Here is a 144,179-nt window from a genome sequence, read left to right as displayed (position 1 = left end):
TTGTAGCTCTTTCACCTCTTTATTTTTTCCTTCTTTTCTGTTTTTTATTCTCCATTCACAGGAAGGATGAGCCCCTTTCAGGCTGGAGAGATTGTGTTGTGTCTGTCTCGCATACAGACTTCACCAAGCTTGATATTTAGATTTTCCAGAATCAGACAGCTAGAGACAGAGATGATAGCTCGGGAAAGGTGCTTGTCCTGCAGGATTCATCTCCTCCTAACACACCACACTGTATCTAGGTCTCCTTGCGGCAATTTAGGACCTTTCTAATCTCATATAGTATTTCAAGATTATAACATGAAGTAAACCTGATCTGAGTCTCTAAGACACTTTCAAATTACTCTGAGGTGTATATGACAGTGCTAGAGAGTCTGAAAGGGACGTTATACTGGAAAGTGAGACTTGTCAGAGACTCCAAAACGTATTCGACCCAACGGCAGCACTCATGGCCCTTGGAGTACACACCCGCAGCACTTTGTCTACGTGTCGGTACAGAGAGGAAGGGTTGTAAATAGCACTTCATCTAATTCTCCGTCGTTGAAAGGCCACGGAAATGGCTGCTTTATAGCAGGCAGGGTGAGAAATCTCCTCCTCGTCGATACTAATGCCGACCCAGGCGGTTGAGGAAGAGGCCAGGGGCCAATCAATAGGAGACATATAAAGTATTTCAGATGGTTTCATGGGGTCTGTGTGAAGCATCACTATTTATTTGAGTCTCTGTTGGAGACAGACGGCAGAGTGGAGGAAGGGAGGAGTTGTCTTTGTCCGAGTTGTTGAGGAAGACAAACTGGGGTGAACTTTACTGGGCGGAGAGGAGGTCAAGGAGACTGATTTAGTGGGCAGTGAAAATGTTTGGTATGAATCACAGAGTAAAGGACAATCAAGTAAATAATGCTTCAGGGAAGGGATTTGCCCATGAGCGCCACCATAACGCATGAGAGGTCATGAGGTCCAGAAAATGGTGTCTCTGTAATCAAACACCCAACAAACAGCAACCACTACAACCAAAATTGGATCACTAAGTCTCTATCCTTCCCATCTCCCCTCTCAAGCCCCCTCCCCTTCTCTCCCCTGTTCCCTGTCCCACTCCCTCCTCGCCCATCTCTCAGGCCCTCTCCCCCTCTCAAGCCCCCTCCTCCTCTCTCCCCTCCCCTGTCCCCACTCCCCCCTCTCCCATCTCTCAGGCCCTCTCCCCCTCTCAGGCCCCTTCCCCTCTCTCCCCTATCCCCTCTCCCCTTTCTCAAGCCCTCTCCCCCCTCTCAGGCCCAGAGCGCCTGTGGCTGTGTGTGTGTGGCCGTGGGTTAATCATTCTCTCTGGTCTGCCTCTCTCTTTCTCTTTCCCTGCTGTAATTGGGTCAAGTGGAACCTTATAACACTCAAGTAGCAGGCTGACCTAATGTGGACCCATCTCCTCACCCGCTTTTCCCCATCATCATCCACAACCCTGCCTCCCTGCTCCTCATCATCCCCCTACCCGTGACCCTCGACCACAACCCTCACCTCCATATCCCATCTCTCCTCATCCCACGGCCCTTCTCCTTAGCCCTCCTGCCACTCTCCCTCTTCTCATCCCATTTTCTGCCCTCATTCCTCACTCTAATGGAGATGTGATGGAGGGAGAAGAGAGGAGCGAGAGAAGGAGAAGGAATGAAACATTGACATGGGTAGCTCCTACAGTTTATTTCATATCAAAGTCAGGATTCATTTGGCCCTGCTTGCCCAGGTCTGCACAAGTTTAGACAGGGGCCAGACCATCAATTAGAAAGTAATTGTGGAGCTAAAGTGTGTGTATTTTTGTGTGTTATATGAGTGTGTGTCTGTTTGGTTGATGCCAGACAGAGAGAGAGAAAGCATTCCCCAGAACACACTTGCGGTTGGCCTTGGGTCAAGGGTTTTAACTCTGATTCTACATGGATTCGACCTACCGTATCTCATTCATTGCCATGAGGATAGACCACAACATACTGTCAGCCATTTTGTGGTAAGAGAGGAGCAGTCAGAAACACCTGGTTCAGACATCTCTGCCTGTAGATGGTCTCTGTCTCTTCCTGTCTGTGGTTGTACTGGCCATGCAACTAGACACATACACTGAGTGTAAAAAACATTAAGAGCACCTGGTTTTTCCATGACATAGACTTAGCAGGTGAATCCAGGTGAAAGCTATGATGCTTTAATGATGCCACTTGTTAAATCAATTTCAATCTGTGTAGATAAAGGGTAGGAGACAGGTTAAAGAAGGATTTTTAAGCCTTCAGTCAATTGAGACATGGATTGTGTCTGTGTGCCATTCAGAGGGTGAATGGGCAAGACAATAGATTTAAGTGCTTTTGAAAGGGGTATGGTAGTAGGTGCCAGGCGCACCGGTTTGTGTCAAGAACAGCAATGCTGATGGGTTATTTACGCTCAACAGTTTCCAGTGTGTATCAAGAATGGTCCACCACCCAAAGGACATCCAGCCAACTTGACAAAATTGTGGTATCATTGGAGTCAACATGGGCCAGCATCCCTGTGGAATGCTTTTGACACCTTGTAGAATCCATGTCCCAACTAATTGAGGCTGTTCAGAGGGCAAAAGGGGGAGGGGTGCAACTCAATATTAGGAAGGTGCTCTTGACATGTTGTATAATCAGTGTGGCTCAGATGGTAGAGTATGGTGCTTGCAAAGATGTATGAAATTACTACTGTAAGTTGCTCTGGATAAACACGTCTGCTGAATGACTACAATGTGCATGGTGTATTCTATGAAGGAGATACCATATGTTATGAACAATTAAAAATGGTATATTTCTGCATAGCCCAAATTCCCATAGTAGGGAAATGTCACAACAAACAGATAGTCATTTGATTTCTAATGACTAGTGATTCACTGGCGACAGTGTTCTTCTGGACTGTGACTCAGACTAGGCTGTGTGTCCAGCCAGCCGCTGACCTCAATCCTGGGCCAGCCTCTCTGCTACAGTCATAGTGTCAGCCCTGACCTAAATCTCTCTTCTATTCAATCTTTCTGACTTCCATTCTCTCTTTTATATTCTCTCTCGGCGTCGGTCTCCCTCTCCTATTCTCTCTTTTTTTCCTCTCTGTCTCTGCCACCCCTCGCTTTATCTCCTGCTTTCTAAGTGAAGTAGTGTAGGAAAGCTGAATGTTCCCATCCGAGCGGGAATATTGGACTAATGGCGTCCGTGGCGTGGACACAGTGGTTCCTCTTCATGTCTCTAGTGTATTACCCTGACAGCTGGAAGACTAAGTTTGTCAGTCTCTCCTCTCTCTCTCTCTCTCCCTCTCTCTCTCTCTCTCTCAATCCGTCTTTCTCCCACTCCCCTCTCTCTCTCTTAAATTCAAATGGCTTTATTGGCATGGAAAGTGTTACCAAATACATTGCCAAAGCAAACATATAGACATATAAAATCAATGATGACGCAGATAGATAATAATAGGACCAATAATAATACTCAATGAGTAGTAACAATTAACAGGACACTACAGTAATAAATAGTGAGAAAGACACAGACAGCAATGTTATTGCTCTGGATGGCCGTTCCACTGGCTGTCCCTATGGGTGTGGCAGGAAGCTACATATTTTGCAGCTAATATGGCACAAAGGTCGTTTTTTTTGTCGCCAATAGTTATTAGATTTCTCTTTCCCTCTCTCTCTCTCTATCTTCCCCTCTTCCTCTTCTCTTCCCTCTCCCACCCTCTCTCCTGTAACACAGAATCTGTCTTTTCAGCATCACTCATAGCTGTCATATAGACTTTCATGCAATTTCACCTGTCAAAAGACTTTAATACAATTTCAGACCCAATTTGCATCCCATTTTCACCAATTTATAACATCAAGCTAAGGTTGTTTCCCCTGCAGAGCTGGCTGATGGAGCCGAGCCAGAGGGCCTGCTGGATGGTAAGCAGTAACCAAACTGCAGTGATAGTGTTCCGTGTGTGTTAGCTGTCTTTTTAAGGCCGTGCCGTGTCCTCATCCCCCTCCTCCACCCCCCTCTGCACCAGAGGACCAATTTCCTCTGTTATTGTCTGCAGCTGTTCTGTCCTTGATCCGCCATCTTCCTCCGGCGCTGTAAAACACTGACGAACCCCCTTCAGGACACTTTCAACAACCAAAGAGCATAAAAGATCCTTAACTGAGTCTCCCTCAATTACATTGACACAGCTGATGGGGAGAAAGGAAAAACAGACCATTAAAAAAAAGAAAAAAGAAGGGGAGGCAATTGTAGGCAACTAGGCAGAAGCCTGGCGGTAATGAGAGAAACGTTTATAGGGCAAGCGGGGCCCGCTAAAGAAAACGACAACGAGAACCGCTAAAAGGGGCCTAACAGTATGACTTTGTCTGTTTTACTGTAAGAGAGCAGACAGGCTTGAAGTGATTAATTTAGCTCTGAGCTCTGTCCTGAGTACTGCCTCATCTCTTCTGTACCTAAGCGTCTCTAGCCTCTAACAAGAGCAACTAGCTCTCACCTCAGAATTAGACGTTCATCCATGTTTCTCAAACTTCAAATTTCAAAGTTGTTGCAAATCTCAAAAGTGTTTACGGTTAAGTTTAGGCATTAAGTCCAAAACCTTAAGGTTAGGTATTAACTCTGAATGGTTAAGGTAAGGGTTAAGGTTAGGGATAGGCTTAAAACAAACATAGCTGGATTTGAACAGGATTACAACCATCCGCCATCCCTGTCCACAACACACTAGAAAAACCCAAACTTACTTGAAGGTAGCAGCTCTCGCTGTTGCCCCTAGTGGCCGCTTTCCACATCCTCTCCCGACGTACTCAGATATGGATTGACGTCGAATACTGACTTGTATCACAGGTGACCTGGCTGAAAAAGATAGATGAAGGGAGCAGAGGAGAGTGTTACTAACCTGCTACTAATAGTCTCCTCATGAGAAAGGGGACAGTCTTATTGGAGAAGTATAGCCTGCAGTCATATCTTTATGTAATCCGGTAATTGAACATTGACTACTTGGTGAGAACTGAAGCGTTCATTAATTAACCAATTCACAATTAACAAAAATGGCCAATTAACATAGACACACTAAATATGAATACATATGCAGTGTTTTCACACACACAATTCACGAACTCACACACACATGCGTGAACACACAAACACACACACACACACACACACACACACACACACACACACACACACACACACACTACAAGCTATTGTACCTGAGCTGAGCTTCCAGACTCCAAAATAAAGATAAAGCACTCGGAGGCGTGATGTCCAGTGAGAGGTGGGAGATTAGTCACACCTGATCCCCAGGTGCCCCTGGCAACCTAACTCAGGTGTGTTCTTTACAAGATGGCCTCCAGCCCTGCATGCTCCAGAAAGCCAAACAGCCAACGACAAGGAGAGAAAAGAACCTATCATTGCTTCGGTTGGCTTTCACCTCCGGATGTTTTCTGCAACAACAAGGTGGATATACGTATTTTTAGCAAGATTCCACCCTCAGTGCTTCTGTTTCAATTTAGAGATTTCAGACATTCAGAGATGTTGATGGGTTTTCGAGGACAGGACCCACCTCCGTGTCTTCCTGTATATGTTTCCAGTAACACCTCAGTCACTCAGTATGTACTAGAAATACCACTTTCTGGCAGTAAATAACATAGCCTGTCATTCATATCCAAAACCATAGGGGCAAATATCTACCCACTTTCATCCCAAACATAAAACAACATTTAAAAAGAACCTGTGTCTGAAATTAGCTATTTCTTCTACTGCCTAGTCAAGAGCCCCTGCATGCACTTCATTAGTGTGATGAAATCGAGTGTGTGGCTTTCACAGGGCTAATATTTCAAAGAGACTATCAATCATGTATCAGGCTGTCTGGGGCAGAAGCAGGCTGTCGTCGACTGGCTGTCAGAGCGATGCTTCCAGAATATACACCCCTAGATACACCGCAGGTAGAGAGGATTATAGGCAATGTTACAGTGAGCCTCTCCTTAGATCTCTCTCAGGATGAGTCCCTAATAATGTCACATTTATACACATGTATACATGCACATCTTCACACACGCTGTTTAATTGATTGATCGATTGATGTCGGATATAGCTGTACTCTGAAGCCTTAATGTTAACTTCCATTTCATATTAGTCTATTCTACTCCATTACAGAAGCCCTAGACTACAGTATACGAATGGCAGGACATTCTATTGAATGTACCACTAGATGCTGAGTGTGGCCATATTTCAACCTACCACAGTCAGTGTATCTAACGTCCTGCTGGAAGTAATCAGGCGAGACGCAGCAGGTGGGGAGGTCCACAGCAGTGCTATCCCCTCACCATGGCGACAGGCATCTGGTCAGCCAAAGGTAGTCCTCATGGTCTCAGCCAACATCCACAATGACTGGTCAGCCATGGCAAGACCTCCGACTGTATAGCTGGCTCCGGTCCTACACCCACACCGAGGCCTAATACTCCTGAGTAGACTCCTTTCCTCGCTTTTTCTCTCCTCTCTCCTCTCTTTTGGTCTTATAGCTTCTCAATTTATATCCTGTAATCCCCATTATTCATATTCACTGGCCAATCATATTCCTCTAAGACACAGAATGCAGATAGTTCAGGTCAGGAATGGAGGAACCTAGTTAAGGCTGCTGGGGTAATGTGAGGTAGGACCGATAATATGTGTAACCTTTCAGACATCACAGACAGCTCTCTCCTTCTCCAGGCTGTTGTTTTAGTCACTATAATGCTAATGCCTTGGCATTTCGCTTCTGGGGGTTAACACAGGACAATGAGTTACTGAGTTTATTGTCCTTATCTTAAAACCCAACTCTTCTCACTATGTCTAGGTCACAACCATACACAGGGACCAACATCTTGCTTCAGGATATGATCACTGTATGGCTTTGTGTTTCATGTGCAGACTCTAAGTATGGTGGTGCACAGTTTGTTTTTCATGTGATTAATGTGTTATCACAAGCCATGCAGTTTTATAATCAAGTAATTTGACTATAGACTCATTAGAAAACCCATGCAGGAAACGTAATTCAATAGAAAACCATGCTGTCAAAAGCAACATTATCATGTTGAAGTTAATTTATTTATTCAAGTCTGACAGGAATATGATGTGAAATACAATATTATCATATTACAGTAGTTAGTTTTCTCATGTCCCATTTTGTGTCAATACTATTAACATTCTCGTTTAATTCCCTGTAAGCAGTTAGGTAGCTGCGGTCTATGTTAAATGGATATGAAGCTGGGTGTCTCTCTCTCTCTGTCTCTCTCTGTCTCTCTGTCTCTCTCTCTCTCTCTGTCTCTCTCTCTGTCTCTCTCTCTCTGTCTCTCTCTCTGTCTCTCTGTCTCTCTCTCTGTCTCTCTCTCTGTCTCTCTGTCTCTCTCTCTCTGTCTCTCTCTGTCTCTCTCTCTCTCTCTCTCAATTCAAAGGGCTTTATTGGCATGGGAAACATGTTTACATTGCCAAAGCAAATAGAATAGACAATAAACAAGAGGGAAGTAAATAAGGGAAATAAACATTATTATTCACTATGCACAGTGTTGTAACCATGTGCAAATAGTTTAAGTATGAAATATAGGTTGTATTTACAATGTTGTTTGTGTACCACTGGTTGCTCTTTTCTCATGGCAAAGGGCCACAGATCTTGCTGCTGTGATTGCACACTGGTCTTTTGCCCAACAGATATGGAGTTAATGAATGTTTTATTTGTTTTCAAATTCTCTCTCTCTCTCTCTCTCTCTCTCTCTCGTTGAAGTGTATGCTGGGAGTGAGTCGGGCAGCAGGAGCGATTGTTGGAGCGACTGAATTTCTATCACTCTATTGGGTTTTGGTGTTTTCAGTGTGTGTATATTGTAACGATTCTCCTCTTGTGAAGTAGAGGCGGACCAAAGCGCAGCGTGGTGGTTGTTCATTGTATTTTATTACGACACTATACATGAACAAACTAACGAAAAAACAAGAAACGTGAGAACTCAAAACCTAATACAGCCTATCTGGTGAACACTACACAAAGACAGGAACAATCACCCACCAACACACAGTGAAACCCAGGCTACCTAAGTATGATTCTCAATCAGAGACAACTAATGACACCTGCCTCTGATTGAGAACCATACTAGGCCGAAAACATAGAACTGCCCCAAAACATAGAAAAACAAACATAGACTGCCCACCCAACTCACGCCCTGACCATACTAAATAAATACAAAAACAAAGGAAATAGAGGTCAGAACGTGACAGTACCCCCCCCCCCCCAAAGGTGCGGACTCCGGCCGCAAAACCTTGACCTATAGGGGAGGGTCTGGGTGGGGGCGTCTGTCCGCGGTGGCGGCTCTGGCGCGGGACGCGGACCCCACTTCGCCATTGTCTCAGTCCGCCTTATTGTCCGCCTCCGTGGCTTACTCACCATGCCCACCCCTCTCAATGACCCCACTGGACAGAGGGGCTGCTTGGGACAGAGGGGCAGCTTCTCGGGACAGAGGGACAGCTGCTCGGGACAGAGGGACAGCTGCTCGGGACAGAGGGGCAGCTGCTCCGGGCGGAGGGGCTCTAGTGGCCCCTGGCTGACTGGCGGCACTGGCGGCCCCTGGCTGACTGGCGGCCCATGGCTGACTGGCGGCACTGGCGGCCCCTGGTTGACTGGCGGCGCTGGCGCTGGGCTGACTGGCGGCACTGGCGGCCCCTGGTTGACTGGCGGCACTGGCGGCCCCTGGCTGACTGGCGGCACTGGCGGCCCCTGGCTGACTGGCGGCACTGGCGGCCCCTGGCTGACGGGCGGCACTGGCGGCTCCTGGCTGACGGGCGGCATTGGCGGCTCCTGGCAGACGGGCGGCACTGGCAGCTCCTGGCAGACGGGCGGCACTGGCGGCGCTGGGCAGACGGGCGGCACTGGCGGCGCTGGGCAGACGAGCGGCACTGGCGGCGCTGGGCAGACGGGCGGCACTGGCGGCGCTGGGCAGACGGGCGGCGCTGGCGGCGTTGGGCAGACGGGAAGCTCCGATGGCGCTGGGCAGACGGGAAGCTCCGGCAGAGGCGCCGGACAGGCGGGAGGCTCCGGCAGAGGCGCCGGACAGGCGGGAGGCTCCGGCAGAGGCGCCGGACAGGCGGGAGGCTCCGGCAGAGGCGCCGGACAGGCGGGAGGCTCCGGCAGAGGCGCCGGACAGGCGGGAGGCTCCGGCAGCGGCGCCGGACAGGCGGGAGGCTCCGGCAGAGGCGCCGGACAGGCGGGAGGCTCCGGCAGCGGCGCCGGACAGGCGGGAGGCTCCGGCAGAGGCGCCGGACAGGCGGGAGGCTCCGGCAGCGGCGCCGGACAGGCGGGAGGCTCCGGCAGCGGCGCCGGACAGGCGGGAGGCTCCGGCAGAGGCGCCGGACAGACGGGAGACTCCGGCAGCGCTGGAGAGGAGGAAGGCTCTGGACGGATGGGCCGGAGAGACAGCCTGGTACGGGGAGCTGCCACCGGAGGGCTGGGGTGTGGAGGTGGTGACGGATAGACCGGGCCGTGCAGGCGCACTGGAGCTCTTGAGCACCGAGCCTGCCCAACCTTACCCGGTTGAATGGTCCCGGTCGCCCTGCCAGTGCGGCGAGGTGGAATAGCCCGCACTGGGCTATGCAGGCGAACCGGGGACACCGTGCGCAAGGCTGGTGCCATGTAAGCCGGCCCAAGGAGACGCACTGGAGACCAGATGCGTAGAGCCGGCTTCATGGCACTTGGCTCGATGCCCACTCTAGCCCGGCCGATACGCGGAGCTGGAATGTACCGCACCGGGCTGTGCACCCGCACTGGGGACACCGTGCGCTCCACAGCATAACACGGTGCCTGCCCGGTCTCTCTAGCCCCCCGGTAACCACAGGAAGTTGGCTCAGGTCTCCTACCTGGCGTAGCCATACTGCCTGTTAGCCCCCCCCCAAGAAATTTTTGGGGCTGACTCCCGGGCTTCCATCCACTACGCCGCGCTGCCTCCTCATACCAGCGCCTCTCCGCTTTCGCCGCCTCCCGTTCTTCCTTGGGGCGGCGATATTCTCCTGGCTGAGCCCAAGGTCCTTTACCGTCTAATTCGTCCTCCCATGTCCATACCTCCTCGCGCTGCTCCTGCTGCTGCTTTCTCCTTTGCCCATTACCACACCGCTTGGTCCTGTTGTGGTGGGTGATTCTGTAACGATTCTCCTCTTGTGAAGTAGAGGCGGACCAAAGCGCAGCGTGGTGGTTGTTCATTGTATTTTATTACGACACTATACATGAACAAACTAACGAAAAAACAAGAAACGTGAGAACTCAAAACCTAATACAGCCTATCTGGTGAACACTACACAAAGACAGGAACAATCACCCACCAACACACAGTGAAACCCAGGCTACCTAAGTATGATTCTCAATCAGAGACAACTAATGACACCTGCCTCTGATTGAGAACCATACTAGGCCGAAAACATAGAACTGCCCCAAAACATAGAAAAAACAAACATAGACTGCCCACCCAACTCACGCCCTGACCATACTAAATAAATACAAAAACAAAGGAAATAGAGGTCAGAACGTGACATATATACAGTTGAAGTCGGAAGTTTACATACACCTTAGCCAAATACATTTAAACTCAGTATTTCACAATTTCTGACATTTAATCCTTGTAAAAATTCCCTGTTTTAGGTCAGTTAGGATCACAGCTTTATTTTAAGAATGTGAAATGTCAGAATAATAGGAGCTTTTATTTCTTTCATCACATTCCCAGTGGCTCAGAAGTTTACATGCACTCAATTAGTATTTGGTAGCAATGACTTTAAATTGTTTAAATTGTTGTAGCCTTCCACAAGCTTCCCACAATAAGTTGGGTGAATATTGGCCCATTCCTCCTGACAGAGCTGGTGTAACTGAGTCAGGTTTGTAGGCCTACTTGCTCGCACACTCTTTTTCAGTTCAGCCCACAAATGTTCTATAGGATTGAGGTCAGAGTTTTGTGATGGCCACTCCAATACCTTGAAATTGTTGTCCTTTTGCCACAACTTTGGAAGTATGCTTGAGGTCATTGTACATTTGGAAGACCCATTTGCGACCAAGCTTTAACTTCCTGACTGATGTCTTGAGATGTTGCTTCAATATATCCACATAATTTTCCTGTCTCATGATGCCATCCATTTTGTCAAGTGCACCTGTCCCTCCTGCAGTAAAACACACCCACAACATGTTGCTGCCACCCCCGTGCTTCACGGTTGGGATGGTGTTCTTCAGTTTGCATCCTCCCACTTTTTCCACCAAACATAACGATGGTCATTATGGCCAAACAGTTCTATTTTTGTTTCAACCGACCAGAGGACATTTCTCCAAAAACTATGATTTTTGTCCCCATGTGCAGTTGCAAACGGTAGTCTGGCTTTTTTTATGGCAGTTTTGGAGCAGTGGCTTCTTCCCTGGCTTTCAGGTTATGTCGGTATATGACTCGTTTTACTGTGGATATAGATATCTTTGTACCTGTTTCCTCCAGCATCTTCACAAGGTCCTTTGCTGTTGTTCTGGGATTGATATGCACTTTTCGCACCAAAGTACGTTCATCTCTTGGAGACAGAACACGCCTCCTTCCTGAGCGGTATGATTGCTGCGTGGTCCCATGGTGTTTATACTTTGTACAGATAAACATGGTACCTTCAGGCGTTTGGAAATTGATCCCTAGGATGAACCAGACTTGTGAAGGTCTACAATAATTTTTTAGGTCTTGGCTGATTTCTTTTGATTTTCCCATGATGTCAAGCAAAGAGGCACTGAGTTTGAAGGTAGGCCTTGAAATACATCCACAGGTACACCTCAAATTGACTCAAATGATGTCAATTAGCCTATCAGAAGCTTCTAAAGCCATGACATCGTTGTCTGGAATTTTCCAAGCTATTTAAAGGCACGTCCAACTTAGTGTATGTATACTTCTGACCCACTGGAATTGTGATACAGTGAATTATAAGTGAATAATGTGTCTGTAAACAATTGTTGGAAAAATGACTTGTGTCATGAACAATGTAGATGTCCTAGCCAACTTGCCAACTATAGTTTGTTAACAAAAAATGTGTGGAGTGGTTGAAAAACAAGTTTCAATGACTCCAACCTAAGTGTATGTAAACTTCTGACTTCAACTATATACATTGGTTAGTTTAGTTGTTTTATGGTTATATTTGTCTCATTGTCACTAAGCACGTAATTGGGTGGTGTGATAATACAGACTGTTTTTGTCAAGGGTGCAACCAGCGTGTGGGGCTTGCAATGGCCTGTCGCGGAGGGTTGGGGTTTGAAAAACTTAGTCAGCGGAATGGTTTGAAGATTCCGGCTGCCAAAGGGTGTTCTGTGGAAGAATCTAGCTAAAACTGTTGGCCTTAGAGTTGGGTATGATGGCATTAAATCTGCCTCAAGGCTGAATAGCGCTGTAGTGATATTCTTAGATTCCATTGAAAAGGTGAATACGATAGTTGAGAGTGGTGTTGTATTACAGGATACTCCGACGTCGGTATTTCCTCTTATGAATCTGTTCGAGAAAGTTATACTTTCTAATGTGCCACCATTCGTTAGAGATGAAGTGTCGGAGGGAGAGTTATCTCCTCATGGTCAACTTGTATCTACAATAAAGAATATGCTTTTTGGATGCACATCTCCTTTGCTGAAACATGTCATGTCTCAGAGGAGACAAGTGCACATGATTTTAAAGAAGAATACTGACAAACTGAATTTAGCCTTCAGTTTTAAGATTTGATTATGTGCTCTACACATCTACTGAATCAATGTAATGCTTTGGCTGTGGAAGAAGGGGGAGGCATTTTGGTAGGTTATTGTGCCGAAAACCAGTGCGCAGATCCAGGTAGCAGCTATAGTGACGGTACAGCTAATGCACCACCATGAAGGGATGAACATACTAAGGTTGCAGGGGAAGGGAGAAGGTGGGTAGATGTGGTTGGAAAAGTAGGAAAGGAGAGTGGGGTGGCTACGGGGGCAATTGTGTTGGGTCAGACCAAAAAGGGAGGGGAAATAGCAGGTGAGTCTGCGTCTGGGATCGCTGAGTCGGTGCTGGAAAATGAAAGTGGAGTTCAAGAGGAGAATGAAACAATGGAAAATGAAGCAGCTGTGTTTAAAGTACCGAGGATTAAGAGGAAGAATTTAAGGGGTGATGAAGGTTCTAATTCTAAGACGAAGGTAGAGATTGATAAATCAGTTGGGGATGAAACGATTGTAAAGATGATGGCGTTTTCTTCTGGGGAGGATAGTGAGAGTGAGTCATTTGACACATCACAACAAAATAGTGAGGGAAATGGGGTGGAAGGGAGGTATGGGATTGAGAAAGTACATCAATTTCTGAATTTGACAAAAGGGAAGTAATATATGCAGGATTATAATGTAACAGATTTTTTTCCTGAAAGTGATTTGTTTATTGAATCAGCAAAGGTTTTGATGTAAAAAATAACAGGGGGAGGTTTGACAAGCCCTGAAGTCGCTAGTTCAGTCGCAGTCTTAACTCTGTAAAGAGACAGAAATAGTTTTCTGTCTCTTCCTCTATATTGTTTTCCCAGCCATAAGCAGTTTTAAGAGATCTTCTTTAAATGTAAATGGGGCGAGAGAGCAAAAAAAGAGCTGTGTTGTGTTAGTTAATGAAGGGAAAGGGAAATGACAAGTTTTCTACTGGAAACGCGTAGTAACATTGAAAATGAAGTTGTGGCAACAGGAGTGTGGAGGGGGGGACAGTGGTGTGTAGTCATAAAAGCTCAAAAGTGGGGGTGTGGCTATCCTGTTCTCAAAAGGGTTTTTGCCTTTGTCATATGAGGTTGAAGAGGCAGTTGAGCAGAGGTTATTCAAAGTTAGAGCGAGGTATGAAAACATCACTATGTGTTTAATAAATGCATATGCCCCAGTGGTGGCAGATGGCAGGGTATGTTTTGTTGAGACATTATCAAATACCACTGAGAAATGTAACACTGATAATTATTTATTTCTTGCTGGGGATTTTAACTGCACAGTCAGTGATTTAGATAGAAACCACAAAGAACCTCATATAGCCTTTTTAAAATTCCTTATTGTAACACATGAACTGTGTGATATTTGGCAGAGCCAACATGGAGGCACCAGACAGTACACACGGGCCCAAGTGAGAGAGAACACCATCTCTATGGCCAGGTTAGATAGGTTTAATTGTTTTGAGCATCAATCTCAGGTCTGTAAATCAAGTGTGATAACTTCAGTGGGAATTTCTGATCATTGTTTAATAACAGAGGTGGTGTACATTAACGCTGTAAAACCCCAAAGTGCATACTGGCATTTTAATATCACTTTATTGAGTGATGCTCTCTCCAGGAAATGTTGTAGTTTTTTTCTGGGAGAGGTGGAGGTCTCAAAAGGCCAGCTGTGTATCCCTTCAACAGTGGTGGGCTATAGGGAAAATCCAGATTCAACAATTCTGTAATCAATACACGATGAACGTCACCAGAGATATCACCAGATCAATGAACGCCTTAGAGTCTGAAATAGTGGAACTCCTGACGTTGGTTGAGACCACAGGAGATCAATGCTGTACTCAGGCCCTCAAGAGAAAAAAAGCCACATTAGCAGACCTGCTGGGCATCAGAGCACAGGGGGCATTGGTGAAAAGTATGTTTCAGAGAATCTCTGAAATGGGTGTCTCATCCAAATTTGTCTTTGGTTTCGAGAATACGAATGGACAAAGAAGAATTATTCATTGCCTCAAATCAACTGTTGGACAGGAGCTCACTAGCCAAGTGAAATTAGAAAGAGGGCAGTAGAGTTCTATGCTGAGCTCTACAAGTGTGAGTACGAAGAGGATTTAACAGTGACACAACAGTTTCTTGAAGGGCTCCCACAGATGTCTGCAGATGCCCCGGGTTGAGCTAGAGCATCCATTGTCTTTGTAGGAGCTACAGTATACACTGCATTGAAATACATGGAAATTGATTGGCTTCCTGTTTAATTTTGTAAGTATTTTTGGGCTATGTTGAGAGAGGATTGGCTAGCAGTAGTTAGCGATAGTTTGACCGGGGGGTTAACCTCCAGAAGGGCTGTCCTCACCCTACTACCAAAAAAGGGTGACTCTCGGGAGGTGAAGAACTGGAGGCTGGTGGCCTTATTGTGCACTGATGATAAGATCCTGTCCATGGCTTTGTCCAACAGGCTGAGGGAGGAGATGGGCAAAATCATACACTACTGTGTTCCTGGCAGGCAGATAGCGGATAATGTTTCCCTGATTCTAGGGCTGTTGGGTTGGATGCTGGTCTAGTTTCAATTGATCAGGAAAAGGCATTTCACCGAGTTGAACACCAATACTTGTGGTGCACTTTTGAGGCATTTGGTTTCAGCTCTGGTTTTATTGCCATGATCACAGTGATATTGAATGTGTGTTGAAAGTTAACAGTGGCTTGAGGGCTCCTTTTAAAGTGTGTCGCAATATTAGGCAGTTGTGTTTGTTATGTGCCACCATCATATTTATTTCACCTTTAAGTTTATTTTTAACTAAGCAAGCCAGTTAAGAACAATGATAGCCTAGGAACAAATGGGTTAACTGCCTTGTCCAGGGGAAGAACGACCTCTTACCTTGTCAGGCTCGGGGATTCGATCTTGCAACCTTTCAGTTACTAGTCCAACACTGAGCTCCCTGCTGCCCCATATAGAGGCACCACTAAATAGCATTAGAAGTCAGATTGAAGGGGTGTACCTTTCAGAGGATATTCCTCCTACTTGTCTCTCAGCCTATGCAGATGATGTAGTTATTTTAGTGAAAAATGAAGCGGAGCTGGATAGTTTGAGTCTAATGGTTGATAGGTTTAGGGGAATATCCTCTGCAAAGGTAAATTGGCGAAAAAGTTGTGCTTTACAGATTGGGAAATGGTCTGGAGGGATTATGGCTTTGCCAGAGGGGCTAGAATGGTGTAGGGGAGCTTTTAAGTATCTTGGAGTGTACCTAGGGGATGAGGGGACTATGGACAAAATGGTGGAAGCGAGGATTAAGAGATGGCGTTGGTTGTTATCTCATATGCCATATAGGGGCACACTATTATTGTTAACAATGTGGTTGCCTCTAAACTGTGGCATCGGTTGTCATGTTTAGAGGCACCATCTGGCCTTCTGGCTAAGATACAGGCAATTATTTTAGATTTTTGGGGGGATAAATATCATTGGGTTCGACAGTGTAACGTCTGCTTCCAACTCACACTCTCAAACACATAGATCCCCTGAACACATCTCACTTTCCAGCCCACTTTCCAGCTCACACTCTCAAACACATAGATCCCCCGAACGCAGCTCACGCTCCAGATCCCAATCACCTGAATTCTGATCACCTGTTCACACACCTGTATGTCATTATCACGCACAATTTAGTTCAGTTCTTTGCACCCCATCATTGTGAGGTATTTTTTTTGTTTTGTGACACACTTCAAGTCGGAGCTCTGTTTTTGCCATAATGCAATCCTCCCATGTATGATGGTTTTGGCCTGCCTCACTAATGACGCTTTTTATATATTCCCTGCCTGTACTTTAGCCTATCGGATTCCCTGTTATCAACCTATTGCCTGATCTCCTTGACGACGTTACAAGCCTTTTCCCTGCCTGTAATGTTGCCTTTTTGGACCCCCTGTGTATGACCTTCTGCCTGCCCCTGGACCAGCTACCTGCCTCCTCCTGTGGTCCTTTACCAATAAACACCTGCTGCGCCCTGCGCTTGAAACCAGCTCTGTCTCCCATCGTGTCCATTACAGACCGTTTTTTTTTTTGTATTTGTCGAAAGAGGAGGGGGGACAAGGTCTTGTACATCTTGCTAGTAGGGCTGCTGCTTTCCGGTTCCACTTTATTCAAAGGTTGCTTTATGGACCAAAAAATATGGTTTGGAGAGGGGTGGCAGGTCTTGTAATACAGCAGGTAGGGGATTAGGTTTAAAGAAGGCTTTATTTTTGGTTGATAGTAGCCAGATTTCGAGGGAGGGAATACCTCCGTTTTACAGAGGCCTTCTTAGGGTTTGGAGTATAATGAAGGTGTCCAGAAGCACTACAGTGGAGTCAGTGCATTGGCTACGGGAGGAACCTCCAGTTGGGGCAAGATTGGATTGTACAACTGCAGCTGTTCCATATTTCTCCATGATTCTGGTGAAGGGCAAAATCGTCACCCTAAAACAGTTAATGGACATGGCTGGGCCATGGCTGAACATTTGGGGGTGAGGTCGGAAACGGTTGTTGGACAACTGCATGGAAGCTGCAGGATAGCTCTGTCAGCAGAAGAGTGGATTATGCTTAACAGTCACAAGGAAAAGGTACAAGATGAAAACGTCCCATTTCCAAGACTAGGGATTACACCCAATATCTCAGAGTCAGAAAGAAAGGTGTTATTACTGGATTTGAGAGGGTTGCAAGAGGTGGGTTTGGATGAAGTGGATGGGAAGGATTTAAATAGGGGGTGTGTCAAGGTGTTGAATAAAGATACATTGAAAAATAGAAAAATAAAAGTGGGCCTTGATGACAAGGTAAAGCCAGCATGGAGAGCACTGCACAAGCCACCGTTACAAAAGGGTACTGGTGATATGCAATGGAGGGTGTTGATGACAAGGTAAAGCCAGCATGGAGAGCACTGCACAAGCCACCAGTACTAAAGGGTACTGGTGATATGCAATGGAGGGTGTTGATGACAAGGTAAAGCCAGCATGGAGAGCACTGCACAAGCCACCAGTACTAAAGGGTACTGGTGATATGCAATGGAGGGTGTTGATGACAAGGTAAAGCCAGCATGGAGAGCACTGTACATGCCACCAGTACTAAAGGGTACTGGTGATATGCAATGGAGGGTGTTGATGACAAGGTAAAGCCAGCATGGAGAGCACTGTACATGCCACCAGTACTAAAGGGTACTGGTGATATGCAATGGAGGGTGTTGCATGGCATCATTGCAGTTAATGCTTTTGTTTCTGTAATTAATTCAGATGTTGGAGATGGATGTCCTTTTTCTAATATAAGATAAACCATTTTCATTGATTTATGGGGTGTGAGAGGATAAAGTATCTCTTTGAAATAATAGAGTCTTTGTTTACAGCTGTAGGGGAGATTTTCAATAACACTGTTTTTTGGGGGTGGGGTTTCAATATAGGAAGCAGCAGATAAGAAAATGTCAACTGTTACATTTTATTTTGGGACAAGCTAAGATGTCAAGTTCTCTGAGTAGGGAACATAAGATAGACACGGGATATAGACTGGATGTAAAATATATTTTGAAGGGATTCGTCAAAACGAGTATTTTGAGTTCTTCTCGGCTGTAAAAGATCTCCCATTGTTTGAGGAGAAGTGGGCTTACGAAGGAGCTGTTTGTTTTGTGGAGGAGGGGAAACAATCTTTTGTTGATGAAATTAGTTGAATGTAAATTGTTTTTTATCTGTATTTATTTGTTTTTTATGTTAATTTAAGTATGACACATTTGTTGTTTAATTTCTGAAAAGGCACAGTGTGCCATTATTTTGTTAATTTTTATTATCTTTATTTAACTAGGAAAGTCAGTTAAGAACAAATTGTTATTTTTAATAACTGCATAGGAACAGGGGAATGCCTTGTTCAGGGGAAGAACGACAGATTTTTACCTTGTCAGCTTGGGGATTCGGTCTTGCAACCTTTCGTTTACTAGTCCGACGCTCTAACCACTAGGCTACCTGCCAGCCCAATTTAATCGGTTAATTCATGAGTATAAAATAAAGGTTAAATAAAAACTCAATACTCCCTCTCTCTCTCGCTCACCATTTTTGTTTCTCTATCTTTCTATGTTTCTCCAAATTTCCTGAGTTATATTCCATGTCCATATAAAGCTTTCCAGATTAAGACATATCCACATATTAGATCCCCTAGACTCTATTTCTGCATCTTTTCAAACGTCCTTTGTATTCTTCCTACATTAGTCTTGTTAAACTTTGCATCCAGGGGAAAATAGCTTGGAGAGCATTGTCAATGGATTTCTTAATCTGAATATGAATATACTGTATAACCCCTCCCCCCCATTGAGTGGAGAAAAAGCACGGCTAAATACACTTGACCTTGGCAGAGCAGCGGGTGTCATGAAACTATGCCCAGCACTCGCATCTCCTCTTGGCACGGCACCATCGCTGACAGGGCTCTGAGGGTTGGCAGGGATTATACTCTTAGGGTGAAGATCATTGTAACATGTTCAAATAAGGCCGTCTGCCAAGAGGCAGTGCTGCATATTCTTCATCCAGAGATATACACACACACACACATTGTACGCTTGCACACACACACACACACATACACATAAATACTGCACACTCACATACTGCACACACACATACTGCACGCATGCACACACGCACACACACACACACACACACACACACACACACATTGTACACATGCACACACACATACATACACACACTGCCTGCGTTGCACACACATTAATACACACACACTGCATGCATGCACACACACATACAGTGGCTTGCGAAAGTATTCGGCCCCCTTGAACTTTGCGACCTTTTGCCACATTTCAGGCTTCAAACATAAAGATATAAAACTGTATTTTTTTGTGAAGAATCAACAACAAGTGGGACACAATCATGAAATGGAACGACATTTATTGGATATTTCAAACTTTTTTAACAATTCAAAAACTGAAAAATTGGGCGTGCAAAATTATTCAGCCCCTTTACTTTCAGTGCAGCAAACTCTCTCCAGAAGTTCAGTGAGGATCTCTGAATGATCCAATGTTGACCTAAATGACTAATGATGATAAATACAATCCACCTGTGTGTAATCAAGTCTCCGTATAAATGCACCTGCACTGTGATAGTCTCAGAGGTCCGTTAAAAGCGCAGAGAGCATCATGAAGAACAAGGAACACACCAGGCAGGTCCGAGATACTGTTGTGAAGAAGTTTAAAGCCGGATTTGGATACAAAAAGATTTCCCAAGCTTTAAACATCCCAAGGAGCACTGTGCAAGCGATAATATTGAAATGGAAGGAGTATCAGACCACTGCAAATCTACCAAGACCTGGCCGTCCCTCTAAACTTTCAGCTCATACAAGGAGAAGACTGATCAGAGATGCAGCCAAGAGGCCCATGATCACTCTGGATGAACTGCAGAGATCTACAGCTGAGGTGGGAGACTCTGTCCATAGGACAACAATCAGTCGTATATGGCACAAATCTGGGCTTTATGGAAGAGTGGCAAGAAGAAAACCATTTCTTAAAGATATCCATAAAAAGTGTTGTTTAAAGTTTGCCACAAGCCACCTGGGAGACACACCAAACATGTGGAAGAAGGTGCTCTGGTCAGATGAAACCAAAATTGAACTTTTTGGCAACAATGCAAAACGTTATGTTTGGCGTAAAAGCAACACAGCTGAACACACCATCCCCACTGTCAAACATGGTGGTGGCAGCATCATGGTTTGGGCCTGCTTTTCTTCAGCAGGGACAGGGAAGATGGTTAAAATTGATGGGAAGATGGATGGAGCCAAATACAGGACCATTCTGGAAGAAAACCTGATGGAGTCTGCAAAAGACCTGAGACTGGGACGGAGATTTGTCTTCCAACAAGACAATGATCCAAAACATAGAGCAAAATCTACAATGGAATGGTTCAAAAATAAACATATCCAGGTGTTAGAATGGCCAAGTCAAAGTCCAGACCTGAATCCAATCGAGAATCTGTGGAAAGAACTGAAAACTGCTGTTCACAAATGCTCTCCATCCAACCTCACTGAGCTCGAGCTGTTTTGCAAGGAGGAATGGGAAAAAATGTCAGTCTCTCGATGTGCAAAACTGATAGAGACATACCCCAAGCGACTTACAGCTGTAATCGCAGCAAAAGGTGGCGCTACAAAGTATTAACTTAAGGGGGCTGAATAATTTTGCACGCCCAATTTTTCAGTTTTTGATTTGTTAAAAAAGTTTGAAATATCCAATAAATGTCGTTCCACTTCATGATTGTGTCCCACTTGTTGTTGATTCTTCACAAAAAAATACAGTTTTATATCTTTATGTTTGAAGCCTGAAATGTGGCAAAAGGTCGCAAAGTTTAAGGGGGCCGAATTCTTTCGCAAGGTCCTGTATATATACACACACACATACTGCACGCATGCACACACATACACACACACACACACAAATACACCCAACTAGAACAGCGTGACATTCCTGAAGTCTGGGGTTCACTACAATGAACTATGGAGCAACACGGATCGAAGTTGATTGCTCATTACAAAGTCATGTGCATTATATTGTTCAACTTCAACCAATGCCAACACAATTCTAACTGTACAGCTGGTGTATGTGTGTTACTGTATGTGTGTTACAGCATCAAGGAATACAATGAAATATCAGAAAATATCTTCTCTTTACAATAGATATGCATTCTGCTCATGCTATCAGATTGACTACTGTCACAGCAAGTGCTGTCATAATGATATCAACGGTATATCTAACCGGAGTTTGAGATGAAGACCAAAGGGGAGGAATAGGGCACAGACAGTAATGCATCAGTAACTGTGCTAGACGAACCAGTCGGTCAGTCTCTAGGTGGAGCCTGGGCTCTGAGATATGGAGAGTGACAGAGAGAGTGAAGACAACCAGGTCTCCAGCCTCATCGCTAGGCTTTAATTTGGGCTGTGGGGGAAATACAGTGTCTTGTTCCCAAGGTAATAGAATTTGATCTGCTGCCTGGCTCATATTGCAGCTTTAGTTGAGATAAGCCATGGTTTCTCCTTGTGTCTGAAATGATTTGATCAGCAACTGGATGATTTCTCTCTCTCTCTCTCTCTCTCTCTGCATGCTGGGAGTGATTGGTGCATGCTGGGAATTGTTTGAGTGAAGGAGTGCGTGTGTTGTGGAGAGTTAGATATTCACAACTTTCTTTCGGTTTGCTATTTCTTGGTTTTCTTCTGTGCATGATTAAGGTTATTATTTTTACTTTTTTTGTTGTGGTAGAATTAAGTTTTTTGTTTTTCGTATCGAAATTACCCTGATTTTGGCGGGGATGGCAGCCCGAATGGGGATGCCGTCCCTGTCACTTCGGCACGGCTTTAGGTGTGTTACTGAAGCTACTGTCACGGTGGAGGAGTTTCTGGTCGCCGTAGGAGAGAAGGTAGGCTATGAGAATATTGCTTATGCATCCCGGATGAATAAAGCTGTGGTGGTATTTCTTAAAGAAGAATGTCTGGTTGATCGGATGGTTGAGCATGGTGTAATTCTTAAAGGAATGTTTATTCAAGTTACGCCGCTTTTTTCTCCGTCAACAAGGGTAACGATTTCAAATGTACCACCGTTTATTCCAAATGAGCTGTTGGAGCGCGAGTTATTGCGCTTTGGGAAGTTCGCCAGTTCAATTAAGGTTGTTCCGTTGGGTTGCAAACACCCGGCGTTGAAACAGGTAATGTCATTTCGGCGACAGGTGTTTATGTTTTTGGACTCACCGGAGCAGACTTTAGAGTTATCGTTTAAAGTCAAGTATGACAATAGATTGTATATGGCTTATGCTAGTACGGGTAGTCAACGGTGTTTTGAGTGTGGGGATGTTGGTCATAAGCGACATGCTTGCCCGAAAAGGGAGAAGGCCGAGGGAGGGGCGCAGGTGGTCCTCATAACGCCTGGGCCCACTGATGTAGGGAGAGGTGGGCCGACAGCGGCAGAGCAGCCACAAGCACCTGGTGCTGAGGAACAAGTTATCCCCGTTGAGGGCACGGGGTTGCAACTTGTATTAGAGGGAAATGTTATGCTACAGAAAAGTATTGTTGTAGAAGGTAAGGATGTATCTGAAGAGCCAGTTCCTCAGACTGGTGAGCAGGTGCCCAGTATGAGTGCTGGGGTAAAGGAGGGGGTTCATGTGGAGCTAGGCTCCCAGGTAGTGGAGGATATGCCCATTGTGAGTAACGGGGTACAGGAGGGGTTTCATGTGGAGCTAGGCTCCCAGGTAGTGGAGGAGATGCCCACTACGAGTAATGAGGTTCAGGAGGGGTTTCATGTGGAGCTAGGCTCCCAGGTAGTGGAGGAGATGCCCACTACAAGTGCTGGGGTTCATGTAGAGCTAGGCTCCCAGGTAGTGGAAGAGATGCCCACTACGAGTAATGAGGTACATGAGGGTTTTCATGTGGAGCTAAGCTCCAAGGCAGTAGAGGAGATGCCCACTACGAGTGCTGGGGTTCATGTGGAGCTAGGCTCCCAGTTAGTGGAGAAGATGACTACTATGAGTAGTGATGTTCAGGTGGGGCTAGTCTCCCAGGTAGTGGAGGAGATGCCTGGTACGAGTGATGAGGTGCAAGTGGGGAGTGTTGAAAGGGATGTGGTAGAGGGGAGTCAGTTGTCTGTGGTCTCAGCTGAAGATCAGGAGAATGATATGGATATCTCTTTAGATATGACAGCTGCTGGTGAGGACTCAGTTTATGATCTAGAGGAGGTAAATGAGTTTCTGGATCAGACTTTTGGGAAATCTGTCAAATTGGCAGATTATTTTGATGTTGATAAGTTTGTGAGGTCAGCTGTGATGTTACAGAAGACGGTGGGGTTAGACCAATTGAGTGAGAAGAAGCGGTTTCGCTTGAGGAAATTTATTACTGCTGTTGCAGCAGCAAAAGGTGGTGGGAAACGTGTTCAGGTTAAGAGAAGAAAGAAAAATAATGATGATGATCATGCTTCATAGGGTGTCTTTTTTCTCGTTGGTTTCTCTGTGGTTTCTTCTGCTTTTCTTTTCTCTTTTCTATATGGAGGTACTAAGGGTAGGTTCTCTCAATATTAATGGGGGAAGGGACAGGACTAAGAGGGCTTGGGTACTAGAAGTAATAAAACAGAAAAGGCTTAATGTAGTTTTCCTACAGGAGACACATAGTGATGAGGAAAATGAGGTTGACTGGGGTATGTGGTGGGAGGGGCAGCATGTACTCAGTCATGGTACTAATTTCAGTGCTGGGGTGGCCATCTTGTTTTCCTCAGGCTTAGGGGTGACTGTGGTATCTACAACAGAGATTGTCAAGGGTCGGGTTTTATTGGTCAAGGTGGATGTTATGGGGTTTCTGTTTGTTTTTTTGAATGTTTATGCTCCGAATGAGGGTACAGAGCGTATTGCTATATTTGATCAAATAAAGGAAACCTTAAGACAGTGTGACCAAGAGGGGTGTATGGTTTTAGGGGGTGACTGGAACTGTACAGTGGATTTTACTGTTGATCGCACCGCTGAAGAACCTCACCTGCGGTCAGCCACTTGCCTGTCTGGCCTATTAACTGAGTTTGAGCTTTCTGATGTGTGGAGAGTAAGGAATGCAAAAGTTAGGCAGTACACATGGCTAAAAATGAATGAAGGTCGTGTCAGTGCAGCAAGGTTAGACAGGTTGTATGTATCTGATCACTACTGTAGTAGGGTTGGAAAGTGTGCCATTACTCCTGTGGGTTTCTCTGATCATCATATTGTTACTGTTGATATTCACTTGTCCTGTCCACGACGGTCATCGCCTTACTGGTATTTTAATGTTAAATTGTTACATGATGTCATGTTTTGTGACAGGTTTTTGTTGTTTTGGGAAAAATGGAGGGGTATAAAAGGGAATTTTGAGTCCTTGAGACAATGGTGGGAGGTTGGGAAGGCCCAAATACGAGTTTTTTGTCAACAGTATACTGCTCTGTCTCAAATTGAGGTTAAAGAGACTATCAAGGCCCTTGAACAGGACATCAAATCTACTGAATTGAAGCTGCTCACTCAGAACGACCCTGGACTAGTCATGAACTTACAGGACAAGAGACATGAACTGAGGTCGTTTCTGCATGAAAGAGTGAAGGGTGCCTTGATTAGGTCTCGTTTCGCTTCCCTCAAGGATATGGATGCTCCTAGCGCTTTTTTTTTCAACCTAGGACAGTCGAAATTTCAACGCAAACAGATGGTCTGCCTTCGTCTCCCTGATGGGAAGGTGACCACGAATGATATTGAAATGCGTCAACATGCCGTGGATTTTTACTCATCCCCTTATAAGGCGGAGGATTGTGACTCTTTATGTACTGAACAGTTGTTACACGGTCTTCCTCAATTGGGACCTGAGCAGAGAGTCGCATTGGACGCTGATATTACACTGCAAGAGCTGTCCACAGCAGTTATGCAGCTCTCAACAGGCCGAGCCCCTGGCATCGATGGTTTACCATCTGAGTTTTACAAGCACTTTTGGGGGTCTATTGGGGAGGATTTTTATGAAGTGGTGTGTGAATCTTTTCATGAGGGTTCTCTTCCTGTATCCTGTCAACGTGCGGTGCTTTCACTGTTGCCAAAAAAGGGGGATTTGGCTCTCATAAAAAATTGGAGACCTGTTGCCTTGCTGTGCGCAGAATACAAAATTGTTTCTAAATGTCTCTCAAACAGGTTGAAAGACTATCTGGGATTGTTGATCCACAAGGACCAGTCCTACTGTGTACCTGATCGCTCTATTGTTGACAACTTGTTTCTGATAAGAGATGTTTTAGACATTTGTAAACTGTCTGCTGTAAATGTGGGTTTACTTTCGTTGGATCAGGAGAAGGCTTTTGATCGTGTGGACCACCAGTACTTGTTTAAAACAATGAAAGCCTTTGGGTTTGGGGATGTTTTTCTGTCTTGGGTGAATTTACTGTATGCTGGAGCCTCGTGTATGGTGAAGGTTGGTGGTGGTTTGAGTTGCCCCATCCCTGTCGAAAGGGGCATCAGGCAGGGATGCCCAATTTCAGGGCAGTTATATAGTCTGGCGATTGAACCAATGCTTTGTTTTTTAAGAGCGAAGCTTACTGGTTTCTCTGTGCCAGGTGTAATGAAGGGTCCCACGATAGCACTGTCTGCGTATGCAGATGACGTGATCGTTTTTATTACAGGGGGTGAGGATGTTAAGGTTCTCTCAAACACTTTAAAGGTGTATGAGGGGGCCTCCTCAGCTAGAGTCAATTGGGGAAAGAGTGAAGCGCTGTGGGCAGGTCAGCTTCAGATGGGGTCCGCTCCACGGTTACCAGGGGGGCTTCAGTGGGGCAGAGATGGAATGAAGACTTTGGGAGTTTTTCTAGGCTCCGATGTCTTTCAGAAAAAGAACTGGGAGGGTGTAGTGGAGAAAGTGTGTGCCAGACTGTCAAGGTGGAAATGGGTGTTGCCCCAGCTGTCCTATAGGGGACGGGTCCTGGTAGCTAATAATCTTGCTGCTTCTACCCTGTGGCACAGACTAATGATTTTACAGCCACCAAAGGGTCTGATACAAGAGCTTCAGAGGACCCTTGTCAATTTCTTCTGGTCTGGACAACACTGGATCAAAGCTGCAGCCCTGTATCTGCCACTGCACGAGGGTGGGCAAGGCCTGGTGGACATTTCCTCTAGGATCACGGCTTTCCGGCTCCAAGCAGTTCAGAGATTGTTGTACAGAGACTGTTCTAGCTGGGTCGAAACAGCCTACATATTGATGAGGAGAGCGGGCTGTTTGGGCTTAGACAAACATATTTTCCTCTTAAAGCTGGAGGGGGGTGATTTGACTGGCCTGACTCCATTTTATGAGTCTGTTATGCAGGCTTGGAGAGTCTTTGTCAAGTTCCGTAAAACCGGCACGCCACCAGGGATGTGGCTTTTTGAAGAGCCTCTTTTTCATAACACTGCCATCCAGTCCCGTGTTCTGGTTTCAGCTAGCCTACGTTCATGCCTATTAGGCGTGGGGTGTACCAAGCTGGGTCATCTGATGCGGAGCAGGAGCAGATTGGAGGAGCTGAGAGAAAGAGCGGGGATCCGATCATCTCGCCTACTGAGGAAGGTCGTCGATGAGGTCTGCGACTCCTTGCCAGTGCTTCATCTGCAGTATGTGACTGACATTTCCAATTCTGATCGGTGGAAGGAGGGTCTGGATTATGTGTTCCCTGCACTGATTGTTAGTGCTGCGATGGGGGCATTTGAGGAGGACGCGGGGATGCTGCTTTCCTTCGATACCCCGGAGCTGGGGGAGTTCAACGAGGTGGGAAAGAAGGCTATGTACAGAACATGTGTGAAGGTGTCCCATGCCTCTTCCCTGGAAGGGGTAAAATCGACGAGGTGGGCGGATGTGCTTGGTCCAGGTGCTTCTCCAAAAGGCTGTTGGCGATCATTGTATAAACTGCCTATTGATAAGAGGACAGCTGACCTCCAATGGAGGATAATACATGGAGCTATAGCCACCAACATGCATCTGGTACACCTGGACCCTACTGTTGGGGAGGGGTGTCCATTCTGTGCTGAAGATGAATCTCTGGCACATCTGTTTTTACTGTGTCCCAGGTTGGTTGGGATGATTGATCTGATCACTGATTGGTTCTCAACGTTGGGAGAGGTTTTCTCTTCCCAACTGTATATATTTGGGCCAAAGTACAGGTTCAGTCAAAAGGGTGTAGTTGTGTTGCTTAATTTTGTGTTAGGGGCAGCAAAATTAGCGATATGGAAGACCCGAAAGAACAGCATTCGGGGACAGGGGTCTGTGGATGTGGTGGGAATGCTGGAGGGAATGTTGGCAGCGAGACTAAGGGTTGAGTTTGCTTATTATAAACTTGTCAACAATATTGATCTGTTTTTGAGTATATGGGGTATTCAGAGGCTGTTGTGTTTTGTTACTGTGGAGGAGGAATTGGAGTTGTGTTTTTAATTGATGTGTAACTGTGGTTTTGTATGAGTATTTATTGTGTGGTGGGCCCCCAGACCCAATAAAGAGTATTTAAAACTCAAACTCTCTCTCTCTCTCTCTCTCTCTCTCTCTCTCTCTCTCTCTCTCTCGTTAGCTATCTCCTTCACTCTGGCATTCTCTCTCACCCTCTAGTTCTCTCTCTGTCTCCCCCTCTCTTCATCTCCCTCTCTTTGTCTCTCTCTCTCTCTCTCTCTCTCTCTGTAGTTCTCCCTATCTCTCGCTTGCTCTGTTTCTGTCACTATGCCTCTCCCCCTCAGAAAAGCTCACCCACACAGACATATTGAAACTCATAGTTAATGCAGTTTAAATTTGTAGTGTAATGCAGACTACAAACTCGCACATGGGGGATGTCACTTTTTCAGGCTGTTAATTTAAGAGACAAGTTCATTTCCAGTGCACTTAAGACACATTAATAAGATTAATGAATCACAAGCTACTTTTGTTTTTCAAACTAAATGTGTGTAGATGTGTGTGTGTGCGTGCGCGTGTGTGCGCAAGTGTGTTTGATTTATCAGCGAGCTAAGTGCTCTGCATAACTTCGTCCTCTCTATCACATGTTTCCTCCCGCTCCCAACCAACTCTAATCCAGCTAACCCCCCACCCAAAATAAAAAAAACATGCATATTTGGTGAAAACTTAAAGGGACAGAGTTAATGATTAAGAGTTTGGCAGGGGGGCATTGCGAGTCATTAGCCTCATTAGTTTCAACTTATATCTGTGTCACATCTTTCCTGCCATGCTGGACAGGTCTGTTAGTGCCATTAGCATTAGGCTATGATAAATATGACTGTCTGGGGGTGCTAAATCGCCAATTTAGCCCAGTCAGCATCCCTCCATCCCTCCCTCCAAGCTGGGGGAAGTAGTGAGAAGTGCTGGGGCGTCGATAGACTGGTAAAACTGCTACCGCTACACAGGGCTGGAGGATTGGAGGATTAGCATTGCTACACTAGAGCACTCTCAGCTCATTACAAGGCCTAAACACAGCGATGGACGGCTAACAACATTAGCGTCTCTTCTTCTATGCTGGAAAATGGTACCTATAACAATATCTCAAGAAAGAGAATGACCATTACAGTTGTTGGCTTTATTTTCTGATCCACTATGCTGGCAAGAAAAGTCTGAAGTATCACAGCTAGCCAGTTTGCGTTAGCTACACTACAGCCTTTACTATGGCAGTTAGCCAGTTAGCGTCATTACTCTAGGCAACAGCCTTTATCATGCCTAAGTCCCATCAGAACTTGGCCCTACTCCAGGTTTATGAAGCCTTAAGAGTGGACGGCATATGCTGCTGGATTTGGGCCGCATGCAGTTTTGCTGTGCTATTAGCAATTAAAACAATTGCTTTTCTCTATTGTTGTTTTGTTTATACCGTTAACATTTTAGGCAGATTGTGCCAATCATATTTCATTTGAGTATGTTATAAACTATGCTCTGAATCTTTTCCTGTCCACACCAACAAGAGAGAGAGAGAGAGAGAGAGAGAGAGAGAGAGAGAGAGAGAGAGAGAGAGAGAAAACTCTATTTGTAGGAACTGACTCCCCCAAGCTGAATGACTTGGCTAGGGTGAGTTTTGCTCTCATATCTTTTTTTTGTGCCCTTTTTCCTGCTCCGTTCTTGGGAGAATAATATTAGCTATGCTAGAACGGAGAGCAGGGTAACTATCTGCAGGGGAGATGGCAGCCACGTGAGAGAGTGAACTCCAAAGACGAATCCCATTTGATTATGTAACAATTACCTTTATCACTCAGCAGGACTGATGGAAGGATAGAGAAAAGCTGGGAGGGAGGGCAAGAGAAAAGACTGTTCCAGGAGACAGAGAACAGGAGCTAGCAGAAAACCCACATGTTATGCTTTATTTGTTTTCACACTGTTTCTCATGCTGGATGTCCCTGTCTTTTGTTCTGTCCCACCCTTTTCTATCTCTCTCTCTCGTTCTCTCGCTTGTTATCTTTCTCTCTCTCTCTCTCTCTCTCTCTCTCTCTCTCTCTCTCTCTCTCTCTCTCTCTCTCTCTCTCTCTCTCTCTCTCTCTCTCTCTCTCTCTCTCTCTCTCTCTCTCTCTCTCGCTCACTCTCTCTCTCTCTCGCTCCCTCTCTCCTTCTCTGAGGTCAGTCCAGTTCGAATGTGTTTGCCTGAGGTCCCAACGAATAAAATAACTAGAGATGGTGTAGTCGGAAAATGTGAACGATTATGAAGGCCAGTGATGAAGACGAGTCTAGCGACTTTCAGGTGCAGAGGCCCAGCAGGATGACTCAATCACGATTTATGACATTGTCCGGAGGGCTGACCACATGTTGGCTATCACAAGAGTCAAACACATCCATGGATTTCTCTGGGGCGTGACGTCCCCATAGAACCCTGGGAGCACAAGCACCGTTGGAGGCGTGAAGACAGGATGAAAACCTGAATGGACAAAATGAATGTTACGGTGTGAATTGTGTTAGGAGTTTATAAAGAGCTATGGATTTTGATAAGTTCTATTGTACTGTAAGGTCTCTGGATTTCCTTTTTACAGAGTTACGGTGTTTTTCTGTTCACTGAACGGCAGTCAGATCAGATGTGCGCTTCTATCATTTAGAGTTGTCGTGACAAGAATGTTTTAATGTCTTTTGTTTATTGTTTTGGCCTAGCAAAGTTGTGTTAATTAGATGATACTGAGATTTGGCACTCTGGGAAGAAAAAAAGTTGAAACTGTTCATGGAGTCATTGTTAAACCAATCTCCTGGTGTAGTGTTCCCTTAAACTATAGTGTGTTTGTTTACTTTCATACATTTAGATATTTTGTATATTTCCACATTTAATTATTCTGGTATGTACCATTTGATATTTGTATTGTTATTGCATAACTGTAATAAATCTGATTTCCTTTTAAATGGATACGAACTCTAGTCTTCATATATCGGAGTAATATTTCTTGATGTCTGGTCTAATGGTAAATGTTATTCACACTACACATATCATGTATGCTTCGCCTGTAACTGTGCATCTCTGAGTTAAGGTTAACTTAATCATTTAATGTTGGGACATTGATCGCGTAATATTAGCTCTTTGTCTATTAGCCTCTTAATAATTGCATGACGGTTATCTTGGACACATGTAACTTATAGTATTTTGAGTGTTGATGCAAGGCTTGCTACCTTGGTTAGACCCATCGATTATGATTATGGGCCTATAGCATTCACATGATAATGGAGTCAGATTGAATATTATATTATGGTCGTATTCATCTAACACTAATTTCTGTCATCCTCAGTCGAAGAGGATTTTCCCTCATGTTTAATAGGAATGACATTTGCTCTGGGAACCACAACTCACCACACACACTCTCACACAGACACACATAGATACACACACACTTATTTATTATTTTGAAGTGGCCAGTCGAGCCGATCTCAGCTTTACTGGAAGATGTGGTATATTTCCCTTACAAAAAAAACACGTAAAATGTTCATTTTCACATGTGAAATAGCTGTTTTCACACGTTGAGCTTAAATTTAACATATGAGCCATATTTTCACATGTATTGCATTAGAGTTCACATCTTAACACCACCTTTTCACGTGAGAAGAAAAACATGTTTTCATCTCACGTGAATGGCAGTTGCACATGTAAAATGTGCAGTTTCACATGTTAAAAACTTTATTATCATGTGAAAATCTGACTTTCACATGTGGAATTGTAAGTTCACCTGTGAAAACCATTCACGTGAAAATCGAATTAGTAGTTTCACATATAAGAAACTTCTACATGTAGAATTTTAGTAACAATGTTTCCACATGTGGAATTGCACATTCTGTAACGCCATTCTGTAAAAAGGTAACTTAGACGAACTTCATCTTATGTTGGTCAGTGACCATGGGAAGACACCCAGTGAAAAGAACAGAGAAACATGCATGTGTTAAAATGACATGCATGCATGTGTTAAAATGAGACCCTCTTCAAGAAGCTAGGCGTATGCCGTGTTTCATTACTTCACAGGAGAGGTATTTGAACGTTTTTTAATTTTTTATTTTCAAAATGAATTTTGGGGCAGAAATGCCTTCTGGAACATATGAACTTTCATGTGCCTTAATACCAAACTTGTGTGCCAGCTGCCAATTGAGGCAATTGAGGTGGTTTGGGATGAGTTGGACCGCAGAGTGAAGAAAAAGGGAACTCCTTCCAGACAGTTGGAAAATAATTCCAGGTGAAGCTGGTTGAGAGAATGCCAAGAGTGTGCAAAGCTGTTATTTATTTAAAAATATGTATTGAACTTTTATTTAACTAGGCAAGTCAGTTAAGAACAAATTCTTATTTACAATGACGGCCTACCTGGGAACAGTGGGTTAACTGTCTTGTTCAGGGGCAGAATGACAGATTTTTACCTTGATGGATTTTTACCTTGTCATCATCATATTTTTTTGCAAGTGTTTTTTGTTATTACATAACTCAGTATCATATTCATATTATATTTCACATGTGCAACTCATACTTGATTGTAAAATGATGTCATTATTCTACCTCAGTTTTCATAGTTTTCAGACCTACAGTACCAGCACATGAAAGTTCACTTGTTCCAGAAGGCAGTTTACGTTCAAATGTCTCTCCTGTGAAGTAGTGACGAGTGACATACGCCTAGTTTCCTGAAACGAGTCACATTTACTAAAGTTGCAACTAGTAAATCTTCTTCTGTAAATCAAAACTACATTTGCCTATGTCGAATCTGTGCACTCAGAGTTTTGGCACTAATTTTGCAAATAATTTATATAAAAAGTTTTGCAATTGTAAAAAAGCACAGAAAAATACGAGCTCTGGTGGACAGGGCTTTTTCTTCCGATCAATCAGGTGAGGTGTTGTCATTCTTGATAGTGCTTTCACATTTTACAGGGTTCCAGTTTGGAAGCACACTTTCTACTGTGCTAAATACGGATCAAATTTGTTAAAATGAATAGCAAGCTAGCTAAATGATATTCACATAATTTGAAAGCTACAACAAGGCGGTAGTAAGGAAGATGAAGGGAATAAGTGTGTCCACATACCATAACCGCTACAAAGATGATGCTTTTCTATTGGCATTACATGGCTGGTTATCTAGCTTGAGATTAACTTTAGAAAATAACTGTTTGCTCTGTGTATAGTTGGTGTGTTGTTGATTGGCTATGCTAGTTAGCAAGCTGAGATCTATACTCAAGTTCGCTAGCTTGTTAATAATGTTTTGAGGAGAACAGGCTAGCTCCCTGTATAATCAAGACAAGTGGAAATGGGGAAGTAGATTAGATCCAGTTGCTTCATCTGCAGTGGCTTCATCTGGCTGCTGCGGTGCCCAGTCGGGATGAGCTAGCTAGATGTCAATGTCGAACCAATTATTTTCTAGGAAACGCATGAATAGAACCAGCTATCTGTAGTAACATTATTTGAAACCACCGCATGCACATCATCTGTATCTTTGTTACATTCCATATTATGTTTTACTATATTGTACTGTATTGCAATCTGTCTCAAGTTGTACAAATCATCAGCATGAAGAGTACTGAATTATGCTTGAATTGTCAGGTGGACTGAATTCTCATTCAAATAATGTTGTGGTCTCTTTCAGATCTGCTAAGCACACATCTGCCTCTGCTAGCCATAAAACCACTGCCTCAGAGTGGTTGGTTAAGCTCCTTCCTGGCTGGCCCTGTCCCGGGGTGACAATAGCTTATTTGCTTATTTCCCAAGGGGCTAGGGAAAACTTGAACCGTATTCACAAAGCATCTCAGTGTTGACCTAGGATCAGTTTGTACTCCTTAAAATCATAATGAATCAAATTATATTGACTGGTGGGACCTGACACTAGATACCCGCCTTCTGTCTCCCCCTCCCGGGGGATCTGAACCCCTTGACGTGCTGCCATTCCAACTGTAGTTGTGGACGCCTGGCCTGATTTCACAGAGTGCAACATGAACATGATATTGTTATGGAGGGGCAGTGCTCATTTTCAGATGGGACTGTTAGCAGGCATGGTGTGCCTGTGATGGCCAATACAGCACAGCTTGGAACGCTGCTTGTGCAATCAGCATCCAGGATCCAAACAACCAGTTTTATCATGTCTGATATACGACAGTTTTCAGCCAGTCAGCATCCAGGACCCAAACTACCTACAAAAAAATGATATAAATAATTGTCAGAAAGATTTGAGTGAATTTTACTTTATTTTATTTTATTACCCCAACTGCTCTCTCCTTTCTCTCTTTGTCTCTCACTTGCTCTCTTTCTCGCTCTCCTCCTGTATCTCTCTGTCTTTCTTCTGCTACCTCTCTGTCTCTCTCGCAGGGGGATTTCAGGCCATCTCTGACACAGTAGCGACACTAGTCATCCATTGTGACAGTCTCACTGACTGAGGTCTGACAGACTCGCATTGTGACTGGCCGACTTGCCCAATACCGCACGCACGCGTAAGCGCACGCACGCACACACGCACACACACACACACACACATCAACACCTCCAATCCTAGCTAAAGTCTCTTCCACTCTGTCACACATGCTGTCCACTGTCAAATAAACATCACAACAACAACCTCGGAGCATGTTTAACACAGCATTGAGTTCTGGGGTTCTGTTTTTCTGTTTGTTTTTATTTTCTGCCTTGTGAGTTTGGGCCTTTAATGGTAGACAAACCCTGAATTCAGCTCTTGACAGAAAATAAGACCAGACTACAAGCATAACCAAAATGCTATGCACTCTAATATACACAGTGTGTCCAAAATATTAAGAACACCTGGTGAATCCAGTTGAAAGCTATGATCCCTGATTGATGTCACTTGTTAATCCACTTTCAGTCAGTGTAGATGAAGGAGAGGAGACATGTTAGGGAATGATTTTGATGTCTTGAGACAATTGAGACATGTATTGCGTATGTGTGCCATTCAGAGGGTGAATGGGCAAGACAAAATATTTAAGTACCTTTGAACGGGGTAACTTAGAAGGAGCCAGGTGCACCGGTTTGGGTCAAGAACTGCTTCTGGGTATTTCACACTCAACCGTTTCCTGTGTGTATCAACAATGGTCCACAACCCAAAGGACATCCAGCCAACTTGACCCAACTGTGGGAAGCATTGGAGTCAACATGGGCCAGCATCCCTGTGGAGCGCTTTCCACACTTCGTAGAGTACATCCCTCAGCAAACTGAGGGTTTTCTGAGACCAGTATAGTCTATGAGTGAAGGGCGAATTCTCACCCCAATATGACAAAATAATTTGATGTCAGTCAAGTGACTCTGAGTTCTTCATTTGTTTTGGTTTGGGAGCTGCAATCTGGCTCTTTTTTTGTTGTTGATCATTGTGACCCTCTGTCAAGAAAGAAGCAGAGTTGAAACAAGGTCATCTTATCCACAATGACTGACGCCTCTCAACATTGATTATTTTGAACCCAAAGCGTTTGTAACATTTTCTCTCTCTCTACCTACCTATCTCTCACTTTTTTTCTTGCTTCCCCTCTCTCTCTCGCTCTCCCTTTAGCTCTCTCTCTCTCTCTCTCTCTCTCTCTCTCTCTCTCTCTCTCGCTCTCCCTTTAGCTCTCTCTCTCTCTCTCTCTCTCTCTCTCTCTCTCTCGCTCTCCCTTTAGCTCTCTCTCTCTCTCTCTCTCTCTCTCTCTGTGTCTCTCTCTCTCTCACAAATACAGAACTTTCTCCTCTTTATTGCTCTCGATATTCACTTTAATTAAAGTCTCTAACATTGCAGGTGACAAAGTTGTCGTGACATCTTTGTCTGTCTGTAGCTTTTGGCAGGCAACCAATCAATCTATGTTCGAGGAGAAGCCGATTCCCCAGAGGCTAGAGAACACTCCTCTCATCTCCTCTCTGTCTCCTCTCTTTTGTCTACCTCCCCTACCGTCTCCTCCTTCCTGTCTCACTGAAGGAGGACACATTTACATTTGATACCCACATCTTCAACTGATTTCCTAGCAAACAGAGTTCCAGAATATAATAGGAATAACCACACACTCAAACAATACCGAGAATAAACAGGTGTAATGTACTGTAATATACTATATATCTAAAAGAGACAGTATCATTTGGTGTGTGACATTGCATCTGATATGGTATGACTGTGGTAAATGTATGAAACATGGAGGTGTGTGTTTTTAATATGTCTGATAAAGAAGTTTTTCTTGGCCAGGGTGTCCATGTGGGGAAGACAGCACATATTTCCAATATTTTCTGATATTTTTCTCTATTAATTCTCAAGGTATTCTACTTCCCTTTGACTCTACCCAGCCCAAGTCTGTTCCCTCATTTTGTGATCCTTATCTGTGTTGGCCAGGGCTCTGACTTTGTCTCTCTTTCCCTCCCTTCCTCCTCTCTTTCTCTTTCTTCCTCCCTGCTTAATTTATCTCTCTCTCTCTCTCTCTCCCTCTCTCTCTCTCTCTCTCTCTCTTGCTCTCTCTCCATCTCTAGTACTGTACTTCTAAGTTATCTCATTTAGCCAGAGGTCGAGTCTCAAAGCTACTGTGAGCCGTGAGCATTTACCCTTGAGACAGATACTTAGAGAGGAGAATCAGTTACAAGGAAGATTGTGTCTACAGAACTCTCTCTACTGGTTTGAAACTGTATAGTATAGTAAGTTGGAAACCTTACTCAAAGTAAAGTAATATTATTAGTTTTGTACAGTAATTGTTCTTAAGTGTTGTAGTTTTCTGCGTGTTTGTTTTGTTCTGTCTGTGAGGGATTTCTGTTGTGTAATCATGTGATTTCCGAAGGATGAGACAGAACCATCACTTTACCGTCTTCTCTATGTGGGTTATCTGTTCTCTTAAGAGTTCTTACGCTCACTCTTTCCATCTCTCCCACTCTCTCTCCACCTCTCTCTCCATCTCTCCCACTCTCTCTCCACCTCTCTCTCCATCTCTCCCACTAACTCTCCACCTCTCTCTCCATCTCTCCCACTCTCTCTCCATCTCTCCCACTCTCTCTCCACCTCTCTCTCCATCTCTCCCAGTCTCTCTCCATCTCTCCCACTCTCTCTCCACCTCTCTCTCCATCTCTCCCACTCGCTCTCCAGTTCTCTCTCCATCTCTCTCACTCTCTCTCCATCTCTCCCACTCTCTCTCCACCTCTCTCACACTCTCTCCATCTGTCTCTCCATCTCTCCCACTCTCTCTCCACTTCTCTCTCCATCTCTCTAACTCTCTCTTTCTGTCCCTCGAATCAACATATCCAACACAGTCACTCCCCTGCTCTGTATAAAGATACTGTTTAGATCTTGAGCATCTCTATAACCCTATAGACTGGTTTGCTCCCTCTTAGCAGGTAGTAGGCCTGTGAGAGAGCCAGTCACTCTTCCCTATCTGACAGGGCCAGCCAGTGTAAGCGAAGGGAACCAGTGAAATCTCTTTGTGTGGAGGACTGAAGAGAGCTATGGGAAGTCAGCAGCCATACTGCAGAGATCAATACTAACGGCCAAGCTGCTCGGCAGCAGCCTCTTTTCTTTTCTTTATTTTATTCAACCTTTATTTAACTATGCAAGTCAGTTAAGAACAAATTCTTGTTTACAATGGCCGCCTACCAAAGGCAAAAGTCCTCCTGCAGGTACGGGGGCTGGGATTAAAAATAAATAAATAAATATAGGACAAAACATACATCACAACAGGAGAGACAACACAACATAGAGACATAAGACAGCAACATAGCAAAGCTGCAACACATGACAACACAGCATGGTAGCAACACAACATGACGACAACAACATGGTAGCAACACAACATGGTAGCAGCACAAAACATGGTACAAACATTATTGGGCACAGACAACATCACAAAGGGCATTAAGGTAGAGACAACAATACATCACGCAAAGCTGCCACTACTGTCAGTAAGAGTGTCCATGATGGAGTCTTTGAATGAAGCGATTGAGATAAAACTGTCCAGTTTGAGTTTTTTTTGCAGCTCGTTCCAGTCGCTAGCTGCAGCGAACTGAAAAGATGAGCGACCCAGGGATGTGTGTGCTTTGGGGACATTTAACAGAATGTGACTGGCAGAACCAGTGCTGTATATGGAGGATGAGGGCTGCAGTAGATAGCTCAGACAGGGGGGAGAGAGGCCATCAACAAGTGGGTTTTGCGACGGGTATACAGAGATGACCAGTTTACAGACGAGTATGGAGTGCAGTGATGTGTCCTATAAGGAGCATTGGAGGCAAATCTGATGGCCGAATGGTAAAGAACATCGAGCCGCTTGATCTAGCATGGGTAGGATGGTCATCTGAATCAGGGTTAGTTTGGCAGCTGGGGTGAATAAGGAGTGATTACGATAGAGGAAACCAAGTCTAGATTTAACTTTAGCCTGCAGCTTTGATATGCACTGAGAGAAGGACCGTCTAGCCACACTCCCAAGTACTTACAGTGGGGAGAACAAGTATTTGATACACTGCCGATTTTGTAGGTTTTCCTTCTTACAAAGCATGTAGAGGTCTGTAATTTTTATCATAGGTACACTTCAACTGTGAGAGACGGAATCTAATCTAAAAATCCAGAAAATCACATTATATGATTTTTAAGTAATTCATTTGCTTTGTAAGTAGGAAAACCTGCAAAATCGGCAGTGTATCAAATACTTGTTCTCCCCACTGTATATGAGGTGATGTCCTCAAGCTTATGGTGGAGAAATTACAATATTGTTATAATGCTCTTAATATATCAAATGGTTGTTTTATGCAACAGAATAAGGAGTTGTTAGAACGCTGTGTGTGTTCTACTGAGGATGGACCTCTGGAAGATTTACCATGTCTTTGGGTGATACCGCATTCCAGAGCATGAGTTAATGTTTCTGTTCTATAGGGTGCCAGGGAGAGATGACCCCAGGGCCAGACCCTGGTCTCTACACAATGAGATACTGTCTGCTGTGAATTCTAAGTATATTTCATACTAATCTTAACTTCGTTATAGGGGGCTGCATTTTCACTTTTGGATAAATAGCGTGCCCAATTTCAACTTCCTGCTACTCATGCAATATAATATAAAATATGCATATTATTAGTAGATTTGGATAGAAAACACTCTGAAGTTTCTAAAACTGTTTGAATCATGTCTGTGAGTATAACAGAACTTATGTAGCAGGCAAACCCGAGGACTAACCGTTCAGAATGTTTTTTATTTTGAGGTCTCTGTCTGTTCAGTGAGTACTCATTGGGAAACCATATTTCTTAGGCACTTGTTTTCAGTTCCTACTGCTTCCACTGGATGTCACCAGTCTTTGGAATTTGGTTGAGGTTATTCCTTTGTGCAATGAAGAAGTACGGCCATCTAGGAACTGGGTAACACTGTTGAGAGTTGCTCAAGATTTTAAAAGTAGCCTTGGTTTGTTGTCTTCCTGTATTGAACACAGATAGACCCGTCTTCAATTTGATCGGTTATTAACATTTAAAAATACCTAAAGTTATATTACAAAAGTAGTTTGAAATGTTTTGGCAAAGTAGTATCTTACATGTGTGATTTAACCTCTTGAAACTAGGGGGCACTATTTTCATTTTTGGAAAAATAACGTTCCCAAAGTAAACGGGCTATTTTTCAGGACCAGATAACAGGATATGCTCTGACTTTGTCTGACTTGTGTGATAAGTTTGTCTCTCCTCATTTGATAGTAAAGAAATTAACCACCACAAGCTCCAAACACTCAGAGGTAGTAATCAAACCTGTGGGGAGAGGGGCATTCTTCTTACCAAACCACATGACCTTTGTTTTGGAGGTGTTCAGAACAAGGTTAAAGGCAGACAAAGCTTGTTTGACACTAAGAAAGCTTTGTTGTAGAGCGTTCAACACAAAATCCGGGGAGGGGCCAGCTGAGTATAAGGCTGTATCGTCTGCAAATAAATGGATGAGAGAGCTTTCTCCTGTCTCCTATCGAGTCGTCTCCATCTAAACGCCGAACGCCAGTCTCTGATTGGTCTGCTAGTGCCAGGCTGGAATGTATGGATCTCTGTGTGTGTGTGTGTGTGTGTGTGTGTGTGTGTGTGTGCGTGCGCGTGTGTGTGCGTGTGTATTCGCACGCGCCTTTCAGTGGCGGTTCTAGACCATTTCAACTGGGGGGGGGGGGGGGGGGGTAAGCTGGGGCCAGTTGTACTGTTAGAGGGGCCAGTTACATTAGACGTTATTGTTGTCACATCGTTTTCTTCACTGATTTGCAGGCATTAGCAGGCAAAAGACCATGTTCATAATCATCATCGTTGCCACTTTCTAATAACGGATGCAAAAAAATAACAATAGCAAAAATTCAGTTATGTAAATATGATTTCATACTCCACATTTAGGGGGGCCACAAGGGGGTCCAACATTTTTCTGCCCCCCCCTCCCCACTAGTGGTGCCTTTATGTCCTTCTTCAACCGTCATCCTTTTAGAACTCAGACAATACACTTGTGTGAAATGGAAAGGGAACAGTGGAATGAATTACTAAACTGCTTTCCATGCTGAGAATATTGTTGAGAAAAGGTGAGGTAGATGGGCATAAGAAATAGGTAAGAGCGCCTGACAATGACAAGCTGACAGGCAGGATGAAAAGTAGATCAAAAAGAAAGGGGAAAAAGCTACAACAAAGGGCTGTTGACCAGGATGGAACAAGACATGTGTGACAGCAGTTTTAAAGGTGGCCCTGCACACAGATCGATGGCTGCAGAATAGAAGTGCTCGTCACATCGCTAGTCCCCCGTCCCTATGTCTCATCCCCCGCTGTCTGTCTCTGTAGCACCATAGAGCCACAGCTAGGAGACTGACTATACTACAGATGATACCAACATAACCTACAATACAAAGTCTGGGAGGGAGAGAGGGAGCGACTTGTCTCAGGTTACGGTTAGGGTTAATAGCCTACTGTGGGTGTTTCTGAGCCTCTATGGTTCCTCCAGCCCCTGCTCCCTTGCAGGGAGAAGAAGAGAGGTCAAAGTAAAGGGAAGAGAGGGGCATCATAATGTAAAAAATTGTTCATTAAACTAATATTTATTTATTAACTGATTCAACTTCTTTTTTTTGTTTACTCAACTATTCAGTCAAAGTGTTACTTAAACTCCAACTTAGTTTGGGCCAGACTTAAGTTAGGGAGACCCACACATTCAAATGGTGCTTTTAACATGTTTTCAATGTACATATTTGACACACATTGACATCGTGCGTGTTCATTTATAAAGGAATTCTTATTCAACACGTCCTCACCTGGGATTTGAACTCACGACCTCTTGATTCATGGCATTCTGATCTTCCTGCTTACCTTTCCTGCTATGCTACCAAACCATGTATGTTATAAGCACTGTACTGTGTGTGTGTCGGTGTCGCTAACCACATTTTTGCCGAGGTTTTTTTCAAGTGTGAGAAAAGTTTGGGCCAACAAAACATTCAGGTAACACTTTCACTGTAAATTTGAATCAACTAAAAAAAATTCTGTGGAGTCAGTTACTAATAAGTGATCAGCTGAATCAACCAGATTTTTTTTTTTTACAGTGTGTCGAGAGGAGAGGGGGGCAGAGGGGGCATCCTGTACCCAGACCCAGGTGGAGTTGTGTGGGTGCATCCTGAGCTCCTCCGGGAGATTGGATCACCTATCATCAAATTCAATCAGATCCACTCTGCGGTGCACGAGCGAGCACATGCAGCGAGGTATCAATAATGACACACAGGAATTATTCCACGTAATGTTCATCAAAACACGGGTGGAATGAGACATTATCAATATTTATGTCCCGAGTGATTTAATAAGGTCTGCGTGTTGAAGTTCACACCGAAAGAGATGCTGGTGATTCATGGCCTACATGAAAACAATAATTGCACTATATGTGAAGAACAGCTTCCTGTATTTAGCATTGACTCTGCCCACTGCTAATGGGTTTAGTACATGTACAAGTACTTCATTTCAAGTAAGTGACAGATATATGAATAGTAATGACTACAGCAATTGATGGCTGGATGGCACCCACCATCCCCCTTATTTCTTAAATATGAGTGTTTAATTAAGCTGAATTATTAATTAGCACTTCGTCATATTCAGAGAGACGTGGGGGTAAGGAGGAAGTGATGGGGGTGTCTTTGTTTCAGACTAGTAAATGAGTTTTTAGACAAATGACTCATAGTGCTGAAGATCTTTAACTCCCCTACACTCTGAGACCAGTGCAGCACTGACGCAGGTCAATGACGCGCCGGCCCCGGTGACATAAACGAAGAGGTGGATCATGATGATCATTTTCCTCTGTGATGATAATGTGGTATTAAATGGACCCCATGGAGGAGCTGCATTAGCTCCACAGGTCCACACTATTAACAGCGTCAGGGCCATGATATAGGGCTAATGCACTCTCTCTCTCTCTCTCAGTGTTATGTTGACATTCATCACTCAACCAGTGCAGTTTAAAACGAATGCACTAAAACTACAAAACAAAAAACACTAAGAACAACTGGATCGTTTGCCTGAACTGAACACAGGCCTCTCCTCAAATACTGAAAACCAGCTCAACGTTCCTCATCAACAGCTGGACCTTGTGCAGCCATATTTATATGCTCAACTAAGTATGAGGTATTGTGCCCGTAGTGTTATCTTCACTACTTGCAATTTGTCTTTTTGTCATCCAATATCAAATGTTGAATATGAGACCTGAATTAAGCAGGATATAGCAGTATATATTATTCCATAATGTCACAAAATCAATACTGATCTGATATTCATATAAAATGAAATATCACTCTGTGTCAGCTTGGTATTAATGCTTAAATCATACAGGAGAAATGGAGGGCTTTTAACAGCACAGAGGATTGTGCAAGGCTTTGTGTGCAAACAGTTCCATTATGGTATGTTCATGCAATCAAAATAATATGGTGGACTTAACAAATGTCATTGTAATATACTTTAGTTTAAATAATGTATGCCTAGTTCATGAACTGCAAATGAAAGCACTAAATGTTGTTTTCCCATAGTAAGTCCACACTTGTAATGTAAGATGTTTACAGGATAAGTGGAGCATAAAGAAGAATCATACCTACGCAGTAGAAATTACACAATCTAATGTGTAATTAAGGTCTATTGTACTCCCCAAGACAGGGCCTTTTGCTCAATGACATTTTACTCTTAGATAATTAAGTTCTTGGTTAAATGAAGGCCAGACCAGACAATGTTCATAACGATGTCTGGAAGTGGCAACAATTCTTCCATGCAGTGCTTGAGGGGAATGTTGGTCTGTGAACTACAAACTGCAAGGGGCGCAAAGATTATTTCACTCTTTAAATTCGGCAAGATCTTTACAAGGTTGACACTCGCACACAACAGAGTCGAATGCATACATGTAGGAAGGCTGGAAGGGAGGTGGCCAAAACGATTTGTCAGTGAGGAATGCAGTCTGCAATGACTCTTTCTGTGTTTCTGTGCTTCAAAGGAGGTTAGAGAAGAAGGCAACAGAGGTCAACATCTTTTGTCTCCCGTCACCTGTCATCTAAGTGCAAAGTGATGTGGGTGATGACAACCTTTCCCACACACTGGAGATGCACGTGCACGCACATGCGCACGCTCGTAAAACACACATACGCACACACCTGTTTTACACACTCTTCACCCACCTCCCCATCAGGCTCTGTGGGGATAATGGCCATGGTGTTGTGACCATTTCACACCCCTTGCCTGGGCCAGGTGACATTTTAGCAGTCTTTCATAATGTCACACCCCCAGACGCCCTCCACCCATACCCCCCTCGCCCTCATAACACCCCATAACCCCCATCCCTCCAACACACAACAACAACGTGGACCAGAGAGACATGACTTCCATCGTTTTCCTTCTCAGAGCCATCTGGTTTAATGAGTCAAGTTGTTCCTAATGTCCTGTACATCTACGGACCGCTTGATTAGGGCCCATCATTGATCATTGAATTCGGCAAGATCCACAATCAACGTCCACAATCCTCAGGCTGAATTGAAGGTCGACACAACGATGGCCCTTCCCGTGCTCTGTGCTGAGGAAAGCAGATCTTTCAAGATCAGGCAGTTAAAAACAATGCCTGTTTAATCACCACAGAATGGCGACAAAAGGTGTTTAAAAAGTGCTGCTCACGCAGAATATGTTCAATTAGACCACAGCCTTCCTTAGAGAGTTCTTATTCTATTTTAGGTTCATGTCTCAAATCTGCTTACAGACATATGGAGACACAAACGAAAACACGCACACACACACACTTTCGCGCACAAACATGCCCACAGACACACAGGCACACAGGCAGGCACTCACACACACGCGTGAGCGGACTCACACGATACGCACCTAAGGAAGACACACGCATGCACACATGTGCACACACGGACAGTGAGTGCTGATGCTTGGTGTTTTGTGGTTCATCTAGAGTGGTGATGAGGAGTCAGAGGTCCAGCCATCAGTTTCATTAGGAGTTCATCTGACAGAAGGACAGACAGCAGCAGCCTCCCAGTCACACAGCCACAGAGAGTTAACACCACGCATGTAGTTAACGTTACGCTGCACTCTAATCTGGAGCACTGGACACTGTCAGAACTCCTTGGCTGCACACACAAGTCTCTGTCTCACTTTTTCTGTCTCTCTGTCTCTCTCTCGGTCTCTCTGTCGCTCTGTCTGTCTATGTCTCACTTTTTCTGTCTCTCTCTCGTTCTCTGTCTCTGTCTCACTTTTTCGGGCTCTCTGTCTCTCTCTCGGTCTTTGTCTCTCTGTCTCACTTTTTCTGTCTCTCTGTCTGCCTCTTTGTCTCGGTCTCACTTTTTCTCTCTCTGTCTCTGTCTCACTTTTTCTGTCTCTGTCTCTGTGTCTCTCTGTGTCTCTGTCTCTCTGTCTCTGTTACTCTGTCTCTGTGTCTGTTGCTCTGTCTCTGTCTCGGTATCTCTCTGTCTTTCTCTCTCTGTCTCTCTGTCTCTATGTCTGTCTCTGTGTCTCTCTGTTTCTCTGTCTCTGTTGCTCTGTTTCTGTGTCTCGTTATTTTTCTCTTATTCTCTCTCTGTCTATCGCTCTGTCTCTCTATCTTTCTCTCTCTCAGTCTCTCTGTCTCTCTGTCTTTCTCTCTTTGTCTTTCTCTCTCTGTCTCCCTATCTCTGTCTCTCTGTCGCTGTGTCTGTGTGTGTGCATGTGTCTGTGTGTCTCTCTGTCTCTGTCTCTCTGTCTCTGTTGCTCTGTCTCTGTCTCTGTGTCTCTGTCTTTCTCTCATTCTCTCTCTGTCTTTCTATCTCTGTCTCTCTATCTCTCTGTCTCTGTCTCTATGTCCGTGTCTCACTTTTTCTGTCTCTCTGTCTCTCTGTCCCTCTTTATCTCTGTCTTTCTCTCTCTGTCTCTCTATGTCTATCCCTCTCTGTATCTCTCTCTCTCTGTATCTCTCTCTCTCTGTATCTCTCTCTCTGTATCTCTCTCTCTCTCTCTCTCTCTCTCTCTCTCTCTCTCTCTCTCTGTCTCTCTCTCTGTCTCTCTGTCTCTGCCTCTGACTCTCTGTCTCTGTGTCTCTCTGTCTTTCTCTCACTCTCTCTCTGTCTTCCTCTCTCTGTCTCTCTGTCTTCCTCTCTCTGTCTCTCTGTCTCTCTCTGTCTCTCTATGTCTTTCTCTCTCTGTCTCTTTATATATTTCTGTCTCTGTCACTCTGTCTCTGTCTCTCTCTCTCTGTCTGTGTCTCTCTGTCTCTCTCTCTGTCTCTCTATGTCTCTCTCGCTGTCTCTCTATGTCTCTCTATGTCTCTGTCTCTGTCTCTTTGTCGCTCTTTCTGTCTCTGTCTCTGTCTCTCTCTCTCTCTCTCTCTCTCTCTCTCTCTCTCTCCCCATTTATTTGTGTTGTTCTTTTTTTGCCAGCAGCTTTTTGCACCAGCCAGATAACGACACAAAATTCTATTTCTCGCAAAGTTGACTCCTTAATGGGAAAGTCATCCCAGTTGAAGGGAGAGCAGTCTTATGTGGCTGTCTTTGATAGGTATATGTTCCGTTATCATATGGGTTAGTATTTAATGGCTGAACAGGGTGGGCTTCATGTCTCTTCATGTCGTACGGAGGCCTAGGTGTTCTCCCAAGAGTTTCTTTTAGGAGAAAGAGAAGATTTGTCTAATTACCTCAATCCAAAGAGTTACTTTATATTTCATGATCCATTGATTATGTTTCATTATATAAAAAAATAACAAAGATGGTTGATTTTAGGTCTGATGATGTTATCATCTCCTCCTTTATTAATTGATGTCCTTGACTAGGTCACTTTGTCCTTATGGGCAAATAAAGGCATTCGAGAATTATGAGGAGCCAATGATTTCCGATACCTGTGAGGTCATCGTTGTTTAATTTAGAGACCAATGGAAGTATGGAAAATCTATGTTGTCTATAATCACCACACAAAGCACCCCGGCGCCTTGGGCACGCTATCCATTTATCTACCAGGAGCGTCCTCGAAAAACAAAGACGTCGTTGCGGTGTTGGAGGAAGATGACGGGTTAGATTAACGTTGGCAAACTGATGAATAACCATGTTTGATGAATTTCATCAATTACTTTCATCAATTACATTGGAAAGGTGAATGTTGAGGAAGCAAGAAACAACACAGAAGGAATGTGTTTGCTAATTAGATATTCACTAATTATCATACATCACTGGCTTGATTCACGGTCATTAATTAATCAGAAAGTTGATAAGAGACGCTTGCTAATTGCGTCCGCGAGACCGATGCTATCAAACTAATAAACCGCTATGACTATGCAATTCTTTACAAATATCGGCATATTATAATAATTTCGCTTACGCATCTTAATTAATCGGAATTGGCTCAATAGATAAGGCCAGATAGAGAGTATGAAGAAAACCCTGACTTGACCATAGCAGATTTGTCTTTACCATGTGTCTCACGGACAATAAGTTTGGTTTCAGGTGTGTGTGTGTGTGTGTGTGTGTGTGTGTGTATGTGTGTGAGTGTGTCTTACTGAGAGGCTGAAGGTCACAGAGGACACATGGCGGTGCACCGCGGCGAGGCGTCGGCAATGACAGCAGCGTGTTTATGATCCTTTTCGGCGCCATTCATCACAGAAATGAATCGTAGAGAGACAAAGCAGCTTCCTGCATGGCTGACATCTCCTATAACCGTCACCGTCTGCCGTCTCCTACACCGGCAGAACAACAGCTCCACGGATGGTGATGATTATGATTCATCCCACACAGGTCAACTGTTCACTGCTGTTCTCCCCCTGACAAAGTTTTGTTCTGTTTTCATAATATCACCAAAGATACATCTCAGGATTGAGCATGACGATCCTGATGGATTGGACTCAGGTGTGCCCAGGCGACCGACGGGTGACCTTACATCACCTTTCTAATGTCAGCGCTGACCATAACAGTCTGTCTATATATTCACAGAGGGAAATACAATTCTTCAAATGTCTCAGTCGCAACAGAGAACAGATCGATTTCCTGAGACAGCCACAATTCCCATGTTTATACGCCACTTCCCGAAATATCTGAATCCGTTTCTGCATCAATTATTCACGGTCAGGGTATAGGAGACGGGACTGGTGCCCTGGCAGGACGGCAGTGTGCGGTGAGCCGGTGAGGCCTGAACAGTTAAACGGCTGTGACGGCTCACTGATCCGCTGCCAAAACAACCGGCACGGAAAAAGGACCACAATACATCTGGAGGCAGGTGGGCAGCACCGAGAGGTGTGATGGAGAGATAGGATCATCCGGGGGGGGGGGGGGGGGGTACCCTCTGACTGAGGAAAACATGCCATTAGCTATCGGCCACGGGCCAGGGAACACGGAGAGAGAGGGAGAAGGAGGAAAAGAGAGATGGAAGAGGGAGGAGAAAGAGGGAGAGAGACAGACTGATGCTGGGGTGGATAGACAGAGACTAGATTTTGGTTTGCAGAAGCAAGACACTGAGAAGTAGAAAGAGAAAAATGCTATACCCAAGGGTGTAGAGACAGGAAGTAGAAACCACTATTGGGTTGACATAAAAGGAAATAGAAGAAAGGACAGCAGTAGACGAGGGGGATATTTTTAAAAAGCTGGGTCGGAGCCAAGGAGGATTAAGGGGCATGTTAGGGGAACCACAAAGGGTGACAGCCAAGAGGGGGCATGTTAGGGGAATCACAAAGGGTGAAAGCCAAGAGGGGGCATGTTAGTGTAGCAAACAGGAGGAAGTGGGGAGCCAGAGGGCCATGTTAGGCCAACAGGGGGAGGGTGTGTGTGAGGCGGTGTGAGCCAAGCAATGGCAACACGCTGCTTAGAAGTGATCTGTGCTGGCTGGCTGTCTGACTGTGTGTGTGTTGCCTGTGTTGCCTGTTTTGCCACACGGAGGGGCAAGGGGAAGCAGAGACATCGCCAGGCATCACACACAAGCTGTATGGCCTCCTCAAGCCAAGAGGAGAGCAGGGGAAGAGAGAGGAGGGGAACGCTGTCTCTCACAGACACACAGGGGTCGTTTTATACAAACGTTTCACTCCTCGCACATGCTTAGCGCCACACTGTATCCGTGGGGTGACAACACATTTACTGTCAGACAGATGATTCCAATGAAAAGGGAAGACATATTGACCCCTCCCTCCCTCCCTCCCTCCCTCCTTCCCTCCTTCCCTCCCTCCCTCCCTCCCTGAGATGTGTATGGTAGAAGCAGACAGGAAGACTGGTGGGAATTTCACCAGGCTGGCTCATTGTCAAGGCAACGGTTGCCGTGTGGTTCTACCTGGCTGTTTGGCCAATGGATTTGACCGTACTGGGTTCCAAGTGGAACAGCTGTGCGTCAGCTCAAGGGGTTAACAATCAGACTTAGGTCCATATGTGTTTATTTTAGTTCTGCCATGACAAGCTGCAGCCTACAGAACATTCACCAGATGGTAAATAAACGTTTCATCTTTAAGAGCGTGGCCATGTCCGAATACCTATACTTTTGTCCTAAATAGTAGGCCTTTTGAGTATGCAGGGAAAAAAAGGTTTTAATAATATGTGACATTTCGAAAAGCGAGTATACTTTAAATGCTCGGATGTGATTCTCATTTTGGCTTTGACGACAGCTGGTCTATTAGATATGGGGATGTGCTACCGGAATCAAGGAACATCGAGAAACAACGCAATTGTGCATTACTTATGTGGAAATAGAATGTGTATAGTTTGTGAATTTTCGAAGACCGAGTATGGTTTAAATGCCAGGATGTTGCACACATTTTGGCTCGTCATCCGCAAGTGATAGGCCCTAGCTCTCTTCACGTAGTACAACAACAAAACGAAGCTACATAATTGGGAAGATGCCGAATAGCGAAGCTTCTGCCGGGATATTCAGATGTAGACAATAGTCTTTTGATTTGAACATTTGATATGTTTTTGTGTGAGTACTAGGCTATTTGATTTCATTGATATATGTTACAGCACTTTGGCTTCACTAAATATGTTGAAATGGAACCAAATGATCTGTTTCCATCTTCAGTCCAAATCAAATGTTTCTGTCTTCAGTCAAATGTGATAGTCTGCCTATAACCAGCCTGAGTAGGCCGATAACTCCATTACTATTATATTCAGAGTTTAGAGAAATTAATCACATTGGAATTTATCTATTATCAGGCTGGTTAATTCGATGCATGTACTCGACCCCGCCCGACCTACTCAGCCATAGCGTTGTGGCGATGTCATACTGCATACTCTTAACTAAACGGTACGTGCTAAATAGTATGTGATGATGAGTACATAGTATACAGTGTAGGTATGTAGTACGCTAGAATGGGTATTTGGAAATGGCCAGTATTTCTAATGAACAGTAGTAATATATATTCTCAGATAATGCTATCCTATTCACCTTTGTTGTGTCTTTGGCTATGCCGGATTATGTGATATGACTTACTATTCTATAAAATGTATATTTATAGAGGTGTTATCTTCCGAATAAACTCTTAAAGACCTAGTCATATTTTACATCAATAGCAGTCAACATTAATCTTCATTTTACTTCAGTCTCATAATCTGAAAGTTGTACATTCTTGGTTATCTGCAAGAACCCTGGCTAACAAGTTGAATCAGCAATACAAAATTGGGATTAATTATTTATTTACTAAATACCTAACTAATCACACAGAATTCACATACACACAATTAATCATAACTTGATTACAAATTACGTCATAAAGGAAAACATCCCTAGCGGGCGGAACAGATATGACAGCTTGTTACACAAAGGAAAAGGGGCTGGGTTGAGTGAAAGAGCAGGAGACTGAGGAACAAAGGGAAAAAGCTGTGCTATCGTAAATACAGTATCTTATGCATTCTAAATTACCGGCCATTTATAAAAGGAAAATACAATAAATATTTACTATGAGCTGCGCTTCGGTAGGTTGGTGGTAGATGGAAGGCCGTGTTGCCAAACCGAGTCCTTTGAAGAATGTCTCTCGTTGTCAATTGGATACGTTGTAGGAGCGTCATTGGGTGATAGAAAGGATACTCTGTCTGTTCCTTCCTAACCGTCGTTGCTAACTCAACGGCTAGGAGGTATCACTTCTGTAGTGAATAAGAGTTCAAAGTTCATACCATTCGCAACCAAAGCTCATGCTGATGTTGACTTCGTTCTGTAGTTATTTTCTGAACCATTCTGACATAGGACCGTCGTCCCCACATCTTCAGAACAAGAAGTTCTGTTGTCGTCAAGGCTTTATATATTGTAAGGGAGAAGAGGGTGTGTTTGAAAAGTTGTATAGCCCATGTCCCTTCACAGAGGCGGGCCACTGAGTGAGCAGCCCTAACTTATGAAAGCCCAAATCTCACATTTTAGAAGCTAAAATCACATTTCATCCCATCACAAATCATTTCATATTCAAACATTTAAATTGAACAACAATTCAATGTGAATCCGATAACTCTGATGTGTAGACTTTCCACTGTAGAGTTTATGTCATCTTATCATTGATGAGAATGTCTCAGATGACAACCGAACTGACATCATATTCATTAACCTGTTGCGACGACCAAACCCGGATCCGGGATTCTATTTATAGACCCAAGCTCATTACCATAACGCAACGTTAACTATTCATGAAAATCGCAAATGAAATGAAATAAATATGCTATCGCTCAAGCTTAGCCTTTTGTTAACAACACTGTCATCTCAGATTTTCAAAATATGCTTTTCAACCATAGGAAAACAATCATTTGTGTAGCAGTAGCTAGCTAGCGTAGCATTTAGCGTTAGCATTAGCGTTAGCATTTAGCAGGCAACTATCACAAAAACAAGTAAAGCCTTCAAATAAAATAACTTACCTTTGAAGAACTTCTGATGTTTTCAATGAGGAGACTCTCAGTTAGATAGCAGATGCTCAGTTTTTCCAAAAATATTATTTGTGTATTAGAAATAGCTCCGTTTTGTACATCACATTTGGCTACCAAAAAAAAAAAAAAAAAAAAAAAAACGAAAATTCAGCCCTCAAAACGTGAACTTTTTTCCAAATTAACTCCATAATATCGACTGAAACATGGCAAACGTGGTTTAGAATCAATCCTCAAGGTTTTTTTCCACATATCTCTTTGATTATATATCCTTCGTGGAAGCCTGGTTTCTCCTTGCTCTCAAATGGAAAAATAATTGCACCTGGCTTTGCGCTCCAATTTCAACGCAGGGACACCAGGCGGACACTTGGAAAATGTAGTCTCTTATGGTCAATCTTCCAATGACATGCCTACAAATACGTCACAATGCTGCAAACACCTTGGGGAAACGACAGAAAGTGTAGGCTCATTCCTTGCGCAATCACAGCCATATAAGGAGACAATGGAAAACAGAGCTTCAGAGATTCTGCTCATTTCCTGGTTGACGTATCATCTTGGTTTCGCCTGTAGAATGAGTTCTGGGGCACTTGCAGACAATATCTTTGCAGATTCTGAAACTTCAGAGTGTTTTCTTTCCAAAACGGTCAATAATATGCATAGTCGAGCATCTTTTCGTGACAAAATATTGCGCTTAAAACGGGAACGTTTTTTATCCAAAAATGAAATAGCGCCCCTAGAGATCCAAGAGGTTAAGTACCACCGCATATGTTAAATTGTTCGGATTACCAGAATATAGTTCATTTCTCCCCACCTACTGATGTTCCCAGAATCTCTATGTTAACCAAGGGTTTTTTCAATGTTACCTCAGTAGGTTAGAGAGAGGAAAAAGGGGGGGAAGAGGTATTTATGACTGTCATAAACCTATCCCCCAGGCCAACGTCATGACACCTTTTTGCCCACTATTCTGTCCATTCAAAGAATCCTACGAGCCTTTGAGCCTTTAAGAGAGACAGTTCTTATGAAAAGACAAGGTCGGTTCTTAGACAGTGTACAAACTATATGAATATGCAGCCGGAACAGTACAGTACACTATCTTCATGCTCTGGTCCCACTGGTATTGCCCACTGCTGGTATTTACAGGCAGGGTGTGTGTGTGTGAGAGAGAGAGAGGGGGGGGGGGGGGGGGGGGAAAGAGAGAGAGAGAGAGAGAGAGAGAGAGAGAGAGAGAGAGAGAGGGAGAGAGAGAGAGAGGGAGAGAGGGGGGGCGAGGGAGGGTGGGAAAGAGAGAGAGAGAGAGAGGGAGAGGGAGAGGGAGAGAGAGAGAGAGAGAGAGAGAGAGAGATAAAAAGAAAGAAAGGTAGAAAGAAAATAAAGGTTTTATTATTTATTTAATTTTATTTAATCTTCATCTAACTAGGCAAGTCAGTTAAGAACAAATTCATATTTACCATGACGGCCTACCAAAAGGCAAAAGGCCTCCTACGGGGATGGTGGCTGAGATTGAAAATAAACAAATGACATCAAAATATAGGACAAAACACACATCACGACAAGGGAGACAAGTCAACACGACATAAAGAGAGACCTAAACTACAACATAGCAAGACAGCAACACATGACAACACAGCATGGTAGCAACACAACATGACAACAACATGGTAGCAACACAACATGGCAACAGCACAACATGGTAGCAGCACAAAACACGGTACAAACATTATTGGGCACAGACAACAAAACAAAGGGCAAGAATGTAGAGACAACAAAACATCACGCAAAGCAGCCGCAACTGTCAGTAAGAGGGTCCATGATTGAGTCTTTGAATGAAGAGATTGAGATAAAACTGTCCAGTTTGAGTGTTTGTTGCAGCTCGTCCCAGTCGCTAGCTGCAGCGAACTGAAAAGACGACCGACCCAGGGATGTGTGTGCTTTGGGGTCCTTTAACAGGATGTCTGGCAGAACGGGATGAGGGCTGTAGTAGATATCGCAGATGGGGGGAGTAGAAAGAAAGAAAGAAAGAAAGAAAGAAAGACAGAAAGAGAGGTAGAAAGATTAAAGAAAGATTGTCACACTCTGACCATAGTTTGCGTTGTTTGTTTCTATGTTTTGTTTGGTCAGGGTGTGATATGAGTGGATATGTCTAGTTTGTCTGTTTCTATGTGTTTGGCCTGATATGGTTCTCAATCAGAGGCAGGTGTTAGTCGTTGTCTCTGATTGGGAACCATATTTAGGTAGCCTGTTTTGTATTGTGGGGTGTGGGTGATTTTTCCTGTTTCCAGTGTTGGTATTCACGTTACGGGACTGTTTCATCTTCGTTATTTTTGTCGATTCATTGTTTTTGTTCGTTGTTTAAGTATCCCATTAAAAATGGATAATCATCACGTTGCATTTTGGTCCTCCTCTCTTTCTCCCGAAGACGATCGTTACAAAGATAGAAAGGAAGGAAGGGCACGGCACGTCAAGGATGCGGAAGCACAAGGAAAGTTGGAAGTGGAAGTCTCTCTGTTTGTTGGGAAAGTTGGCGCTCCGCCACTCTGGCAGATTGTCATGTTCTACTGCAGCTCTAAGTGTCCTGAGAGATCAAAAGCAGGAGAGGGACATGTTGGTTCTGTCATCACATAAGGCTTTGAAGTGGTGATGATGAACAAACTCAAAAGTTACAAGGCTCTCTCTCTAAAACTAACTCCACAGAACATTTCCAGCATTGAGATGCGGTTTTAGCATGGAGTAGCCATGGCCGTCAGCGCGACTAAGAACTTGTCACCACACATTGATGTGCTTCAAAAGTCACCAAAGTCAAAATTAGTTTTAAGTTGGGGAGGTGTTGAATCACTTATAGTACATTTAGTCACTTAACATGTATTTGAAGCGTCTCTCTTCTCATATCCGGTAGAAAACCTGCCACAGTGTACTACAGGTAATGAAACGTCTCTACTGAACTCTTTCCAAACTGACATTTGGATTACACCCATGTTTGCCATCTTTACCTTCAAAACCTCACAGTCACTCCTTAGAGGAAAGGCATTCACACCTAGAATCATTCATAACATGACTTGGAATGGACTCCATCTACATACAGTTGAAGTCAGAAGTTTAGTTTACATATACTCAGTTTGGAGTCATTAAAACTCAATTTTCAACCACTCCACAAATCTCTTTGTAGAAATATTTAACCTCCACACATTAACAAGTCCAATACCTCAAATGAAAGATAAACACCTTGTTCATCTACCCAGCATGTCAGATTTTTTAAATGTTTTACGGCGAAAACACAGCACATATTTATGTTAGACCACCACCGAAACAAAGACAGGAGGCAGCCATTTTGTCCCACAAAATAGAAAATGATAAAAGCAGGATAAAAAAAATAATCTTTGACTAACCTCTTAAATCTTCATCAGATGACAGTCATATGACATGTTACACAGTACAGTACAGTTACACAGCAGGAGGGATTGGTGCACTTCACAGAATAGATGGCATCATGAGGGAAGAAAATTATGTGGATATATTGAAGCAACATCTCAAAGACATCAGTCAGGAAGTTAAAGCTTGGTCGCAAATGGGTCTTCCAAATGGACAATGACCCCAAGCATACTTCCAAAGTTATGGCAAAATGGCTTCAGGACAACAAAATCAAGGTATTAGAGTGGCCATCACAAATCCCTGACCTCAATCCTATAGAACATTTTTGGGCGGAACTGAAAAAGCGTGTGCGAGCAAGGAGGTCTACAAACCTGACTCAGTTACACCAGCTCTGTCAGGAGGAATGGGCCAAAATTCACCCAACTTATTGTGGGAAGCTTGTGGAAGGCTACCTGAAACATTGACCCATGTTAAACAATTTAAAGGCAATGCTACCAAATATTGCTTGAGTGTATGTAAACTTCTGACCCACTGGGAATGTGATGAAAGAAATAAAAGCTGAAATAAATAATTCACTCTACTATTATTCTGACACTTCACATTCTTAAAATAATGTGGTGATCCTAACTGATCTAAAACAGGGAATTTTTACTGGGATTAAATGTCAGGAATTGTGAAAAACTGAGTTGAAAGGTATTTGTGTAAGGTGTATGTAAACTTTTGACTTCAACTGTAAGTATCAAAGCTATATTTCCTTCAGGCCTAGAAACCTACACACTAGACCACAACACAAGTTAAGATGCAGCGCCGTCCCTCCATCTCCCGGTGGTGACCACTTATGAGTCTTGAGCCACAGCATGTCACTCTGTCACTGTCCACTCCTGTCTGTCACTTCATAAAGTGTCTTAACAGGGCGTTGGGCCACCACAAACCAGAACAGCTTCAGGGCACCTTGGCATAGATTCTGCAAGTGTCTGGTACTCTATTGGAGTGATGCAACACCGTTCTTCCATGGAAATTCTGTCATTTGTTGTTGATGGTGGTGGAAAACACTATCTCAGGCACCACTCCAGAATCTCCGATAAGTGTCCAATTGGGTTGACATCTGGTGACAAAGATACCCATGGCATATGGTTAATATCGTTTTAATGCTCATCATACCATTCAGTGACCAGTGGATGGGGGCATTGTCATCCATAGTCATGGTAGGCAAAGGAATGGCTATAATAATGGCAGGCCCAGCATTTTTTACACATGACCCTAAGCATGTTCATATGCTTAATTAACTCAGGAACCACACCTGTGTGGAAGCACCTGCTTTCAATATACGTTCTATCCCTCATTTACACAAGTGTTTCCTTTATTCTGGCAGTTACCTGTATCTGCTCATCCAGCTTCACTAGGATGTCTCTGGAACAACTGTAAAAATATGGCCACAAACAGTCACACACATGCACATGAATACATGCAGGAAGGCACGCACATACAGTACCTGCGCACACACAAACAAACAAGCACACACACACACACACAGAAGGACTCATTATCTAAGGACTGTTTTCCATTGGTATTGACAAAGTAAACATTTGAAAGACTAGAGCATTGCTTGTATTTCAGTAAATTTCTCTGTTTTAAGCATTACATTAATATAATCTGTTACCGTGGTATCTGATCGAGAAGCTCTGCTTCGACCGTTGTGGCATCAGTATAACAGAGAGTCCATCTCTGGGTTTAAACATGTTTCTTTTGTTAAACTCTCGCCACGGTCCGTGTGACACGGGTACGGAGGTAATTTCACACCTGGCCAGGCTTACGGTGCTCTGCCAAGCGTCCCTGGACCTGTTCACCGGTGCCCTGTGCCGCTGTTGCCATGGACACATTGGGGAAGCGAGCTCGTTTCATTCCGTTAAGTGACTGTTTAACATGGAGCCACGCACAACGGCTCATTTGTGACGGTTTGACTCCCGGGAGTCCGGAATATTCCATTATCACGTGTATTCATACATGGATAATAGAGATATTTTATTGACTGTGGTTAAGGACACGACACGGTCAAGGGAAGTGTTTTATGATAGAGAGTTGAGGTATTTGATCGTTTGGGACTGAACCCCACCTCATCTTACACACTCTCTCTGATTTAAACTGTACTTTTCACTCATGCACACACACGTATGCTCTCTCTCTCTCTCTCTCTCTCTCTCTCTCTCTCTCTCTCTCTCTCTCTCTCTCTCTCTCTCTCTCATACACTGAAAAATAACAATAAGCATACAGTGGAGGACATGTGCAGGTTGATTGGTCTGTCAGACACTGTCCCTCATCTTATGGCAGGCAGTAATGTAGTGTGCTGCCAACCCACATCTCTTTGCGTCCTCCCCCAACAGGATGGGTAGCCTACTCTAATCAGAGAGGTCTTTGAAACCTTGAATAAGGGTTTCAAATTTGGGAAATTACACTCTCTAATTGATTTATCTTTTTTACATTTTGTCAGGAAATGCAGCTCTGTCTCAGGTTCTGCTGTTGTGCAGTGGTTGCACAGCCTTTCCTCTACAGGGAGCCAGGTTTTCCTGTGTCTACCCTTCTCAATGGCAAGTCTGTGCTCACTGAGCCTATACTTTGTCAAGGTTTTTCCTAAGGTTTTGATCAGTAACCATGGTCAAATAGTTTGCCATGGTGTACTGTCAATTTAGGTCCAGATAGCACTGCATTTTGATTTGTGCTTGTGCTTGTGTTTCCCAATAGTAGTTTGTAGTTTGTAGATTGTTTTGACTGTGTTGTAATTTGTTTAATTCTGATTGATTGGATGTTCTGGTCCTGAGGATTCAGTGTGTTAGTAGAACAGGTTTGTGAACTCAGCCCCAGGACCAGCTGGATGAGGGGACTCTTTTCTTTGCTCAGCTCTTGGCATTGCAGGGCTTGGTAATGATATGAGAGGGGGTCACTGTATTTTAGATGTTTCCAAAACTTAATTGCTCTTTTTTGAGGTTATATTTTTAGTTGATATTGGCCTAATTCTGCCCTACATGCATTGTTTGTAGTTTTCCTCTGGACAGGCATAGGTCATCTGCGAAGAGTAGGCATTTAATTGTGGAGACTAACACCAGGGGCTGAGGATTTTTCTAGAATAGTGGCCAATTCGTTGATATAAATATTAAAGAGTGCAGGGCTCAGATTACAACCCTGACGAAGACCCTGCCCCTGGTTAAAGAATCCTGTTCTTTTCTTGCCAATTTGAATGCTGCACGTATTGCCAGTATACATTGATTTAATTATGTCATATGTTTTACCCGCTACACCACTTTCAATAACTTTGTAGAACAGTTCTGTATGCCAAACAGAATTAAATGCTTTTTGGAAGTCGATAAAGCAAGAGTATATTTTTGTATTATTTTGGTGGACATGTTTATCTATCAGGATGTGTAGGGTGTAAATATCAGCAGTCATGCGATGTTTTGGTTTAAATCCAATTTGGCTTTTACTTAAGACATTGTGTGTAACGGTTTTCGTCTGGTGAAGGAGAGGAGGACCAATATGCAGCGTGGTACGTATCCATGTTGAAATGTATTAACACTGAACACAAAAACAAAATAACAAGGAGAACGAATGAAACAGTTCTGTGTGGAAAACACAAACACAGAAAACAATCACCCACAACAAAAATGGGGAAAACCGGCTACCTAAGTATGATTCTCAATCAGTGTCACGGCTGATTTCCTCCTCTTCGTCTGAAGAGAGATCGGACCAAAATGCAGCGTGGTAAGTGTCCATAGTTGTTTTTAATTAAATAAACCTAAACACTACAAAACAATAAACGAAACGTGAATAACCGAAACAGTACCGTGTGGTGAAACAGACACGGAAACAATCGCCCACAGAATATGGCTGCCTAAATAGACAACGGTAGACAGCTGCCTCTAATTGAGAACCAATCTAGGCAACCATAGACATACAATATACCTAGAAAGGACACAGCCCCATAAACATACAAAACCCCTAGACAAGACAAAAACACATACATCACCCATGTCATACCTTGACCTAACCAAAATAACAAGGAAAACAAAGAATACTAAGGTCGGGTGTGACAATCAGAGACAACAATCGACAGCTGCCTCTGATTGAGAACCATACCAGGCCAAACACAGAAATACTACAGAAAAAAATTGAAGAAGGAAAAATAGAAAAAAGAACATAGACTACCCACCCCAACTCACGCCCTGACCAAACTAACACAAAGACATAATAACGGAACTAAGGTCAGAACGTGACATTGTGCTTATTAAGGAAGTTTAGAACTCTTACATTTATAATACTACAGAAATCCTTCCCCAGGTTACAGCTCACACAAATGCTTCTGTAATTGTTTGGGTAAAATGTGTCTTCTTTGTTAAAGGTTGGGGTTATGAGTCGTTGATTCCAGATGTCAGGGAAATAACCTACACTCAGGATCAAATCTCTCACTCTCATGTTTTGGCAAAACGTTAAAGGTTATGACAGCAAAGGGTTGGGTGTGTTAAAGGGTCCACATTTACATAAGCCATTAACATTTTTTGAAAGGGACAATGGATATTTCTCACCATGGCTGAAGAGTATAATGATAAGGGTACAAGGTAAAAGTGGACACAAACACATTTCCTCACTTGCTTTCAGGCTCCTACAGTACATGTGCAAATGCTGTATTCTATAATTGGATAAAGCCTTTGTCTCATTGTTCCTTTGATGACCTGAATCCAGCTTACATTAGAGTTTTCACCCACCTCTCCAGATACTGCTGTCTAACATAACCCTATACTCATATTAAATGACACATTGATACAAATGGGTTTGCATCATCCACCTACAGACAAAATGCTAGTCCCAAATGACAATATTCCCCTATATAATATACATTATGTAGGGAAGAGGGTGACATTTAGGATGCAAACAAACTATTGCGTCTCATCCAAACCCACAAACCCCCACTACCCACACACATACACAGACATTATAGTTTGTTTGCATCCTACATGTCACCCTCTTCCACTACAAATCAGCAGGGCTAAACAATCTGGACCCTCTCTTTCTAAAATGATCAGCCAAAATTGTTGCAACCCCTATTACTAGCCTGTTCAACCTCTCTTTCGTATCGTCTGAGATCCCCAAAGATTGGAAAGCTGCCACAGTCATCCAGTCTAGACCCAAACTGCTACAGACCTACAGTATATCTATCCTACCTGCCTTTCTAAGGTCTTCGAAAGCCAAGATATTAACAAACATATCACCGACCATTTCGAATCCCACCGTACCTTCTCCGCTATGCAATCTGGTTTCCGAGCTGGTTATGGGTGCACCTCAGCCACACTCAAAGTCCTAAATGATATCATAACCTCCGTCAATAAGAGACAATACTGTGAAGCTGTATTCATAGACCTGGCCAAGGCTTTCAACTCTGTCAATCACCACATTCTTATCGGCAGACTCAACAGCCTTGGTTTCTCAAATGACTGCCTTGCCTGGTTCACCAACTACTTCTCAGACAGAGTTCAGTGTGTCAAATCGGAGGGCCTGTTGTCCGGACCTCTGGCAGTCTCTATGGGGGTGCCACAGGATTCAATTCTCGGGCCGACTCTTTTCTCTGTATACATCAATGATGTCGCTCTTGCTGCTTGTGATTCTCTGATCCACTTCTATGCAGACGACACCGTTATGTATACTTCTGGCCCTTCTTTGGATACTGTGTTAACTTCTTGGTGACAGGGGGTAGTAATTTCACATCCGGATGAAATGCATGCTACTCATCGCCAGAAGATAAGATATGCATATTATTAGTATATGTGGATAGAAAACCCTCTGAAGTTTCTAAAACTGTTTGAATCATGTCTGTGAGTATAACATAACTTATTTAGCAGTCCTCGAAACCCTGAGGACAAACAATTCAGATTTTGTTTTTGAGGGCACTCTCTTTTCAATGAGCTTTCATTGGGAATCCAGATTTCTAAGGGACCTTCTTGCAGTTCCTATCGCTTCCGCTGGATGTCAACAGTCTTTAGAAAATGGTTGAGGTTATTCCTTTGTTTTCCTCCTGTATTGAACACAGATAATCCGTCTTCAATTTTATCTATTATTTACGTAAAAAAATACCTAAAGTTGTATTACAAAATTAGTTTGAAATGTTTTGGCAAAGTTTACAGGTAACTTTTGAGATATTTTGTAGTCACGTTGCGCAAGTTGTAACCGGTGTTTATCTGGATCAAAAGCGCCAAATAAATTTACATTTTGGATATATATCGACGGAATTAATTGAACAAAAGGACCATTTGTGATGTTTATGGGACGTATTGGAGTGCCAACAAAAGAAACTCGTCGAAGGTAAGGAATGAATTATATTTTTATTTCTGCGTTTTGTGTCGCGCCTGCAGGGTTGAAATATGGTATCTCTCTTTGTTTACAGAGGTGCTATCCTCAGATAATAGCATTGTTTGCTTTCGCCGAAAAGTATTTTTGAAATCTGACATGTTGGCTGGATTCACAACAAGTGTAGCTTTAATTTGCTATCTTGCATGTGTGATTTAATGAAAGTTAGATTTTTATGGTAATTTATTTTAATTTGGAGCTCAGCATTTTCCCAGGCTTTTGGCCACATATCCTAGAGAGGGTATCTAACCTCCAGACGAGCTTCAATGCCATGCAACTCTCCTTCCGTGGCCTCCAACTGCTCTAAAATGCAAGTAAAACTAAATGCATGCACTTCAACCGATCACTACCAACACCTGGCCGCCCGTCCAGCATCACTACTCTGGACGATCACTCACTTAGAATCATGTGGACCTCTACAAATACCTAGGTGTCTGGCTAGACTGTAAACTCTCCTTCCAGACTCACATTAATGAAAGTTTGATTTTTATAGTAATTTATTTTAATTTGGCGCTCTGCATTTTCCCAGGCTTTTGGCCACATATCCCAGAGAGGTTATCTAACCTCCAGACGAGCTTCAATGCCATGCACATTCTTTTGGAGAGATTGGAAACCCAAATTGGTCTACACGGACAAGTTCTGGCCTGGTTTAGATCTTATCTGTCGGAAATATATCAGTTTGTCTCTGTGAATGGTTTGTCCTCTGACAAATCAACTGTAAATTTCGATGTTCCTCAAGGTTCCGTTTTAGGACGACTATTGTTTTCACTATATATTTTACCTCTTGGGGATGTCATTCGAAAACATAATGTTAACTTTCACTGCTATGCGGATCACACACAGCTGTACATTTCAATGAAACATGGTGAAGCCCCAAAATTGCCCCACTAGAAGCATGTGTTTCAGACATAAGGAAGTGGATGGCTGCAAACGTTCCACTTTTAAACTCGGACAAAACAGAGATGCTTGTTCTAGGTCCCAAGAAACAAAGAGATCTTCTGTTGAATCTGACAATTAATCTTAATTGTTGTACAGTCGTCTCAAATAAGGACCTCGGCGTTACTCTGGACCCTGATCTTTCTTTTGAAGAACATATCAAGACCATTTCAAGGACAGCTTTTTTCCATCTACGTAACATTGCAAAAATCAGAAACTTTCTGTCCAAAAATGATGCAGAAAAATGTATCCATGCTTTTGTCACTTCTAGGTTAGACTACTCCAATGCTCTACTCCTTCCAGACTCACATTAACCTCTTGGTGTTAGGGGGCGCTATTTAAATTTTTGGATGAAAAACGTTCCCGTTTTAAACAAGATATTTTGTCACGAAAAGATGCTCGACTATGCATATAATTGACAGCGTTGGATGGAAAACACTTTGACGTTTCCAAAACTGCAAAGATATTGTCTGTGAGTGCAACAGAACTGATGCTACAGGCGAAACCCAGATAAAAATCTAACCAGGAAGTGCCGCATTTTTTGAAACCGCCTCATGTCAATGACTCCTTATATGGCTGTGAATGAGCTACGAATGAGCTTACGTTTTCTACATATTCCCCAAGGTGTCTACAACATTGTGACGTCTTTTTGCGCATTTCCGTTGAAGAATAGCCGTAAGGGACCATATTTAGCAAGTGGTCACATGGTGTCTCCCGCAGAAAATCTTGCGTAAAATACTGAGGTAGCCATTTTTCCAATCGCTTCTTACGAGAAACCAATTGCCTCGACGGATATATTATCAAATATATATGTTAAAAACACCTTGAGGATTGATCCTAAACAACGTTTGCCGTGTTTCTGTCAATATTATGGAGCTAATTTGGGAAAAAGTTTGGCGTTGTAGTGGTAGCATTTTCCGGTCGATTTCTCAGCCAAGCATGATGAACAAACGGGAGCTATTTTGCCTACAAAAGTAATATTTTTGGAAAAAAGGAACATTTGCTATCTAACTGGGAGGAGTGAAAACATCCGAAGTTCTTCAAAGGTAAATGATTTAATTTGGTTGCTTTTCTTATTTTCGTGAAAATGTTGCCTGCTGCCAGCAGAGCCTAGCATAGCATTATGCCATGATAAACTTACACAAATGCTTGTCTAGCGTTGGCTGTAACGCATATTTTGAAAATCTGAGATGACAGTGTAATTAACAAAAGGCTAAGCTTGTGTTTGAATATATTTCGTTTGCGATTTTCATGAGTAGGAAAAGTTTCTAGGGGTATTTATGTCCGCTGCGTTATGCTAATTCGTTTGAGGCTATGATTACGCTCCCGGATCCGGGATTGCTAGTCGCAAGAAGTTTTAAGTATCTCCAATCCAAAAATAAATCTAGAATCAGCTTCCTATTTCACAACAAAGCATCCTTCACTCATGCTGCCAAACATACCCTCGTAAAACTGAATATCCTACCGATCCTTGACTTCGGCGATGTCATTTACAAAATAGCCTCCAACACTCTACTCAGCAAATTGGATGCAGTCTATCACAGTGCCATCTGTTTTTTCACCAAAGCGAATATACTACCCACCACTGCAACCGGTCTCGTTGGCTGGCCCTCTCTTCATATTCGTCGGCAAACCCACTGACTCCAGGTCATCTAGAATTCTTTGCTAGCTAAAGTCCCGTCTTATCTCAGCTCACTGGTCACCATAGCAGCAGCCACCACCTTTCATTCCAGTTCTCTGCTGCCTATGACTGGAACAAATTGCAAAAATCACTGAAGCTGGAGACATATCTCCCTCACTAACTTTAAGCACCAGCTGTCAGAGCAGCTCACAGATCACTGCACCTGTACATAGGCCATCGGTAAATAGCCCATCCAACTACCTCATCCCCATACTGATATTTATTTTGTTGCTTCTTTGTACCCCAGTATCTCTACTTGCACATTCATCTTCTGAACATCTATCTATCTACATCTAACATCTGAAATTTCGGCTGGACTTGCCTGCGCCTCGTAAGTTTGGATTTGTGAACTAAATGCGCTATCAAAAGGAGGTATTTGGGCATAAATTATGGACTTTATTGAATTAAACAAACATTTATTGTTGAACTGGGATTCCTGGGAGTGCATTCTGATGAAGATCATCAAAGGTAAGTGAATATTTATAATGCTATTTCTGACTTTTACTGACTCCACAACATGGCGGGTATCTGTTTGGCTTGTTTTTGTGTCTGAGCGCTGTACTCAGATTATTGCATGGTTTGCTTTTCCGCAAAGCTTTTTTGAAATCTGACACAGCGGTTGCACTAAGGAGAAGTATATCTATAATTCTGTGCATAACAATTGTATATTTTATCAAAGTTTATGATGAGTATTTCAGTAAATTGATGTGGCTCTCTGCAAATTCACTGTCACGACTTCCGCTGAGGTTGGCTCTTCTGCCTGTTCGGGCGGTGCTCGGCGGTCGTCGTCACCGTCCTACTAGCCACCACCGATCCCTTTTTCGTTTGTCTGTTGGTTTTGTCTTATTAGTTTCACCTGTGTGTATTTTAGTTTAATTGACGTCCTTATATGTAGTAGGTTGTCCCGCCCTTGTTTTGTGCGGGATTGTTTTGGATTCATGTATTTTGGGTTAATACGTGTGTGTTATTTTCTCCGATAATATTTTGATCCTGTGTTGGATTATTTCACCCTGTATATTTGGGTTGACCGTGTTTGGTTTCCGGAGAATAAAAAACTATCGACTCACTGTAACCTGCTCTCTGCGCCTGATTCCACCCACCTTGATATTACGTGACAGAATCCCGCACCACCCATGGAATCAGCAGGAGCAGCCGCGTCTCCTCTCCCATCGATGGAGGAGAGAGTCCTCCACCACACCAGCGTGCTTCATCGGATTGGTTCTGCCATGGACCAAATGATGGAGAGGATGGATCGATGGGAGAGGAGTGGTCTTCCCACATCATCGCTAGCACCCCCTTCTCCAGCACCTCCTGTTCCTGCGACCACATCGGGCTCCGGGGCTCTTCGGTTGACACTCCCACGGGAGTATGACGGAACGGCGGCTGGGTGCCAGGGTTTCCTCCTTCAACTGGAACTATACCTGGCTACCGTGCGTCCTGCTCCCTCTGGAGAGGAGAGTGTGAGCGCCCTCGTCTCCTGCTTGACTGGGCGAGCCCTCGAGTGGGCCAACGCAGTGTGGAATGGTCCGGACTCGGCGAGGGATAATTACCCAGAGTTCACCCGCCGATTCCGAGCTGTTTTTGACCATCCACCAGAGGGTCGGGCGGCGGGTGAACGGCTGTTCCACCTGCGGCAGGAGACGAGGAGCGCACAGGACTTCGCTCTGGAGTTCAGGACCTTGGCCGCAGGAGCAGGATGGAACGACAGGGCCTTGGTCGATCATTTCAGATGCAGTCTCAGGGAGGACGTCCGCAGGGAGCTGGCATGTCGGGACACCACCTGCACACTGGATGAGCTCATTGACTTGGCTATCTGTCTCGACAATCTGCTGGCTGCCTGCGGGCGTTCGGATCAGGCCCTGTTGTTTCCACTTCCCAGCCCTCCTGCCCCTATCCCTATGGAATTAGGAGGGGCAGCTTCGAGGGGGACCGGAGGAGGAGTGTCCTCCTGCACCAGTTGTGGTCGACGAGGGCACACGTCAGACCGGTGCTGGAGGAACTCGTCTGGGAGTCGGGATGGCAGGCGGAGCACTGCTCGATCACCCCAGGTGAGTAAGCACCAGACTCACCCAGAGCCTCCTGTCGGTCATGTGTATGTATTGACTTCTTTCCCTGGGTTTTTTCCCTCTCTACAGCATAAGGCGCTAGTCGATTCAGGCGCAGCTGGGAATTTCATGGATCGTGGGCTTGCGTTAAGGCTAGGGATTCCCCTGGTGTCGTTAGACCAACCCTTCCCCGTGCACTCCTTAGATAGCCGACCATTAGGGTCAGGAGTGATTAGGGAGGCTACGGTGCTACTGGACATGGTAACGCAGGGGGATCATAAGGAGCAGATTAGTCTGTTCCTTATAGATTCACCTGCGTTTCCAGTGGTGTTGGGGGTTCCCTGGTTAGCTCAACACAATCCGGTGATTTCCTGGCGACAGGGGGCTCTTAAGGGGTGGTCAGAGGAGTGTTCAGGTAGGTGTAGAGGAGTTGCCGTTGGTGCGACTACGGTGGAGAGTCCAGACCAAGTCTCCACCGTGCGCATTCCCTCTGAATATGCCGATTTGGCTATCGCCTTCAGTAAAAAGAAGGCGACCCAATTACCACCTCATCGTCGAGAGGACTGCGTGATAAACCTTCTGGAGAACGCTGCACTTCCTAGGAGTCACGTGTATCCATTGTCCCAGGAGGAGACGGTAGCGATGGAAACATACGTTGCTAACCTCAGGTTTTCACCCCGAGAGTAATGGGCAGGTGGAGCGCGTAAACCAAGATGTGGGCAGGTTTCTGCGGTCCTATTGCCGGGACCGGCCTGGTGAGTGGGCAAGGTATGTTCCCTGGGCTGAACTAGCTCAGAACTCCCTACGCCACTCCTCAACTAAACTTGTCTCCCTTTGAGTGTGTGTTAGGTTACCAGCCGGTCCTGGCCCCATGGCATCAGAGCCAGACCGAGGCTCCTGCGGTGGAGGAATGGGTACAGCGCTCCAAGGACACCTGGAAGGCCGTTCAGGACTCACTACGGTTAGCGGGCGAACGGCAGAAGAGGAGCGCTGACCAGCACCGCAGTGAGGCCCCCGTGTTTGCACCGGGGGACAGGGTCTGGCTCTCGACCCGAAACCTGTCCCTCCGCCTGCCCTGTCGGAAGCTGGGGCCGCAGTGTGTGGGGCCGTTCAAAGTCCTGAGGAGAATAAACGAGGTGTGTTACAGGTTACAACTTCCTAGGTATTACCGTATTAACCCCTCGTTTCATGTGTCTCTCCTCAGGCCGGTGGTGGCTGGTCCCCTGCAAGAAGGTGAGGTGCCTGAGGTCCCTCCGCCCCCCCTGGACATCGAGGGGTCCCCGGCGTACACAGTTCGGGGCATTCTGGATTCGAGACGCCGGGTGGGGGGCCTACAGTACCTCGTGGACTGGGAGGGGTACGGTCCGGAGGAGAGATGCTGGGTTCCGGTGAGGGACATTTTGGACCCTTCTCTCCTGAGAGATTTCCACCGCCTCCACCCGGATCGCCCAGCACCTCGTCCTCCGGGTCGTCCTCGAGGACGGTGGCGGCGCGCTGCGGGGGCCGCGCGTCAGGGGGGGGGTACTGTCACGACTTCCGCCGAGGTTGGCTCTCCTGCCTGTTCGGGCGGTGCTCGGCGGTTGTCGTCATCGTCCTACTAGCCACCACCGATCCCTTTTTCGTTTGTCTGTTGGTTTTGTCTTATTAGTTTCACCTGTGTGTATTTTAGTTTAATTGACGTCCTTATATGTAGTAGGTTGTCCCGCCCTTGTTTTGTGCGGGATTGTTTTGGATTCATGTATTTTGGGTTAATACGTGTGTGTTATTTTCTCCGATAATATTTTGATCCTGTGTTGGATTATTTCACCCTGTATATTTGGGTTGACCGTGTTTGGTTTCCGGAGAATAAAAAACTATCGACTCACTGTAACCTGCTCTCTGCGCCTGATTCCACCCACCTTGATATTACGTGACATTCACCAGATGTTTTCGAGGCACAACATTACTGAACGTAACGTGCCAATGTAAACTGAGATTTTTGGATACAAATATGAACTTTATCAAACAAAACATACATGTATTGTGTAACATGAAGTCCTATGAGTGCCATCTGATGAAGATCATCAAAGGTTAGTGATTCATTTTATCTCTATTTCTGCTTTTTGTGACTCCTCTCTTTGGCTGGAAAATGGCTGTATGTGTATTTGTGACTAGGCTTTGACCTAACATAATCGTATGGTGTGCTTTTGCTGTAAAGCCTTTTTGAAATTGGACACAATGGGTAGATTAACAAGAAGTTAAGCTTTTGGTCTATTGCACAATTTCCAGCAGAACCCCTAGCCCTAACAAGATTTATCTTACCTCATTTGCACACACTGTATATAGACTTTTTTTCTCTTGTGTTATTGACTGTAAGTTTGTTAAATCCATGTGTAACTCTGTGTTGTTGTTTGTGTCACACTGCTTTGCTTTATCTTGGCCAGGTTGCAGTTGTAAATGAGAACTTGTTCTCTACTGGCCTACCTGGTTAAATAAAGGTGAACATTTTTTTTTTTAATAGCATATATGTGAACATATGTTTCTATTATTCCCCTGCACTGCAGAGAGGGTAGCTAGGGGAGAGAGAGGACATGAAGGGTGGCCCTCCATATATCTCTCTGATTAGATACAGTAGAGGAGGAGAGCTGCTCCACATCTCTCCACACGTCTCCTCATCCTACATGATCAAAACCCCTATGTCAACCAGTCGAGATAATCGTCAAAAGACAGCAGCACAGGGAGGTATATGTGTGTCATCTGTAATCTTCCGCCTCCTGCCTCCTTGATCAGCTGGTGGGTGGGCTCCCCAGTCCATGGTCCTCGATGCTGAGAAGAGGCCCAGATGTTTGAGTTACAAGAATCAAACACTGTGCTACTGAAATAACTACCACCACTGCTGACACCCTCTCAGCTGGAGCACTACAAACGCAAAGGTAAACTGGGGATATTCGTATTGCGTTTCTTTGTGATCAAGTCATTGACAAGGGGCAGTTGAAGGTTAAGCCATAATTTCACTTCACTTGCGATGGCGTTTAGAATTAGAATGTTGTTGCATCTGAAATCGTTTGGGATCCTTTCATGATCACGCGGGTAGAGAATCCTTTCTCCTTGAACAGAGCCTCTCAGCAGGACCTGCATCTTCAGATGAACCACCACTTGACATGAGGAAAATAGGCAGATGATTGAAGACAGGATAATATTTCCAAGAAGATGGAAGATAACAGCAACACCCAGTGATGGTACATGGTGCACTTAGCTGGTCCAATTTGACCATGGTGTTTGGTCAAAATATACAGATCATTTGGTAGGTTTATGTATTTGACACATCGGCTCGAATGGCCAGACTCAAACTAATTTTGGGGTCATCATACTGTACTTGTGCTGGTTCCCACTGTGTCTCCTTCACACACACGTGCACACACACACATGCACACACACACACACACACACACACACACACACACACACACACACACACACACGCGCACACACAGGGGGGGCTTTCAAATATGGCTTCCAGAGCCATCTCTGTAATTGTTTTGGCATAACATTGACTATTTCTCCACCAGGTCATAAACAATACCAGCAGCAGCACATAGAGGACAGGACAGAAACAGAGGAAAGAAACACACATTGCAATCAGTTGTAAATGGCTGTAGCGTTATCACCAAGGCATGGGTCTTTTCATCATACAGCATAAAAATTCAATGTCATTTTCAAAAATAGCCGTCACTTTGGTGGGATAATGAGTGTTCAGAAGACGCAGGGTGACCCACCTCCCTGGACTTATCCCCCAGGGGTGTAGGGGGCCGTAGTGGGGTGGGTCGACCACCCTGAGAGATAAAACATCATTTAACATGAGACAAAAGACAGACAGACAGAGAGATAGGAAAGGAGAAGAAAAAGAGAGAGAAAGAGAGAGAGAAAGGAGAGGAGAGGAGAAGAAAAAGAGAGAGGGGGAGAGGACAAGAGAAGAGGAGAGAGAGAGAGTGACAGAGAGAGAGAGAGAGAGAGAAAGAGAGAGAGAGAGAGAGTCAGAGAGAGTGACAGAGAGAGAGAGAGAGACAGAGAGAGAGAGCGAGAGAGAGAGAGAGAGAGCGAGCGAGAGAGAGAGAGAGAGAGAGAGAGGAACAAGTATGCCTCCTCACAATCATGACCATCAAAAAACTTTATTTCTCTTTCACTCTCTCGTTCTCTCTCTTTCTCTTTGTTGTCATCTCACAATCTGATTGATGACAAGTCAACATCAATACTACAATCTAACACTGAATGTACTGTAAATACTGGGATCATCATTCTTACTTTTTCATTCAAACAGAAAAGTGCCATAAGAACAACATCTAGCCAGCACGGCCAATCACATGAAAATCTAAATCATGCAACCCCTATGTACCAAAATATGAATTATCTTGCAGAACATAAGCGTCAACCACATGAGAAGTTGCTTTAGAGAAAGCAGCAACTCCAACTGCTGTCACCTTGAGCTACTAGCACAAGACTGTCCATGAGAGAAGTGGTGAGACCATTTCTGACTTGCCCTGAATTCATTTCTTCTTACCCAGAGTTCTCAGGGAGGCTCTGAGATGGCCAGTAGTATTGCAAGGGACTGACATGTGATGTTAGCCTTGTTCCTCTCCCCACCTAATGTGTCTGTCAATCGCTAAATGTGTCTCTCTTAATCCTAACTCCCACACTCCTGGAATTAGCCTAGCTCCTGTAGAGAGCCCTGAGACCTTTCGCTGACATGATCCCCCAGCACCGCTATAAAAGGACTTAATTCTCAGTTGTACACATCTAAACGTGAATGCACACACACACACACACACATACAGCACACCAAGAGTGAAGATCTGAATGGATTAACCTTTTTGGAGTCTATGGTGATTTGTTGCCATTTTCTCCATTTTTCTTCTTTCCGTTTTAATATGGAGGTAAGACTGAGTAAATTTGATCTCCTCTGTCAATAAAGCGTACAGAATGTCCTCTCGTCATCCCTCCTTTTCCTCTAGACACACACGACACAAATCCCTAAGACTAATACCGATTTGCCAGTAATTATTTCAGTCTTTTGACTATGTTTACAGAAATGATTGACAAACCAGTTTGCCATTCTAACAAAATCCCCAGTGCAGGCGGTATGAGTCTATGTGAGTATCATTATGAAATAACCAACCCGGCATTCATGTTCCTCTCCTTTCCCCTTTCCTCTTTGATAGCATGAGAATACAGCATTCATCATAGGATTAACCCCCTGTAAGGACAGGTGCATGGTGTTGTGCTGTGCTGTATTCCTGCCTCCCGTGCTGCTTCATGTTACTATAAAGAGAAGGTGATGTGGAGAAAAGCTAGGCCGCACAGAGGTGGAGGGGCAGATCATTTCTATATGTATCCCTTTCTCTCTTTTCTTTTTCTTTTTTTTACCCCACCTGCTTAGTGTTAGGAAGAAAAAAATCATTGCAGAAGCCGCGTGTTCTTTGAGTTCCTACCACTTTAATAGTAGATCCTTAAAGTGTTGACTTGCCACAACGAAATAATAAAAAAAAGACAGAAAAAGAAATAAGAAAAGAATCCTGCAACAACAAAAAAAAGGAGCAAATCAAAGAAGAATGCCTTTGTACTGACACATGGAACAAGATGTTTCTCCAAAGGAAATGCAAATTGCTATCAACGGGAATGAAACATAACCGTTTCAAACACACTTGACAGCGAAAAGTCACACAAGACATTTCCTAATGAGAAGGAACCCGAAAATAAAGAAAGACATTTTAATCTTTTAAAACCCTGGCACGCGATTCATTGTTAGACAAACCAAGAGTCAGTGTGTTGATTTTTTCCCCCGTGCTCTCTTCCCTTTTTACGTGGGTTTATTATTTATTTCAGGCTCCTGCAGTGCGGTTTAACAAGGCTGTCGCTTTTTGAAGAGTTGGCCCATCAGATGGCATCAGCTGAACTCTGTGAGCCAACGCTCCCCACAGAATCACTGTGACTTAAGAGGAGATTCAATACACAAACACCCCCCCCCTCCCCCCCAGCCCACACACACACACCTGGAGGTAGAGCCATTAGAATAGGACTCACGTAAAAAGGTGTGTATGTATGAGAGATGCCTCTGATGCCACCTAAAGATTAAAGCACTTGTACAAATGAAGATCTGAACTGTGCTACCGCTGTATCAAACATGTGACAGCTTGTATCATCTAGCGGGTGTTTAATAGCCTCACTGAAACCTTTCATTCCCACAACCATATCTCTCTCCTCTACAGCCTGGGAACATGCTGAGGTAGGGCTTGATCTCAAAGGTCAATCGTGTTGTGAAGGTGCCTGTATTATTCATTCAGGGACCGTACGTCCGATTCGGCCACAACCCCTAATCCTTCACTCAGTGAGCTGTTGGTCTGTCTGTTCTCTCCATGTCAGAGTGTCTCATTAGACAGGACAGCAGCAGAGCCAGTACGTTTGATCATCTCTCTGTTTGACCTGAAGGGTCCTGTCTAAGTTACAAAGGGCAACCACCCTACCCCCCTGTCCAAAAACAGAAAAACTAGGAGACGTTTCATGTTGACCCCGGTTCACTTGGCTGAGATTTTACATCATTATTTTTTATTTGAATAATCAACTAGGAGTCATGTCCAAGGGTTTCGATTCATTTGAGCCCACATTGCGCTATTCACACACTAGCATATAGACAGCTTTTACCAGGCCTTATAGCCTTCTTTACACTAACGCTGAATCAATGGGTGCAAAAGGGTCCTACATGAATCATAGCTATATTAAGGACATCAAGGAGTATAGATTATACAATCCCTTCATATCTTCATCTGTTTGATGATTATAATAAGTCACTACTACAATTTAGAGCTGTATGTTTAGCTAATTTCTACCCTTCGTGAATGAAATTATATAAAGCAACTGGTTGAAAAGACCAGGTGAAAAATGTAGAATTGGAGGCTTGGATACCCATCTGATACATTGAGTGGCTAAAATTGCCTATGCGATGAAAACGTGTGTTTCTCCGGTCAGCAGTTTTATCATAGAAAGCTATTTCTGTCAACAGTATTTTCTCCTATCAGCCTTTGTGTTTGCAATTGACTCTGCCTCTGTGTGAATACTGGTCCCCAAGGTCAATACTATGATGTTCCTTTGCTGTTCAGAAAGAGGACGATAGCCTTTGTATCACCGTGACTAAATAGAACAGACAAAGTGTCGGCAAGTAGTTTAACCGCATTAAGACGGATAAAGATCGTTTCTTTGACTGTTTCTGTTTGAATTGTGTTAAGAGTGCTGTGTAAATGTATTGAGGACAAGTATGCTTACTGTAGCAATGGTTATAATTGTCCATGAGCAAGCACTTTAAATAGCCTTTTCTGATCCTTTGAGGATTCCAAACATGAACATAGAACATGCAGTAAAAGGCTGAGTTGTAACTCCTCTCGTCGGTGGAAGGAAGAGTAGACCAAAGCGCAGCGTGGAAAGTGTTCATGATTTTTTTTTTGATTTTTTATTATAAAAAAAAACACTCAAACAGTTCTGTCAGGTAAGACACTAAATAGAAAACAAAACCCAAAAGGAAAATGACAACTTAGATACAGTATGATCCCCAATCAGAGACAAAGATAAACAGCTGCCTCTGACTGGGAACCACACGCGGCAAAAAACAAAGAAATAGAAAACATAGACTTTCCCACCCGAGTCACACCCTGGCCAAACCAAACATAGAGAATAATACGGATCTCTAAGGTCAGGGCGTGACATGAGTAACAATTCAGGCATATGAATGAATATAAATTAAACAACCACAAAATGCCAGACAAACACATTTCTTATAATTTATAGACCTCCATCTTCACAATATAGACTTTCAATTATGTCCTGTATAAAAACAAATTAAAATCAGAAAATTCGCAAATTGTTAATGGCATTACATTTAGCTACAAGACAACAATATATCAATGCTATTTATTATTTCCACCACGCACCAATAATGAAAGCACAGTTCTTTGTGAATACATTAGCAGATATTATGTTTGGAAAAACCCAAATAGATTTCTTTGAATCTCATTGTTCTCTACTGTAACTGAACCTACAGAATAAGCAATCTCTGTACAATAATTGAATATTGATCTTTGTTATTCATCTGTGTGGCCAGAGTTCTCTCTCATAACACAACATTCGTAATCCCTGTGAATATAGTTTAAGATGCAAGAGCCCTCCTTAAACTGCCAGAGACCTACAAACGCCTTCCCCACTGGCGAAATCAGCAAATCTAATTAGTTAAATAAGTTGTGGGAATATTGATTAGAGACATTTAATTTACCTCTTCACACGTACGAGGGAGAGCCTGGAGGTGAGAGAGAGAGAGAGAGAGAGAGAGAGAGAGAGGAGAGAGAGAGAGAGAGAGAGAGAGAGAGAGGGGAAAGATAGCAAAGGAGAAGATGGCAGGTACATAGTTTTTTATGTTCTTTTTTTTTTACAAACTAATTAAAAATGAAAAGCTGAAATGTCCTGAGTCAATACGTATTCAACCCATTTGTTATTTCAAGACAAAATACATTTTTGAATGACTACCTCATCTCTTTACCCAACACATACCTGTAAGGTTACTCAGTCGAGCAGTGAATTTCAACCACAAGGACCAGGGAGGGTTTCCAATCCCTAGCAAAGAAGGTCACCTATTGGTCGATGGGTAAAGATTTGGGGAGGAGAGTAAGGAAACCGCTCAGGGATTTCACCATGAGGCCAATGGTGACTTTAAAACAGTTACAGAGTTCAATGGCTGTGATAGAAGAAAACTCAGCATGGATCAACAACATTGTAGTTACTTCACAATACTAACCTAAATGACACAGCCTGTACAGAATCAAAAACTATTCTAAAACATGCATCCTGTTCGCAATAAAGCACTAAAGTATAACTGCAAGAAATGTGTCAAAGAAATTCACTTTATGTCCTAAACGCAAAGCTCTATGTTTGGGGCAAATTCAACACAAGAAATCGCTGAGTACCACTCTTCATATTTTCAAGCATGGTGGTGGCTGCATCATGTTATGGGTAATGATTTCATTGACAAGGACTAGGGACTTTTTTAAGTAAAAAGAAACAGAATAGAGATAAGCACAGGCAAAATCCTAGAGGAAAACCTGGTTCAGTCTGCTTTCCAACAGACGCTGGGAGATAAATTCACCTTTCAGCAGGACAATAACCTAAAACACAAGATCAAATCTACATTGGAGTTGCTTACCAAGATGACATTGACTGTTCCTGAGTGGCCTAGCTGCAGTTTTGACTTAAATCGACATGAAAATGTATGGCAAGACTTGAAAATAGCTGTCTAGCAATAATTAACAACCAACTTCACAGAGTTTGATGATTTTTTTTTTGAAGACTAATGGGTAAATGTTGTACAATCCAGGTGTGCAAAGCGCTTAGAGACTTACCCAGAAAAATTCACAGCTGTAATTGCTGCCAATGTTGATTCCAACATGTATTGACTCAAGGGTTTTAATACTTAAGTCAATTAGGAATTTGTGCATTTCATTTTCAATAAATGTGCACAAAAAAAAAATATTAAAACATGTTTTCACTTTTTCATTATAATTGAATACATTTTGAATTCAGGCTGTCACACAACAACATGTAGATTAAGTAAAGGGGTGTGAATACTTTCTGAAGGCACTGTACATGAGGCATCTCCCATCTCTGAGGAACTCAGAAGACTGACACTGTCTGTCTTAATAACCAACCAATTTCGGAATTCAGACGGTTCCTATTTGAGATTCTTGTTATTTTCTTCAGTATGCTAAGATAATATTCTTGGGAGGTCATTTGAATGGGATGTCGCCCGACATCTACATGCTTCAAGCCACATCCACCATCATAAATTAGGCAAGCCCATTTCCAACATTTACATAATAACTCAGCCTCTGAAAATAACCTTGCAAGTGCACGCACTTGCTTATTTGCTAAGTCACTAAGCACTGCACAACTCTGCAAAAGTCATGGTCACCTACTCTACCCTCCATCCTTTGCGGTCAACACTTGCCACTGTCAACGTTCGCCATAGTCAAGGGCGGCCATAAGAAAACATTCCCTCGCGGACAGACAGGAGAAATGCTGATTGTGACTGCTCTCCTTCCCAACTTTCTTAAGTTGCCACTAATCAACAAGGGGCTGTGGAGGTTGCAGCCCAGGGGATGCCCGCAGCTATTTTCCAATTAGTGTCACCAGAAAGACAAATAAGACTTCTACACTGTGCTCAGAGAGGGGGGGAGGGAGAGGGGGGAGAGAGGGGGGGGAAGAGGGGGAGAAAGATGGGGGAGAGAGAGGACGAAGAGAGAGGGGGGAGTGGGAGGAGAGAGTGAGAGTGGGGAGTGAGGGGGAGATAGGGGAGGTTGCAGGGTTCTTTTTTTCTGGGGGAACAGATTAAACGATTGTGACAGCAATTTCGACAAAACACAATTTGCAGGCACAGACTGACAGATAGACAGTGTTGCCCAAGCCTGTCTAGGCTCAGAGAGTAGTCATTCATTACTCTGGCAGTGGAAGTGATACAGAGACAGACGGAGAGTTGGCTCTGCAGTAACAATTAGCTCTGGCTTGTTCTGTATGCTGTGTGCGACTAGTAGCCTCTCCTCCCTGCCAAAGCTGCTTCCAGAGTTCAAGCTTCTTATCGACTCTGGAGAGACTAGTCTAGCATCAACAACAGTTATGGAAATGAGAATGCAAACAGGTACTAACAATGTCAAGATGTTTGTTTGTAGGTTCGCTGAACCCTATATTTAGCTTTGTGTAAAAAGAAATCTGGACAAAAACGTAAAACATCAAAGAAAGAATTTCTGACCTAAACTACATCTTGTTCTTTAAATCCCCTCCAAGAGGTATTGTTCAGACAGCAACCATATTTGCCAGACAGGCACGAGATTACACTACTATCTTCAATAAATAGAAGACAATATCCAAGTTTCAGCTTCTATAAATCTCTACAAAGATATTCTGCACTGTGATTTGGACAAGAATAATATAACAAAGACTCTGAGTACAGAGGGGAAAATATAAAAGTGAGAGTGAGTGAGTGAGTGAGTGAGTGTGTGTGTGTGTGTGTGTGTGTGTGTGTGTGTGTGTGAGAGAGAGAGAGAGAGAGAGAGAGAGAGCTGTTTCTTGAAGTCTGTGTAACAACATCCCTATCTCCCTCGTCCCCACCCATCGTGGTATGCATTAGTCAAGCCTTGTGGCCTCTCTACATCTACTGAGAATATGTGAAGGAGCAGGAATCCATCAAAAGTAATGGTATTGCTGTATGCCCTCAGGGCAGCCATCTTTAATCCTTACCCATCATGCTTCTGCCTTAAAGTATGCAATCACGGACCCATTCGCCCACAACCAGCAAAGCAAGTCCTTCCTCAGCCAGAGAGCGTGTGGTCTTACTTCATGCTCTATTTAAGAGGAAATCACAGCTTTACTTCAGATTTCTCTCTCTCTCTCTCTTTCCTTCTCCTCCTCTTCCTCTTTTTCTTATTTTTTTCTTTTTTCTTTTTTACCTTAACCAGATGTGTCATCTCCCTCGTCTCTCCACCGCTTTTCACGCTCCCTCTGTCTTCCACTCCTTCTAGTCCCCTCGGCATCTGTTCCCTTCCCTCGCTCACCCTCCCGGCTCACTCCACTCAGTGGGTTTAGAACATCAAATAACAATAAACCTCAGCATCACCGTAAAACACAGCACACTACACACTAAAATACACTTCACACTACACACTAAAATACACTACACACTACACACTAAAATACACTACACACTACACACTAAACTACACTACACACTACACTACACATGACACAACCCACTACACACTACACTACACTGCACCACTCTACACTGCACTGCACTGCACTACACTACACTACACACAACACACCAGACTACACTATGCTACATACTACACTACATACTACACTACAAAAACACTACACTACACATTGCACTACACCACACACTACAATACACACTACACACCACACTACACGTTACACTACACACTGCAATGCACTACACAGCACTACACTGCACTATACTACACTGAACTACACACAACACCACACTACACTACACACTACACTACACACTACATTACACACTACACGCTACACTAAACTAAATTCTACACTACACTAAACAGTACACTATACACAACACAATACACACACACTACACACCACACTACACACTTCACACTACATATAACACTACACCACAATCTAACCTACACTACACTACACACTACACACAACAATACACTACACACTTCACTACATGACAATACACACTACACTACATACCACACTACACTAAACACTACACTACACTACACACTACACACTACAGTGCCTTGCGAAAGTATTCGGCCCCCTTGAACTTTGCGACCTTTTGTCACATTTCAGGCTTCAAACATAAAGATATAAAACTGTATTTTTTTGTGAAGAATCAACAACAAGTGGGACACAATCATGAAGTGGAACGACATTTATTGGATATTTCAAACTTTTTTAACAAATCAAAAACTGAAAAATTGGGCGTGCAAAATTATTCAGCCCCTTTACTTTCAGTGCAGCAAACTCTCTCCAGAAGTTCAGTGAGGATCTCTGAATGATCCAATGTTGACCTAAATGACTAATGATGATAAATACAATCCACCTGTGTGTAATCAAGTCTCCGTATAAATGCACCTGCACTGTGATAGTCTCAGAGGTCCGTTAAAAGCGCAGAGAGCATCATGAAGAACAAGGAACACACCAGGCAGGTCCGAGATACTGTTGTGAAGAAGTTTAAAGCCGGATTTGGATACAAAAAGATTTCCCAAGCTTTAAACATCCCAAGGAGCACTGTGCAAGCGATAATATTGAAATGGAAGGAGTATCAGACCACTGCAAATCTACCAAGACCTGGCCGTCCCTCTAAACTTTCAGCTCATACAAGGAGAAGACTGATCAGAGATGCAGCCAAGAGGCCCATGATCACTCTGGATGAACTGCAGAGATCTACAGCTGAGGTGGGAGACTCTGTCCATAGGACAACAATCAGTCTTATATTACACAAATCTGGCCTTTATGGAAGAGTGGCAAGAAGAAAGCCATTTCTTAAAGATATCCATAAAAAGTGTTGTTTAAAGTTTGCCACAAGCCACCTGGGAGACACACCAAACATGTGGAAGAAGGTGCTCTGGTCAGATGAAACCAAAATTGAACTTTTTGGCAACAATGCAAAACGTTATGTTTGGCGTAAAAGCAACACAGCTGAACACACCATCCCCCCTGTCAAACATGGTGGTGGCAGCATCATGGTTTGGGCCTGCTTTTCTTCAGCAGGGACAGGGAAGATGGTTAAAATTGATGGGAAGATGGATGGAGCCAAATACAGGACCATTCTGGAAGAAAACCTGATGGAGTCTGCAAAAGACCTGAGACTGGAACGGAGATTTGTCTTCCAACAAGACAATGATCCAAAACATAAAGCAAAATCTACAATGGAATGGTTCAAAAATAAACATATCCAGGTGTTAGAATGGCCAAGTCAAAGTCCAGACCTGAATCCAATCGAGAATCTGTGGAAAGAACTGAAAACTGCTGTTCACAAATGCTCTCCATCCAACCTCACTGAGCTCAAGCTGTTTTGCAAGGAGGAATGGGAAAAAAATTCAGTCTCTCGATGTGCAAAACTGATAGAGACATACCCCAAGCGACTTACAGCTGTAATCGCAAAAGGTGGCGCTACACAGTATTAACTTAAGGGGGCTGAATAATTTTGCACGCCCAATTTTTCAGTTTTTGATTTGTTAAAAAAGTTTGAAATATCCAATAAATGTAGTTCCACTTCATAATTGTGTCCCACTTGTTGTTGATTCTTCACAAAAAATACAGTTTTATATCTTTATGTTTGAAGCCTGAAATGTGGCAAAAGGTCGCAAAGTTCAAGGGGGCCGAATACTTTCGCAAGGCACTGTATCTAAGTTGTCCTTTTCCTTTTGGGTTTTGTTTTCTACTGTACTGTACACACTGCACACTGCACACAACACACTACACTGCATACTACACTACATTGCACTGGCGCTACACAAAACTACACAATACAAAACACTACACTACAAACCAAGCACTACACTACATACTACACTACATGAAACACTACACTATACACTGCACACTACACTAAAATACACACTACACTACACACTACACTAAAATACACACTACACTACACACTACACAGTACACTACATTGCACTACACTACACTGCACTACATTACACTACACACTACACCATGCTACACACTACATTCGACAATACACACTACACTACACACTACACCAAACTATACTACACTGCACACTACACTACACTACACTACACTAAACACTAAATTTCACACTACACTACACACACTACACACTACATGGCACACAATACACTACACACTACCCAACACACTATGCTACGCACTAAACAACACCACACACTAAACTACACACTATAATACACACTAAACTACACCACATACTACACAACACTACACAACACTACACACTACACACTACACACAACAATACACTACATGACAATACACACTACACTACATACTACACTAAACACTACACTGCACACTGTACACTACAATACACTACACTGTACACTACACTACGGACCAAGCACTACACTACATACTACACTACACTAAACACTACACCACACTACACACTGCACACTACACTACAATACACACTAGAATACACACTACACACTACACTGCACTACGCTACACTACACAACACACTACACTATGCTACACACGACACTACACACTACACTACACACTACACACTACAATAAACACTACACTACACAATACACTACACACACTGCACACACCACACTACACATTGCATGCTACACTACACTACAAACTACACTACACTACTCGAAACAACACAACACTACACTACACACTACAATACACTACACCACACTACACACTACACTACGCTACACACTACACTACACACTACCCTACACAGTACGCTACACACTAAACAACACCACACATTAAACTACACACCATCATACACGCACAACTACAATATGTACTACACCACACACTACACTGCACACTCAACTACACTACATACTACACGACACAACACTACACTATACACTACACGCTACACTACATAATACACTGCACTACACTACACTACATTACACAATATGAACTACACAGTGCACTACACACTACACTTCACACTACACTACACACATACTACACTACACGACATCACATGACACTACACACAACACTACACACTACACACATACTACACTACACAATACACTACACACTACACTACAGCCCACTACATTACACACTACATCACACACTACACCACACACTACACCACACACTACACACTGCACACTACACTACATACTACACTACACTACACTATACTACATTACACACTACACTGCACACTACACACTACACTACACACAACATACTACACTACACGAAACACAACATTACAGCACACTACAATACACTACACACTACACAACACAACCCTACACTACACTACACACCTCACTACACTACAATACACTACACACTGCACCACACAGCACACTACACTACACTACGCACTACACTGCACACTATCCTACACACTACGCTACACACTACACAACACACTACCCTATGAACTACACTACACTATACACTGCACTGCACTACACTACACACTACAATACACTACACACTCCACACTCCACACTACACTACATACTATGCTATGCTACACTGCACACTACACACTACACTACACGCTACACTACACTGCACACTCCACAATGCAATACACACTGCACTACAGCACACTACATTACACACTACACTACACACTACAGCACACTACACTACACTACACACTACACACATACTACACTACACTACAGAACACTACACTACACCCCACTACATTACACACTACACACTACAGAATGCACATTACACTACACTGCACTGCACACTACACAGCACACCACACTACAGCACACTACCGCACCACACAGTGCTGCACAACACACTCATTAGAGCACACTGCTGCACCGCCGAGCGCAACACAACCCACTACACCACGCCAAGCAACACAGCACACTACTCTACAGCACACTAGTGCACAGCACTGCCCTGCACTACACACTACAACACAGCACAACACAGCACAACACAGCCTTCAAACATGCAAACCAAAAGCAGCAACAACCACCAGAGCGCAGTGAGCTGTGCTCAACAGTAACCATCTTAGCCAGTTTGCCCTCCACAAAGAAGAATACTGTACACAGCAGGAGCAACTGCAAAGTTGTTGTCAGTTTTAAACCTATTCTGACCATGGCATGGTATCTAATAGATTAGAAGTAAGACATAAATGTGTAGTAAAGCCATAGCTAAGCTATGGGGGCTCATCCTCACCCGAACCAGTGCTACTGCTATGGCAGTAATGACACATTGTCAACCATTTAATAACAATCACACAGTTGAAACATGAGGGTTATGATCACCCACAGCCTCTAAATGTATTCTTACTCTGACAGGTTAATCCATGAAAGTGCCTTTCATATTTCAATCTCAGTACCTTGAAGGCACCGATCGAAATGTACAGAATGGTTATCTGGAGGTAACATGGGGTCATGCTTTTTCAATTTCACACAAGGGGAGGGTTTAGTATTTTTTAAATCTAGTCCAGGGAAGGTCATGTAATTTGTAATTGATGAAGTGTCAGTATTTCTCAGTGTTTTAGAATTAGTTGGTTATTAGGCAATATATTGATGTGTGCCTGATGCCGCCCCTCATCTCTGATTCTCTGCTGGGTGCGCAATATCAATTGCGCCTATAGGCTATTTAGTGTGGTCTCAATCAAATGATCCATATCCTACAGCCTATAGGCTACGAGGTGCATAAGTAGCAGAAGAAGCGAGTAGCTAAGTTATATTTCTAAGATAGCTGTTGGGATGGTGTAAATAAAACTAGGCTGCATTACACACTGCAATGAATATTGCAACCATGAGCACCGGCCTGCTAGGATCTTGCTGATCAACAACGTTTTGTGTGCTGCTTAACCATTGGCTGTCCTGGGTAGAGCTACGGTGGCAGTTCAGGAGGAGAGTTTTCTTCCTAAAATAATTTTTCATTATGCCTAGTCCAAAAAATGCAATATCTTGCGCACAATCTAGCCTATAGCCTATGTTCTGTTCAGTGTGAGAAGAAAGCTTGAAGATGAGGAACTTTGATAGCTGTGATAGCTCGCTACTACTATAATTGATTTGATTAAAAACAATATATTTCTTGACCGTGATGTATTCATTAGAGTTATTGACCTCACAATAACCCAGATTCTAATCATTTACATTGTGGTGCTGAAACTTGAAGCAACAGCTGCGGTACAAGGACAGCTCGTGCTGAAAGTAGGCAAATTTGAGTAGGCATAATCCATTTCAACAGTCTTCACTTTAATTAGACTTTACTAACAACAAGATAACTTTGTGTTGGAGCCTGTTTCTTCTTGTCATTGAAACTGAAATTGAGAGGGTATGAGAGGGTATGCCATAGGCCTACCTTTTATTATAGAAATGACAAAATGCACAGTCCGACCCATTGTTAGCTTAAAGAAAACAGATCCGGTCATAACAACTGATCAATAACAGAGCTTTGGTTCACAATGCTTCATTCTAGAAACAAGATGTAAAATATCCGGGAAAGACATGACTCCGATGCATTGGGGATATCATTGTTTCATTTCTTTGACATTCAGAAGCTGACTTTGCTTGGGAAGTAATCTAATTCTGTCACTATCAATTGATTAAGCTATTCGCTTTCTGTACAATAGAATATGTTTAAACCCAGACAGCTTTTAGGGAAACACTTGTGACCTTCTCCTGTTGGGTTAAGCCACAGAAGAAGAGTAGCCAGCAGTTAAAGCTTTCATTTTTCAGTTGGTAGGAAAGGGAAAGGGAAAAAGGGATACCTAGTCCAGGCCTACTCTGTCTGGAGTGGAAAGGTAGGCCTAGCTTTTCAAAGTACCATCCTTCAATTCCTAATGACATCTCAGAATTAATTATTTGCAATTTAATTACTTACAATTTATTGCCCTGGCCACATCTACAGTCCTCATGCCTTTTTGGAGCATGCCTTAGGCACGTTCACACAGATGAGCAGGGACCCTGGGCATCTTTCTTTTGGTGTTTTTCAGAGTCAGTAGAAAGGCCTCTTTAGTGTCCTAAGTTTTCATAACTGTGACCTTAATTGCCTACCGTCTGTAAGCTGTTAGTGTCTTAACGACCGTTCCACAGGTGCATGTTCATTAATTGTTTATGGTTCATTGAACAAGCATGGGAAACTGTGTTTAAACCCTTTACAATGAAGATCTGTAAAGTTATTTAGATTTTTACAAATTATCTTTGAAAGACAGAGTCCTGAAAAAGGGACGCTTTTGCTCAGTTTATATTTTGCTGAAGGGATGGACATCCATTTTAATTTCAGAGGTCCGATTTTCTCCATATAACCCTTGTAATAAATAACGTTCACTCCCTACGAAGTCTGTGATTTTTTTTGACTACGTGTTACTAAGAAACGTTTCCATCCCCTGCCTGCTGTAAAAAGCATTTCAAAAAATGAAAAAGTTTTTTTGAGTGCGAACCACTCATCATTTTGTGACTAGGCCTACATGTTGGAAATTAGATATAAATCCTGCCTGGGAAGGAACTAGCCTCTATTTCCTCTACTAGGTTTACTTCACTTCAACAAGTGAAAAAGCTGTGAGTGAATCAATAGATATGTGTGCCCACATAACCAAAAGCAGAAAAATATTGCATTTTATTGACAACATATCTTTTTCTAGGTTTATTGGCAGACCGAGATTATAAAACAAATAACAAAAGTGAAAAACAAACAAATCCACACTGTAGATAATCTTGTTTTTGACTTGGCAAGGATTTCACAGTAGCTCAATCTGCTTCTGACGGCTGAGCCTTTATGGAGAAATTGGATTTCTTCATCTAATCTGTGGTGGTTATAAACTAAACATTTCTCTGGACTTTCTATCCTCTCAGATCATTCCTAGGATCCGACCACAAGCAGATGCAAAATACATCCTTTTGTTCTACCAGCAATTATTATAATAGCGCATAAGGAGCACAATGCTAGCAGTGCTGCAATCGTACAAATGTCTATTAAGGTGGTGCAAGGCTTTTGTAAATCCAAGTTAAGCCTGTCTGTCTAAAAGAAGCCTTGCATTCACCATTCAAACAGGAAACAGTTTGAGGCGAGACAGCCAGACAGCTCCGCTCTCTAACTTGTCTGGGAGGGTAACAAGGAGGGCTTTTCAATGGGATGAGTAAAGAGTAGTGAACTGAGGGAACTAGGGAGAGAGACTCGGAAGAGAGCGGGAGGGATCAGGTGAGCTCGACAGGGCCGAGCAGGTTTTGTGCCGACCTGGATTAAAGGAGGGATCTGTGTCCCGGACGTTTTAATACAGTGTCACATTATGCAAATCCCCCTCGGTAGAATGCTGCAGATATGTGTCTGTTTTTTAACACCAGTTTGTTTTAGGCTCCTCGAATTGACCTCAATTTGTTTTTACGCTCCTTTCTTCCTGTTTATATTCCTCACCCCTTTCCCCTCCTTTACTCACCTGCCTTTGCATGCAAGAGAGAGGTGATGGCGATGCTCTCTCAGTAGGAAAGTGATATAAAACCATTACTGTAGCCCCAAGTCTTTTATTTACTCTAGTCTGAAACCTATATATAACATCAAGAATAAACACCTCTAGAGAGCACACATACAGTAGCTCTTTGCAAGCAGTGCAAGTGGTTCACTTGTTACAATATCAGTCCTCTACAGATAGGATCTTGATTTGATAACTCTTTGTTGCTGGGAATTTTCCTGCACAGCAGGAAATGCACACTTGTAGTGTATTTGAGTTTTAAAAAGGCTTCTAGAGTTTGTAATTTCCCAAAGAACATTTTTTAACCTGTAAAAAAACAAACATGTTTTCTGTTGCTGCAAGATTATTTTCCTGCTGTAGCAAACTGGATCAAATTAAGATCCTACATCTGTAGAGGTGCACTGTGCTCCATTCTCTCTATCTATCTCTTATCTCAGATAGCTGTGTTCCTCCACCTCTACTACTAGTGTCTGTGTAACACCAAGTCAACCTAATTGACAGACTGGCCTGTAGAACTACACTATTGCCCCAACCAGCTATCCCCAGATCAAACCCTCTCCAGACAACTCCTTCACTTCAACTACCGTGCTTACAGAGTTGTAGATGAAACTTCTCTGTGAATGCAGCAGGGCGGGACGTCACTCTGAGGGCAAAGGGATGGAGAGTGGACGCACAGTTTGAGTTGTTCCATTAAGTTTCCCTCTAACAATGTGGTAGTGCTGAGACTCAACCTCCACCCTGAAGTGTCAAGAGACTTTCATCTCATCACAGACCCTTGCCTATCTCTATCCTTATCTCTGTCTCTCACGCACACACACACACACACACACACACATACACACACACACACACACACACACATCATATGCTGCTGCTACACTGTTCTTCATTCTTACTCTTTTTTTATCTGTTCTGATGCCTAGTCACTTTATCCTGCCTTCATGTACATATCTTCCTCAAATACCTTATTATTATCTCTTCTGATGCCTAGTCACTTTATCCTGCCTTCATGTACATGTCTATCTCATATCTACCAGTATATAGCTTCATTATTCCACAGGTTAAAATGATTATACATATATTTTTTGTTTTACTCTGCATCGTTGGGAAGGGCTCGTAAGCAAGCATTTCACAGTAAGGTCTGTGACCCGTTGTGTTTGGCACATGTGACACCTGTGACAAATAAAATGTTATCGGATTTGACATACTGTACACAAACAAGTGAAAACAAGTACAAATGTGTACACGTTAATACTTCATGTACGAGAAAAGTCTCCTCTCAGTTCTGAGATCTGTTAGTTACTCTACACACTCTCATTGGACGGTCCTTTAGAAAAGTCTCCTCTGAATTCTGAGATCTGTACTTATGTCACGTTCCGACCTTTATTTCCTTTGTTTTGTATTTATTTAGCATGGTCAGGGCGTGAGTTGGGTGGGCAGTCTATGTTTGTTTTTCTATGTTTTGGGGCATTTCTATGTTTCGGCCTAGTATGGTTCTCAATCAGAGGCAGGTGTCATTAGTTGTCTCTGATTGAGAATCATACTTAGGTAGCCTGGGTTGCACTGTTTGTTGGTGGGTGATTGTCTATGTTGATGGCTTGTGTCAGCACAGGTCTAATTTGTAGCTTCACGGTCGTTATTTATTTATTGTTTTGTATGCAGTGTCAGTACTTTCTTTATTAAAGATTTACCATGGACACTTACCACGCCGCATATTGGTCCTCTGATCCTTTTCGCCTCTCCTCTTCAGATGAAGAGGAGGACGACCGTGACAGAATCACCCACCAACCAAGGACCTGGTAAAAGACAGCGACGACAGCAGCAGCTAGCAGCAACAACAGCGGCCAGCATCACAGGACTCCTGGACATGGGAAGAGATACTGAACGGAGAGGGACCCTGGGCACAGGCTGGGGAATATCGCCGCCCCAAAGCAGAGCTGGAGGCAGCGAAAGCTGAGCGGCGGCGATATGAGGAGGCAGCACGGCAGTGCGACAGGTACGAGAGACAGCCCCCCCAAAAAAAATTTGGTGGGGACACACGAGGGGTAGAGCTAAGCCAGGTAGCAGACCTGCGCTCACTCCTCGTGCTTATTATAAGCAGCGCGTTACTGGTCAGGCACCGTGTTATGTGGTTAAGCGCACGGTGTCGCCAGTACGTGTCCATAGCCCGGTGCGCTATAGGACAGCCCCCCGAGAGTGTCATGCGAGTGCGGGCATCGAGCCAGGGCGTATGGTGCCTGCTCAGCGGGTCTGGTTGCCGGTACGCAGTTTTGGTCCAGGGTATCCTGCGCCGGCCTGCTACCTGGCAGTACCCCCCCCCTACCCCCTACTGTCACACCCTGACCATGTTTTGCTTTGTATGTTTCTATGTTTTGGTTGGTCAGGTTGTGAGCTGAGTGGGCATTCTATGTTACATGTCTAGTTTGTCTAGTTCTATGTTTGGCCTGATATGGTTCTCAATCAGAGGCAGGTGTTCATCATTGTCTCTGATTGGGAACCATATTTAGGTAGCCTGTTTGGTGTTGGGTTTTGTGGGTGATTGTCCTTGTTCCTGTCTCTGTGTTACTTTGCACCAGTATTAGGCTGTTTCGGTTTTCGTGTTACGTTCATTGTTTTTGTATTTGACTCGTGTTTACCTTGTTTTATTAAACATGGATCGCAATAGCCACGCCGCATTTTGGTCTGACTCTCTTTCACATACAGAAAACCGTGACAACTTACTGTACACACTCTCATTGGACGGTCCTTTAGAAAAGTCTCCTCTGAGTTCTGAGATCTGTACTTACTGTACACACTCATTGGACAGTCCTTTAGAAAAGTCTCCTCTGAGTTCTGAGATCTGTACTTACTGTACACACTCTCATTGGATGGTCCTTTACAGAGATCTCCTCCGAGTTCTGAGATCTGTTTCTTTCTGTCTGTTCTCTGTAAGTTTCCTCTCTCCACTGTTCCTTCCTGTTTCACCCACAGCCTCACCTTTTCCTGTACGTTTTTGACTGAGATGAGAGAGAGAACAACCCTTTGTGACGCAAGACGTCTCTCTGTCTAGGGAATAGTGAAGAACTGAACTCAGTAGACATTCAGATGTCATTGGCTCTGTCTTTCTGAAACTGATGGTAGGAGGAGTGATGTAATTTCCAGTGCTCGAAATGACAACCAATTGGCACAGATACTGTACATGGTATTATAACAACAGCATGCATTCATATTTGGTCTAAAATGAGTGGAACCCATACAACACCATTTAGTGGTGGAGTCCGTTTGCTCCTCGGAATGAATGGGAGCTCGATTCAGCCATTATTATGACACATTGTTTCCACACTGCTCTCCATACAGGCCTTTTTAAACAGTCCCCTATCTGTATATCCCCCTTCTCTCACACAACGGAGTCTCCCAGCCATGAAAGGTTTGGCGTTGAGACTGGACAGACAAGAGGACCACTGCCAGTGTCAGTGTGTGTGTCACTGTCACACTGCACCGGCCGGTCCATCACCAACAAAGACAGCTCTCCTGTCCGCCCCCCATACAGCTGCCAGGCCGATAGAAACCTAGACACGGAAGGTCACACACATGTCAAACACACTTGTCTGTTGGCTGATTCTCCTTGCAATTGGAAAAATGTGTCGGTGTCCAAGCCAATGCTGGACAGAAGACGTAAACAGACAGAAAAAGGTAGAGAAATTGTGCCCGGAAAAACTCCAACAAAATCTTGTCTTGTCGTCAAACAGGATACAACGTGAGCTCGTGTCACAGAGCAAGGTCGTCAGACAGCAGCTGCCATGGCTCTGGCCAGTCTGGGCTGAGGCTCTTTGGCCATGTAAATTGCATATGGAGGCATTGAGGAGAGTGGTGGAGAAGAAGACTCGGGGCGGGAGAATTGCTTGTAGCGGTCGGAGGTTAATGAGGAAAGGCAGCGAGGCATTGCAGTGTGGTTGTCTTGTCATGAAGCTTTCCTCCAACACGCAGTACAGAACATAACAGACTTCTTCTTCGTCTTCTTCCGCGTTCTCTCGTTTTGCCTCCTGCCTTCACTAAATGTGATTAGAAGCTTCAGAGGCATGTTGTTTATTTCCCAGCTAATCAGAACAGTACGTGGTCAGACCCTTATAGACACTGTCTCTTACATGCTACATTAACTGACTGGCTGTGGCCCCGGTCTCTGCTGGATATAACATAATGCCTGATCAATTAAAGTACTTACGGCTCCACTACAGGGCTTCTAGCAGGAACAACAACAACAACAACAACAACAAGCACCACACAGCCCAGGGAGGGAGTCAGTGTGGGTATGGCACCTTTGAAGTACCCCTGAGATGAACGTTTAAAAACACACACACACACACACACACACACACACACACACGTCATCTTCTCAGTTTGGCTCCCACAGGGGGAGGTTGGTAGGAGGGGGTAGGGTGCGGTGTTGGTGGTGTGTGAGTGTGCCCCCCCCATTTCTTAGGGTTAAACTGTTAGACAAGTCTCCAATTTGTCTGGGCTGTGCATCTCCACACCTCTAGTTAATTAGCGAAGGTCTTTTGGATCCCGGTGAGCTGAGAACCCAGGGGATGACTTTAATTACACAATGAAACGGGAGTGATGTGCTAGGAGGCACCGAACACACAGACAAGCCCTGCAGGAGTGGGATGTGAGTGTGTATGTGTGTGTGTGTGTGCGTGTGTGTGTGTGTGTGTGTGGGGGGGGGGGTGTAGGTATATGTGAGTGAGTGTGTGTGTTTTGATGATTCCTATGGAGACTGTTCGCCAGACTGAGACAAGCCACAACACACACTGACACGAACACATAGTGTATAAAGTATAGTTTCCGCCATGGTTCATTGCTGTAAATAGGTTTTGGTCTATTTAACCTGACCTAATACGACAAATAAGCAAAGCATCAGTATATTCCATATGTAGGTTATATAGTATTTTCAGCTTTCTATAAATATAGAAATCCTATATGACTGAAATTACATGGATATCCACAGAATGAACATTCAAACAGTCATATAAATAGAAAGTGTTTCTAAATGAAAATGAAAACTGAAAACAAATTATGTAATGACAAGTTCCCTCAAAGACACGGAACGGTCGCCTCACTGACAGAATTGTCACATCTTCGCTCGATGACAGTGCTTTGTAAGCATGTTGTCACGTCCAATCAGCCTCTCGTTGCGACTCTCTCCCCCAACTTTGGTGACATCATTTGTGATAGCTTTCACTTCCTGGGTGAAGAGATCAGATGGGGAAGCTGAACACAGCAGTGGGACAATTAACGACTTCAGGAGTTAGTTTTTTGATCACATCTCCTATCCTGGTGACATTGCTGATCGTTAGCGTGCTGTGCACAGTGATGCTAATTCTCCCTGATGGTCCCTTCCTCGTAGCTTCATCATAACCTGATTATGCCAATCATTAAGTCTAATGAGTCCTAGAGTAACGTGAGCGTCACAACTTAATGTGCCAAGATTCACTAAATAAACATTTTATTTTCCTCCACCCTCAGGTCTGAGAAACTAATTTTTTGTTTTTTTATTGTTAGATTTTTTAAATTCTGTTTCTGTGGATAAGCACACATACCAGCATGGGTGTATAGCCACTTGAGTCATATGTGATCACAATGTAATATGTCTGAACAGAGTGACAATTAAACAGACGGCAGGAAAGGGACAGTTTAGATGGTACAGGTATGATTATGCTTCTTCCAAACCCACAGCAAAATTACTACTATAATTCTGCTACAATCATTGTAGAGTGTGTGTTAGTAAATGTGGGACAGACTTGTGAGTTAGCATGGGTATTTAAACACTAAAGTAGGGTGCATATAGAAATGTCTCTCTGATTCAATCTAGATTTTCATTCATTCTCGTCCCTATACACAAACAAGGTCAGAGGTAAAGATGAACCGTAGCGCATCTTGAAGTTTTAATTCTATTAAAAGACTCCGTCTCACTCTACATTGCGTTTACTCTCTACTTTAGCTTTACATGTGAATTCTATCCCAGAATCTGCACACTGATTAGCGTGTCTAGCGCTCGCCTGTATATGGAGACGGAAAGAGAGGAACAGATGTAATATTAGTCAGTTTGCTACAGCAGGAAAATAATTCTGCAGAAACAGGAAATGTCAATTATTATGTGGATTATAATGAATGGACATTTTTGTTGGGGCTGATACATTTTTCGTAAGGGAAAATCAAGTATGACACTTCTAAGTGGAAATTACAAACTTCAAAAGTTTTTTTAAACCTCAAATGCACTACAAGTTTTACATTTCCTGCAACAAGGTGATCAAATTAAGATCCTATATCTGTATAGCAAAGGAAATTGAGATAAAAGTACAAAAACAGAAGGATAGCGAGAAGAAAAGACAAAAGGTGAAAGCAAAGGAAGGTGTGTTTTAAACTACTCTGTTCTATCTCTCAGTAAACATTTAAAAAGAGTAACCCTTACCAAAACATGCATGTACAGATGTAGCATCTTAATTTAATCACTATTTTGTTGCTGAGAATTGGCCTTCACAGCAGGAAATGCAAACGTGTATTCAAGGTTTCAAAAGGCTTCTAAAGTTTGTAATTTACACTTTAAAATGTCAGATTTGATTTGCCCTAACGAAAAATGTCCATTCGTTATATTACACCAAATAATTCAAAATTCCTGTTGCTGCCCGATTATTTTCCTGCTGTAGCAAACTGGCTCAAATGTGTAGCTAGAAGATAGAGACAGAAGAAATCAGTGCTATACCAGTATATATTCTGATAAAGGCCCCACAGCCTATGGCTCTGTATTCATACAGATTTAAAAAACAGAATACAAAACAGGACAGAAGTTCTAGTAGCGAGGTCTGTTTGGAAATCATTTTTCAAAGAATTCTATCAACTTTTATTTTGAAAAAGCCTTGTTGCAACCTTTGTTTGAAATAGGGCCCTAAATTGTTTTAACATTGTCTGGTTGATGGAGTGAACAGCATAGTCAGTGCTACATTACATTCTTCCAAAGATCCCTCTTTTTGTATTTCACCTACGCTACAATTGAAGTTCAGTAACCGCCCAATATTATGGCAACAATGACTATCCGCCCCCTCATAAGAAATGGGCTTTTGTATTCTCCGTCCACCCAAGGTGTTCACCTGTGAAGACGTATTATTGATATTTATCACGATGACTCGCTCAAGGACTCGTGATTAACATTCCCATGGCAACAGATATAATCATAACTCTATTGATCCCTATCCTGATCGATACACACTCTTTGGCATGCCGGTAACATTCAGCAGCAACCATAGTCACTGATGGAGGCTTCACACCAGTAAGACACTTATCAGTGCTGTACTCTTCGTCTTGGTGCTCTTATCAATATGGTAACACGTTTGCTAAAGTGTATTTGAGCAACAGCACAAATACAATTTTAATCTCAATTTAAACCATAATCAGTGACCAGGCTTAATGCTCACAAAAGGCAGCCTGATGACCAAATGACATCCGTTCTACACAACATCAATGTATTTCAAAGATTGAAGAGGTCCATTTGAAACCATTTCTACGGCAGAAGGAAACAGCCCTCACATGCCACTGACAGTGATATAATCTCCCTGGTGACAGATTGGCTCCATCTCTCAACCTAACTTTTCCTTCCTTCCCACCCCCACCACTTTGCATTGCGCTATACAGTCACTGTGATCCAGCATCCGTGATTGAACATGTGATCGCAGTCTAATTAACTTTGACCCTAGATCTACCTGGGATAGTAAATCCACCCCCCTCCCCTCCTCTACCCCGGTAACAGTCTCATCCACAGTAACAGTTGGGTGCAATGACATTAGCAGTTTAAAAACCTGTTTGGCATAGGGGGCAGTATTTTCACGTTCAGATGAAAAGCTTGCCCAAAGTAAACTGCCTGCTACTCAGTCCCAGAAGCTAGGATATGCATATAATTGGTAGATTTGAATGGAAAACACTCTAAAGTTTATAAAACTGTTAGAATTGTGTCTGTGAGTATAACATAGCTTATTTGGCAAGCGAAACCCCGAGGACAAACCATCCAGGATTTTTTTGTTGTTGAGGTGACTGTGTTTTCAATTGCTTTTCTATGGGAATCTAGATTTCTGAGGCATCTGGTTGCAGTTCCTAGGGCGTCCACTAGATGTCGACTGAGTGTCGAGTCTAGTGTACTGTTGTGTTTGGGGCGCGCGACCTCGCGCTCGCTCCACTTTCATTTTATCCGCTATTGAATACAGTTTATTCTGTCTTATATTTTATCAATTATTTACGTTTTCAAATACCTAAAGATGGATTAGGAAAGTTGTTTGAAATGTTTGGACCAAGATTACAGGTAACTTATTAGATAATGTGTAGTCAGAATGGGCGAGTTGGAACCAGTGTTTTTCTGAATCAAATGCGCCAAATATATGGACATTTTGGGGACATAACAATGGAATTAATTTTTAAAAAAGGACAATTTGTGATGTTTATGGGACATATTGGAGTGCCAACAGAAGAAGATCTTCAAAGGTAGGGCATGAATTATTTCGTTATTTCTGAGTTTTGTGTCACGCCTGGCAGGTTGAAATATGATTGTCATGTGTTTGTTTGATGGGGTGCTGTCCTCAGTTAATCGCATGGTTTGCTTTCGCTTCCCAACAGCTCTTACAGTCTCACATCAGTATTAGACGTTCAATCATGTTTCTCAAACGTAAAATTTCAAAGTGTTTATTAAGGTTAAGTTTAGGCATTAACTTTGAATTGTTAAGGTTAACTTCTTCGATATAGGGGGCGCTCTTTTAATTTTGGGGTGAAAAACGTTCCCGTTTTAAACAATATATTTTGTCACGAAAAGATGCTCGACTATGCATATAATTGACAGCTTTGGAAAGAAAACACTCTGACGTTTCCAAAACTGCAAAGATATTGTCTGTGAGTGCCACAGAACTGATGTTACAGAAAAAACCCAGATAAAAATACAATCAGGAAGTGCCGCATTTTTTGAAACCGCCTCATGGCAATGACTCCTTATATGGCTGTGGAGGAGCTAGGAGTCAGCTTACCTTTTCCACGTTTTCCCCAAGGTGTCTGCAGCATTGTGACGTATTTATAGGCATATCATTGGAAGATTGACCATAAGAGACTACATTTACCAGGTGTTCGCTTGGTGTCCTTCGTCGCAATTATTGCGTAATCTCCAGCTGCAGTATTTTTCTGTTTTCTTCTGATGAGAAGCCAGCTGCCACCACTGATAGATTATCAAATAGATATGTGAAAAACACCTTGAGAATTGATTCTAAACAACGTTTGCCATGTTTCTGTCGATATTATGGAGCTAATTTGGAAAAAAGTTTGGCGTTGTAAGTGACTGCATTTTCGTTTTTTTTTTCTTAGCCAAACGTGATGAACAAAACTGAGCTATTTCTCTTACACAAATAATCTTTTTGGAAAAAATGAACATTTGCTATCTAACTGAGAGTCTCGTCATTGAAAACATCCGAAGTTCTTCAAAGGTAAATTATTTTATTTGAATGCTTTTCTTGTTTTTGTGAAAATGTTGCCTGCTGAATGCTAGGCTTAATGCTATGCTAGGCTATCAATACTCTTACACAAATGCTTGTGTAGCTTTGGTTAAAGCATATTTTGAAAATCTGAGATGACAGTGTTGTTAACCAAAGGCTAAGCTTGTGTTTCAATATATTTATTTCATTTCATTTGCGATTTTCATGAATAGGAAACGTTGCGTTATGGTAATGAGCTTGAGGCTATGATTACGCTCCCGGATACGGGATTGCTCGACGCTAGAGGTTAAGTTTGGGCATTAAGTCCACATTCTTGAGGTTAGGCATTAACTCTGAATGGTTAAGTTAAGGGTTAAGGTTTTGGATAGGCTTAAAACTAAAATATAAAAAACAACTTTCAACCGCTGGATTCAAACTTGCAACCTTTGGAATCAGAGGCAAGTCCACCATCTCCATCCACCACACCCTAGCAAAACCCAAACCTACTTGAAGGTAACAGCGCTCACTGTTGCCTCTAGTGGCCGGTTTCCACGTCATCCCCCGACTTCCTCAGAGATGAATGGACATTGAATACTGACTTGTATTACAGGTGACCTGGCTCAGTCTTCTGCTGGGAGGTAGACTAGCGATCTGTTATCTCCAAAATCCCATGTGCTGTCCCCCATGCAGAGCTTTTCCCCTGTATTCCCAGGAAGCTGCTGCTGCTGCTGCTGCTGATGATGATAAAGATGGGTCTCCTGTTGGATTGTGATTGAACTAATATTGTAAGAGCAGGGATTGGGACTCACACATTCTGGCAGTGTAGGAGTACTGTTGGGGGGGCTAATCTTTTGGGTTAGAAGGAGTTGCATTTTATAGATAATTGAAATATAAATACCTCTGTTTGTTCTTCCTCTCCTGGTGAGTGGTGTTCCTTTTCGGGACAGCGAGAGAGGATAAAGCAAGGCAATATGAAAAATGATCCTTGGAGAGAGTGCGGGAAGGAGAAGGAGGGCGGTGGTGTACTGGCATGGTAGGGATTGACATGTCATTATTATTGATCATAGTGATGGGATGGATGGGCGCTCAAAGATCAATGCTAACAGTTTTAGCAGCTAATGAAGATTTTACGACAGGGTGGCTATGGAACTTTTCAGGGCACTCTAAGTCTTTAGCCTCTCTCAATCGATATATGCCTCATAACACTGGGATGGGACACACAGGCAGAGAGCTGTTATGAATATCACATCATATTAGAAGACAATGATCATTCTCAGAATGAGATCCAGTTTGGATTTTTGAGAGTGATGAGATTGATTTTTGCTTTGTTTTGTTATGTTTGCTCAGAGTTTAAACGTATCCATTTTGTGCACTGCAGCTTTGATTTTAAGTCTTACTGTGGAAAAGGGCAAAGGATATATCACATTTGAGTATGCCAATACCTATTTTCAGCGTGGTTTGATCATTGTAGGTCTGTTTAAACAAAACAAGCAATCCCGTTTTCCTGGATAACATGATGGTGGTAATACCACGAGAAGACCATGAGATATTCCAATGATGTTGTTTCGGTTGCCTGTTGATTCAGGATGGTCAGGATATCCCAGGTATTAATTGTTTTTAGTTACTCTGCAGACGCTCTCCTGATCACAAAAGTATTCCTCTTTACCGTTCTACATCTTGATAAATCCTACATGAATGAAAAAGATACATAATGGCTAATTCATAAAGATCAGAAAGGATGTTGACATGTATGCTACCTTTTTGTGGTGGTAGAAGTCAATGACAATGAATGTAATCACATTTGACACAACAAAAGAACATGTACACCAATTTACACATTTGTGAATATTTACCAGTCGTGATGGTGCTGGTTAAGTCATTTAAGCGGGGAATGACATGTGTCAAAATCAGGGGAGGAGGATGGGGCAGCTGAGAGGAGGCCCGCGGGCTGAGAGGAGAGTCACGCAACATTCCTTCACTTTAACCCTCCCATTTCATTTACTTTGTTTTTGCTGTTGTTGTTCTGCTGTTCATTCAGTTTATTGTGTATCCCTCCCCTGGGGTTCTGACAGAAAACCAAGCTGACAGTGGAGCACTTCTGAGACTGGAATCACCCCGAGCTACTGCTAGGAGAGCCAGCCACTTCAAGCAACACATGGCAACACAACACAACACAACACACCACCACCCAACACACTGTTGAGGAAAAAATGTACTGCTTACTCCGGCTGTGATAAGTGGTTGCCCCACCTACCTGTCTTAAGATGAATGCACCAACTGTACTGTAAGTCACTCTGGATAAGAGGGTCAGCTAAAACGACTAAAAGGTAACAAAAATGTAAAGATGAAAACACTACCGTTATTTTCCAGGCCATGCAGACGATAGGTCATGTCAATCTATAAAAGACTGACCTCTGACTCGTCGATCTGCTCTCTCTGTATGAAGACCACAGCTATTAAAATCTCTCTCTCTCTCTCTCTCTCTCTCTCCCTCTCTCTCTGCCTCTCTCTCTCTCTCTCCCTCTCTCTCTGCCTCTCTCTCTCTCTCTCTCTCTCTCGCTCTCTCTCTCTCTATCCCTCCTCTCCCTCTCTCTTCAGTTCAACTCTTTCCCCCAATCTATTAAGCCCATGTAATATAGATTTATGAAAATGAATCAGAACCACTAAATAGGGTATCACAACAGCTTAACCTCAGTTCTCATTTTAATATTGTGTATCGTGTATTGTTAGTATCACTGGGATTAACTCTATACAACATCTGCAACTGACTGCTCTGCTCCTGTTACAACAGTTTACTGTATGCAAAAAAATAAGGCATACATTGTTAATGCTGAAATCTGGGTCAGATTGTTGTCAGTGTGTGTGTACACGTGTGCCTGCGTGTGTCTGTGTGTCGTGATTTGTGGATTTGATAACCTTGCTGCCATGTAGGAGTCAGGGTGTTCGTTATTGATGACATGGAAACTTGACGCTCATTTAAAACATGTCAGCACCACATCTTGTCATGTTGGTTTATGACATTCTTATTAGCTTTATTTGCATATTTATGTAGGTAGGGAAATAAGAGCCGAATCCACCGCATGGAGAAATACATTCACCTGTGTGTTGTGTATCGTGACGGGTATACCATACCCTACCCATCATACCCATCATAATACATGAGAAACAGGATTCGACTGAAGAAATGCAAGTCTGCAGTCAATCCCCGTAAAAAAAAAACAACAACATTACATCCATTACATCCATTTAAAATGTGGTATGACTCGAGGAAAAAACAGTGATTGATATACACGAGAATATACAGACTGTAACAGTGTGTATGTGAGAAAGTGTGTGTTCATGCATGCAGTACATGCGGTACGTGTGTGTGTGTGTGTGTGTGTGTGTGTGTGTGTGTGTGTGTGTTACTGTCAGTCTGCTGCGTATGAGCTGAGAAGCTCTCCAAGGCGCTATCCCAGGTGTCGTACAGGATATAGAATTTAAGGGATCAGAGACTAGCTGAGGTGCTGCTGGTGTGTGACTGGGTCATATGGTCACGCATGGAGAAACCCAAACATGATTATGTTCTGAGTAAGCGTTTCAGTGCAGGTGGCACAGCAGAGCTCTCACATCGAAACCCTCCTGTCTAGGGCACGTCAAACTAGCATGTGTGAGATCCAACACACACAAGTCATGTAGAAGAAGAAGCTAGGAGCCACAGGGGCTCAGCCTAAAAGATTAGAACGTGTGTAAATCTACCTGCATCCCCAGCCGGATTGGGACTGTTCTGTTCTGTTGGTGTTGAGCTTGCAGGATACCTACTATATATCTGGTCCCTGGAAGTGAAGGAACACTAACAAAAGAGTGCATGGCACACAGAAACAGGGAACTGCATAAGGGCTCAACATTTCAGCATCTTTACACCATATCTCAGAGTACAGATGGCAACAGTGTATGAGAAATAGTGAGAGATAGGTCTACAACCACTGGAAATGCATACTGATAATTAATTGTTAGATTAATACAGATAATAATCCCCCTGAAATATGTAACATTTCCGTTTGATTTTGTTGATTACAACATTACAGAACGTTTTTCTCAAGTTGAGTTTATGGTTTATTTGGGTCCCCATTAGCTTTTGCCCGAAGCAGCTGATATTCTTCCTAGTGTCCACAAAAAGTGTGGATTCTGTAAGAAAATGAACAGAAAATATTAACATCTATGAAACTAATTTAATAATATACTCTATATAATTAAATAAACTATATATAATGTAATGTGGATCTCTCACCATCTCTCCCGTCTCTCTCTCTCTCTCTCTCTCTTCCGCTCTCTCCCTTTCCCAGCTCTCTCTCTCTCTTTCTGTATCTCTCTCATTACTTCTCTTTCTGCTTCTCCTCCAGAGTAATGCAGCCAGCAGAGACAGTATGTAAGGGAGATGGAAGTGGCAAAAGGAGAATGCTGCTGCCTGTTGTGGGGATGTAAAACCAGCCGTGACCTCCAAGTCTTCCCAAACAGCCCTGCTTCTCTGAAGGGCATGCAGACCACACACCCACACACACACACACACACACACACACACACACACATTCTCATTAGTGCGATATGCCTGCTACCTTTTACAGTTGTCAATTTTCCAAAAGGGGTTTGTATCGTGGCCTAGCCCGCAGACCTGGCCTGTCACTCTGCATCAGATCATCATACTGACACACAGCTCCGCCTGGAGTCAACGTCTCATCTTAATCTGCAGCACTGCAGCGCACCACCACGACAAACACCGTCTCACACACTCAGACCTAATAAACTAGGACTCGACCAAATGTATTCTGCATGTTTAAAAAGATGTTAGCCTTTCTGTCACAAGCACAGTGGAGGAGGTCAGGAGAAATGTCAGACTTTCTTTTGGTCTGTTTTTTTTTTACCCAAGTCTGGGACTGGTTACAATGTAGTAAGTGAACATATCTGGAATGGGTTTCTCAAATGAGCCTTGGCTGCTGCTCCTTCATGTAACCAGCATGTTAACATAGAAAAGACCTGGCAGCTTAGTTAGGAGGATTCCAGCACTTAGTAAGACCACGGAGTCAAGAAAATGAGAAGTAAGACAGCTGGCTAAGAATGATGAAATAAGACTTAAGATTCACTCACACTCAGCCATTTAGTGACCCAGCACAGTCCAGCAGACTCTAACTAGCACATCGTCTGTTTTTCTGTCCCGTACCAGCAAACTAAACATGAATGCACATGAGTTAGTGATCAAACATGCTAAGATACATGAAATATGTACAACTGAAGAGGTGTTTGATCAATGGAAACAGCACTACAGACCTGAGTGGGTCACAAAGACAAAGAAACAAGGGATGAAGCTATCTGGACAAATGGAACAAGATAACTAAAGAGTGAGAGAAAGAGTGAGAGGGAGAAGAGAGAGTGTTGTGTCATCAACCTACCTAGGTTGAATGTGATGAGATGTGAAGTTACCGTCCACAGGTGTGTGTGCTTAGGGAACACAGCTGGAAAATGTCAGTGCGCTGTGTTGCTCCCATGACGACCAGACTGTACCCGTCACACAGATACACACAGACAAAGAGAGGGACGGAGAGAGAGAGATGGAGGGAGAGAGATGGAGGTAGAGAGTTTGTGGGGGTGGGGAGGATGCAAAGAGAGGTTGGCAGATCAGACCTGGTAGAGACGTGTGTGTGTAGGTGTGTGTGGAGAGCAGGATGAGGGAAATACGAAGTGACCCTGCCGCTTCAGTTACAAACTACTTGACAGAAGATCCTTTCCATAGACACAATACACAACAGCAAGGCCAGGCATAGACATGCTTTGCTAAGGAATATGCAGTCAGGTCCAACATTATTGTCAACCTTTGTAAAAGATGAGCAGAAAATACTATAAAATTAACAATACAAATGCAGGGCTATATTGCTTGCAAAAGAAGGGGGACATTTTTTATTTTATACTAATACAATTAATTAGGTAAATAGATTTTGTTTAACCTGTTGCGACGACCAAACCCGGATCCGGGATTCTATTTATAGACCTAAGCTCATTACCATAACGCAACGTTAACTATTCATGAAAATCGCAAATGAAATGAAATAAATATGCTAGCTCTCAAGCTTAGCCTTTTGTTAACAACACTGTCATCTCAGATTTTCAAAATATGCTTTTCAACCATAGGAAAACAATCATTTGTGTAACAGTAGCTAGCTAGCGTAGCATTTAGCGTTAGCATTAGCGTTAGCATTAGCGTTAGCATTTAGCAGGCAACTATCACAAAAACAAGTAAAGCCTTCAAATAAAATAACTTACCTTTGAAGAACTTCTGATGTTTTCAATGAGGAGACTCTCAGTTAGATAGCAGATGCTCCGTTTTTCCAAAAAGATTCTTTGTGTATTAGAAATAGCTCCGTTTTGTACATCACATTTGGCTACCAAAAAAAAAAAAAAAAAAAAAAAAAAAACGAAAATTCAGCCCTCAAAACGCAAACTTTTTTCCAAATGAACTCCATAATATCGACTGAAACATGGCAAACGTGGTTTAGAATCAATCCTCAAGGTGTTTTTCCACATATCTCTTCAATGATATATCCTTCGTGGAAGCCTGGTTTCTCCTTGCTCTCAAATGGAAAAATAATTGCACCTGGCTTTACGCTCCAATTTCGACGCAGGGACACCAGGCGGACACTTGGAAAATGTAGTCTCTTATGGTCAATCTTCCAATGATATGCCTACAAATACGTCACAATGCTGCTAACACTTTGGGGGAACGACAGAAAGTGTAGGCTCATTCCTTGCGCAATCACAGCCATATAAGGAGACAATGGAAAACAGAGCTTCAGAAATTCTGCTCATTTCCTGGTTGATGCATCATCTTGGTTTCGCCTGTAGAATGAGTTCTGGGGCACTTACAGACAATATCTTTGCAGATTCTGAAACTTCAGAGTGTTTTCTTTCAAAAACTGTCAAGAATATGCATAGTCGAGCATCTTTTCGTGACAAAATATCGCGCTTAAAACGGGAACGTTTTTTATCCAAAAATGAAATAGCGCCCCTAGAGATCAAAGAGGTTAACAAAAAAAGATAGCGGTCAAGCTGATTGACACCTCGGTTTCCAGTACCTTGCGAGGATAATTGCCATGACCCTTTTTCTAAAATGTCTCATGAGATTGGAGAACACATTGGGAGGGATCTTAGACCACTCCTCCAGATCCTTGATATCCTTCGTCTGTGCTTATGGACTGCCCTTTTCAATGGTGCTTAAGTCCAAAGACTGATGGCTATTGCGAAATGTTGATTTTGGGGTGAATTAAGCATTTGTTTGGGGAATTTGATGTGTGCTTGGGGTTATTATCTTGCTGGAAGATACACGTGTGGCCAAGTTTCATCCTCCTAGCAGAGGCAACCAGGTTTTAGGCTAACATGTTCTGGTACTGGGTAAAGTTCTGGCTAATTGCACTCAAAATGTAGAATTGAGGTTTAAATTGTCCCGTGGTGGTAAGTCCCCATGGTGAAGACACACAAAGAGCAGCGGGGGGTGGGTCTCTCTCTCAGGGTGTACTAAAGCCCATATGTCACCAGCTATGCAGTCAAGTGCCATGGAAATCCTGTTGAGCTGTTGTAAGGCAGCAGAACCCAGCTCCATGCAGCCTCATTCAGACACACAAATAAAATGCTCTTAGAATGCTTCACTGATTCCCACTGCTTTAAGGAGGCATATACAACTCCCACACACACAAAGACAGCAACAGAATGTGCGTGTTTGTGTGTGTGCACGCGCGTGTGAGTGTGTGCTGAATCGACCACATCACAATTGGCATAATTAGAGAAAAACAAATATCTATCCAAAAGGATTCCTTTCCTGATGTGAATAACTAGCGCTGTGGGGGGTGCAATTATTTGAGTGCAGGGAGCAACGGTCTGCTCAGGTCCCTTGTCGAGCTTTACTCATTAAAACACTCCAGGTTATTGAAAACACAAGCCCCAGAACACATCCGGAGTCGAACTAAACACAGTGGCAACAACAATAAAACTAATTTCATGCATTTCATCGTGTGAAATTCAGAAGCCTTTCAGGATAGAGTTCCTCAATGTTTCGAGGCCATATTGCAGTGCATAAAAGAAGCCGGACTTGTAAAGAAATAAAAGACTCAGTGATATAGTGGATTAATTGGTAGAGTTATTAGCATTCCTATATTCAGTGAAAAACAGAGAAACAGAAAAACTGTCCAGATGTCTGGGGTGTTAGCTCACTGGTCCGAGAGACTTGTCCCCACCAAGGGAACAATGATCTCCAGTCATAATTAGCTCTACCAGTCAAGTGTCTCTGATTGGATTACTGGCCTCTGCTTTTGTGGCACCGCATCTTCCAAGGAAAGAGCACAGAACGCCCAAAATGATCCCAAACAGAAACAGCATTTGGGTAGATTGAGAGATAGGGATTTGTAAGATTGTAAGGGCAGATAGACGAGGCTTTGGGAACACTGTAGGACATGAGGATCAGTGGAAGACCACCTAAACCCTATGGAGGATCTGTGCAATGCTGGGGAAGCCTGCTCTCTCTCTCTCTCTCTCTCTCTCTCTCTCTCTCTCTCTCGATGTTCTGATTCATGATTGATGTTCTCATGTTTGTTTTTATCGATCAAGTTTTATGTTCTCATGTTTGTTTCATATGTGACTGGAGCAAGGAATATGTTAGTCAAGTAGATTTCTTTTACTTAACAAACAAACCCTATTCTCTGCACATACTGCCATCGCTCAATAGCAGACTGACAAGGCTGGATATAGCTGGATAGGAGAAATACTGTCTATTTACAAAGGAGAAGACTGAACAGAAATGTGATGCATCACTCATTATAATACAGCGACAATAACAATTGCAGTACTAATGCATTCAAGCTGAGCAACAAGCTGAATGACAATACTGTATGAATCCAATTACAGGAATACGGCTGAGAAACAACACAATACCATTTTGTTGTGATCATGATGAGCAGCTTCAGTTTGCATTTTCTCTATTTGAATAGATATAATCACATTTCACATCCACATGTTTGATGTCTTCCCACAATACGAATTATGTGATTCAACTGATTCAACTGCTCTGGTAGCTAATTTGATCGTGTTCAAAGTTGCCACTGAGTGCATTTGCTAATCCAACAGATTTGATTTATGTAATCTACCACCATACACCTTCCCTACTTGAATTTCAAGGAGTTATTAGCAATATTTTCTCTGCAAACATAACCTTGATTGCAACATAACGTTCAATGTGGTGCCTGTATGGTTGTTAAAGGCATAAAGCAGTGTTGTGTTTTACATTGATCATAGACCAGGATCTTATTGTATAGCTGTTATGAATAGGCCTGGGGGTCCCCCCCCCCCCCCACACACACACACACCACCACTATCACCATTTTATCTCCACATCCCTTACAGCGGTAGGGCTTAATCAGAGAAACAGCCATGAAACCAGGCATACAAACTCATAAACACTGACTAGCGGTACGGTTCATTAAGAGAATAGCCATGAAACTGACAGCTCCCCTTTTCTCCGTGGGCGCTGAGGCCCTAGTGTCCATTTCTGGTGCAGTCCCACCGAGACCCCTAGCCCCTCAGTCAATGGCATTTATATGGTAATTACGATTAGAGCTGCTATGTCCTCCGCACCACACCTTTTCCCCAGCCCCTGACTGACATGAGACCTTTCTTCCAGCCTAAAGAAGCAAGCTAAATCCACTCCAGAATTACAGCATGTGAAGAGGCTGGCTCGGGGAGAAGAGTGGCGCAGGGCAGAGGGTAGAGGGGAATGTCGCCAGCAACAATTGATGGAGGGAGGGGATGGATGGATGGAATGAGGGAGAGAGAGAGGGAGAAGAGAGGAGAAAGAAAACATTGAACCTTTGTAGATCCTTTGCAGAGGATCTAGGCTTTATTGTCCCATTGTCAGTTGAGTATTGACACATTTCCCTCTCCATTCAGTCAGAGCACAGACTTTGTGTTGTGAGAACTCAATACCTGGGTATTGTGATCATAACCGAGTATTCACTAAGGAATGACAAGACACTTTTCTCTGCAAAGTATGAGATTGTTTGTTTGCCTGAAACACATTTTGTGATGTCTGAATGAAAATCAGTCACTTGGGCAAATAATTTCCTACTGGGATGTTCACACAAAGGATCCCTGGTTGAGCTCCTTGTAGATATGGATTGACTGCAGAACGGTATTCCCTTTGCAACAGTATTCATCATAACAAAAATGATCTTCTGAGACTCAACATGTTCAGGCTTGTGTTTAACCATCTGATATACTGCTAGGCTACCCTGAAGAGTTTGGCAGGAAGTGGATGGGGGGGAGCGCATTCAACGCAACACAGGAAGGGATGTCAGAGGGAGGTTAAACACCCCTCTGCTTGTTTTAATTACGATATGACTAGCTCCTCCACAGTCTCCTGCTATTTGTTCTAATCAGTCAGGTTTATTTCTCCCAGTTATAACTGTTCTATAGATCAAATCTGAGCCTATTATATGATCTTTATGTTTTTCTCACACCTTCCGAATCCAACTTCGCCTCCGTCTTGTTATTATACCATATTTCCCATTGAAATAATGTTGGAAGTGTCACACCTGGATCTGTTTCACCTGTCTTTGTGATTGTCTCCACCCCCCTCCAGGTGTCGCCCATCTTCCCCCATTATCCTCAGTGTATTTATACCTGTGTTCTCTGTTTGTCTGTTGCCAGTGTTTTCTCCTCTGTTCCTGTCTCTCGATTCTTCCTGTTTTCTAGTTTTCCCGGGTTTTGACCTTTCTGCCTGCGCTGACCCTGAGCCTGCCGTCCTGTACCTTTGTACCACCTAGCTGGATTACTGACCCCTGCCTGCCCTTAACCTGTCTTTCGCCTGCCCCTGTTGGATTGATAAACTGTTGTTAATTCGACGTTGTCTCCATCTGAGTCTTACCTGAAACGTGATAAGAAGGGGAAGAAACTATATTCCCAGGGTGTAAATCAAACGGTAAATTGTTGTGTGAATTGTCCCACAGATGTTTAGCTTTCCAAAGACTAGCTAATGTGCAGACGTATGTGTTAAACAGCAGGGGAGAAGCATAACAACAAAAAACAAACCCGTTGATAAGCTATATTTTGTCTTATAGGGGAATGTGTGACATCAAAGTTTCTAAGAAGTCAGTAAATAAGGCAACATTGCCAATAGTGTCAGAGGTTTTTCCTTAATAAGATTTGTTCCTGTGGATTTGCAGCTCTTACATTTCCTTTTCGCAGGTTCCTTGTCCGTTTGATCACCTAACATGCGATTACTTAACGGAGCTGGATTAGCTGCCTGGGAGAGGCCTGCCTGGCATCTTAGGTGCGTCTCTCTCTGTGCTCTAAGAGGCTTACGCATGGAAAAATATGAAATATGTGCTGCCTAATAGCCTTATTTCCCCAAGGAGTTTCATTTCTTTATTAAAAGAGAAAATCTGATTCCTTCCCAAAAAGTTTGTCACATATAACGCTGGTTTGTCATAGACACTACAAATCCAGTTTTAGTACGTAATACATCTGAACATAGCTCCCAAAGCTTTGGGTTTTAGCATTGCATCTGCCACACACAACGAGAGGGAGGAACATGATAAGTGTGGCTGCTGCAGCATGGGTTTGTGTTGTGACCGAACATTGAAAGCAGAGAGAAACTGGGTTCGTTTGATTTTGGCCAGTGCTATTTCCCCCTGCCGTGTTGAGAGCCTTGGTATTAGAGGGAAGGATTTTTTTGCAGCCAAAACTGTACTGAGGGTAATTTTCAGGTGCTTTAGAGTAATGATGTGAACACATACTTTCTCTTTCACCTCTATCGTTTATACTCTCTCGCTCTACTTCTCGTTTTCTTTCTCTTCCTGTTTCACCTGTCAATCAACCAATTTTATTGATCTATCGTACTATATACTATATATAATTCATGAATAACATCTAGCCGCTTAATGATTTGAATCCTTCTGAATTATTTCATCAAGGTCCTCTCCTCTCTCTCTCTCTCTCTCTCTCTCTCTCTTCCTCTCTCTCTCATCCATCCTATCAGAAAGAGCCTGCCTCGTCAGCAGAACCAACAATGAAGGCCATTTTCAGAGTAGGTCCAATGCATTGCTAATCAGACTCTCCTTCACCGCACAGCACGTCTGGATTAAACAGCAGCGGCTATAGCCTGCCTGACTGAACCTGGCATTGTGTCAGCGGCGTAGGTAAATCAAGCAGGTCTACAACACAATATTGCTTTCAGGGGGTCTCTGCTAAAGCAAAAGAGCACAGTTGTACCTCAGAGTCAATTGAACCCACACAGCTCCTTTCATCTGGTTTGTAGCCCACTCTTTTTCCTCAGATGGGGAAGCAAAAACAATGTTCAAGAAAAAAAACTGAAACCTACTCGCTCTCTTTTAGGAGCCAGTTTTAATATGAGAGACATTTATGAATATATGAATTTAAAAGGCACACTGAAACCTAGGGGCACAAAGGATGTTATAAATAGGCAGAGGATATGATGGGATGTCACTCTGTGTTTGTAACATATAAACATACTTGCTGGCAGGGCTTTGTTCATATTGCTTCTCTGTGTGTACTGTGGCCTGCGTGACATTTAGCCCTACAAGGAAAACATTGAAAACAAGCTTCCCTTTGGGGTCACGGTGACGTCGAAGACGGTGAAGGGAAAATGTCACCCGTCCCCCATGCACCTTACGTCTGTGGCTCAACCAGCGGCATGGGGACGAGGGTTCGGTCTCTGTTTGAGATGAGGCTCATGCAACAATGATCAGGGGATTGTTGAGGAGGTCAAGTATAGTTCTCAACCAGACGAAACACTCCAGGCTGAGTAGGCTAAAGATGACCTACCAATCTGCTTTCTTCTCAGTTGGGAGTTTTTCTGAAAAACCTTGCATCAACTGTATGGATAAACGTCCAATGCCATTCATGCTTTATTGAGAAACCAACATGCTCTCACACTCTCACTGCAGAATTAGACATTTATCCATTTTTCTCCAAACATCAAGTGTTCTTGACACCCTGAGCTGACTCCTCCTGATCAGTATTGTTCCGTTTCTCCAAACGTCAAATTTAGAAGGTTAAGGGTTAAGGTTTGGGGTAAAAAACAAAAACAAAGAAACGAGTGTCCACCACTGCAGTCGAACACTTCTGGTCCAGAGTCATGGGATTAAGCCCATTCAAAACCCCCGTCCACAACTCCCCTAGCAAAACCCAAGCATACTTGATGGTAATAGCGCTCACTGTTTCCCATAGTAGACGTCCAATTTGGCCTGTGAGAAACAGTGCTCAGAAGTGAATACTGTAGCTCTTTATCTCTAGGGGGAACTAAGGGATACATCCGAATGGCAATGGGTTTTTTTTTTAGTACAGTTTGACGGCTGTTTTGTCACACAATAAATGTTATTTGGTTCCCTCATATTCAGAAAATCTCTTTGAGCATAATTTCCTACCCATTCCTATGAAATCTATAATTAATGTGGTTAAAGTTTGTTTACTCATACAGTATGTTTCTTTTTTGTTTGTGGAGATTTTAATAATTGACTCGATTTGTATTATCTTAAACACAGTCAGATGAGGACTCCAGGGAATTGTGGGATTGATCATTCAAAAGCCTAAAGTTAATCACCATCTGGTCTCCCAAACATCCCTTTACAGCATAGATACCTTGGTTTATGAGAGAGAGAGAGAGAGATATTAAATGAAACGCCTGATACCTGTGTTTTGATACCACACCAACATCTCCTTGAAAATTATTTTATTTTTCGAGATCAGAGATGCACTTGTACTTTATACCAAAATTTAGACACTTCCGTTTGGAAGTGGTGGTATATTGTTTTTGTCCCAGCCCCACTGTTAATGCTGACTTTCTGCAGTTCTTATTTATAGCAAGTACTGTATACTATTATGTAATGCAAATCAATTCAGAACTTGGGATACCTTCAATTAATAAAAAAATAGGCTGAAAGAATAAAGCTGAAAGGCCAAATATAACATTTAACAATATGCCATGTACATGTCAACCACCACAGCAAAGCCAGTTTGAAAAAAACAAGCGCTAAATGGACAACCACGAACTGCACCGACACCAGCAGCACACACACCAGAATGAAAAGCCAAACCCTGCTATTTGCTACCATTGCAGTGACTTGCCTCTCTGTCTCCCCAATGGATCATACTGAAGCTTTATGGTGTGACGTGACAAATGAAATGTTATTGGGACTAGTTGTGCAGTCTGAGGTTTATTCATTTAGTCCATATCTCCTGCTCTGACAGGACTTACTGCATCAATCACAGTGTGAAGGCAGGGAGGGGAGCTGGATGGAAGCTGGATGAATGGATGATGCTTGCGGTTCAGGCTACATTTCCATTCTGACATCTTTTAGTGCAACATTAGTGCGAGGTCACCGGCAATATTTAGGTGGTGTTGACGAGGCATCATGACAGCACTGGGGATATGTGGTTTTTATTTGTGAAGTTTGGGGTTATGGTGGAATTAACTTGAACCGCAACATGGTCCGTATGCTATTGTTGTCTGCCTGGTAGGGTGAGTTTTCTTTGAAATTGCCATCTCTCCATCACACAGGCACACACACTCACACACAAATGTTACCCCACCCCGGTCTATATGGCTCTACCGACAGCCACCATAGACATGTGTTTACGACTTCGTGCTCTCCAAACCTGATTTATACCGATGTGCACTTTGTCTCAGAGAACGGTGAGACCTGCTCCACAGATGGTGTTGACTGTGTTCCTGTGACGACATTTCACATTACATTTGAGCCATTTAGCAGACGCTATAACCCAGAGCAACTTACAGTAATGAGTGCGTACATTTTTGTGCTTTTTTGTCTGTATTCCAGTGTTAGGTCATGTTTACTCACTGTTTTTTTACAGTGCTTTTTCTGTAGGTATATTGACTTGTTTGCACTCAAAATTTGCTCATAAAAATGTATTGCTACCCTTGAGACTGTATAAAATAAATCATTCAAATACTGAGCTACATTGTATGCTCAAAATAATACAGTTGCTCAGAGAAAAAGATTTTGTGTAACAAGTGATACTTTTTTTCTCAAAAAGGTAGGGGTCAAAATAATTGACAGCCCCTGTTTGCAATAGCTTTGAATAGCTCACCTTGCGAGGATTGAGACTTCTTCTAAAATGTTCGAAAATAGAGCTCTTTGGCCACACACACCAGTAGGTTTGGGGTCAAAACGAGAATGCTTGAGCAGAAAAGAACACCCCATCTATTGTAAAATATTGTGGTGGATCTATGATGTTATGGGGCTATTTTGGATCCACTGGCCCTGTGGACCTTGTCAAGGTCAACGGAATCACGAAATTGACCTAGTACCAGGACATTTTAGCCACTGGCATGACACAGTTTTTCTGGAAACCAGCAAGGTACGAGTCCCCCCCCCAACTAGATAGCCACTCAAAAAGTATACAGTAGATTACCGATCACTCTCCATGGTGCTGAAATTGCGACATTGAATCAATTACAGGTTTTTTGTGGTGCCAGGGCATGTAGCCCATAGCTTCTCCTTAGCTAATGGACAGATGTTTATTGGTAGATCTATTTGGTCGCCATTTTCTCATGTTAAGCATAACATTTCACGAAGTTGAACACGGTGTCACAATGCGGCAATGCTGTAATTACTTATTCAGTAATTGAAGTTGAAATTTCTAATGTTGCAAGTTGTAAAATAAATGTTTGACGCAAAAGCATGTTAATCAACTACAAATAGATGTTTTCTCAAGAACAACTGTCCTGTATAGGCTACCTGAACCTGCATGACATGAGTCGTCCTTGAGCTCTCTCCCAGCTTGGACAGAAAGTTGTTGTGCGTTAAAACCAGTCTATTTACACCAAAATAATACAGCCAGTCCACCCTATAAACACTAGCTTACAAAATATTGTTTCATTATGCATTGTAGCCTACTATCTATGGACATCAAATCAAATTTTATTGGTCACATACACATGGTTAGCAGACGTTAATGCCAGTGTTGCGAAATGCTTGTGCTTCTAGTTCTGACCATGCAGTAATATCTAACAAGTAATCTAACAATTTCACAACAACAGAGGAATGAATAAGAATATGTACATATAAATATATGGATGAGCGATGGCCGAACGGCATAGGCAAGATGTAGTAGATGGTACAGAGTACAGTATATACATGTGAGATGAGTAATGTAAGGTATGTAAACATTATATTAAGTGGCATTGTTTAAAGTGACTAGTGATACATTTATTACATCCAATTTGTAGTTATTAAAGTGGCAAGAGATTTGAGTCAGTATGTTGGCAGCAGCCACTCAATGTTAGTGGTGGCTGTTTAACAGTCTGATTGCCTTGAGATAGAAGCTGTTTTTCTGTCTCTCGGTCCCAGCTTTGATGCACCTGTACCGCCCTCGCCTTCTGGATGATAGCGGGGTGAACAGGGAGTAGCTCAGGAGGTTGTTGTCCTTGATGATCTTTATGGCCTTCCTGTGACATCGGGTGGTGTAGGTGTCCTGGAGGACAGGTAGTTTGCCACCGGTGATGGTTGTGCAGACCTCACTACCCTCTGGAGAGCCTTACGGTTGTGGGTTGAGCAGTTGCTGTACCAGGCGGTGACACAGCCCGACAGGATGCTCTCGATTGTGCATCTGTAAAAGTTTGTGAGTGTTTTTGGTGACAAGCCAAATTTCTCCAGCCTCCTCCGCTATTTATTGTTGGACTCTGCGGGTTTTTTCTGGCTAATGGCCTACACAAGTGGACGGCGATCAAGGTAAATGAAATGTAATCAAATTCAATTAAATCCAACTTGAGATGCTCCCCTGGTCTCCTGAAGAGCTCCTTGCTACTTCTCTCTCTGTGTCTCCTTTTCTAATTCTTTCTCTTACGCCTCTCTGTCTGTGCTTGTCTCTCTCTTTTTTTTCTACGTAGATGCCTATTACCTACAGTATGCGGCTGTGTTGCCTTGCATTTTTGTGAGCAAATGTTTCCACCACAGCCTGTCGGTCCAGGTTGCTGGCCCAACTGTTTTCTATAGGCCTGATGAGTATTGTCAACTCAGACAGTCTTTCCTGATGCATTGTGCATTATATGTCCCTTGCGCTGCACACAATTGAAACTTTGCCTTGAAGGATCCCTGCCAAGATATACCAGAGATAAGGGACTGTTGATATTTCAACCACACAACTCAAACGCCGGTTCACCAGTATGTACGAAATCGCAAGCCACTTTTTTTGTTCAAGCCCTCAAGAACTGATGTTCGCTAAAGATGATCATCTGTTTGCATCTGCCAATTTACAGGCTGCCCAGTATCCAGACAACCCGTCCCCAGAGCTTCCTATACAGTTCATCTATTCCATAATGTGTTGAGGCTGGCAATTAAGGAGCTCGAGAGGCTCAATTGTTGCAAAGTTGCAGAACAGCTGTATGTGAAGCACCACTCCCTTCTGCACAGTTTCCCTGATGTTGCTACGGCAGTCAGGCTGTTTTTACCATCCAAATAGCTGTCACTTTTCGTTTTCAAAACTAAAACACAGAACTAACTAAGAAGCATTAGGCTTTTGGTCCAATATGTGCTTTTGAACACCTGAGTAAGCTCCACTCATTGCGCTGGTGCCTTCGTAGCCTTGACCACAGCATTTGTTCACTGATATCCCCTTACTTTCAACCAGTAAATGTTTTTATTTTTCAATGCCTAAGGCACTTTTTCAGTAACGTTCCTGAAGCCCAAGAAAAATACCCTGAGCAGCCTAGTACATATGGGAATTTAAAAGGTTTATGAATGACTTTTAGGAAGGTTACTGACAAAACGATGAATATATGTACAAAAAAAAGAATAGACATCGATGACAGGCAAATGTGCCACTAGGGACCTGCGGGGGTGTCCGGCACGCCAATGATTTTAGCCAAAAACTTTAATGCCTGTGCCAAGAGGATGTAACCCCTCCCACTTTGGATTACTTGATGAACAAAATTGCTTTCACTGAGCAATTGTATTAGTATGAAATAATATAATAGCCCCCTTTTGCATACAATATAGCTCAGTGTTTGAATTATTTCATACCGTCATTTTTGTTCATCTGTTGGTAGTTCAACACAATTTAAAGACATATGGTGTCTAACTGGTATCCAATGTAGTTGTTTTCCATCTTTGTGTGCTACTAAGACCGTACTCCGTGACTTTTCAATCCAATAGGAGTCTGCTACACCCCACGGAAACACTCATGTTTAATCAATTAATCAACCAAACCGTGTTGATCTCAACTCCAATCAATCTTTGACAAGGGGTCTGTCTGTCTGAGAGAGAGAGAGAGAGAGAGAGAGAGAGAGAGAGAGAGAGAGAGAGAGAGAGAGAGAGAGAGAGAGAGAGAGAGAGAGAGAGAGAGAGAGAGAGAGAGAGAGAGAGAGAGAGAGAACCTTGATGAATTAATTCAGAAGGCATCAAATCATTAAGCGGCTAGATGTTATTCATTAATTAATGAACACAACAAGATGTTGGTGTTTGGTTTCCATTACGCAACTAGGTCAATAAGACACCCCAAATAATTAGGGCCATTTATTAATAGCTTAATGAACAGTTAAAATCATTTATTCATGAACTTTTGCACTATGCAAAGACAGGAGAGGGGAGAATGTTTTTTGTTTGTTTTCTTTGCTGGTCAAAATGAACAGCTGAGTGAAAACAGCACAGATGTAGTGACCATAGAGAGAGAACAGGTAGAGAAGGGCAATGTCTTGTCTGTGAATCACAGGGAGAGTAATCAAATAAAACCTCAGTGTATGCAGAGGTGAGGTGTGAGTGCGTGTTCAGTGTTCAGTGTCTGTGGTGGCGGGTATGTTCATTAAGACCCCAGGCTAAATAAAGCCCGATAAAACTGCATCACAAGTGCACATTTACCTGACCACCCCTGCTTGATAAATGCCACGGCAACCAGGAGGAAATTGCCTGCAATAGACAGGGTGAATAATTATCTCGCAAAATGTTATTAGGGCTTCCAGGTTGTTTGACTGAAAATTAGATCCGTTCAATAATATATTAGGGTGTCTGCAGAACACTATTACCAAAGAATATGTTTAATCAAAGTGCTGGTAAATAGTGTATATTCACGTCCTGGCATATATTTTACCCATAATGATAGATGGTGGACAAGACTTGAGATTCTATATGGGCTTTCATGCATGGTTGCTTAATGTATTTCTCCAATTTTAAAAACACTGAAAAGGGATAAGAGAAAATATCATTACAAAATGTTGTATTTTTATTGTATTACTTCCACAGTCTATCAGAAGTACAGATATAGGATCTTAATTTGATTACCCGATTGTTGCAGGAAAGCAAACTTGTAGTGTATACAGGTTTTACAAAGGCTTCTAGAGTTTCGTATTTTCACTTTAAAATGTTAGACTTCCTTTACCCTAACTAAAAATGTATCAACCCTTACAAAAATATATATTAATTATAATCAACACAATAATTCACATTTCCTGTTGCTTCAGGATTATTTTCCTGCTTTGAGAAACTGCTCAAATTAAGATATGACATCTGTAGAGTAAACCCACTGGGCACAGAAGTCAGTTCAACGTTTAGATTTGATTTATATTAGTTTTCAAATAACGTGAATTCAATGTAACATCAACTAAACAAATTAACATGACATTTAGGTTAAAAGTTTGGTGAAAAAAGACACAATTCCCTTACGTTGATAATTTATTCAAAATCCAGTCAGTTTTCCACGTTTAAAAAAGAAAAATATTATTTCACCTTTATTTCAATTTAGCGTACCTTTTATTTTATTATTATTTTTATTTCACCTTTATTTAACCAGGTAGGCAAGTTGAGAATAAGTTCTCATTTACAACTGTGACCTGGCCAAGATAAAGCAAAGCAGTTCAACACATACAACAACACATATGGAGTAAAACAAACGTACAGTCAATAATACAGTAGACAAATAGGTCTATATATGATGTGAGATAAGGGAGGTAAAGGCAAAAAAAAGGCCATGGTGGCGAAGTAAATACAATATAGCAAGTAAAACACTGGAATGGTAGATTTGCAGTGGAAGAAAGTGCAAAGTAGAGATAGAAATAATGGGGGGCAAAGGAGCAAAATAAATAAATACAGTAGGGGGAGAGGTAGTGTACTTCCGGCGCCGACAGAGATGGCCGCCTCGCTTCGCGTTCCTAGGAAACTATGCAGTTTTTTGTTTTTTTACGTGTTATTTCTTACATTAGTACCCCAGGTCATCTTAGGTTTCATTACATACAGTCGAGAAGAACTACTGAATATAAGATCAGCATCAACTCACCATCAGTACGACCAAGAATATGTTTTTCGCGACGCGGATCCTGTGTTCTGCCTTACAAACAGGACAACGGAGTGGATCCTAAGCAGCGACCCAAAAAAAAAACGACTCCGAAAGAGAGGGAAACGAGGCGGTCTTCTGGTCAGACTCCGGAGACGGGCACAGCGCGCACCACTCCCTAGCATTCTTCTTGCCAATGTCCAGTCTCTTGACAACAAGGTTGATGAAATCCGAGCAAGGGTAGCATTCCAGAGGGACATCAGAGACTGTAACGTTCTTTGCTTCACGGAAACGTGGCTTACTGGAGAGACGCAATCCGAAGCGGTGCAGCCAACAGGTTTCTCCACGCATCGCGCAGACAGGAAAAAACATCTTTCTGGTAAAAAGAGGGGCGGGGGCGTATGCCTTATGACTAACGTGACATGGTGCGATGAAAGAAACATACAGGAACTCAAATCCTTCTGTTCACCTGATTTAGAATTCCTCACAATCAAATGTAGACCGCATTATCTACCAAGAGAATTCTCTTCGATTATAATCACAGCCGTATATATCCCCCCCCAAGCAGACACATCGATGGCTCTGAACGAACTTTATTTAACTCTCTGCAAACTGGAAACAATTTATCCGGAGGCTGCATTCATTGTAGCTGGGGATTTTAACAAGGCTAATCTGAAAACAAGACTCCCCAAATTTTATCAGCATATCGATTGCGCAACCAGGGGAGGAAAGACCTTGGACCATTGTTACTCTAACTTCCGCGACGCATATAAGGCCCTGCCCCGCCCCCCTTTCGGAAAAGCTGACCACGACTCCATTTTGTTGATCCCTGCCTACAGACAGAAACTAAAACAAGAGGCTCCCACGCTGAGGTCTGTCCAACGCTGGTCCGACCAAGCTGACTCCACACTCCAAGACTGCTTCCATCACGTGGACTGGGAGATGTTTCGTATTGCGTCAGATAACAACATTGACGAATACACTGATTCGGTGTGCGAGTTCATTAGAACGTGCGTTGAAGATGTCGTTCCCATAGCAACGATTAAAACATTCCCTAACCAGAAACCGTGGATTGATGGCAGCATTCGTGTGAAACTGAAAGCGCGAACCACTGCTTTTAATCAGGGCAAGGTGTCTGGTAACATGACCGAATACAAACAGTGCAGCTATTCCCTCCGCAAGGCTATCAAACAAGCTAAGCGCCAGTACAGAGACAAAGTAGAATCTCAATTCAACGGCTCAGACACAAGAGGCATGTGGCAGGGTCTACAGTCAATCACGGACTACAGGAAGAAACCCAGCCCAGTCACGGACCAGGATGTCTTGCTCCCAGGCAGACTAAATAACTTTTTTGCCCGCTTTGAGGACAATACAGTGCCACTGACACGGCCTGCAACGAAAACATGCGGTCTCTCCTTCACTGCAGCCGAGGTGAGTAAGACATTTAAACGTGTTAACCCTCGCAAGGCTGCAGGCCCAGATGGCATCCCCAGCCGCGCCCTCAGAGCATGCGCAGACCAGCTGGCCGGTGTGTTTACGGACATATTCAATCAATCCCTATACCAGTCTGCTGTTCCCACATGCTTCAAGAGGGCCACCATTGTTCCTGTTCCCAAGAAAGCTAAGGTAACTGAGCTAAATGACTACCGCCCCGTAGCACTCACATCCGTCATCATGAAGTGCTTTGAGAGACTAGTCAAGGACCATATCACCTCCACCCTACCTGACACCCTAGACCCACTCCAATTTGCTTACCGCCCAAATAGGTCCACAGACGATGCAATCTCAACCACACTGCACACTGCCCTAACCCATCTGGACAAGAGGAATACCTATGTGAGAATGCTGTTCATCGACTACAGCTCGGCATTCAACACCATAGTACCCTCCAAGCTCGTCATCAAGCTCGAGACCCTGGGTCTCGACCCCGCCCTGTGCAACTGGGTACTGGACTTCCTGACGGGCCGCCCCCAGGTGGTGAGGGTAGGCAACAACATCTCCTCCCCGCTGATCCTCAACACTGGGGCCCCACAAGGTTGCGTTCTGAGCCCTCTCCTGTACTCCCTGTTCACCCACGACTGCGTGGCCACGCACGCCTCCAACTCAATCATCAAGTTTGCGGACGACACAACAGTGGTAGGCTTGATTACCAACAACGATGAGACGGCCTACAGGGAGGAGGTGAGGGCCCTCGGAGTGTGGTGTCAGGAAAACAACCTCACACTCAACGTCAACAAAACTAAGGAGATGATTGTGGACTTCAGGAAACAGCAGAGGGAACACCCCCCTATCCACATCGATGGAACAGTAGTGGAGAGGGTAGCAAGTTTTAAGTTCCTCGGCATACACATCACAGACAAACTGAATTGGTCCACTCACACAGACAGCATCGTGAAGAAGGCGCAGCAGCGCCTCTTCAACCTCAGGAGGCTGAAGAAATTCGGCTTGTCACCAAAAGCACTCACAAACTTCTACAGATGCACAATCGAGAGCATCCTGGCGGGCTGTATCACCGCCTGGTATGGCAACTGCACCGCCCTCAACCGTAAGGCTCTCCAGAGGGTAGTGAGGTCTGCACAACGCATCACCGGGGGCAAACTACCTGCCCTCCAGGACACCTACACCACCCGATGTCACAGGAAGGCCATAAAGATCATCAAGGACATCAACCACCCGAGCCACTGCCTGTTCACCCCGCTATCATCCAGAAGGCGAGGTCAGTACAGGTGCATCAAAGCTGGGACCGAGAGACTGAAAAACAGCTTCTATCTCAAGGCCATCAGACTGTTAAACAGCCACCACTAACACTGAGTGGCTGCTGCCAACACACTGACACTGACTCAACTCCAGCCACTTTAATAATGGGAATTGATGGGAAATGATGTAAATATATCACTAGCCACTTTAAACAATGCTACCTTATATAAATGTTACTTACCCTACATTATTCATCTCATACGCATACGTATATACTGTACTCTATATCATCGACGGTATCCTTATGTAATACATGTATCACTAGCCACTTTAACTATGCCACTTTGTTTACATACTCATCTCATATGTATATACTGTACTCGATACAATCTACTGTATCTTGCCTATGCTGCTCTGTACCATCACTCATTCATATATCCTTATGTACATATTCTTTATCCCCTTACACTGTGTACAAGACAGTAGTTTTGGAATTGTTAGTTAGATTACTTGTTATTACTGCATTGTCGGAACTAGAAGCACAAGCATTTCGCTACACTCGCATTAACATCTGCTAACCATGTGTATGTGACAAATAAAATTTGATTTGATTTGATTTGATTTGATTTGATTTAGTTGTTTGTCATAAATTATAGATGGGCTATGTACAGGTGCAGTAATCTGTGAGCTGCTCTGACAGACGTTGATTCAACATCATCACATTTACAGTTTTGGGTTGAAATGACGAGGAAACAACATTGATTCAACCAGTGTTTGCCCAGCGGGTAGTGTGCTGGACAAAATCATCGTTAACTCCGCTAAGGTGGTAACGTACAAACGCTCATTCACTCTTTACAGAAACCACAGTGCATAAACTGTGTAATGTACAATCCAGTACTGTACAGTAATGCACTTTATTTGAGGCTTCAATACTTATCCTCATGTTCATTTCACTGAATGTGATCACGTACAATTGCATAGATGTCTTCAATACTCACTGAGAGTTTGTTGAAGGCACATGACAGCCCAGGCAACTAAAGGACTCTCAGACCATGAGAAACTAGGTTCTCTGGTCTGATGAAACCAAGACTGAACGATTTGGCCTGAATGCCAAGCGTCACGTCTGGAGGAAACCTGGCATCATCCCTATGGTGAAGCATGGTGGTAGTAGCATCATGCTGTGGGGGATGTTTTCAGTGGCAGGGACTGGGAGACTAGTCAGGATTGAGGGAAAGATTAACGGAGCAAAGTACAGAGGTCCTTGATGAAAACCTGCACTCAGGACCTCAGACTGGGGCAAAGGTTCACCTTCCAACAGGACATCAACCCTAAGCACACAGCCAAGATAACGCAGAAGTGGCTTCGGGAACAAGTCTCTGAAGGTCCTTGAGTGGCCCAGCCAGAGCTCGGACTTGAACCCGATCGAACATCTCTGGAGAGACCTGAAAATAGCTGTGCAGCGACGCTCCCCATCCAACCTGACAGAGCTTGTGAGGATCTGTAGAGAAGAATTGGAGAAACTTCCCAAATACAGCTGTTCCAAGCTTGTAGCATCATACCCAAGAAGCCTCGAGGCTGTAATCATTGCCAAAGGTGCTTCAACAAAGTACTGAGTAAAGTGTTTGAATAGTTATGTAAATGTAATGTTTCCGTTTTATATTTTTTATAAATGTGAAAAAAATATAGGGGTATTGTTTGTAGACTGATGAGGGAATAAAACAAGTTAATCAATTTTAGAATTAGGCTGTAAAGTAACAAAATATTGAAAAAGTCAAGGTGTCTGAATACTTTCCAAATGCATTGTACTGAATTGTTTACTTTGAACTATATAAGGAACTATACATTGAAACAAACCTTAATCTTCAAGTCTATTCTGCTCTGTCCCTCTTTCAATTTTTTTCTCTGGGGCTCTCCATAACTACCCAGAGTTCTCTCTTTCTCTCCATCTATCAAACACAGACTTCCACATACATTACCGGCATTCTATCTCACTTTCTCTCTCTCTCCTTCTTTCTCTCTCGTTGACAATTTATACATTACATCCCTCAGAATAGAAGCTAGTAGAGTTGTCCTTGTGGAGAATGGTCAGCTGGATAAGAGTCAGAGTAGAAAACCGTTTTCGGTTGGTCTTGAATCACTATTCTCCGTTTGTGGGTATTCATTGCACATAAAATGCCATGCGACGCATCAGGAGGAACCTTTCAGTAAATGTGTGCAATTGTTTTCTAACCAAGCCCTGTGCAAACGAGGAAGATATTACATAGGTTTCTTCGGGATGCTTAATTTATCTTCCCTGACAGTGGAGATGTCTGCGAGCCCTTTGTAAATGGTTACTTTTTATTTTGTTTCAATTTGTGTTTTCTGACTCTTCAGTGTTATAGTTTAGTAGAGAAAAAAATATATTTTTAAACGCTTATTTCCGTCGCTGTCTAATGAGAAAGGATCAGATCGGATCAGAGCAACGTGGCAAACACAGGAAGATTCCTGTAATTTCTTTTTGTTCGACATTTCCAGGGATGTTACCATCACGAGCCCTGTAAATGCCAGACGGCTTTAGTTCAGAACACTAAACTTTGTGGTTAGTTTAGTAGTTGTCTCTGAAGGTTCTCCAGGAGGATTCCAGGAGATACATTGTTTTTTCCAGGCCTCTGCACTGGGAGGCCTGAAATAGAAGAGCGGGCAGATTTACACTCAGGATGTGTCTTCTCAAGGGGTTGTTTAAAAAAACATAATGCAAACTCTCCCCATTCTCTGTCTGTCTGAATCTCATTTTCTCTTCATCTTCCTGGCTTTTTCTTGGTCTCTCTCTGTCCTTTGTCCTCTGCATCCCCCTCCTATCTATGTCCTCTCCTCTCTCACTTTCTCTCCACCCCCCTCCTATCTCTGTCTTTTTACCTCTCTCACTTTCTCTCCATCCCCCTAATATCTCTGTCCATTCCTCTCTCACTTTCTCTCCATCCCCCTCATATCTCTGTCCATTCCTCTCTCACTTTCTCTCTATCCCCTTCATATCTCTGTCCTTTCCTCTCTCACTTTCTCTCCATCTCCCTCCTCTCTCTCTCTTGTTCCATTTTCTTTCTCGCTCTCAGTTTCTTTCTTTCTTTCTTTCTTTCTTTCTTTCTTTCTTTCTTTCTTTCTTTCTTTCTTTCTTTTTATTTCTCTCCCTTCTCCCCCCTCTCTTCCCTTTCTCTCCAGTTCCACTCTGTGATTAACAGGGCCAACTGGTGCTTCTTGATTAATCAGGTTGTGAAAAGCACAGAGCTAGTACTCAGGAAGGGAGGGGTTAACCAAGGAGAAGCGCACAGAGCTAACACTATGGGAGGGGGTTAGCCAACGAGAAGAGCATAAAGCTAACACAATGGGAGGGAGGGGGTTAGCCAAGGAGCAGAGCATAGAGCTAACACAATGGGAGGGAGGGGTTAGCAAGAAAGCTTACAATATGGGAGGGAGGGAGGGAGGGAGGGAGGGAGGGAGGGAGGGAGGGAGGGAGGGAGGGACCAAAACAATAATTTCAACCAATGAGCGATAGTCTATAAATCAGTAATGAACAGCTATCTATAAACTAATGACTAACAAACTAAAATCTACTTTTAAATCTGTTATAAATAGTCCCCAATGCTCAGGGAGCTCAGTTGAATCTCCACTGTTTTTAAAAACTTTTTACCAAACCTTAACTCCCAAGTAAAACTTTATTTAATTTAATATAAATCCAGTGGCAAAAGCAGTGATGCATGGCTGTGTGGCGACAGCATATCGGCACATCATTTACGCTACTATTTATTAACATATTTCATTTCATTCAGGCTGCCGTCCCATTAGATGCCTTTGGCTACTCCCCCATCCTTCTCTGTTTGAAGGCCCAGAAGTTATTGCATCCAGTACATTTTTCACTGAGATCTCATTACAGTTTGAACGTCAACTCAAGGACATGTTGGAGAGCTGGTACTGAGCCCTCTCAGCCGTCCAGGCCTCTGCATCCATGTGAGTGGGAGCAGGGGGACAGACTGACACAAGAGGAGGATGACACAAAAAACATGGTGTGTTGGTGTGTGTGAGAGGAGAAGACCCTCAACACGCATCAGTTCATTTGCGACCTCTTTTTCACTTTTCTTATTTTTCTTTCAGTCGTTGCCGTTTAAAGAAGGACCGCTGGTCTGTGCGGGGTGTCAGTTGATCTGTTTCTCCTGTGTGAGGTGTTGGGGCCGCGGTTGAGGGAGATGTATTTTAGGTTCTGGCCGAAGGTGGGCACTGCTGCCGTGTAGAGGTGGACCTGGTCGTAAAGGCTGTTCAGGTCCAGGGTGGAGTGGTGGGCACTGCTGCCCGGTAGAGGTGGACCTGGTCGTAAAGGCTTTTCAAGTCCAGGGTGGAGTGGTGGGCACTGCTGCCGTGTAGAGGTGGACCTGGTCGTAAAGGCTTTTCAAGTCCAGGGTGGAGTGGTGGGCACTGCTGCCCGGTAGAGGTGGACCTGGTCGTAAAGGCTTTTCAAGTCCAGGGTGGAGTGGTGGGCACTGCTGCCCGGTAGAGGTGGACCTGGTCGTAAAGGCTGTTCAGGTCCAGGGTGGAGTGGTGGGCACTGCTGCCCGGTAGAGGTGGACCTGGTCGTAAAGGCTTTTCAAGTCCAGGGTGGAGTGGTGGGCACTGCTGCCGTGTAGAGGTGGACCTGGTCGTAAAGGGTTTTCAAGTCCAGGGTGGAGTGGTGGGCACTGCTGCCCGGTAGAGGTGGACCTGGTCGTAAAGGCTTTTCAAGTCCAGGGTGGAGTGGTGGGCACTGCTGCCGTGTAGAGGTGGACCTGGTCGTAAAGGCTTTTCAAGTCCAGGGTGGAGTGGTGGGCACTGCTGCCGTGTAGAGGTGGACCTGGTCGTAAAGGCTTTTCAAGTCCAGGGTGGAGTGGTGGGCACTGCTGCCCGGTAGAGGTGGACCTGGTCGTAAAGGCTTTTCAAGTCCAGGGTGGAGTGGTGGGCACTGCTGCCCGGTAGAGGTGGACCTGGTCGTAAAGGCTTTTCAAGTCCAGGGTGGAGTGGTGGGCACTGCTGCCGTGTAGAGGTGGACCTGGTCGTAAAGTCTTTTCAGGTCCAGGGTGGAGTGGTGGGCACTGCTGCCCGGTAGAGGTGGACCTGGTCGTAAAGTCTTTTCAAGTCCAGGGTGGAGTGGTGGGCACTGCTGCCCGGTAGAAGTGGACCTGGTCGTAAAGGCTTTTCAAGTCCAGGGTGGAGTGGTGGGCACTGCTGCCCGGTAGAGGTGGACCTGGTCGTAAAGGCTTTTCAAGTCCAGGGTGGAGTGGTGGGCACTGCTGCCCGGTAGAGGTGGACCTGGTCGTAAAGTCTTTTCAAGTCCAGGGTGGAGTGGTGGGCACTGCTGCCCGGTAGAAGTGGACCTGGTCGTAAAGGCTTTTCAAGTCCAGGGTGGAGTGGTGGGCACTGCTGCCCGCTAGAGGTGGACCTGGTCGTAAAGGCTTTTCAAGTCCAGGGTGGAGTGGTGGGACAGGTAGACATTTGGTTTTGAGGCACAATCACGGGAAATATTTACATTTACATTCACAACATTTCTCTCGATCCTGATTCTCCTTAATTATTTTGAATAAATATATTTGTTCAAAACTGTTCAAATATTGTCTTTCACTCTCTTTTTGCGTGTGCTCTTTTTTACATTTAACCTTTATTTAACTAGGCAAGTTAGTTAAGAACAAATTCTTATTTACAATGACGGCCTTTGAATCACCTACTCACCACATTTCATGATCTGCAATTCTAGCTAACTGTCGTCCTGCTATACCATGGTGCTACCCTAGAGGGAGCTGTTCTGGCTACTGTAGACCCTCATTGCAAAGCAGTGTGTTTTGATCAATTTCTTGATTTATTATAGTTTGATCTAAAAAGGATAACTTTTTTAATGTTTCACTATTTATATTTGTATGAAATTTACTGATTAGGATGGTCCTAATTTTCAATCTTTCTCTCTCTTTGTCACATAGAATCACTCGTAAACAAATACACTGCCACGCACACACAGATAAATCCATAGCTACTTTGAATTCAAACATTCCCCTTCGCCGCAAATGAGTCCTGAACGCTCATAACCGAGGTACACTGTCCAATTTGACAAGTAATTGAAACCCTCTTAACTCATTTATAGCTTTAGCTGTCAGCTGTTTTAATTGGGGAGAGTGTATGTACTGTGTGTGTGTGTGTGTGTGTGTGTGTGTGTGTGTGTGTGTGTGTGTGTGTGTGTGTGTGTGTGTGTGTGTGTGTGTGTGTGTGTGCAGCAGTGTATCAGTGTAGCAGCAGTGTACAAAACAAATGGAGGGGGGGGGGGGGGCAATGTAATAGTCTGGTGGCCATTGTATTAATTGTTCAGCAGTCTTCTGGCTTGGGGGTAGAAGCTGTTAAGGAGCCTTTTGGTCCTAGACTTGGTGCTCCGGTACCGCTTGCCGTGCGGTAGCAGAGAAAACAGTCTATGACTTGGGTGACTGGAGTCTCTGACAATTTTATGGGCTTTCCTCTGACACCGCCTATTATATTGGTCCTTGATTGCAGGAAGCTTGGTCCCAGTGATGTACTTGGCCGTATGCACTACCCTGTGTAGCGCTTTACGGTCAGATGCCGAGCAGTTGCCATACCAGGCGGTGATGCAACCGGTCAGGATGCTCTCGATGGTGCAGCTGTAGGACTTTTTAAGGATCTGGGGACCCAGACCAAGTCTCCTGAGGGGGAAAGGGTTTTGTCGTGCCCGCTTCACGACTGTCTTGGTGTGTTTGGACCATAATAGATCGTTGGTGATGTGGACACAAAGGAACTTGAAACTCTCGACCTGCTCCACTACAGCCCCGTTGATGTTAATGGAGGCCTGTTCAGCCTGCCTTTTCTTGTAGTCCACCATCATCTCCATTGTCCTGCTTACATTGAGGTAGAGGTTGTTGTCCTGGCACCACACTGCCAGTTCTCTGACCTCCTCCCTATAGGCTGTCTCATCGTTGTCGGTGATCAGGCCTACCACTGTTGTGTCGTCAGCAAACGTAATGATGGTGTTGGAGACGTGTTTAGCCATCCAGTTGTGAGTGAACAGGGAGTATAGGAGGGGACTATGTACTATGAGGATCAGCGTGGCAGAAGTGTTGTTGTCTGCCCTTACCAGCTGGGGGGCGGCCCGTCAGAAAGTCCAGGATCCAGTTGCAGAGGGAGGGGTTAGGGTCAGGGTCCTGTGACTAAAGGTTAAGGGTTAAGGTTACATTTAGGATTAGGGTTAGGGTAATAGGATTTTGAATGGAAATACAATTTAGGTACCACCAAGGATAGTAAAACATATGCTGTGTGTGTGTGTGTGTGTGTGTGTGTGTGTGTGTGTGTGTGTGTGTGTGTGTGTACGTGCATGACTGTGTGTGTATGTGCGTGAGCGTGTACCTTCCTGTATGCATGTGTGTGTGCATATGAGTGTAGCTCTGCCTGCATGCTACCTCTTTAACAACTAAGAGAGCAGGATGGGGGATAATGATAATTCATTACATGCTAGAGGTTAGTAGGTACATTGGTGGTGAGTCACAGGAGAGAGAGTCCACTGAGAGTTGGCCTCCATAGGTCTGAACTGCCTGACAGGACTAAAAAGCCTGTGTGGTAAAGTTTACCCATACTCCTCTCTCCCTCTTGCTCTTTAACTCTCTCTCGCTCTCTCCCTCTGTCTCTTTCTCTCTCTCTCTAAACAAGACCACTTTCACTTCCGATTCTGACATTTATCCAAACTTCACATTTCAAACTGTTTTTGACACCCTGGGTTGACTCCTGCTCAGCATCGTTCCATATCTCCAAAGTCATACTTCGAAATTGCTCCAAACATTACATTTCGAAGATAAGGGTTATGGTTTTGGATTGGGTTAAAACATACATTTTAGGCATTCATTCCGAATGGTTAAGTTAAAGCCCGGATCCACAGTTGATTTTCCCATCAGAAGGCACCCCACTGCTTATGTTAGTAGAGAGAAAAGAAATATAGAGTTTGAACGAAAACATGGGGGTTCGAATCCAGCGTAGCTGCTGGACTGGCCTTAGAAAAGGTGTTAAATCCTGCCCACTCGAATGACCTTCATTGTGCCTCCTTTGTGCCTCGCTCTGGGAGCCAGTGGAGTGAGAGGAATCGGAAGGGCCCTAGCTGCTACTACTACCGCCAGACTCAAACACAACAGACAGCCAACCGGCACTGATAAGTGACAAAGTCACGAATACATGGCCAACGTTCTCCTGTTCAGCTCAGCGTTGACATTGTTGCCTATAGAATCAAGTTAGCCTGCTAGCTACTTGCTATCTAGCGCTAGCTGCTAACCATTGTGTGTTCGACAGTGTAGCTACGTGTACAGTGCCTTTGGATACAAAAATATTTCCCAAGCTTTAAACATCCCAAGGAGCACTGTGCAAGCGATAATATTGAAATGGAAGGAGTATCAGACCACTGCAAATCTACCAAGACCTGGCCGTCCCTCTAAACTTTCAGCTCATACAAGGAGAAGACTGATCAGAGATGCAGCCAAGAGGCCTATGATAACTCTGGATGAACTGCAGAGATCTACAGCTGAGGTGGGAGACTGTCCATAGGACAACAATCAGTCGTATATTGCACAAATCTGGCCTTTATGGAAGAGTGGCAAGAAGAAAGCCATTTCTTAAAGATATCCATAAAAAGTGTTGTTTAAAGTTTGCCACAAGCCACCTGGGAGACACACCAAACATGTGGAAGAAGGTGCTCTGGTCAGATGAAACCAAAATTGAACTTTTTGGCAACAATGCAAAACGTTATGTTTGGCGTAAAAGCAACACAGCTGAACACACCATCCCCACTGTCAAACATGGTGGTGGCAGCATCATGGTTTGGGCCTGCTTTTCTTCAGCAGGGACAGGGAAGATGGTTAAAATTGATGGGAAGATGGATGGAGCCAAATACAGGACCATTCTGGAAGAAAACCTGATGGAGTCTGCAAAAGACCTGAGACTGGGACGGAGATTTGTCTTCCAACAAGACAATGATCCAAAACATAAAGCAAAATCTACAATGGAATGGTTCAAAAATAAACATATCCAGGTGGCCAAGTCATATAGAATGGCCAAGTCAAAGTCCAGACCTGAATTCAATCGAGAATCTGTGGAAAGAACTGAAAACTGCTGTTCACAAATGCTCTCCATCCAACCTCACTGAGCTCGAGCTGTTTTGCAAGGAGGAATGGGAAATAATTTCAGTCTCTCGATGTGCAAAACTGATAGAGACATACCCCAAGCGACTTACATCTGTAATCGCAGCAAAAGGTGGCGCTACAAAGTATTAACTTAAGGGGGCTGAATAATTTTGCACGCCCAATTTTTAAGTTTTTGATTTGTTAAAAAACTTTGAAATATCCAATAAATGTCGTTCCACTTCATGATTGTGTCCCACTTGTTGTTGATTCTTCACAAAAAAATACAGTTTTATATCTTTATGTTTGAAGCCTGAAATGTGGCAAAAGGTCGCAAAGTTCAAGGGGGCCGAATACTTTCGCAAGGCACTGTATAAGCAAGCGTTAGCTAGCCAGCTTGCATCTTGTATTCAGATTGTTTTTTACTTACTAATAATGTTTACAAGCAAGATAAAGCTAGATTTTTGACATGACAGTATGTATTAGGGGTGTGCTGACATGGCCATACTTTAATTAGTAATCTTATTGACAGTTGATCATCGGATCGGATGATACTCGTGATCAGAAAAAATTAAGTAGATTGTCGTCATACTACCTCCCTGCACTTTCTCACTTCAAAAAAGCTGCAGATTAGGAGCAGCGTGCAGAGGGGTGTGTGTGTTTCTGTGTCTGTGTGTCATTGACTTGCAGGGGGCAGACAAGTTTGCTGTCACTCAGCATTTCTTATTTTTTTCTCTATGCCTGCCCCGCTTGTTAGATATTATGCACATTGATAGCTTGATAGTGACCATCCTCACCATGTGATTTATCATAGAAGCAAGCAGCAGTGATTGAAAAGATCAGACCGAAAACATGCAGGTTAGGTGATCGGGTGAAATTATGAAGCGAGTGGACGGAGAAACACAGCTTCACTCAATCAGAGCAGCAGGATCAACGAACAGCCCACCCTTTTCTTTACAGGCAGGCTAATGAGCCAGTTGAGTTATTTAGACGATATAGAACTTCGCACATGACTGACTGACATGAGAAAGATGCGTGAATTACTTTTTCTATCATGGATTTATCAAAAAATACTTTGATCATAATCAAACCAATTTGTATTTGTCACATCCGCCGAATACAACAGACCATACAGTGAAATGCCTACTTACAAGCCATTAACCAACAATGCAGTTCAAGAAATAGAGTTTAATACCTTATTTACTAAATTAACTAAAGTAAAAACAAATTGTCACACCCTGACCATAGTTTGCTTTGTATGTTTCTATGTTTTGTTTGGTCAGGGTGTGATCTGAGTGGGCATTCTATGTTGTGTGTCTAGTTTGTCTGTTTCTGTGTTTGGCCTGATATGGTTCTCAATCAGAGGCAGGTGTTAGTCATTGTCTCTGATTGGGAACCATATTTAGGTAGATTGTTTGGTGTTGGGTTTTGTGGGTGATTGTCTCCTGTGTCAGTGCCATACGGGACTGTTTCGGGTTTACACGTTTGTTGTTTTTGTAGTTTATTCATGTATAGTTTTCTTATTAAAAACAAACGTGAATTTCAACCACGCTGCATTTTGGTCCTCCTCTCCTTCGACGGAAGAATTCCGTTACAGAATCACCCACCACAACAGGACCAAGCGGCGTGGTGACAGGCAGCGGCAGCAGGAGCAGCGCACGGAGGACTGGACATGGGAGGATGAGTTGGACGGTAAAGGACCCTGGGCACAGCCAGGAGATTATCTGCGCCCCAAAGAAGAGCTGGAGGCAGCGAAGGCGGCGAGGCGCTGGTATGAGGAGGCAGCACGGCGGCGTGGATGGAAGCCCGAGAGTCAGCCCCAAAAATGTATTGGGGGGGTGGCACACAGGAAGTGTGGCGAAGCCAGGTAGGATACCTGCGCCAACTTCCTGTGCTTACCGAGGGGCTAGAGAGACCGGCCAGGCACCGTGTTATGCTGTGAAGCGCACGGTGTCCCCAGTGCGGGTGCATAGCCCGGTGCGGTACATACCAGCTCCGCGTATCGGCCGGGCTAGAGTGGGCATCGAGCCAAGTGCCATGAAGCCGGCTCTATGCATCTGGTCTCCCGTGCATCTATTCAGGGAAGTTAGGAACCAATATACACAGTCACTTAGGAAAGCAAAGGCTAGCTTTTTAAAACAGAAATTTGCATCCTGTAGCACAAATTCCCAAAAGTTTTGGGACACGGCAAAGTCCATGGAGAATAAGAGCACCTCCTCCCAGCTGCACACTGCACTGAGGATAGGAAACACTGTAACCACCGACAAATCTACGATAATCGAGAATTTCATTAAGCTCTGCATCCCCTCAGCAACTTTCACAAGCCTACCCCCCGATTCTCCTTCAACCAAATCCAGATTGCTGATGTTCTGAAAGAGCTGCAAAATCTGGATCAGTTGGGTTAGACAATCTGGACCATCTCTTTCTAAAATGATCCGCCACAATCCCTATAGATTGGAAAGCTGCCGCTGTCATCCCCCTCTTCAAAGGAAGAGACACTCTAGACCCAAATTGTTATAGACCTATATCGATCCTGCCCTGCCTTTCTAAAGTCTTCGAGAGCCAAGTTAACAAACAGATCACCGACCATTTTGAATCCTTACCTTCTCTGCTTTGCAATCTGGTTTTCGAGCTGGTCATGGGTACGCCTCAGCCACGCTCAAGGTCCTAAACGATATCATAACCGCCATCGATATAAGACAGTACTGTGCAGCCGTCTTCATCGACCTGGCCAGTGCTTGGGGAGGTGTTTAGGGGTTTCCGTTGGTGCTACTACGGTGGAGAGTCCAGACCAGGTCTCCACCGTGCGCTTTCCCCCTGAATATGCCGATTTGGCTCTCGACTTCCCTAAAAAGAAGGCGACTCAATTACCACCCCATCAACGGGTCGATTCTGTGATAAATCTCCTGGTAGACGCTGCACTTCCCAGGAGTCACGTGTATCCCCTCTCACAGGCGGAGACAGAGGCTATGGAAACATATGTCTCCGAATCCCTGCGTTAGGGGTACATTTGGTCCTCCACTTCACCCACCTCCTCGAGTTTCTTTTTTGTGAAGAAGAAGGAGGGAGGTCTGTGCCCGTGTTTGGGGGAGATGGACACGGACATTGAGCAGGCGTTACGTGTCCGTGTGTCTCTCCTCAGGCTGGTGGTTGCTGGCCCGCTCCAGGAGTCTGAGGTGCGAGAGGTTCCTCCGCCCCCTCATCGAGGCGTACTCCGTTCACTCCATACTGGATTTGAGGCGTCAGGCGAGGGGCCTTCAGTATCTCGTGGAGTGGGAGGGGTACGGTCCGGAGGAAAGGTGCTGGGTTCCGGTCAAAGACGTGTTGGACCCTTCAATGCTGCAGGAGTTCCACCATCTTTGTCCGGATCTCCCTGCGACTCGCCCTCCGGGTCGTCCCCGAGGCCGGTGTCGGCGCGCTGCTGGAGCCACGCGTCAAGGGGGGGGGTACTGTCACAACTTACGCCGAAGTCGGTCCCTCTCCTTGTTTGGGCGGCGTTCGGAGGTCGGCGTCGCCGGCTTTCTAGCCATCGCCGATCCACCTTTCATTTTCCATTTGTTTTGTCTTGTCTTCCCACACATCTGGTTCCAAATCTGTAATTAGATGTTGTGAATTTCACCCTCTGTTTCCCCCATGTCCTTTTCCGGAATTGTTTAATGTAAGTGTATGTGCAAGTTAAGTCTGGAGTCCGAAGGGGTTTTGTCACATTGTATATATTGTTTTTGTTCACAGTGATTTTTCTTATTAACCTTTCTAGAGCAGAGGTTCCGCTCGACAACATCCCACTGAAAAGGCAGCGCGCAAAATTCAAAAATATTTTCTTGAAATATGTAACTTTCACACATTAACAAGTCCAATACAGCAAATGAAAGATGAACATCTTGTCCAATTTAAAAAATGCTTTACAGCTAAGCACAACATATGATTATGTTAGGTCATAGCCAAGTCAAAAAAACACACAGCCATTTTTCCAGCCAAAGATAGGAGTCACAAAAAGCAGAAATATAGATACAATTAATCACTAACCTTTGATGATCTTCTTCAGATGACACTCATAGGGAATCATAGGGTATGTTTTGTTCGATCATGTGCATACTGTATTTATATCCAAAAATCTCAGTTTACATTGGCGCCTTAAGTGCAGTAATGTTTTGATTCCAATACATCCGGTGATTTTGCAAAAATTCTCATAATAAACATTGATAAAAGATACAAGTGTTATTCACAGAATTAAAGATAGACTTCTCCTTAATGCAACCGCTGTGTCAGATTTAAAAAAAACTTTACGGAAAAAGCATTATCTGAGAACAGCACTCAGAACCCACAACAGCCAGAGGAATATCCGCCATTTTGGAATCAACAAAGTTAGAAACAACACCATAAATATTCACTTACCTTTGATGATCTTCATCAGAAGGCACTCCCAGGAATCCCAGTTCCCCTTTTTTATTATTATTATTATTTTTATTTTATCTTTTTCTCCCCAATTTCATGGTATCCAATTGTTTTTAGTAGCTACTATCTTGTCTCATCACTACAACTCCCGTACGGGCTCGGGAGAGATAAAGGTTGAAAGTCATGCGTCCTCCGATACACAACCCAACCAAGCCGCACTGCTTCTTAACACAGCGCCATCCAACCCGGGATGTCCAAATAGCCACTTGTTGTTTGCGTATTCAGCCCAGTAAATCCATCTTCATGAGGCGCGAGCATTTCGTCCAGACAAAAACTCGAACAAGTCCGTTACAGTCCTTTAGAAACATGTCAAACGATGTCTGGAATCAATCTTTAGGATGTTTTTAACATAAAACATCAATAATGTTCCAACCTGAGAATTCCTATGTCTGAAGAAAAGCACTGTAACGAGAGCTAACTCTGTTGGGAGCGCGAGTCATGAGACCCATTGGTTACACCAATTTTTTTATTATTTCCCTCAATTTTCCTAATCCTTCCCTCAGATCTCCCCTGCAGATTTGAATGCATGTCCTTATCATGGATTCATCAGAGTGAATTGAATTCTAGTTCAATATTTTCGTCATTATTTTAATATATTATTGAGAACCTCATTAAGGCTGTATCACAACCGGCCATGATTGGGAGTCCCATAGGGCGGCGCACAATTGGTTGTCGTTAGGGTTTGGCCGGGGTAGGCCATCATTGTAAATAAGAATTTGTTCTTAACTGATTTGCCTAGTTAAAAAAGGTTAAAAAAAATAATAATAATAATAATAATAATAATAATAATTTACATACTTTTACTCCCGTTTCAGAACCATGGATGATATGGCTGACTCGATAAACAAAGGTTAAAATGATAAGCTCGGCCTGACTCCTTGTGGATTCACGTTGATTAGCTTATCTCTAGGCCTATGGAAATGGAATTCTCCTTACGTACCATGGTCCCATTCCCACTTGGGCGATAGGCTAACATATAGCAGCCTAAATGTAATTCTATTTAGTTAATTACATGCTTGAATGGTGATGATCACTGACCATTCAGTAGCTTACTTCCAGTTCAATGTCTCTGAATCATGAGGGCAATAGTAACGGGCGTACAAAATCACTCATGGTGCAATGATGCGCTCTCATCCCTAGGCAGGAATTCCGTCTGGATCTGCTTCATGACCATAGCTGTTCTATGTCTATAGTCCAGGGAGAGTTCCTTAGCTACCTATCCTTGCCTGGCAATTAGCTAATATCCAGGTGAACGTAATGTCATCTCAACAAAGCAAATAAATATCAGTTTTACTTACGAACACGGAGCCAGAGCCACTTCAAACCATCTATCTATGCCTGGTTGGCTACGTCACACAAGATGTTCACCTGCCTAGCGCAGGGATGAGAACGCATCGTTACACCTCTTAACACCGAAGCCTGAAGTGCATATTGCTTGTCTGCTGTGTTTGGGTCTGGTGGCAGTAGTAGCTTCCTCTCACTCCGCTGGCTCCCTGAGTGAAGCATAATGAAGGTCAATCGAGCGGGCGGGATTTAGCAGAAAGACACACCTTTCCCCAAGGCCAGCCCAGCGACTTTGGCTGGGCCAAACCCCCATGCTTCCATTCAAACTCTATACTTTTTCTCTCTCACAACAAGCAGTGGGGCGCCTCCTGTTGGGAAAAGCAACTGTGGTTTTGTGCTTAAAGGGTTAAGGGTTAATGAAACATTTTGGGGTCTACCACTGGGGTTGAACACACAACCTTTGGTTCTGGAGTCATGTGATGACAGCTATCCACCACCCCTTCCACAACACCTTATTACCCCAAGCATACTTGATGGTAAGAGTGCTCACTGTTGCCCCGGTTTTGAAGGCATTTCCAGATGTCTTCCGGATGTCCAATGTCAAAGTCAATCTTGAATCTTGAGTGCTCTCTCTCTCTCTCTCTGTCTTCAATTGTATTCAAAGGAATTTATTGGCATGGGAAACATATGTTTACATTGCCAAAGCAAATGAAATAGAAAATAAACTAAAGTGAAATAAACAATCAGAAATAAACATTACATTCAAAATAACAAAAAAAAGGGATATTTCAAACATCATATCATGTCCATATAGTGTGTTAGTTAAAGTGTCAAATCGTTAAAGTAGTGGTGGTGTTTGTTCTTCGCTGGTTGCCCTTTTCTTGTGGCAACAGGTCACAAATCTCAATGCTGTGATAGCACACTGTGATATTTCACCCAATAGATATGGGAGTTGATCAAAATGGGATTTGATTTCAAATTATTTGTGGGTTTTTGTAATCTGAGGGGAATATGTGTCTCTAACATGGTCAAACATTTGGCAGGAGGTTAGGAAATGCAACTCAGTTTCCACCTAATTTTGTGGGCCGTGTGCACATAGCCTGCCCTCCCTCTCTCTCTCTCTCTGTCTCTCTGTGTATCTCTCTCTCTCTCTCTCTCTCTCTCTCTCTCTCTGTCTCTGTCTGTTGAAGCTATACATTATGTAGTAGAAGAGGAACTCAAGCTTCAAATAGGTGGAAGAACATTATCATTAATTTCCTGAAAGGTTCAGTGTTCTGCCCCGGAACAAAACACTAAACAGCAAACGTGTTAAAATGACTGACATTTTAGTTTTGCACTGTATCTATGCACACTCAAAGAGCCCTACACACACACACACACACTCACTCCATCATCTGCTCACTCACACATAATATGCACATACATTGATACTGACTACACACACACACACACACACCAACTCACATCCAAGCTGCTGCTACTCTGTATATAATGTATCCTGATGCCTAGTCACCTTACCCATATGCATATCTACCTACATCACTCCAGTCTCCCTGCACATTGTAAATATGGTACTGGAACTGACCCATTATATAGTATGCTTACTTACTTATTGTGTTCTTCATATTTCTTCTTATTTCTCGTGTTTTTTTCTAGTATTACATTGTTATTATTGCCTTGTTAGGTTTTGGGCTTCTTTGAAGTGGAGGATCCACAGATGGCCTACTGCTAATACACACATGCAAACACACACACAAATGTGAGCGCACACACACGCAGGCCCATGACTAAGATTACACCTAGGTTCATACCAGTGACGCGCGGGTTGAATCATAACCCACGCGGGGCGGCTGGGTATAAAGTCATGAAATGTTGTGTGGATGAAAACAATACATCAAAAAATCCATAAATGTATAACTTTTGTGCAACTTATATTTATAGGCTACATTTTAGTTTTTTCTTTCTGGCATTAGTGCATAAGCCTAAGCTTTAGGGCCTAACTTTACACACGCAAAGTAGCCTACTGTCACGTTCGTCATATGGATGAGACCAAGGCGCAGCGTGATGAGCATACATTCCTCTTTTAATGAAGGAAAAGCACTAAACAAACGAACGTGAACCTATATAGCACGAGTGCTGACAGGCAACTAACACATAGACAATAACCCACCAAATACCCAAGGAATATGGCTACCTAAATACGGTCCCCAATCAGAGAAAACGATAAACAGCTGCCTCTGATTGAGAACCAATCTAGGCAACCATAGACATATAACCCCTAGACATACAAAAAACCCTAGACATACAAAAACTAAACAAACCACCCTTGTCCCACCCTGAACTAACTAAAATAATAAAGAAAACAAAGGTAACTAAGGTCAGGGCGTGACACCTACACACCAATCGCCAAACATTTTTAGGAACAGGCTGAAAAGGTTCATGTGGATCCACTGAGGCAAAATGTTGTTTAATACAAAATGACTTTAATTCAATAAGAGAAAAGCTGCGAAATGGAGAATTGCAAATAAAGAGAAGGGAGGGAAGGAACAGTAATGTTTGGGAAATAATTGTTGAAGTGGTAAAAGAGGATGATTATAGCACTGCCTATGTTATGTGTGATAATTGTGAGGCGCTATACAAATTTGACAGTCACAAGACGGGGACTTTAAATAGTCCTATGGCAGGTCAAGGGAACTGTTGCCTGCTGTTTCGATTGGTTAAATGGAAACTGATTTGACTCTCGGTCTATAAACTCTCACATAGTCTTAATATTAACTCCTGCCGAATTTAGCATTTCTTGCAGGAAAATGATACACCAAATGTACATTTTGACTTGGAAACGAGTGGAGAAATATGATTTCTTTCTTTCAGAATCTTGAGTGAATGCAATGCTCAGTTAGGGTCTGCCTGTAAAGGTGCTTTATCAGCATCATAAAAGTATTTCAACCACATAAAATATGCCGAACTGAAATCTCATCCTTTCAACCGATCAAACTGATGCCAATTGGAAATGTTGCACAGAAACTGTTTCCCATGTTTTGTTGATGAGTTATTGCCTTTTCTCCCCGGTCCCTAAATGTCTTTACTCTGTGAAAGAAAAAGGAATGACCAAGAACTTTACAGATGTCAACCAGATTGAAGCATTCACTATATAATTTATGACATTATCCTGATGAGCCAGGGTTTATGTAGTCTTCTAGGGCAGCATACAGTGAGTATAATGACAGAAGAAAATCTGTGAGTACAGTATTTACCTAGGCTATAGGCAAGTTGACTGACAAACAGCCTACCAAAATGTCATTAAATGTAAGCAGAAACATATCTACAGTAAATCAAACAAAAACAATGCTGCTTCCCTGTCAACAAAGAACCCTGCTGTCTCATGCTGTAGCTTAAAGGCCTTTTTAACATCTATTAGTTAGGGTCTGGGGGAAGATTTTCACTTCATCACAAATAGTCAGAAGGTTGAGGATGGGTTATTAGCAAACAGCTGACCCGCGCACCACTAGTTCAAACCATGAGTAAGTGCACACACCTTGTTCGCACAAACAAACAAGCAGACACACTCTCGCACACACACACACGCACACTGTTTAAAGCGAGTTGGAGAAAGGGGAGCAGAGCCTCACAGTGAGTTATGCAGGTACATACCTGTTAATCATTGAACAGGAAATACGAGTCAATGGTTGAAGGTTAATGACAGTTATAGAATGATGGAAAAGTGTACCTGATTTAGTTGCACTAAAAGTTAACACAGTTGACCCCATGGCCCCAGTGTCTACCTCTGTCTCATTATTCAAGTGTTAGAGCTCTCCATGTTGTCAGACTTTCAGAGGACATTCAAGCTAATTGAGTTGTCAACAACTGCTCATTGCTTTGTACTGGACCTGCTATCTCAAACCATGTGATAAGGCACTCCAGTCTAGAGTGCTTACAGATGAGGAATAAAGCAAGCCTACGGTAGGTTGGAGAGATCATGAAGAAGATTATCACCATCATTACCCTTTTACCTCAATTACATCCTGCGTTCCTACCCCTTCACACACACACATCACACACACCACACACACCCTCCCCAGTCCTTTCCTTTGAGGCTTGAGGGGAATAAGATCTTGACATGTCAGTGAGCTTTATGCCAAAGAGCCTATCACTCCCTTCACAACCGCAAAACGATTTTCCCTCCGCCAATTCCAGATTCCTCAGCGGCCAGGGACTGACCACCTGGCACAGGTCTCTACGGTGCCAGGCTTGGTGGCGCCCCCTAAGATGATGACATTGACCTCATGTTGGAGTATCTCTACAAAACCAGGCAGCCAGCCTGGAAGTAGGGATTATATACAACATTACCACGAAGGGCCAACTGCTTTCAAATTAATTACTGTTTTAGACTATCGATTTAAGCTAAATACAGGTACAAAGAAATAGAAAATGGAGCCCTCGACTAAACTTCCAAAGAAGTAGAACTAACCAACGTCCAATGAATAGAACTAACCAACTCCCAAAGAAGCAAAACCAACCAACTCCCAAGGAAGTAAAACTAACCAATTCCCAAGGAAGTAGAACTAACCAACTCCCAAGGAAGTAGAACTAACCAACTCCGAAGGAAGTAGAACTAACCGACTCCCAAGGAAGTAGAACTAACCAACTCCCAAGGAAGTAAAACCAACCAACTCCCAAGGAAGTAGAACTAACCAACTCCCAAGGAAGTAGAACTAACCAACTCCCAAGGAAGTAGAACTAACCAACTCCCAAGGAAGTAAAACCAACCAACTCCCAAGGAAGTAGAACTAACCAACTCCGAAGGAAGTAGAACTAACCGACTCCCAAGGAAGTAGAACTAACCAACTCCCAAGGAAGTAGAACTAACCAACTCCCACACCTGTTTCTTTATTTCTTTATCTATGTCTTTATTTTGACTGTAACTTTTTCCAGACTTTTCAAACCCTATCTTTTAACCATATTATCTGGTATCAAATCTTTTTATGTTATTAGAAGTCGGAACATCTGCGATTCTCCCGTCCTAAATCCCACAGGGTTGGGATCAAAGCCAGGTCCACTTGAAAGAGAGGGATGAAGACTCAAAGGGAATGAAAGAAGGAAAGATGATGGAGAACAAGAACAGCAGTTAAAAGCCGCTGCAACTCCCTCTTTCTCCTAGCAGAGCTTTTTTCTTTTAGTAATCTAATGTTGAAGTTTTCCCAATGCACATTGAGACATCACATAATTTCCTTGAAATATTCTACTTCTTCATAGAAGTTATTGATGCGTGTGAGGTCTATTTTCATAGCCCCGAGTTAAAACGTAGCACCCACTCACTCATATGCCCATGGATTTATCATAGAGATATGAGGGGCTTTTGAAATGATTGTAAATCATCACACAGGTTTTCCAATATCCCCTTGTCTAAGATAAATGCTGGTTAGAAACTGAAGGAATCTTTTGAGGTTTAAGAGTAAATGTTTGATAGTCCGTTCAGACTAGTAGTTAGAAAAGGAGTTGCTGTGCCCATGAGCTGTCACACACACATACACACACACACACACACACACACACACACACACACACACACACACACAAACACTCCTCCCACACACACCTGATCCGGTGCTGTATTTGATTGGCTTGACAGTGACTGTGAGTTGGGTTATGTTCTGCTTGGTTTAGTGCAGCAGGCAGGCTTTCACTTCTCTGTAGCTGTGACACAGACCCCGCTACGCGCTAATGGCTCTTCCAGCAGGGCCCCATTAGACACTTCTAATTACTGAGAAACCAAAGAAAAACACCCCCCACAGTCTTCCACGTAATAACATAATCTTACCATAGAACTAACATCGTATATAGGCCCAGAAACGTACTGCCCGTAGAGCAGTTTGTGCAAATGCCTGAAGAAAAACAAGGTGCCGGTGTGCTAGAAATGCCTGGGACGATGTATGGTCCAACTCCGTCCCTTAATGGGCCCTTGGGTCCTCACTAGGTCTAACATCCCTGTAGGTACTCATTTGTACTTAGTGCAGTTTGGATCTATACGGACTTCAGCGTTTCTGAAAACAACATTCTATATAAATGGCAACATTTGACCTATTTCAACTGCACACAGATTTGGATTTTTCTGGTCATTTCTAATTGACAGATGATGTTGATTTTGAACCGTCTTTGCATTGATGAATGGTCTAAACACCAAGTAAGTGACAAGAGATTACATCAATGATACTAAAGTGACATTAGAAAGCGACTGATCAAAGCTTGTTGTGGGTAGTGCTGTTGAGATCTTCTGTGGTCAGTGTTATCAGATGAGATGGTTCTGTGTTTGCTGGTTACACAGGTGAAGGCTCTGACTGAACCAAGAACACTTTTATATTCATGGCTTAATCAACCAACAAAACAACTTGTCTTGTTATTTGTCATAATCTATCCAAGGGACTGTTGATGACAGATTAGTGATTGGCAGGACGGGAAGATATAAAATATCAACCGTGCCATATGGACCCAGGAGTGAAAATCTGTGATGGTTAGAAATGAACCTTGTGTGTGGCCATTGTTTGTCAGGCTCCTCATCAACCTCTATTGACTTACAAGTGGAGAAACCACAAGCAGGTGTGTCACAGGTAACCGCATATACAAGACAGTGAACATGACACATGATCAAAACCCTTTATCTCCAAGACAGATGTGTTTGCCAAAGTCACCAATCAATGCCTTATCCCCACACCAGAGATTATGACATCGCTCCTCTGAGAAGACATGGCCCCAGAAGACGCTCTGAGGATCCTGCTGTAGACGCCCTACAAACAGTGTCTCGCATTGATCACTCTCCCCTCTCTGACACACGGTTTAGAGAGGAGTCAGACAAGGAGACGTGGAAGAGGGAGAAAGAGTCTCATGTGTATCAAAGATGTTTTCAATTTAGAGAGCTGAGATTTCTGCCTTTTCTGTCACAGTGGCATGTGTGTGTGCCCGCATCAGCCTCACAGACTGTGTGTGTGTGTGTGTGTGTGTGTGTGTGTGTGTGTGTGTGTGTGTGTGTGTGTGTGTATGCATGGTGGGGAGTCATTTCATTAATCAATCTTTCAATGCCGACTTTAACCTGTGCATGCATACAGTGGGGCAAAAAAGTATTTAGTCAGCCACCAATTGTGCAAGTTCTCCCACTTAAAAATTTGAGAGAGGCCTGTAATTTTCATCATAGGTACACTTCAACTATGACAGACAAAATGAGAAGAAAAAAATCCAGAAAGTCACATTGTAGGATTTTTTATGAATTTATTTGCAAATTATGGTGGAAAATAAGTATTTGGCCACCTACAAATAAGCAAGATTTCTGGCTCTCACAGACCTGTAACTTCTTCTTTAAGAGGCTCCTCTGTCCTCCACTCGTTACCTGTATTAATGGTACCTGTTTGAACTTGTTATCAGTATAAAAGACACCTGTCCACAACCTCAAACAGTCACACTCCAAACTCCACGATGGCCAAGACCAAAGAGCTGTCAAAGGACAGAGGCCTGTAATTTTCATCATAGGTACACTTCAACTATGACAGACAAAATGAGAAAAAAAATCCAGAAAATCACATTGTAGGATTTTAAATTAATTTATTTGCAAATTACGGTGGAAAATAAGTATTTGGTCAATAACAAAAGTTTATCTCAATACTTTGTTATATACCCTTTGTTGGCAATGACAGAGGTCAAACGTTTTCTGTAAGTCTTCACAAGGTTTTCACACACCGTTGCTGGTATTTTGGCCCATTCCTCCATGCAGATCTCCTCTAGAGCAGTGATGTTTTGGGGCTGTTGCTGGGCAACACGGACTTTCAACTCCCTCCAAAGATTTTCTATGGGGTTGAGATCTGGAGACTGGCTAGGCCACTCCAGGACCTTGAAATGCTTCTTACGAAGCCACTCCTTCGTTGCCCGGGCGATGTGTTTGGGATCATTGTCATGCTGAAAGACCCAGCCATGTTTCATCTTCAATGCCCTTGCTGATGGAAAGAGGTTTTCACTCAAAATCTCACGATACATGGCCCAATTCACTCTTTTCTTTACACGGATCAGTCGTCCTGGTCCCTTTGCAGAAAAACAGCCCCAAAGCATGATGTTTCCACCCCCATGCTTCACAGTAGGTATGGTGTTCTTTGGATGCAACTCAGCATTCTTTGTCCTCCAAACACGACGAGTTGAGTTTTTACCAAAAAGTTAGATTTTGGTTTCATCTGACCATATGACATTCTCCCAATCTTCTTCTGGATCATCCAAATGCTCTCTAGCAAACTTCAGACGGGCCTGGACATGGCTTAAGCAGGGGGACACGTCTGGCACTGCAGGATTTGAGTCCCTGGTGGCGTAGTGTGTTACTGATGGTAAGCTTTGGTACTTTGGTCCCAGCTCTCTGCAGGTCATTCACTAGGTCCCTTGTGTGGTTCTGGGATTTTTGCTCACCGTTCTTGTGATCAATTGACCCCACGTGGAGCCCCAGATTGAGGGAGATTATCAGTGGTCTTGTATGTCTTCCATTTCCTAATAATTGCTCCCACAGTTGATTTCTTCAAACCAAGCTGCTTACCTATTGCAGATTCAGTCTTCCCAGCCTGGTGCTGGTCTACAATTTTGTTTCTGGTGTCCTTTGACAGCTCTTTGGTCTTGGCCATAGTGGAGTTTGGAGTGTGACTTTTTGAGGTTGTGGACAGGTGTCTTTTATACTGATAACAAGTTCAAACAGGTGCCATTAATACAGGTAACGAGTGGAGGACAGAGGAGCCTCTTAAAGAAGAAGTTACAGGTCTGTGAGAGCCAGAAATCTTGCTTCTTTGTAGGTGACCAAATACTTATTTTCCACCATAATTTGCAAATAAATTCATTAAAAATCCTACAATGTGATTTTCAGGAATTGTTTTTCTTCATTTTGTCTGTCATAGTTAAAGTGTACCTATGATGAAAATTACAGGCCTCTCTCATCTTTTTAAGTGGGAGAACTTGCACAATTGGTGGCTGACTAAATACTTTTTTGCCCCACTGTATATACATCATACCTCGTTTGGCATGTGCGTACTTCATATCGCCCGGCCGATAGATTTATCATAGGTGGTGGGCCCATAGCTCATATCACTCCTATGGATCGATAGCTGAGCTGCTGTCCCCTAGACTACCTCGGGGAATGACTCAATTTGAAGATGGAAGTCAATAGCTTGTCACTTTGACACATTGGGGCTTCGAGAGATCACAGAGCTCTGTGAGGCTGAGACTGTTCATTGGCTACCACGGAAGTCAGCTCCTGATGATTAGAGAAGGTAAACAAAAGAGTTGGTAAGGTAAACACACTCGGAAGGGTTATCTCAACAGGGTTTTTGCTGAGGAGATTGTAGTCGCGCATCTAACTGTTTGATGCAGTTTTTCTTAACGAAAACTGTTGCGTGAAAACGAGTCGTATCTTGTTGAGGAATCTTTACTGTTGACCAATCACCAACAAAGGGGTATAGAATTTGGCTACTGACTTCAGCTACCAACTTCGGCTTGCCCGAGAAAAGTTTTTGTGTGTCCGAACAGCTGAGAAAACCCTTACACGTAGTCCAAAACGAACAACAACGCCACAAAGTAATATCATAACATATGCACAAACGATTTGTTTCGGCTGGGAAGCATGCAAACGCCTTTAAAGGGAGTCGGGGGGAGAGAGGGGGGGGTGGTATTGGGATTGAGAATCATTGCCCACCACTATCACTACCACGTGAGTCATGGTTATGTGGTCTAGAGTCCTCACTGCTTTAATACATTTTTTAATGTATTACTAATGCACAAATCTTTGTCTGAACCCATTCAAGCATCAACTCCAAGTCAGTCTCGGACATTGAAAGCAGTATGTTGTCTTGTGTTTTGTGCAGCACAGCACCAGTCAGATCCAAAAGAGTATTCCATCCTCATCCTGTTTAAATGCTAATATTCCTCCTCTCTTGGACGGGGTCTATTTACCTTAAACTTCCCTACCGCACAGCAACAGAAGAAATATGAACACATGGGATTATGCCTCTCAACAATATTAAAAGATATTTGTTGAAAAAAAGGTGGAATATCTTGAATGTATTCCTTGTTGGGAGAAACATGGTATTTGCGCTTTTGCATTGTGTGATCCAAGCAGACTTCTTCTCTGAGTATAAATAAAATCTCAAGAATCTCTAGTTCAGAGATCATTGCTACTGAGACTGGATTGAGCCTTAAGGGTACAGTGCTCTGTTTCCTAATGTAGCTCACTGGTTTAAGTAAGGAGAAAAAGTATTTGTCGATGATGGCGACAAGCTATCTGCCTGGAGTCTACAAGAGACCACGCAGCAACAACAGAGACTGACAACACTAAAGATCCCTCCCCCTTTGATAGGAAGACAGATATTTCAAAGCAGAACCAGGCTTGACCAGGTTGAAGGCAGTGGACTGCTGAGAGCTTTATTGATTCGGCCATACCTTAAAGGTTACACCATCTCAGATCTACCCTGCACACTCTCCTCCCCGCAGATCAACAGCAAAAAATACACGGGGATGTAGGGTTGAGAGAGGGCGGGGAAGAAACAGAGAGATATTAAGATGAAAACAGGAGCAAGAGGGAGAGAGAAACAGAGAGAGAGACATGAGAGAAAGGGAAGGAGAGAAATATAGAGGAGAAGAGAGGAGAGGAAAAGAGGAGAGAGAATGCCTAAATGACTCTCTCTCTCTTTTACTCTGCCTGGGAGACTGAGAGAGAGAGAAAAAGGAGAAGGAGAGTAGGCGAGATCTCCATTATGCAAAAATGTTTCCATGACATTTCAACCCAAAAAATGTAATGTGATGATGTTGAATCAATGTGGAAACTGATTGGATTTGAAAGTCATCAAATTTAGGAATTTAGTCTTTTTTTAACCAAACTTTTAACCTAAATCAATTTACATGGTTACATTTTCTTGTTGATTTCACGTTGAATTCACATTAGTTGACAACCCAACCAAATATAAACTAGTCGTTGAACTGACATCTGTGCCCAGTGGGAGAGCTTTAGGAGGGCTGGTCATAAAGCATGGTCAGAAGGAATATTTGGAGGTGTCTTTTTAATTTCATGCACGACAGCTCTCACATTTGTTTCCCTTCTTCCATTCATTCCCTGCTCAACTTTTTTCTCCTCTAATGTTCATTTCCCTCATCCTTCTTTTTTTCCCTCTCTCTCGGGCTTCCACATTCAAATGATGATGCCTCCTCAGCACCCTCTATGAGTAGAAAATGAGACTCGTTTGGAAACTTCTCTCTACTGTTGTTTTTTGCCTAGTTACAGTAGAGGGGAGATAGACGGTTAGAATATAGCAGTGGTGGTGTTTTATGAGCATGGCCTTATTTCTATTACACTCATATTCCATTCACTCAGCTCAATTTAACATTGATAGGTCTTGGCTACTCTAGTTTTCACTATACCCATCCTGTGGTTGTTACAACCTAGCCTATGAATGAAAGTTCACAACATTCACAGGTTGAGAGAAACATTTTAGTGTTCAAGGTCACAGACAGTGACACATTCGATACCACCTTGCAGACTCTTGCTTGCATCTAGCTGATCTAGGATGTAATCATTAGTTCAACAGTTGCAAACAAGAGTTTCTATTGGACAAATTCAGGTATGTTTATCCCCGTTTCATTCTGTTTGCTTCCGTTTAAGAAGCAAACGTTTATCGACAGAATTGGCAGAATGAATATCACACACAAACACAGTTCACTTTCATAGCAGCCACATATAAACAGCATGATCACTTTGCTCGTTGTATAATTTCTTTGTGCAACATTTTCCCTTTGCTTGTGGACGTAAGTGCAC

Source organism: Oncorhynchus clarkii, chromosome 14 (genome assembly GCF_045791955.1).
Source record: "Oncorhynchus clarkii lewisi isolate Uvic-CL-2024 chromosome 14, UVic_Ocla_1.0, whole genome shotgun sequence".
In the NCBI taxonomy this organism is placed as follows: domain Eukaryota; kingdom Metazoa; phylum Chordata; class Actinopteri; order Salmoniformes; family Salmonidae; genus Oncorhynchus; species Oncorhynchus clarkii.
This window is presented reverse-complemented; position numbering follows the sequence as displayed.